We start from the raw sequence: 144,179 nt of genomic DNA, 5'->3' as shown, positions 1-144,179 counted from the left end.
CAAATTTCATCTACTTGAACAAAAAATTGGTCCTTGACTGGACCGTGGTAACATTTTGTGGCCTTGTCTGGGATTGTAACACTTGGAAATCTATTGCTGTTCCATCATTATTGCTGGGTCACAATGCTGGAACTCCTTCCTCACAGCACTATGGAAACACCTTCATCTGAATTGCAGAATGGCAATTGAGGATAAGCAATAAATGCTGTTTTTTTCCAGCAAAGTCAACACTCTGAGAATTTTCTTTTAAATGTTATTGCATACAATCCTTATTCTTCAAGCTCTGTGCGGAGTCTGCACACTCTCCCCGTGTCTGCGTGGGTTTCCTCCGGGTGCTCCAGTTTCCTCCCGCACTCCAAAGATGTGCTGGTTAGGTGCATTGGCCATGCTAAATTCTCCCTCAGTGTAACCGAACAGGCGCCGGCATGTGGCAACCAGGGGACTTTCACAGTAACTTCATTGCAGTGTTAATGTAAGCCTACTTGTGACACTAACAAAATAAACTAAACTCTGCTCAGTATCTCCCTCCAACGGGATTGGTAACTAATATTTGGGGCATAAGCCTAATGCAGGGTGTTGGTACCACAACATGTTCCGATATCACACCAGCCAACTGTATACAATTGAATTAGTAATGTGTTCAAAATTAAATAAGCATTTGCAGTTAAAGCATAATTTGTTTATTCTCAATCTCACAGGGAGTGCTGCAAAAATTTAGAAATACACAAAGTTGTACAGCAGCTAAAAAAATGAATAAAATGCTATAACCTCTGAAAGATCAATAATTTACAATAATTTAGTCTTCAGCATCAGTTCACGATACAATATTTAAAATACATTCTGAAGGTTAGTAGCATTTTAACCTTTATTCTATTGTGCGTTATTACTCTATGCATTTCTCAAAACCTATGTTTTTATACAGGGTGTGGCATATCAGGTCTGTAGTCTTGATCTTAAATTCTGTCTGGAAGACTGGAGCTCATACTGTTGTGTGTGCTCAAGTGATAACAAATGGTTTCTCTCTGGTGGCTTTGCCGGCATGACCCACAGCAAATGGAAAGCTTGATACGTTTCTGGTTTCATCTCTTGCCAGGATCCCTGTGGAAAAAAGCTGCCCCATCCTCACATCAACAGCAGATGGCTATCTCTCAGGAGAGTCAACCGAGGCCCCTTAACAGCGGATCTGAGTGCGTCTGCACAGACCGCTCACATCCTATTAGCATTTTAATCTGTTCATTATTTCCCCTAGCATACCCTGCAGTCCTTCCTTTCCAAACCAGCTCCTAAAGCAACAAAAAGATAACTGTGCATTGATCAGATGCTTTGTTTCAATTTGATGGGAAATGTAGCCTAACATGGTTGTTTACGAAACCAGATTTATATATGTTGTATTAAAAACACACACACATATACAATACAGAATAGTAACTACATTTTACCAGTCCCTTAGGAAATGTATTTGGTGAGCTTTCTTATTGAGGATAGCTGGAACAAGAGGTAATAAATATCAAAGAGGTTTGATGAACTTTGAGTCAGAAGGCCCTGCTATGGAGAGCACACTGTTTAATAGTTTAGTTATTTCATAAACCTGCAAAATGTGTCACATTATCCCCAGTCACGATCTCCAGGATCTGTGCTGAATAATGTAATTGATGAGAATTGTGTTGTTCTGGCCACCATTTCTAAAGATGTCAGAGCCAGCAGCATCTCTGTTAATGTCTATTTAAACAGTGAATCTTTGGAAACAAATTGGGTGCTGTGAAATTGTTTGTGCAGCACTGTTGTAATGAGGAGGGGAAACTATCAAATAATGTTGAACATCTCCCTGTAATCCGTGACAGTCTTCCCAAAACAGACAAATATATAATTTTCTTTTCTTATTCCCAATTATATGTATCAGTTTTAAACTGCTTGGTGAAATGACTATTTTGGAGTCTATTTTTTTCAGCTAGGTCGATGGAGATTGCGAGATCAATGTGTTGTGTGTGAAGCCATTCAACAAGATCTTTCAAGACTATTTGTAGGTTGTGAGATATATGTGTGGAGTTCTTTTTTTGTTTTAAAATGATCATTTGGTTCCCTCATGTTGTTCAGCAGGAAAGCTCCGCCCAGAACTCTTCCAATTCCAGCAATTATTGAGGCAGCTGCATAGGAGAATGCAGAAGCTAATTCAATCGGATTTTACCCTCCCTGTGGGGAGTGCTTTGCTTCCACTCAGCATTTCTCCCCGTAGAACGATGGAGACCGCAGTCTTGCCACATGGGTATCACAGAAGGTGAACTCAGACCCGAGATGATACACAATCTTTGTTTACATTTAGGAAATGCATCTGAATAGTCCAGAGTATAAAGTATAATGAGGCCTCACCATAAGCTACAATATTGGGTTTAAATGATGAAGACAGATGCAGCAATTGTTTTGCAGAGGGGTTTGCAGATTATTGTGTTGTACATTTTAATGAATTTTTAGTTTAGACCAAAATTGAAGATTATAGAAGAATGCCTCTGGACTGCATAAACCTACCCTACAAAACCAGTTCAATAGGCCTATTTGTTGGTTTTGTTTTGCCATGTTGATAGTCTAAAAAGTTCAGCACACAGCTACATAGAGGGCAGTAATCAAAGAGACTTTGTTTTTGTGAAAATGTGTTACGGAGGTGTTTTGCAAGTGACATAAAGAGCGGCAAGGTGGCACAGTGGTTAGCATTGCTGCCTCATAGCGCCAGGAACCCGGGTTCGATTCCTGGCTTGTCTGAGTGGAGTCTGCACGTTCTCCCCGTGTCTGTGTGGGTTTCCTCCGGGTGCTCCGGTTTCCTCCCTCAGTCCAAAAGACGTACTGGTTAGGTGCACTGGCCGTGCTCAATTCTCCCTCAGTGTACCCAAACAGGCGCCACAGTGTGGCAACAAGGAGATTTTTACAGTAACTTCATTGCAGTGTTAATGTAAGCCTACTTGTGACACCAATAAATAAACTTTAAAAAAAATAAAGGTGCATTTTATTATCATACTGAATAGAATAAAATCTTCAAATTAATGAATAAATCTTGTTTAGAGTCCAGCTTGTTTCTATATCAGCAGGTTTTAAGAAAATGCAACATCCATGATTATTATTTTGTGGCTTGTAACGGCGGCACAGTGGTTAGCACTGCTGCGTCGCAGCGCCAAGGACCCAGGTTCAATTCCGGCCTCGGGTGACTGTGTGGATTTATCGCATTCTCCCTGTGTCTGCGTGGGTTTCCTCCATCTGTTCCGGTTCCTCCCACACTCCAAAGATGTGTAGGTTAGGTTGATTGGTCATGCTAAATTGCCCCTTAGTGTCCCAAGATGTGTAGGTTAGATGGATTAGCCATTGCCCCTTAGAAGATTAGCAGTGTAAATACGTGGAATTATGGGGATGGGGCCTGGATGGGATTGTTGCCGGTGAAGGCCTTATGGGCCGAATGGCCTCCTTCTGCATTGTAGAGATTCTATGATTACCCAAAGGTGAGTTCCTGGCTTCAGAGTAACAATTCCGTGTTGATGCTAGGCACTTTGACAATGTAAAAAGATCCACAAGGAAATTTATTCTAACCTGTTCTCATTCTCACTTTGCAACCATTTGCAAAACAGCATTAGCAAAGCCTGTGAACAGCCCTCTTTCCTGACCTATTGTTGCAGAAACGAGTTAGACAAGGAGCAACATATAATTAACAGTGGTGGCTGGGGGGCAGAAGGCATAGCAGATTTTGATATGGTTAGCACGTCATGTTTAGATTGCAGGATTATTTTCTGCTCTTTGCTCAGATCAGTGCAAGTCTACATTTTTGCAATTTGAATAAAAGCTGACTTTGACATCATTTCCATTAAAATGTGAATATATTGCTGATTGGACAATTGTAATTCAATCAAAACATATCAGGAAATGAAAACATAACTATTTTTAAATGATGGAAAATATTGTTCAACATGTCAAGAGCCTTTCGTGGCAAAGTAAAGATATATTTAAGTTTATTTATTAGTGTCACAAGTAGGCTTGCACTGCAATAAAGTTACTGTGAAAATCCCCTAGTCACCACACTCCGGCACCTGTCCGGGTACATTGAGGGAGTATTTAGCATGGCCAATGCACCTAACCAGCACGTCTTTCAGACTGTGGGAGGAAACCGGAGCACCCGGAGGAAATCCACGCAGACACAGGGAGAATGTGCAGACTCCACACAGACAGTGACCCAGGCTGGGAATTGAACCTGGAACCTGGGTGCTGTGAGGTAGCAGTGCTCATCACTGTGCCAATAAGATGGAGGAAAGTCATTACGCAAGATCTCCAGACAAAAATAGAGTTTAATGTGCTTTATTTTGTTAAGTTTCCATTTAATCTGCTGCATGAAATTTACTTTAATGGAGACAGATCCTCCAGGCTTGGTTAAAAGAGAAAGGTTTACACTTCCTGGATGTGCCTCTTGTCAGCTACTCAGAGTATTACTAATAACTGCCAGATAGAAATCTGGTAGCCAAATATGTATCAGGTTGAATAATTCTCTGCTCCTCTTGTGACCATGTTTGGGCCAAAGCTGTAATGAGGTCTGTGACCGAGTGGCCCTGGTGGAACTGAAACTGAACAAATTATTGGCAAGCAAGTACCACTTGATAGTAATGGTGTGATAGTCTTTGACGCAAAAGCAGTAAGGAAAAAGTGTATTACTTTCAGAAATGTGTAATTGTTTTAAAGAAAATGTTTGAATTGGCTTTTACGAGTTTGTATCAGTTGTAAAGGGATCAATTATAATATTTGGAATTATAAGAAACACTGGTCCATGTGACCTGGTGACCGTTGACATGGAAGTAATCCCCACAGGAGAGAAGTGGAGGCACATGGACAAGTCTATAGAGACTAAGAGGAATCTGCCCATGGAGAATCAGCTAAGATCTTGAAGGAAAGGGACTGGAATTCTGCTTGGGAGAACTGCCTGGCTGAAACTGTAGCTGTACTGGCAGAGTGGGCTTACTAATGCCGTGAGATTACCTTTCTTGTATTTGCTATCGCATTTGTAACTTGTAGTTCATAATAACAGCGTTTGCTGGTTATTTACGTTGATTTTGATTTGCGTTAAAATAAAAGTTATAGAAAGTGGAATCTTGTTGGTAATTTCTTTGTTTGGACGGGTAGTGCGGGTTGGTTCCGTATGTTTGGTTAACTTGGTTTATGGATTCTAAGCATGTTTGATTTGATTTGTTATTGTCACATGTATTAGTATACAGTGAAAAGTATTGTTTCTTGCATGTTATACAAAGCATACCATTCATGGAGAAGGAAAGGAGAGAGTGCAGAATATGGTGTTACAGTCATAGCTAGGGCGCAGAGAAAGATCAACTTAATGCGAGGTAGGTCCATTCAAAAGTCTGATGGCAGCAGGGAAGAAACTGTTCTCGGGTCAGTTGGTATGTGACCTCAGACTTTGTATCGTTTTTCCGACAGAAGAAGGTGGAAGAGAGAACGTCCGGGGTGCGTGGGTTCCTTAATTACACTGGCTGCTTTGCCGAGGCAGCGGGAAGTGTAGACAGAGTGATGAATAGAAGTAGAAGCTGCCATCAGACTTTATGACTGTAACACTACATTCTGCACTCTCCCCTTTTCTTCTCTATGAACAATATGCTTTGTCTGTATAGCATGCAAGAAACAATACTTTTCACTGTATACTAATACATATGACAATAATAAATCGAATCAAATCAAATATCTGTCCTAGTGTTTGTACACAATGATACCCAAGTGGCTGCAGTATGGCTGGTGGAAAACTGCTGGTTTTCAGTGGGGATACTGAAGGTAGTCCACTTGCAGGAGTTTGCCCTCCAGAAACTCTGGGGCTAAGATCTGGCATGCACTACATCACCTCAGCGTGGGTGACACAGTCTGGGCTGGCTGGCAGGCAGCGGCCCTGGCAGATTGCCAAGGTGGAAGGACAGATATTACCTTCCAGACAGAGGAGAGCAGGTTTGTGCTCAGTGAAGCCACTGCCCTTCCCCGGGGACAGCGCCTTGGCAGTCCCAGTAATATGTTGATTGTTGAACGGCTATGACATCCTGCCAGCTCTTTTGCACATCCTATCCACAGCTGGAAGCTTGAGTTCTGAATTTGCAAGTCTGATTACTGAACAAAAAATGACTTTAGCCTCAGTTTGCAATGCAATTGTCTGGTGCTAGAAGCTGCTTTGCCACATTGGAACGGCGACATTGACCATCAGGGGCTAAATCGTTTGGGAAGGCAGTGGCGCAGTGGTATAATCAATGGACTAGTAATCCAGCGACCCAGGACAGGATCCGTGCACCTGGGATCAAATCCCACAGCAAGAGATGAAATCATAATTCAACAAAAATCTGGAATTAAAAGTCTATTGATGACCTTGAAATGATTGTTGTAAAAACCCACCTGGTTCACTAATGTCCTTTAGGGAAGGAAATCTGCCGTCCTTACCTGGTCTGGCCTACATGTGTATCCAGACCTGCAGCAATGTGGTTGACTGTCAAATACCCTCGGAAATGGAGGGTAGTTATGGACGGGCAATAAATGCTGATCAAGTGGCATCCACATCCCATAGAATGAATATTTGTTTTTGATATCATGGTTGGGTTCACTAGTGTGCAGATCCAGCTGACCTCCATTTCGAAGCTGGAAGTTTTTTTAAAGTTTATTTATTAGTGTCACAAGTAGGCTTACATTAACACTGCAATGAAGTTACTGTGAAAATCCCCTAGTTGCCACACTCCAGCGCCTGGTCGGGTACACTGAGGGAGAATTTAGCATGGCCAATGCACCTAACCAGCACATCTTTCGGACTGTGGGAGGAAACCGGAGCACCCGGAGGAAACACACGCAGACACAGGGAGAAGGTGCAAACTCCACACAGACGGTGACCCAAGCCAGGAATTGAACCCGGGTCCCTGGTGCTGCGAAGCAGCAGTGCTAACCACTGTGCCACTGGAAAGGATGGGCTCCAGGACCTGTGCCAAGTTTGTAACAGATTCCTCTGTGCTCCTTGACACAGAGCACAGGTTTTCTGTCAGTCCCCTCAGTACATCAATGTTTTATGCATGCACATTAGCATTCTCCTGCAGGCAGCCTGATTGGATTCCTCAGCTGAGGTCTTCTACAGCAGGATTTGTGTGATGGCGTGTTGTGTTATCCTTTCCCCTTGCTCTAGTTTCAGGTTATCTGTGTCCAGTGTCTTGTCAGGCGCAGGTCCCACCATTTTGCTTCCCTCTAAATTACACAGTGTCAGGATCTGCGCTGGTGTCTATGAGTGTGAAATCGAGCGACTGCCTTGCTGTTCCTCTAATGTCTGGCTGGGTGACACTTCTTGTGTATCTGAAAAGCACAGGGGTAAGGCCATGGTGTGGGGAGAGTGGGAAAGTAGGAAGGACAGAGTGGCATGAAGGGGTGATGGGATGTGCGAAGATGGGTCAGGTATGAGAATACCTTCACCTTCAGTGGCTTCAGACCCATCCAACGACCATAGCCTCAGGAATGAGTACCTAAAAATAGGACTATCTCCATGATTGAGTACAAGAGTCAGGATGTCAGGTTGCAGCTTTATAAAAGGTTAGGCTACACTTAGAGTATTGTGTTCAATTCTGGTCGCCACATTATAGGAAGGATGTGGAGGCCTTGGAGAGGGTGCAGAAAAAAATTATCAGGATGCTGCCTGGATTAGAGGGTACGAGCTATAAGGAGAGGCTGCACAAACTAGGTTTGCTTTCTCTGGAGTGGCGGAGGCTGAGGGGAGACCTGATAGAAGTCCAGAAAATTATGAGAGGCATAGATAGGGTTGACAGTCAGAATCATTTTCCCCCAGAGTTGAAATGTCTAATACTAGGGGGCATGCACTTAAGGTGAGAAGGGGAAAGTTCAAAGGATTGTGAGGGGCAAGTTTTTTACACAGAGAGCAGTAGGTGTCTACAACATACTGCCAGGGATGGTGGTGGAGGCAGATACGATAGAGGCATTTAAGGGGCTTTTAGATAAGCACATGAATATGCAAGGAATAGAGGGATATGGACAAAGGGCAGGCAGAAGGGATTAGTTTAACTTGGCATCATGTTTGGCATAACATCGTGGGCCGAAGGGGCTGTTCCTGTGCTGTACTGTTCTATGTTCTATAGAGGTCAGGATATACAGGCATGTCCCCGATTAGTTCCTGCTGTCTCTTGTTGTGTGCCACCTTGCCCTGAGAGGCAGAGGAAAGTGTGTTGGTGAGAGTCCTGCAATGTGTTTGGGTGATGTGTCTGTCATGGTTGAATAATGGGCAGCATGGTGGCACAGTGGTTAGCACTGCTGCCTCACAGCGCCAGGGACCCAGGTTCGATTCCTGGCTTGGGTCACTGTCTGTGCGGAGCCTGCACGTTCTCCCCGTGTCTGCGTGGGTTTCCTCCGGGTACTCAGGTTTTCTCTCATAGTCTGCTGGTTAAGTGCATTGGTCATGCTAAATTCTCCCTCAGTGTACCTGAACAGGTGCCGGAGCGTGGCGACTAGGAATTTTCACAGTAACTTCATTGCAGTGTTAATGTAAACCTACGTGTGACACTAATACTTAAACTTAGCTGGTACTGTGCAAGCTGAGAGATGTGGGTGTGCACATTGCAGCAGTGGTGGATGTTTGAGTATGTGGAGTGTATGAATGGCAGGTTTGAGCCCAGAACGATAGTAATTGTTGGTAGACGAATGATGGAGATTGTGGTGAATTGAGGTTTTGATTTGATTTTTGATTTTGATTTGATTTATTATTGTATAATATACAGTGAAAGGTATTGTTTCTTTTGCACTCTACAGACAAAGCATACTGTTCATAGAGAAGGAAGGGACAGAGTACCGAATGTAATGTTACAGTTGTTGGAGTAAACCCGAAATTAAAAGATACAAGATGGTTACCTGGCACAAAATGTACTCTGTGAAAAGACATTAAGATGTGCCGACTTAGGTATAGACATTGCACAACGAGCTAAATCCTGTTATTGTCTAATTACTACAGGAAATAAACCAGACCTTGAGGCCCAGATGATCACCTTAACTTAAGATAAGGCAGAACCGAAACAATGAGTTTTGTTAACGAGATCAGTCGTTGATAGGGGGGGGGGCATACTCGGATAACGATGTGATAACTGCTAATGTCTGTACTTGTCCACTATTTGAAAATGTATAAAAGAAGCTCAGCTGCCATTTTAAAGTTGAGAAGGTGACTGCGTGCACTGCGGAGAGCCCAGCGCTTCTCCCAAAGCTTTGTCCGATAAATTGCATGTTGAATCTTTAAATCTGACTCCGAGTGGTGATTTTCCCACAACACAGTTATAGCTAGGGTGTAGAGAAAGATCAGCTTACTGCGAGGTAGATCCATTCAAAAGTCTGATGGCAGCAGGGAAGAAACTGTTCTTGAGCTGGTTGGTAGTGACCTCAGACTTTTGTATCTGATTTCTGACGTTAGAAGGTGGAAGAGAAAATGTCCAGGGTGCGTGAGGTCCTTAATTGCGCCGGCTGCGTTTCCGAGGCAGCGGGGAGGACAGTTAGTAGGATTTTGCAAGCCCAGACCAAATGGTGTGGGTTACATGTAATGTGACATGAACCCAAGCTCCCGGTTGAGGCCGTCCTCATGCGTGCGGAACTTGGCTATCAGCTTCTGCTCGGTGATTCTGCGTTGTCGTGTGTCTTGAAGGCCGCCTTGGAGAATGCTTACCTGAAGATCAGAGGCTGAATGCCTGTGACTTTTGAAGTGTTCCCCAACAGGAAGGGAACACTCCTGCCTGGTGATTGTCACGTGGTGTCCATTCATCCGTTGTTATAGCGTCTGCATGGTCTCGCCGATGTACCACACCTTGGGATATCCTTTCCTGCAGCATATGAGGTAGACAACATTGGTATCGTGTACCTGGTGGGTGGTGTTTTCATGTGTGATGGTGGTATCCATGTCGATGATCCGGCACATCTTGCAGAGGTTGCCGTGGCAGGGTTGTGTGGTGTCGTGGTTGTTGTTCTCCTGAAGGCTGGGAAGTTTGCTGCGAACAATGGTCTGTTTGAGATTGGGTGGTTTGCCTTCAAACTACCGCCCAATCCCGAATTTAAACAAAGAACAAAAAGACACAGGTGCTGGAAATGAAATAAAATCAGAAAATGCCGGAAACTCTCAGCAGGTCGGACAGAATCTGCGGAGAGAACAGAAAAGTTGATGTTTCAAGAATGATCAGAATTCAGGTGCTCAGACTGATATTCATACGGATCTCATCGTCATCTGCTCACCTAATGTGTTATTTGGGGATAATCTTCAACTCTGTCACCCGGTTATAGTCTGGTGAAGCAAGTTACTCGTCTGTTGTGGAACCTGCCTGAAATCAATCGGGTGATCACTGGATAGGTTCTATGACAGGTGGATTATTACCAGGGGGTGAAGATGGAAGTTATCCCCATGGTCCTTGTGTTATTTTTAAATTGAGGCTATCATAGATATAAACCTCACTATGGATCATAATTCGTTAGTGCTATTGTGGATATTTAAAAACAAAATACACATTCAGCAGTGATAAATAGGTTAATTCTTCATTATTAGTTCAAGCGGGGAAATAAAGTGACATTATTATTGCCAAACGATATTGAATCATTTTACTGTGGGCTTTTAAACCACTGCATGCTAGATTGTAATTACAGTACAATTATATTGTTCAATTTATTAATATTAATGCATATATTAAATAATTGTCCCACCACCAAAATCCTCCTCCCACTAAGATCTCAGATGCTTTAGTGTAGCCACTGATGTGGACACACAGTTGGTGTATGTATCACTTTCTGAGGCAAAAAGTAACCAACACAGGTTCTTTGCCAAACATCCCTATCATTCTCACCTCTCTCAGAGAAAAGAAAGCTTCCCAATTGGTCGACATCTAGCAAGCCATCGCTATAGGTTATGTTTCGATCGTAAATGCACTGTTGATATCTATCCCCAAGTGTTTTCCACAAGAAAGCACACGTGGCTGGGGGTACATTGTCAGCACAGCGCCCATTGTTTGCATTTTAACCACACGTTGATGAGAATCCTGACCGCAGATCGCTTCATAATTCTTTTATGAATTGCAAGTTCATTTCTCTGCAGGCTTCATTAATGATTAAACAAAGTGCAAAGCCACATGCATATTTCATGGCTGCTTCTTGGTGAGATTACGTGCCAGGAATAAATATCTCCAGATCCCCCAGCCTGAGGCTGGATTTTAAACCCTTTTGAGTCAAGTCATGTTTTATCATTCGATTTTACATCTACAAACAATCAAAATCTGATTTTTTAATGCAAACCCACAGAAAGATTGGATAACCTTATCATATTGGCCAGAGGTTTCAAGGCTATTGCTGGTGCAGTGAGCTGCATAATCTGTTCTCAGAATGAGTTTGTGAAGAGCGCATTTACTTCTTCATTCTGTCATAGAATCATGATCAGTGTCTGGGCAAAAAAGATAAGGCTGATTCAATATAGACAAAGCCGTGGCGATAGTTATCTAGAATACTTGCTAATCTTGAAAACTACTAGAAATTAAACTCCAGCTGTCACTGTTAAAGTTATTGCGTTATTCCCATAGGGGGGACATTGGCATTGTGATAAGGTGATATAACCCATTACCTTAACAATACAAATGACCAGGTAAGTGGTTAAAGTTTATTTATTAGTGTCACAAGTAGACTTGCATTAACACTGCAGTGAAGTTACTGTGAAAAGCTGGGTGTTCCATAGCATTACTTATAAATGTTCAAATCCAAAAATGTGTTTAAGATCAAGTCAGCTCATTTAAGGCAGGGAGGTGGAAGCTAGGAATATTAGATTTTCAACCCATTATTTTCCTGCTGCCATAGAACCATAGAAATGGTTCCCATGAGAAGCATTGTCCAAGAGGTGCTCAGCATACCTTCCCCTCATACACAACTGTGACATAGAAACATAGAAACCCTACAGTGCAGAAGGAGGCCATTCGGCCCATCGAGTCTGCACCGACCACAATCCCACCCAGGCCCTACCCCCACATATTTTACCCGCTAATCCCTCTAACCTACGCATCCCAGGACTCTAAGGGACAATTTTTAACCTGGCCAATCAACCTAACCCGCACATCTTTGGACTGTGGGAGGAAACCGGAGCACCCGGAGGAAACCCACGCAGACACGAGGAGAATGTGCAAACTCCACACAGCCAGTGACCCGAGCCGGGAATCGAACCCGGGACCCTGGAGCTGTGAAACAGCAGTGCTAACCACTGTGCTACCGTGCCGCCCCTATTCTATGTATAGATCATAGAATCCTACAGTGCAGAAGGAGGCCATTTGGCCCATCGAGTCTGCACCGGCCACAATCCCACCCAGGCCCTATCCCCATACATTTACCCTAGCTAGTCCCCCTGACACTAAGGGGCAATTTTTTAGCATGGCCTATCAACCTAACCTGCACATCTTTGGACTGTGGGAGGAAACTGGAGCACCCGGAGGAAACCCACGCAGACACGGGGAGAATATGCAAACTCCACACAGGCAGTGACCCAAGCCAGGAATTGAACCCGGGTCCCTGGTGCTGTGAGGCAGCAGTGCTAACCATTGTTCCACTGTGCCACTGTGCCGTCATGCTCTCTAGGTTTACTGTATAAATGATTCTACTTGCTATTGCAAAGCTGTGCATTAATAAAATGTTATGTAGCACAAGATTTTGATAATCCAATATGTAATCCATGACTTCAGATTAGCAGTAATTCCAGTCCAGAACACTCTGACATCACACTTCCTCTGTTATGCTGTGGCATCATATTTTTGATTCCCTGAAAATTTAAAGAAAACACAAACCACGCATCTGTAATGATCCCAACCTACTGGCTTCATCAGGATTTACTAACTCTGAAACTGAACTTCTCAAAATGTTTGGCAAAAGTCCAGCTAATCACTTTCTTTTTTAACAATAACTGAAATTTATTTGGGCCTAGACTCCTCTGGGTGCCAAAGTGAGTATGATTCTGGGACCATGCAATGCCAGATCAGAGCAGTCTAAGAACAAAGTAAATTTATTCTCGAGCCTTTTGGGGGAAAAAATTCAGGTCCAGGGCAACCCGTTTAACAGTAGCCTGAATTCCTGTGCAGGTCAGGTGTGGGTCTCTGCTCCGTCAATAGGTTATTGTATGCCCAATTTCGGTCCATAAAATGCTGCATTGATTAGGTTAGGTTTTGACCCCATGATGTCCAAAAAGTAAGAATATAAGAAATAAGAGCAGAAGTAGACAGTTTAGCGCCTCAAGTAGGGGCGGCACGGTGGCACAGTGATTAGCACTGCTGCCTCACAGTGCCAGAGACCCAGGTTCAATTCCGACCTCCAGTTACTGTCTGTGTGGAGTTTGCGCATTTTCCCTGTATATGCATGGGTTTCCTCCGGGTGCTCCAGTTTCCTCCCACAATCCATAGCTATGCGGGTTAGGTTGATTGGCCGTGTCAAATTGATCCTAGTGTCGGGGGATTAGCACGGTAAATGTGTGGGGTTACAGGAATAGTGCCTGGGTGAGATTGTGGTCGGTACAGACTCAATGGGTCGAATGGCCTCCTTCTGTGCTGTAGGGATTCTATGATTCCATTCTATTCTATGAGTCTGCTACCCACCATAGAATCCCTACAGTGCAGAAGGAGACCATTCAGCCCATCAAGTCTGGCACAAGAGCATCTTACCCAAGCCCACCCTCCTACCCCTCCAGCCCATCCCCGTAACTCCATGCATTTGCCATTTCTAATCCACCTAATCTGCACATCTTTGCAAACTGAAGGGTAATTTAGCATAGCCTAACAAGCACATCTTTGGACATCATTCAGTAAGATCATGGCTGGTCTAACCTTGCCCTCAATTTCACTTTCCTGCCTAGCTTCCAAAAGAAAATGACCTGTGTCTCTGTTTCCTTTATTTAGTTAATCTTTTATCATGCTAATATATCACCCTGAACACCATGAGCATTGATCCACTGGAGCAAGCTGAGAGGGGTGATTGAAAAGCAGCAGTGCTGGTAAGAGATTAATTGGATTAATTGAATTGTTTATTTATTTAATTAGTCAGCTAGTGTGTGTATTTTTTTGGCCTTTACTTTAACAGCAGTTTTTCAAGTTTAAAGTGAAAACTAGAAGTGGGCAGCAAAGGAGTCTGGGAAGGGTTTTTATTTTAACTTTAAAAGTCAGTTACCTGGGTGGTTCCCCCTCAGTAGTAGTTTTTTTTTCTCTCGGGCCCCTAGCCCTATAAATTGGTGCAGAGGAGATACCCGATCCTCTACACTGGTAGAGGATCCCACCCTTCCATCCTCCTCTAACCTAATTATAAGTGTGGGGAAGTTTTTTGTTTTCTTTTTTTCTTGCTGGTAATGGCTTCAGGGATGGCAGTTCAGGCAGTATGCTGCATCTCCTGTGGGATGTATGTGGTGAGGAAATCCAGTAGTGTTTCAGGAGATTTTAGTTGTAAGAAGTGCATTAGATTGCAGCTTCTGGAGGAGCGTGTAAAGGAGCTGGAGGGGGAGGTAGAGGAACTCCGCATAATTCGGGAGGCGGAGGTGGAAGTTGATAGGAGTTATAGAGAAATAGTAACTCCTAGAAATGAGGCTTGGGTCAATGCCAGGAGGAGGGGTAAGAAGCAATCGGGAAGACAATCCCCTGGGGCGGTTCCCCTCCATAATAGGTTTTCGGTGCTGGAGGCTACAGTTGAGGAGGAATCAACTGAGCATAGAGAGCAGATCTCTGGGGGTGAGCCGAGTGAGAAAGCTCAGGTGGTTAGGGGCTGTAAAAGACTGGGCCTTGTGATTGGGGACTCCACAATTAAGGGGACAGATAGGAGGGTCGGAACTAAAGGTAGGGACTCAGGGTTGGTGTGTTGCCTACCAGGGGCTGGGGTCCGGGATGTGTCTGACAGGGTATTCAGGACTCTTAGGGGGGAGGGAGATAAACCACAAGTTATTGTACATGTGGGGACACACGACATAGGGAGGATAGGGGAAGGGGATATTAGGCAGGGATTTATGGAGTTGGGGTGGAAACTAAAGGCCAAGACTGACAGAGTGGTTATCTCTGGACTCTTGCCTGTACCACGGGATAGTTTAGAGAGGAATAGGGAGAGGGAAGGTTTGAATTCATGGCTGAGGGGATGGTGCAGGAGGGAGGGGTTCAGGTACTTAAGCAATTGGGGCTCGTACTGGGGAAGGTGTGACCTCTATGAGAAGGATGGTCTACACCTTAATCAGAAGGGGACCAATATCCTGGGGGGTAAATTTGCTAAGGCCATGCAGGGAGGTTTAAACTGATTCGGGGGGGGGGAGGGATCCTGAGTAGTGGGGCTGAAAGTGAGGGATGCATGGATGGGGACTGCAATGCACGGCATTGCAGAGGTGGGGTGGAGCAGGGTTTGAAATGTGTATACTTCAATGCCAGGAGTATTCGCAATAAAGTGGGTGAACTTGCAGCGTGGATCAGTACCTGGGACTTCGATGTTGTGGCTATTTCAGAGACATGGATAGAGCAGGGGCAGGAATGGATGCTGCAGGTCCCGGGGTTCAAATGTTTTAGTCGAAGTAGGGAAGGAGGTAGAAGAGGGGGAGGGGTAGCATTATTGGTCAGAGATTGTATCACAGTGTCAGAGAGGAGGTTTGATGAGGACTTATCTGTTGAGGTAGTATGGGCGGAGATTAGAAATAGGAGAGGAGAGGTCACCCTGTTGGGAGTCTTTTATAGACCTCCTAAAAGTTCTAGAGAGGTTGAGGAAAGGATTGCGGAGTCAATCCTGCTTAGGAGTGAAAGTAATAGGGCAATTGTTATGGGGGATTTTAACTTGACTAATATTGACTGGAATTGTTATAGCTCTAGCTCGTTAGAGGGGTCAGTTTTTGTTCAAAGCGTGCAGGAAGGTTTTTTGACTCAGTATGTAGACAGGCCAACTAGAGGTGAGGCTATATTGGATCTGGTGCTGGGAAATGAGCCAGACCAGGTGCTAGACTTGGAAGTTGGTGTGCATTTTGGTGATAGTGACCACAATTCGGTTACGTTCACCTTAGTGATGGAAAGGGATAGGCATGAACCTCGGGCCAGTGGTTTTAGCTGGGGGAAGGGTAATTATGAGGCTATTAGGAGAGAATTAGGAAACATAGGTTGGACTAGGAGATTACAGGGACTGGGAACGTCCGACATGTGGAGTTTTTTCAAGGAGCAGCTACTGCGAGTCTGTGATAGGTATGTCCCTGTCAGGCAAGGAGGAATTGGTAGGGCTAGGGAACCGTGGTGCACCAAAAAAGTTTCTTTGTTGGTTAAAAAGAAAAAGGAGGCTTATGTTCGGATGAGACGTGAGCACTCGGGTAGTGCACTAGAAAGCTTTAGATTGGCTAAGAGGGAGTTGAAGAGCGAGCTTAGAAGGGCTAAAAGGGGACATGAGAAGACTTTGGCGGATAGGGTTAAAGAGAATCCTAAGGCGTTCTATAGGTATGTCAAGAACAGAAGGTTGGTTAGGGCAAGTTTAGGGCCAGTTATAGATGGCAGAGGGAAGTTATGTGTGGAACCGGAGGAGATTGGTGAAGCATTGAACCAATATTTCTCTTCGGTGTTCACGCAAGGGGACATGAATATAGCTGAGGAGGACACTGGGTTGCAAGGGAGTAGAATAGACAGTATTACAGTTGATAAGGAGGATGTGCAGGATATTCTGGAGGGTCTGAAAATAGATAAATCCCCTGGTCCGGATGGGATTTATCCAAGGATTCTCTGGGAGGCAAGAGAAGTGATTGCAGAGCCTCTGGCTCTGATCTTCAGGTCGTCGTTGGCCTCTGGTATAGTACCAGAAGATTGGAGGTTAGCGAATGTTGTCCCATTGTTTAAGAAGGGGAACAGAGACTTCCCCGGGAATTATAGACCGGTGAGTCTCACTTCTGTTGTCGGCAAGATGTTGGAAAAAATTATAAGGGATAGGATTTATAGTTATTTGGAGAGTAATGAATTGATAGGTGATAGTCAGCATGGTTTTGTGGCAGGTAGGTCGTGCCTTACTAACCTTATTGAGTTTTTTGAGAAAGTGACCAAGGAGGTGGATGGGGGCAAGGCAGTGGACGTGGTATATATGGATTTTAGTAAGGCGTTTGATAAGGTTCACCATGGTAGGCTTCTGCAGAAAATGCAGATGTATGGGATTGGGGGTGATCTAGGAAATTGGATCAGGAATTGGCTAGCGGATAGGAAACAGAGGGTGGTGGTTGATAGTAAATATTCATCATGGAGTGCGGTTACAAGTGGTGTACCTCAGGGATCTGTTTTGGGGCCACTGCTGTTTGTAATATTTATTAATGATCTGGATGAGGGTATAGTTGGGTGGATTAGCAAATTTGCTGATGACACCAAAGTCGGTGGTGTGATAGACAGTGAGGAAGGGTGTCGTAGTTTGCAGGAAGACTTAGACAGGTTGCAAAGTTGGGCCGAGAGGTGGCGGATGGAGTTTAATGCGGAGAAGTGTGAGGTAATTCACTTTGGTAGGAATAACAGATGTGTTGAGTATAGGGCTAACGGGAGGACTTTGAATAGTGTGGAGGAGCAGAGGGATCTAGGTGTATGTGTGCATAGATCCCTGAAAGTTGGGAATCAAGTAGATAAGGTTGTTAAGAAGGCATATGGTGTCTTGGCGTTTATTGGTAGGGGGATTGAATTTAGGAGTCGTAGCGTTATGTTGCAACTGTACACAACTCTGGTGCGGCCGCACTTGGAGTACTGTGTGCAGTTCTGGTCCCCACATTACAGGAAGGATGTGGAGGCTTTGGAGAGGGTGCAGAGGAGGTTTACCAGGATGTTGCCTGGTATGGAGGGGAGATCCTATGAGGAGAGGCTGAGGGATTTGGGATTGTTTTCGCTGGAAAGGCGGCGGCTAAGAGGGGATCTTATTGAAACATATAAGATGATTAGAGGTTTAGATAGGGTGGATAGTGATAGCCTTTTTCCTCTGATGGAGAAATCCAGCACGAGGGGGCATGGCTTTAAATTGAGGGGGGGTAGTTATAGAACCGATGTCAGGGGTAGGTTCTTTACCCAGAGGGTGGTGAGGGATTGGAATGCCCTGCCAGCATCAGTAGTAAATGCGCCTAGTTTGGGGGCGTTTAAGAGATCCGTAGATAGGTTCATGGACGAAAAGAAATTGGTTTAGGTTGGAGGGTCACAGTTTTTTTTTTTAACTGGTCGGTGCAACATCGTGGGCCGAAGGGCCTGTTCTGCGCTGTAATGTTCTATGTTCTATGTTCTATGTAATAATCTTCTTATGTGGCACCTTACTCCACATCTACTGGTTCCCCTTTATCCACCTTGTAGCATTTTCAAAAAGTAACAAAATTGTCCAAAAAAAATTCCTTTCATAAAATCATGTTGACTCTGCCTGATTATACTATGATTTTCTAAATGACCTGCGAACAACTTCCTTAATAAAAGATTCCAGTATTTTCCCAATGGTGGTTGTTAAACTAACTGGCCGGCACTTCCCTGCTTTCTGTTTCCCTTCTTGAGTAGAGGTGTTACACTGGTTTTCTGGGACCTTTCCAGAATCAACGGAATTTTGGAAGATTACAACCAATGCATCCATTGGGTGGGACTTTCCGGCCGCACTCCCCCCAAAACCGGAAAATCCGGCCCGAGGTCAATGGACCTTTACGCGATTCCCTTGGTGGGTGGGATGGGAAAATTCCCCCCATTATCTTTGCAGCCTCTTACTTTAAGATCCTCGGATTCATGGGACTAGTCAGAATTATTCACATTAGTTTTCCTTGTACATTTTCTCTAGCGATGTTGATTGTTTTAAATTTCTCCATCCCTTTCTCCTTTGATTTTATACCATTACTGGGATGCTTTTAGTGTCTAAACCCATTAAGAGATATAAAATACATGTTTGAAGCTTCTGCCATTTCCTTATTTCCCATTATTAATTCCCCAGTCATACTCTCAAAGGAGCTAACATTTAACTTTAGCTACTCTTGTATATTTAATATACCTGTAGAAGCTTTTACTATTTTTAAAATTTCTTTCTGGTTTACGCTCAGAACCTAATTCCTCCCACCTATTTTTTTAAATCATCCTTTGCTGGTTTTTAAAATGTTCCCAATCTTGTGGCTTCCCTCTAATCTTCCCAACACTGGATGTATTTAACAAAGAACAGTACAGCGCAGGAACAGGCCCTTCGGTCCACCAAGCCTGCGCCGACACCTAACATCTTTCTAAACTAAAGTCCTTTTGCTTCTAGAATATAAGAGACATGGGGTTAGTAAGTTTGCAGATGACACCAAGATTGATGGCATTGTGGACAGTGAAGAACGTTATCTCCGATTGCAATGAGATCTTGATTAATTGGGCCAGTGGGCTGACGAATGGCAGATGGAGTTTAATTTAGATAAATGCGAGGTGATGCATTTTGGTAGATCGAATCGGGTCAAGACCTACTCAGTTAATGGTAGGGTGTTGGGGAGAGTTACAGAACAAAGTGATCAAGGAGTACAGGCTCATAGCTCCTTGAAAGTGGAGTAACAGGTGGACAGGATGGTGAAGAATGCATTCGGCATGCTTGGTTTCATTGGTCAGAACATTGAATACAGGAATTGGGACGTCTTGTTGAAGTTGTACAAGACATTGGTAAGGCCACACTTGGAATACTTGGACAGTTCTGGTCGCCCTATTATAGAAAGGATATTATTAAACTAGAAAGAGTGCAGAAAACATTTACTAGGATGCTACCAAGACTTGATGGTTTGAGTGATAAGGAGAGGCTGATTAGACTGGAACTTATTTTTTCTGGAGTGTAGGAGGCTTAGGGGTGATCTTATAGAGGTTTATAAAATAATGAGGGGCACAGATCAGCTAGATAGTCAATATCTTTTCCCTAAAGGTAGAAAAGTCTAAAACTGGAGGGCATAAGTTTAAGGTGAGAGGGGAGAGATACAAAAGGGTCCAGAGGGGCAGTTTTTCATGCAGAGGATGGGGAGTGTCTGGAACAAGCTGCTGGAGATAGTAGTAGAGGCGGGTACAATTTTGTCTCTTCAAAAGCATTTAGACAGTTACATGGGTAAGATGGGTATAGAGGGATATGGGCCAAATGTGGGCAATTGGGACTAGCTTAGTGGTAAAAACTGAGCGGCACAGACAAGTTGGGCCAAAGGGCCTGTTTCCATGCTGTAAACTTCTGGGACTTTATGACTCTAGGTCAATTGGATACCTTTCTTAACTTCCTTCTCTTTCTCAATGGAATATATAAACAGACTTTGATCATGAGGCAGTCATAAAATTATATGCTTCATAATAGCAATTATATTTCACCACAAAATTACCTCTTGTATCTTTTGAATGTCCTTGGTTAATGTTTTCTTTCATTGGTCTTTTTACTTGAAGGCTTTAGATTATCCCAAAAGGTACTTTACCCCAAGAGATCTCACTTTGTCAGCTCAAGAAGTCCAGAGCATGTATGAAACTGTGTACACATTGCCAGCATGCCCTGTAGCATTTTCTCAGTACAGGTGAAGGATATATCTCCTCAAGGAATAAGAGGAATTCTCAGTCCCTGACTGAGTTTTTCAGATGATTCAAAAACAGTTTGTTTTTAAATATTAAGGTCTTAATTCAGAAATATTAAGGTCTTAATTCAGAAACTGAGCATAAAAAGAAGACAGTTAGCCAGCTAGAGAATGAGGGAAAGACAAGGAGGCGTTACTGGGAACCATGCTTTACTTTGTCAAAAGAAGAAACAATTACTTTTTATAGAATCTTAGAGACGGACCCAAAAGCAAAATGCTGGAAATCTGAAAAAGAAACAGAAAATGCTGGAAATACTCAGCAGTTCTGGCAGCATCTCTGGGGAGAGAAAATAGAGTTAACTTTTCATTAGAACTGGAACAAGATAGAAACTTTTGATGGAAGTGAAATAGGGGAAAAAACAAAAAGCCAACTTTGTGATAGGACAGACCATGGTAGACAATGATTACCCAAAGAGACAGTGTGAATAGCCAAAGAGAGTAGCGAAGGGAACAAGAATGAAACAAAAGATGGGTCTCGAGGAGGTGTGAATGGTAGAATACTGAAAGGGGCCATCCAAGAACAAAAACAAGGTTAAGATCAAAACCTGCAAAAGTTGATATTGTCCTGCCTTAGCTCAGCAGCACTTCCCTCTATCCTCTCCATTGTCCCTGAGTTGTCAAAGTGCTTGTCAGGTGGTTAGCTGCTGCCTCACAGCGCCAAAGACTTGGGTTCGATTCCCGGCTTGGGTCACTGTCTGTGTAGAGTTTGCACGTTATCCCCGTGTCTGCGTGGGTTTCCTCCGGGTGCTCCAGTTTCTTCCCACACTCCAAAGATGTGCTGGTTAGGTGGATTGGACATGCTAAATTGCCCCTTGGTGTTAAGGGGACTAGTTAAGGTAAAATGCATGGGGTTAAGAGGATAGGACTTGGGTGGGATTGTGGTCAGTGCAGACTTGATGGGCCGAATGGCATCCTTCTGCACTGTAGGGATTCTATGACCTGCCCACTGTCTCAGGCTGAACAAGACTGTTTACAACCTTGCCTTTCTATGTGACCCTGAGCTGACTTCCCAACTCCGTGATGTCCCTATTATCAAGATCATTTACTTCCAGCTCGGCAATATCTTTGTCCCTATTTTTGCCTCAGCTAACCTTTTGCTGAAACTCTCATCCATGCATTTGCTACACTCAGATTTGACCAGTTCATGTCTGCCTAGTGAAACCACTTGGCTTGAGCTCATCCAGAACTCTACTGTCTATAAACTATCTCACAGCAAGTTCAGTTCACTCTGCTCACTCACCGGCTGATGTTTAATTCCTGAGAAAGGAGACTGACCTTTTCAGTTTCTATCAGGAAAATAGGATTGAAACTGAGATTGGAAATCAAAACTTCAGTAGAGACTTAAACTGGTTGACATTACATTAAAGGACAGAGAACTATCAGAGCTCAGATGATGATCTTAATACTGCAGTACAGATAGACTGAAGAAGACAGAGGCTAGATCTGGAAGCTGAGAATAGGCAGTAATACAGTGGCTGCAGCTGTTTCTCTCCTAGAGATAACACTGGTGCATCTACACCACCAGACTGTCACAAGCAGGTTGAGGAGGTTCTGCAAACATTTTCCAATTATGGTGAAGATCGGACCCCCGGAACTCGGGTTAGTTGTGTGCTGCTATCTACTGGGGATCAGGCTACATCCTAAAAGAAGAGGAACTGAAATTCTTCATTAGGAAGACAGAGTTGTGAAGGACTTTGTGACTGAGATTAATGGACTGCTGAGGCAATTTGTAAGATCTGTCTTATTGGCAGCTGCCTTACTGGTACCTACTATTTAATGTGTAATTTATCATTTATTTCACCTGCAATTTGCCTGTAAATTCAAGTTAAATTTATGTTGATTTTGGGTGTTAGAATATAGATGGTTGGGCAAGATAGCATTTAGTGTTTGCTTTGTTTGACTCTTGTGTAGTAAAAGTTCTTCTGTTTTAAACAGTGGAATCATTCTTTTATTAAATAACTGGGGTTTTGGGAGATTGTAACAAAATAATTGCAGGTATGATATTCTGAGCTGAGAGTTTCTGTTGGAAGGTAAATATTCCTCCAAGCATACCTCCTTTTAGCTACAGCTGTTTCTGCTCCATTCATCTGTGATTCCTTATTTTCCTCCTTCTGTCAGAGTGGAATTCCTAGAAGGATGTCCATCAAGATATAACTTCAATGTTCAAAAGCCGAGAAGGCGACTATATAAGCACTTTCAAACCTTTAAGGTCACAAGTGCACAAACAAGAAGAATTGTCTCTGAACAGCTTTATCTGACAATGGCAGATGGAAATGTTATTGGAATGATCATTTTAAGACTTGCACCACACTTGCTAGATGGGTAGGAACAGGATGCAGCATTAATTGGGTGGAAGACTCTGAAAATGGCATTAGGTTGTAATAACATCGCTCGAGTCAAATTTGAATGTTTCTGAGGTTGGTTTCAGACAGGAATCATGTTACGTGGAAAATCACATCAGCTGTTGAAATTGCTGCCATAGTTTTTGAGCACAAAATTGGCTATAGGGAACTAAAATCATTGCCACATGGATTTTGAAAGTAAGGATTGTCAACGGAATATTTTACTTAATAAACTGTTTCGAATTTTCACAGAATGGTTCCTCGAGATGTTGAATTTTCTTTTGAGTTTTCATTTCGGAACAGTAGACACAGTGATATTAAATTCAGAAATCCTATAAGGTAAACATTTTACAAAGACAGATTAATTAACGTCTTTTGGCCTCAGTTCTTCCCTCACTGAAGCAAGCTGCAAGCAGTAAGCTGCTTTGCCAAGGCCAACAAGCATATCAGGTTTTACCTTGGGCAGGAGAAGCCTACAGTAAAGGGATATCGGTTTTGTTAATATTGCAAATTTCCCCAAAACCAGGGTGTGATTGATTGAACTGAAGGTGCCATCAGTACACTTGCAACGAGCCAGCAACATTCATGAACAGAAAAGACTTTAACCCGCCATAATGTCTAGTTGGTGACTGATCACCATCATTGCATTATTCAGGTCACGCCATTTTCCTGGCAGTTGAAATGATGCCTACATACTGTACCCATCCTCCAGCCCTCCCCTTGTAGCCCAGGACAGCAAGACTGCGATGCTGGAAATCTGAAAAAAATACAATGCTGGAAATACTCAGCAGGTCAGGCACCATCTGTGCAGGGAGAAACAGAGTTAGTGTTTGAGGTCGATGACCTTGCATCAGAAACTGTGAAGTTGCGAGAAAAGGCTAATTGGCCGAAAACAAATTGGCCCAATTTCAACTCTGTGCCAGTGAATGGGTGTGAGAATCGGGCCCGTGTACTCTGGTTCTTTCTTCACAGATACTGCCAGACAATTTTCCCTTTAACCTTTGTTTGCTGTGTACAGTCAGCTTGCTGCACTGTGTGGTCCCTTTAAGACTGCGATCATGCATCTGTGCATCTTAAAAGGAACTTTGCTTGTGCGAGCCAGTTTGTTCCATCTGTGACAAACTCCCAAGCATTATCCTGCCGCGCACCCGTGCAGCTTTGAGGGAGCATTGCTGTCAGACAAGCAGAGTGTTCCCAGCACTGTCTGTTTTATTACACCAAGACAGAAGCTCGCTATCCTCATCATGTCTGACTCATGGCACAGCCTTGGACTCTGCATCAGCAGCTGAATGGAGATACAGCGACTATCAAGGGACCACCAGAGACTCACAGGGGAAGGCATTGGGGAATTCAAAACAATGCTTCTTCTGCTTGGAAAAGCCTGGAGGTTTTCTGCAGTACAGTTCACAAACAGTATTGGGATGTGGTCAACAGCAGCATCCTGCACAACTTTCCAATGCAACAAGAGCAGCGATTGAATTTTGGCCAGCACGAAGATCTCTGTCCTCTGATTAAGAAAACCCAGTTGGGTTGGAAGACGGGCAGGAATGAAACAATATCCATTTGCATCTAGAGTTTTTCAGCAGCAGTTAATTGACCACTGCTTCATCAGAACTACACCCATCCTCCAACACCATCAACCATACATTAAATCATCCTGGACACTATCGCTATCAGTCTTTCCAAATATCCAACCTCTGAGCACTGTTGATAGATCTGACACAAAAGGCTCAGTATTAACTGTGGAACCACTCTGCAGGTATCACTTTACATTGGTTTATAGAATGGTCATGGAACAACATTATCACCCACGTGTTAGTGTGATGATACTGTGCCGTGAAAATATATATTCCTTGTAAGGGGCAGTATTTTGATGGAAGAGGCCCATTTGTCTGAAACAACATGCAGCTTCATACAGAGACTGCAGGATAGTTATTCATTTCAGCGAATGCTGTATTAATCTAAACAGAGACTGCAGCATTGACTGCTCCTGGGTCACTGCAATATTGACTGCTGCTGGGTCACTCTGCAGTATTGACTGCTGCTGGGTCACTGCAGTATAGACTGCTCCTGGGTCACTGCAGTATAGACTGCTCCTGGGTCACTCTGCAGTATCGACTGCTGCTGGGTCACTGCAGTATAGACTGCTCCTGGGTCACTGCAGTATTGACTGCTGCTGGGTCACTGCAGTATAGACTGCTCCTGGGTCACTGCAGTATCGACTGCTGCTGGGTCACTCTGCAGCATTGACTGCTGCTGGGTCACTGCAACATTGACTGCTGCTGGGTTACTGCAGCATTGACTGTTCCTGGGTCACTGCAGTATTGACTGCTGCTGGGTCACTGCAGCATTGACTGCTGCTGGGTTACTCTGCAGCATTGACTGCTGCTGGGTCACTCTGCAGTATTGACTGCTCCTGGGTCACTGCAGTATTGACTGCTCCTGAGTCACTGCAGTATCGACTGCTGCTGGGTCACTGAAGTATCGACTGCTGCTGGGTCACTGCAGTATCGACTGCTGCTGGGTCACTGCAGTATCGACTGCTGCTGGGTCACTGCAGTATCGACTGTGGCTGGGTCACTGCAGTATCGACTGCTGCTGGGTCACTGCAGTACTGTCTGCTGCTGGGTCACTGCAGTACTGTCTGCTGCTGGGTCACTGCAGTATCGACTGCTGCTGGGTCACTGCAGCATTGACTGCTCCTGGGTCACTGCAGGAATCACTGCTGCTGGGTCACTCTGCAGTATCGACTGCTGCTGGGTCACTGCAGTACTGACTGCTGCTGGGTCACTGCAGTATTCACTGCTGCTGGGTCACTCTGCAGCAGTGACAGCTCCTGGGTCACTGCAGTATTGACTGCTCCTGGGTCACTGCAGTATCGACTGCTGCTGGTCCACTGAAGTATTGACTGCTGCTGGGTCACTGCAGTATCGACTGCTGCTGGGTCACTGCAGTATCGACTGCTGCTGGGTCACTGCAGTATCGACTGCTGCTGGGTCACTGCAGTATTGACTGCTGCTGGGTCACTGCAGTATTCACTGCTGCTGGGTCACTGCAGTATTCACTGCTGCTGGGTCACTGCAGTATTCACTGCTGCTGGGTCACTGCAGTATTCACTGCTGCTGCATCACTGCAGTATTCACTGCTGCTGGGTCACTGCAGTATTCACTGCTGCTGGGTCACTGCAGTATTCACTGCTGCTGGGTCACTGCAGTATTCACTGCTGCTGCGTCACTGCAGTATTCACTGCTGCTGGGTCACTGCAGTATCGACTGCTGCTGGGTCACTCTGCAGCAGTGACAGCTCCTGGGTCACTGCAGTATTCACTGCTGCTGGGTCACTCTGCAGCATTCACTGCTGCTGGGTCACTGCAGTATTCACTGCTGCTGGGTCACTGCAGTATTCACTGCTGCTGGGTCACTGCAGTATTCACTGCTGCTGGGTCACTGCAGTATTCACTGCTGCTGGGTCACTGCAGTATTCACTGCTGCTGGGTCACTGCAGTATTCACTGCTGCTGGGTCACTGCAGTATCGACTGCTGCTGGGTCACTGCAGTATTCACTGCTGCTGGGTCACTCTGCGGTATTGGCTGCTGCTGGGTCACTGGAGTATTCACTGCTGCTGGGTCACTGCAGTATTCACTGCTGCTGGGTCACTGCAGTATCGACTGCTGCTGGGTCACTGCAGTATTCACTGCTGCTGGGTCACTCTGCGGTATTGGCTGCTGCTGGGTCACTGGAGTATTCACTGCTGCTGGGTCACTCTGCAGCATTCACTGCTGCTGGGTCACTGCAGTACTGACTGCTCCTGGGTCACTGCGGTATTGACTGCTGCTGGGTCACTGCAGTATTGACTGCTGCTGGGTCACTCTGCGGTATTGACTGCTGCTGGGTCACTGCAGTATTGACTGCTGCTGGGTCACTGCAGTATTGACTGCTGCTGGGTCACTGCAGTATTCACTGCTGCTGGGTCACTGCAGTACTGACTGCTCCTGGGTCACTGCGGTATTGACTGCTGCTGGGTCACTGCAGTACTGACTGCTCCTGGGTCACTGCGGTATTGACTGCTGCTGGGTCACTGCAGTATTGACTGCTGCTGGGTCACTGCAGTATTGACTGCTGCTGGGTCACTGCAGTATCGACTGCTGCTGGGTCACTGCAGTATCGACTGCTGCTGGGTCACTGCAGTATTCACTGCTGCTGGGTCACTGCAGTATCGACTGCTGCTGGGTCACTGCAGCAGTGACAGCTCCTGGGTCACTGCAGTATTGACTGCTGCTGGGTCACTGCAGTATTGACTGCTGCTGGGTCACTGCAGTATTCACTGCTGCTGGGTCACTGCAGTATCGACTGCTGCTGGGTCACTGCAGTATCGACTGCTGCTGGGTCACTGCAGTATTCACTGCTGCTGGGTCACTGCAGTATTGACTGCTGCTGGGTCACTGCAGTATTGACTGCTGCTGGGTCACTGCAGCATTGACTGCTGCTGGGTCACTGCAGTATTGACTGCTCCTGGGTCATTGCAGTATTGACTGCTGCTGGGTCACTGCAGTATTGACTGCTCCTGGGTCACTGCAGTATTGACTGCTCCTGGGTCACTGCAGCATCGACTGCTTCTGGGTCACTGCAGTATTGACTGCTCCTGGGTCACTCTGCAGCTTTGACTGCTGCTGGTTCACTGCAGTATTCACTGCTGCTCCGATCTCTGCAGGAATCACTGCTGCTGGGTCACTCTGCAGTATTGACTGCTGCTGGGTCACTGCAGGAATCACTGCTGCTGGGTCACTCTGCAGTATCGACTGCTGCTGGGTCACTCTGCAGTATCGACTGCTGCTGGGTCATTCTGCAGTATCGACTGCTGCTGGGTCACTGCAGTATCGACTGCTGCTAGGTCACTGCAGTATCGACTGCTGCTGGGTCACTGCAGTATTGACTGCTGCTGGGTCACTGCAGGAATCACTGCTGCTGGGTCACTGCAGTATCGACTGCTGCTGGATCACTGCAGTATTGACTGCTGCTGGGTCACTGCAGTATCGACTGCTGCTGGGTCACTGCAGTATCGACTGCTGCTGGGTCACTGCAGTATCGACTGCTGCTGGGTCACTGCAGTATCGACTGCTGCTGGGTCACTGCAGTATCGACTGCTGCTGGGTCACTGCAGTACTGTCTGCTGCTGGGTCACTGCAGGAATCACTGCTGCTGGGTCACTCTGAGGTATTGACTGCTGCTGGGTCACTCTGCAGTATCGACTGCTGCTGGGTCACTGCAGTACTGACTGCTGCTGGGTCACTGCAGTATTCACTGCTGCTGGGTCACTCTGAGGTATTCACTGCTGCTGGGTCACTGCAGTACTGACTGCTGCTGGGTCACTGCAGTATTGACTGCTGCTGGGTCACTCTGCAGCAGTGACAGCTCCTGGGTCACTTCAGTATTGACTGCTCCTGGGTCACTGCAGTATTGACTGCTGCTGGGTCACTGCAGTATTCACTGCTCCTGGGTCACTGCAGTATTGACTGCTGCTGGGTCACTGCAGTATCGACTGCTGCTGGGTCACTGCAGTACTGTCTGCTGCTGGGTCACTGCAGTATCGACTGCTGCTGGGTCACTGCAGCATTGACTGCTCCTGGGTCACTGCAGTATTCACTGCTGCTGGGTCACTCTGAGGTATTCACTGCTGCTGGGTCACTGCAGTACTGACTGCTGCTGGGTCACTGCAGTATTGACTGCTGCTGGGTCACTCTGCAGCAGTGACAGCTCCTGGGTCACTGCAGTATTGACTGCTCCTGGGTCACTGCAGTATTGACTGCTGCTGGGTCACTCTACAGCAGTGACAGCTCCTGGGTCACTCTGCAGCAGTGACAGCTCCTGGGTCACTGCAGTATCGACTGCTGCTGGGTCACTGAAGTATTGACTGCTGCTGGGTCACTGCAGTATCGACTGCTGCTGGGTCACTGAAGTATTGACTGCTGCTGGGTCACTGCAGTATCGACTGCTACTGGGTCACTGCAGTATTGACTGCTGCTGGGTCACTCTGCAGCAGTGACAGCTCCTGGGTCACTGCAGTATTGACTGCTCCTGGGTCACTGCAGTATCGACTGCTGCTGGGTCACTCTGCAGCAGTGACAGCTCCTGGGTCACTGCAGTATTCACTGCTGCTGGGTCACTGCAGTATTCACTGCTGCTGGGTCACTGCAGTATTCACTGCTGCTGGGTCACTGCAGTATTCACTGCTGCTGGGTCACTGCAGTATCGACTGCTGCTGGGTCACTGCAGTATTCACTGCTGCTGGGTCACTCTGCGGTATTGGCTGCTGCTGGGTCACTGCAGTATTCACTGCTGCTGGGTCACTCTGCAGTATTGACTGCTGCTGGGTCACTCTGCAGTATTCACTGCTGCTGGGTCACTGCAGTGTTGACTGCTGCTGGGTCACTGCAGTATTGACTGCTGCTGGGTCACTGCAGTATCGACTGCTGCTGGGTCACACTGCAGTATCGACTGCTGCTGGGTCACTGCAGTATCGACTGCTGCTGGGTCACTGCAGTATTGACTGCTCCTGGGTCACTGCAGTATTGACTGCTGCTGGGTCACTGCAGTATTGACTGCTGCTGGGTCACTGAAGTATTGACTGCTGCTGGGTCACTGCAGTATCGACTGCTGCTGGGTCACTGCAGTATTCACTGCTGCTGGGTCACTGCAGTATCGACTGCTGCTGGGTCACTCTGCAGCACTGACTGCTCCTGCGTCATTCTGCAGTATTGGCAGCTCCTGGGTCACTCTGCAGTATTGGCAGCTCCTGGGTCACTCTGCAGTATTGACTGCTGCTGAGTCACTCTGCAGTCCTGACTGCTGCTGGGTCACTCTGCAGTCCTGACTGCTCCTGTGTCACTCTGCAGTATTGACTGCTCCTGTGTCACTCTGCATTACTGACTGCTGCTGCATCACTCTGCAGTCCTTACTCCTCCTGTGTCACTCTGCAGTCCTGACTGCTCCTGTGTCACTCTGCATTACCGACTGCTGCTTGGTCATCTGTTTTATTGACTACTGCCACCTTGCACCAGGCTGACCATTGATTAAAGGAATTGTGAGGATCGAATAGGCATACAGTCCTCCTGAGCGAAGACACAATGTGCCTCACGTATTAAAATCAGTCCCATAGTGCTCATTCTAGATTCTATCACCAATGTACAGAAATGTATAGTGTTGGATATGTGTGACATGTTTCAAAACCCTATTAATATGATGTCCCAGCTTTTGAAGTCCATGGAGACAGTGGAGCCCAGAGCCTGAATGACCCAAGTTTGAGTTGTGGTCAGTTTATCTCACGCTTGCATTAAATTGTCTGAAATTTCAGCTCCATAAAATAGCAATCAGTTCCATGTTCCAAAAGTGTTAGAAATGTTTCTTGCAAATTTTAAATAAGGTGCATCTCGAATTTGCTGGCAAATGTATATCAATCTCCTTTGTTGGACTGGGACTCAAAATGAGTACGAGTCATCCACAGCAGAGTTAGTCTCTGATCTTGCTCTCCCACATGGATGTTTTCAGGTATGATTGATATGTCAGGGTCAATGTGTTTGGAGGCAACCAGTACCTGACTGGTCAGAGCACTTGCCTTGCAATCCACTGAATGGAGGCTTAAGACCTGGGGCTGTCTGGCACTCAAATCTATCAAGCTCAATTATGATAAATATTACCAACCATCAGACAGACTACTAGATGGACTGCTTCGGGCAAAATTTCTATCATTTCTTTCACCCTACTGCATGCAGACTGCCTGGTGGGCTATCCGAGCAGTATTTGTAGTGTCAAAGGGAGGCTCAGAGCATAAATGATCCTGTGTTCTTTGTTAAAAGGATTGAAATTCCAAGTTTGAAAAGTGCCAAGAGGAGAAATGACTGCAGATGAGGAAATATAACTGTGTATGGGGGTACTGAGGTGCACAGGGGCCATTATCAGTGTGATTCGCCAAATTAACAGGTTCAAGACTAACCTATAAATGTTGATTCTGTATCCTGATCTTCTGTAATGTTGTATAATTATACACAAATCATTTTTCTTCCTTGCTGCTATGATAAATGACTGGTACAGGTCAAATTTAGTTGAGTACATAAGAATGCTTGAATGATAACGTATAATGTCCAAGATTTCAACATCGGAGTGGATGACTCGCACAAGGTGTATGGGGTGGTGGGAGGGGGAGGGGAAATCTTATCCAAAAATGGCAATGTGTTCCAGCGAGAAAATCGGCATATTTCCCTCCAGAGAAACAGGCCAGCATTCTCTCCAGATCTTACCATACTCTGTCACAAAATAACAGCTGGGCGAGATTCATGGCATCAAGTAGGTGGGGCAGGGCCTAAACACACCAACAAAGCCTAGCTGGGGCACCATGTTTAAAGGACCCCAATCAAACCAAACAATGATATCCCCTTCCCCCACCACAGAGGCCTCAGGGTCTCCTCTTTCTCCCCCACTCCCTAATTGGAGCCGGGATTTCTCCTCCATCCCCACCAACCCCCGATCAGGGCCAGCATTTCTACCCCCCACCCCTCCCACCAGTCAGTGCCAGCGCCCCCTCCCCTGAACATCGGACCCTTTCCCCCCAAATCCCCGCCCACATAGTCAGTGCTGGTACATTCCCCCGTACCTTTAACATCAGACCTATTCCTCCCAACCACAGTCAGTGCCAGAACCCCCCCCCCCCCACCACCCAAATGGCCATCACCGGCATTCTGAGCTCCCACATCTGCTCCCTCACACCACCGCAAATAAACAAATACCGTCCTCCCCCATGAGGCTCCCACTGGGATCCTCCCCTGGCATCGCCCGAAGTGTAGTGCCAGGAGCATTGCCAGGCCATTGTCTGGCCACATCCCTCTCCCCTGGGGGCTATACTCACCTTTACGGCTCCAGTGAGATCCCCATGACAGGCTCACATCTGGGTGAACCTAGTGTAAACCACACCTATGATCAGGGGTCAATATCTGGCAGGGGATCTGTTACTATATTTAAATGTATTGAAATGAATGTAAACCAGGTTCATGCGTGTGATCCTGATCACGCCACCGACGAGGGGGAGCAAAATTCAGAAGTCAGGATCGTGCTGACGAGATCCTTTTGGCGACACAGTGGGTAGTACTGCTGCCTCACAGTGCCAGATTCAATTGCGGCCTCGGGTTACTGTCTGTATGGAGTTTGCACGTTCTCCCCATGTCTATGTGTGTTTCCTCCGGGTGCTCCAGTTTCCACCGTCCAAAGATGTGCGGGTTAGGTTGATTGGCTATGCTAAACTGCCCCTTAGTGTCGGGGGATTAGCAGGGTATATAAGTGGGGTTACGGGGATAGGACCTAGGTAGGATTGTTGTCAGTGCAGGCTTGATGGGCCGAATGGTCTTCTTCTGCACTGCAGGGATTCTATGATTTTATTAAATCTGCAGGTTTTGATATCAGGAGCATGCCGTGATTAAGGGAATTGTACGCACCTTGTTTGTTTAACGCTGGTTTGTAATGTTCGGCATTAAATACCTTATGAAAATCATGCTTTTCTGAATAACATGACAATAATAGCTGTAAGGGCGTTTTTGTGTAGAATTAATACATTTTTTGAGTAGAATTATTTGTTTCCAGGTCTTTCCTGATTTAAGCACTTCCTACTTCAGTTTTTATATTGAGAAGGTGGCACATAAAAAGACAGGTACAATTGCAATTGGAAATGAACCTATGACATCTTTTGAGAAACAGACCCTCCAGATGAAGGGACAGGAATTGGATTGGGTATTGGGAGATTGAGAAACAGGAAGCACGGCCCCAGTTCCAGGTTTGTGCAACGTTTATCCTTGCTTCACTCTGCATTCTGTTCAATAACACATTCATTGCTATGAAAACCCAAACCACATGGATGGTGTTCACATGTGCCTGCTGCTCCTGTTCTGAAAATAGCTACCATTGGTCTGGGAGATGCTGTTGGCTCAGTGCACTTTGCAGATGGCACACACTATTGCCACTGTGTGCCAGTGGAGAGAGTTAGCTTTTAAGGAGGTGAATGGGGAACCGGTTAAGCCAATTACTTCGCTTTTAAAAAATTAATTCATGGAATGTGGGCTGCACTGCCTAGGCCAGCCTTTATTGCCCATTCCTCATTGCCCTTGAGGTGGTGGTGGTGAACTGCTTTCTTGAGCCACAGCTGTCCATGTGGTGTAGGTACAGCTACAGTGCTGATCGGGAGGGAATTTGAGGATTTTTGTCCCAGGGACAGCGAAGGAACAGTGATAACTTTCCAAGTTAGGATGGTGAGTGGCTTGGAGAGGAACTTGTGGTGTCGGGAGTCTTGGCAAGTTGCTGCAGGGCACCTGGTTGACGTACACACTACTGCCACTGTCCATCGGCAGTGCAGGGAGTGTATGTTTAAGGTGATGGATGGGATGCAGATCATATGGGCTGCTTTTTCCGAGATGATGTTGAGCTTTTTGAGTGGAGCCACATCAGTTTCTGGTCAATGGTAACCCTGCCAGATGTTGCTGGTGGGGAATTCAGCGATGGTAATGCCATTTAATGTCAAGGGGAGATGGTTAGATTCTCACTGGTTGGAGATTGCTATTTCCTGGCACTTGTGTGATGTGAATGTTACTTGTCACTTGTCAGCCCAAGCCTCAGTATTGTCCAGGTCTTGTTGCATGCAAGATATTGGAGGTGTTGCAAGTGGAACTGAACACTACAATCCCACTTATGACCTTATGATGGCAGATCACTGATGAAGCCACTGGAGATGGTTGGGCTGCGGACACTATACTGAGGAACTCCTACAGTGATGTACTGGCACTTAGATAATTGGCTTCCAACAACTACAACCATCTTCCTTTGTGCTAATTATGACTCCAACTAGTAGAGATGTTTTTTCATATGTTGTACCTTTATTCAATTAAACGTTTAAAGGAAAAAAGGATAGTCTTTTTAAAATAAAATAACTTCAGAAATGTCCTTATTCGGATACAAAAGTTGTACTAAATACTGAGTTCATAAAACCAAATTAAAATCGCAACTTTGATTCTGGTCAACAGATAAATGAACTGAGATAATTACACATACAGACTGGTCATAAAAAGCAAGCCATTTTTTTAATGAAAGATTATACGACTCCAGTGTTGCACAGACTGGATCTATTGGTGTCGGCCCCAGGAATTGCTCTGTAGCAGACAGCTGCTCTTGGTTCCGTTGCTCCAACAGTTTTCCACTCTATTAGCACTTCCCCCTTTAATTGCACTGTTAGTAGTGTTCCATCCTGGAAATGTGATTCGCAAGTGTGGCAAGCACAGAACAACACTGATAAGGTGTCAGCTTGATTTATTTGGCCGTAATCAAGCCTCTAAATCAGGAAATTATGGGATCAAACCTAACTCCCTGAGTTGAGCTCATTATCAATGTTGATATTTCAGTGCACATTGTCTATAGTCAACCCAGCCTGGCCTGGTGCTTCAGCTGAACATTAAAAATCCCATGATAGTACTTCAATCAAAACAGATAATTGTCCAGACCAACATTTGTCTTAACTGATGTGTACAGGATCTTGGTATGTGCAAACTGGTTGTTGACTTTACCCATGAAAGTCACTTGAGGACATTTAAGGACATACTGTGCTGTATGATGTATGCTTTAACTTTATAAGCAAAATTATCATGAATCGCAATTGAACAGCGAGAGTAAGGACAAAGATTATGCCTTTCACAAACAAAATAAACAAACACTCACCAAATATTTTGACATAAATATTATGCTCATCAACATGTGGACTATTGGCTTGTTCACAAAACAAGACTGTTCAAAACAGACTCCTATAATTTGATGGCCAGTTATTAAATGGTTCAAATTTTTGTTAACTTTTCAATTTTTCACATATGGTTATCACCATAGTTTAAAATCAAGGATGGCCAAACTTACTGAACATAAGAGCCACATATGATAATCTTCAGATGTTGAAGAGTCGCAAACATGAATTAAGTTTACACAGGCTAATTACTGCTGGTAGAGATCTTGTAGGTCTCCATCCTGGCCTTTGTCTCCATCCTTGACATTGCCAAGGCTATACAAAGGAGCTCCATCAGGTGTTGATTTGTAAGGACTGCATGATGTTTCAGCTTTACTAACCTCGTTACAGGAAATATGCCTCTCTGAAGGGTAGCATGAAATTGGAATTTGTGTTATTAATTGTTGAGATTCTTTCATGGTAACTCCCCAGATGTTTATAAAGGGGGATTCAGTGATGGTAATGCCATTGAATGTCAAGGGGATGGTTAGATTCTCCCTTGTTGGAGATGGTCAGATTCTCTATTGTTGGAGATGGTCATTGCCTGGCCAATATTCTTCTTAAATTCTCCATCAGAGTATGGACATTTTGGAATGAGCAACATTCCATGTCATTACAAAATTAGCTTTGGTCGTTGTGTCAGCTTCCTTACTAAATATTGAATGTAGTGTCTGCTGGCTATTTAGGTATGATTTTAACATGGTTAACTTATTTTTCCGTAGTTCTGATTTAGGAGGATACTTGGACGAAAAGAGTTTGTGAATTTTTCAGTGGCATTTCAAGTTACTGGCTTTGTTGAGTGAGTGAGTGAGCAGATAAGGCATATAGGTTTCCTGCTTTTAATGTAAAATGTTCCTCCCATTTTGGTTTAAGTTTCCATTTTCATCTTCATATTTTTGTTTCTTACAATGATTTGACGTCATTTTCAGTCACAAACTTTACACAGGATTAACACTTAGGGGTGAATTTTACTGTCCCGCCTGCCACGGAATCGGAGCAGGCAAGGGGCGGACCATGGAAAGGTCCTTTTACCTCGGGTGGGATTTTCCAGTTTGGGGGCGAGCGAGACCGGAAAATCCCACCCTTAAATCAAAAGCTATTTAAATGCAACTTACATTTATGAACACACCTTGTATCCTAAGTGTGTCATGAGGGTTTCCAATCTTCACCTTCGAAGATCCTGTCTTGGAACTTTCTTCAAAATTCACTCCAAGTTGGCTTCAACAATGGCCCGCGCAGGGTTTCAATCTTGCCTTCCTAGATTTCTTTTCCTGGACACCCGAGTACACTTGAGCATCTGATTACAAGCACAATTTCAGCTCCGTCTAAGCAAAACACTACTGTTACAAAGGGCTATCTTTGCCCTAAGGTCCCGCAGCACAGAATCACCAACCTTTGGCTTCCTTCTTGGATCTTTCTTCAGGGTTTCTCTTTCGTCCTCTTTGATTGCCAGGTCTTCTCCTGAGTCCACTTCACTTAACGTCTGTTCCCAGCAGGGCTTTCTTTAATTGGAGATTTCTTCTTCTTTTCCTAACTCAACTGGGACCTGTTCCTGTCCATTGTCCCTGCCTCTAGGACACTTCTTGAGATCACTCTCTGCCCCTCTCCCTTGTCCCTCTCTCCGGAAAAATTCCAACTATGGAGCTCCGCACTCGGTTACTCAGCTTTTTGCACCCTTTCCTTTTTCCCTGTGCACAGATGCGGAGGGCCTGTCCAGGGCTTGAATAATAAGTGTGCAGTCTGTGCATGCGTGGGAATTCCAAGACTGTCAGGACTTGGAGTTCCTGACCTCTTGATCCCCATGGCCAGGTAAGCTTGGGTTTCATAACACAGTTTATATTAACTTGAGATGCAAAAAAGGTGTTCGGCCAATATTTTTTCACATGCCACACTTGAAGAGTCAAACAACTGTGGTTTGGCCACACCTGGGTGAAATGATATTTAACTTGATATTTGAGCTTTGATGGGAAGGAGGAAGTTCACAGGGATTTCTGGAAAAACTCAGCAGTGGAAACTGACAAGGAAGAACTAAAAGAAAAAGATGAAATGTATTTGGGAAAAGTCCAGCAATGGTGAATGTAATATTTTTGTGCATAGGTGACAATAAAAAAGGTTTATTTCAGGGTAAATGTGGAATATGTGCCATAAATTAAATTCCACAGAAAACCATGGAAAATAATATTAGGGAGACAGTGGGTTGAATATTACATTCCAGAAGTGAGTGGCTCACTGATTCCCGCCCCCACCATTCCTGCTGCCAGATAACATGGCAGTCTTCCAATTAGCAGCCACCGGCTGGGTTTCTGGCCCACAACATTTCAGGAAGGTGACCTGGCTGCCCAATGGGGCTGAGAGGGTGGGAGAACCAATTACTGAGCTGGCAGGCTGTGACCCGGAAGGAGGTCACAGCCACTAATTTAAAGGGACAGCTGGCACAGGACCAGCTGGCACCAGCTTTCCTGGAAGAAGAAAGTTTTGGTGCAGTGTATAAATATTTGCAAACATTGACACAGGTTAGTGTGAAGTTTTAACTCTTTTTGATTATTTTCACAAAGCGGCAGAATTAAGGGCTCTTGGAAGGGAATGTGAAGGACATATATGGATGAATAGGTAGAATTCATATGCATTTAGGATATATTCTTTACAATTGAGAAAGACACATATTCAAGTGTAGCCATTTTTACCAAGATATTTCAGAGCATATACTTGTCTAGCACTTGCTGACAGCTCTGATCATCGACACGGATGCCATCATCTCACGTGAGAACACCATCTACCAGGTACACGGTACCTACTCTTGCAACATTGTCTACCTGATACGCTGCAGGAAAGGATATCCCGAGGCATGGTACATTTGGGAAACCATGCAGACGCTACGACAACGGATAAATGAACACCGCTCGACAATCACCAGGCAAGACTGTTCTCTTCCTGTGGGGGAGCACTTCAGCAGTCACGGGCATTCAGCCTTGGATCTTCAGGTAAGCGTTCTCCAAGGCGGCCTTCACGACACACGACTGCGCAGAGTCACTGAGCAGAAACTGATAGCCAAGTTCCGCACACGAGGACGGCCTAAACCGGGATGTTGGATTTATGTCACATTATCAGTAACCCCCACAGCTTGCCTCCTGGGCTTGTAGAATCTCACTAGCTGTTCTGTCTGAAGACAATACACACCTCTTTAACCTGTGTTTAATGCTCCCTCCACCCACATTGTCTGTACCTTTAAGACCTGGCTGGCTGTAGGGATTCGCATTCTAATCAGTATTCCGTAACTTGATTTTGTGTCTCTGTGCACTGTTTGAGAGCACATTTCCACTCCATCTGACAAAGGAGCAGCGCTCTGAAAGCTTATGGTATTTGCTACCAAATAAACCTGTTGGACTTTAACCTGGTGTTGTGAGACTTCTTACTGAGCTCTGATTCCAACAGGTATTAAACAGACCTCATGTGTGCTGCGCATAAGGTAACACCAGGTCCTTTCAAGTTCCCTTCACACTAAGCAAAAACAAAAAAAAAAGCTTTAAAGTCATTTTCAAAGGAACCTTAAAAACTTTCATCTTTCAGGAGTCATTCTTAAATCTTATCTCAGCAAATTAGTAATGCAGACTTTCAAAATCCATTCTTCTATAAAAAGTTTAAAATCACTTCTATAAAAATATATACAATTGGAGATAAACAAGAAAGATATTAAGGGCACATTTTAAAATATTATGATCATACATTGGCTCAAGGTGTGAATAATAAAACCAATTTAATAAGTAAATAATAGAGAATAATAAGGACACATCTCAGGGAAGAGTTAATCAAGGAGGTAACACACATTGCTGTTCAAGAATAATGTAATCTGGTTTAGAAGGGTATAACTCTTCCAGTTTCCTTTCAGAAAATCAGAAATATTGTAGAAGGATACTGGGGGCAGCCCCTCAATATTTCTCCAGTTATCCAGGGTTTGGATATCGTAAAGCAGACAGCTTTACTGTTCAACTGCCCAACAACAGATTCATTTGGGGCTCAGGTAAAGCATTACTTTGAATATTGATGGGTATTCTTAAATTGGTATTAGCTGTGACATTGTATTTTTAAAGTTTTATTAGATTCTTTATTAGAACTATGACTGTTATTTTTATCTTTTATAGTCATTAATGCTACAATGTACTTAGTGTGTTAAATAGTTCTGTAATAAACTTGTAAATAAGTTGGTAAAGTATAACATCTCTGGTAGTCTTCTGCATGCAGTATATGAACCCACCTCTCTTGTATTTTCTGGAAGTGAGAAGATACAATTTTTGAAGAGAGGTCCCCAGACCCTTTAATATCTGTTAATGTTTCAAGTCTGGATGACTCTTCAGCAGAGCTCCAATGAAGGGTCATCCAGACTTGAAACGTTGGCTCTATTCCCTCTCCACAGATGCTGTCAGACCTGCTGAGATTTTCCAGCACTTTCTGCTTTTGTTTCAGATTCCAGCATCCGCAGTATTTTGCTTTTATCTTAAAATAGCTAGGTACTTATAACTTGGCCAACAATTTTTTTTAAACAGGCTATCTGAGAAAAGGTAACATTTTTAATAGTTCCTTTCCTTGGGGAAGAGGTGGTTCAGTTTCTTAGACCGAAAAGAAGTGTGTGAAGTTGCTGCCTTGAACTCAGGTGAGGGTGATTGATTGTTGAGGGAACGCTCCCAATCTAGGGTAGTCCATATTTGGGATTTGATTTATGATCCACTTTAGGAAGACACAGCAATGGCATGCATTGTGAGCATAACCATGATGAAAATAGGGAAATATGGAGCAGCCATATATGGCCAACAGAAGAGAGCAAGGTGATGGGCAGGGAAGAATACATAAGTTGGCCTCAAGGTTCAGCGATGTCTCCCTAAGTATCCTCCTCCAGGCTGCAAGTAACAAGTGGGAGGTCCTCGGCCAGGGTTCTCCCAAAAAAATTCTAAGTGCCAAATTTGCGTAAAAACTGGAGTAACTCCTGCTGTGTTTTTTAATTGGTATTTTCAAAATGAATCTCCCACGCTCTGTGATGCACAGTGTGCCCTTGTGTGTATCATGATAAAAATCAGTGGGCGGGCCTATTCCTGCTGAAGAGGCTGACAGCATAGTGCCGAGCGGGCCACTGCGCATGCGCTGATCTGTCAGAGCCGAGATCAGCGCATGCGCAGTAGCTCCACACTGCTGGCCTCCCGATCACAGGCCAGCACAGCACAGCAACAAACGCCCCCCCCCCCCCCCCCCAACCCGCTGCCCCACCAATCCCCCACAGCCCAATCGCTGTATTTCCGTACGCTTCCGGGCCAGCCCCAACCCTGAGCAAAGCCCCCCCTCCTCCCTTCCCCACTGGCAGTCCCGTCCCGATCTCCCGATTCCACCCCCCCCCCCACCCCAATCAGCCTCTTTCCTCCCTCGCCCACCGATCCTGCTGTAGAGGGGCAGTGGGACCGCCACCCACTCGCCCCTAGAGGCCCTGCCCCCATTAGGCCACATCCCCTCTGGCCCTGCCCCCTTGGCACTGCCCAATGACCTGTGGGCAGTGAAGGGCTGATTAGCAACACTGAGGCTTATGGAATAACAGTGCCAATGTACAACTGGATAGAAACATTGTGGGGCAATGTTACCAGAATTTGGAAGAGTGTTGGTTCTGGCGAGAAAAAAAACATGTTTCGGTCGGTTTCCTCTCCAGATCTTACCCCACTGTGTCAAAAACAGCCGGGCGAGTTTCACATGGTCATGCAGGAGGACGGGGCCCAAACACACTAGAATAGCCTGGCTGCATTGAGATCGGAACGCCATATTTGAAGGATGCCCTGATCGGAACATGAATGATCTGCCCCCCATCCCACCATGGAGGTCTCAGGGGCTCCCCCAACCCTGATCGGATTCGGCAGCAACCCCTCCCCACCCAAATCGGCCATCACCACATCCCTAGCTACCACATCAGCTCCTGGCTACCATGAAATACAAATGAACTCCCTCACAACCCCATGAGGCTCCCGGGGTGAGGGGGTGGGGGTGGGGGAGGGGGGGACGGGAGAGAGAGAGTTGCATGCACATCGATCTTTGAAGGTGGCAGGTCATATTGAGAGAGTGATTAGTGAGTATATGGGCTCTTAAGCTTCATAAAGGCATTTTGTACAAAAGCAGGAAAGTTATCTTGAACATTTATAAAGCCTTGGTTTCACCTCAACTAGAGTATTGAATTATAGAATTCCTACAGAGCAGAAGGAGGCCTTTCATTCCAATAACATCTGCACAAACTCTCCGACAGAGCATCTTATCCAGGGCCAACCCCCACCCTATCCCCTTAATCCCACACATTTACACTACTAATCCACCTAACCTACAAATCTTTGGACTCTAAAGGGCAATTGAGCATGGCCAATGCACCTAACCTGCACACCTTTGGACTATGGGAGGAAACCGGAGCACACGATGGAAACCCACACAATCACAGGGAGAACGTGCAAACTCCACACAGACAGTAACCCAAGGTCGGAATCAAACCTGGGTACCTGGTGCTGTGAGGCAGCAGTGCTAACCACTGCATCTAGCTCTGGTCACCACACTTTAGGAAGGATGTGAAGGTCCTTGTGAGGGTGCAAAGGAGGTTTACCAGGATGGTCCCATGGATGGAGAGTTTTAGTTACAAGATTAGGTTGGAAAGGCCTAATGCTGTTATCCTTGCAGCAAAAGAGATTGATGTGAGATCTGATTATCACAGGCTCAGACAAGGTATTAGCTGGTTGTATCAAGATCTGGGGGACACAGATTTAAGATTTTGGACAAGAGTTCGGGGGGAATGACAGGAAGAAATTGTCTTGCAGCAAGTGGTAATGACCTGGAACTCGCTGCCTGCGAGGGTGCTGGATGCAGAAATAATCAGCAATTTCAAAAGGAAATTGGATGGGCATTTGAGGAAACAACTTGCAGGGCTATTGGGTTCGAGCAGGGGAGAAGGACTGTCTGGACTGCTTCACAAGGAACCAGAATGGGCTCCTGGTCAATGAAAAGGGAGAAGCTGAAAGGGGACGTGTAGCAACTCCTGAGCTTGCCTAGTAAGATGCTGTGGTAGGGGAGCAGGTGTTGGAGATGATGGGTGAGTGGACCACGGAGCCATGGAGGGAATGATTTCTTCAGAATGCTGAAAGGGGAGGGAATTGGAATAAGTGTTTGGTAGTCGTATTGCACTGGAAATTTGAAACACAGTTAACGAACAACAAATGTAATTTCAAGCTTTGTTACATAAATAGAATGGTGACATACAAATCAGAGCCTTCCTTTACAAGCGGCAGTGAGACTTGAAAGCTTATATATGCATACTTACATTTTATAACTCATAAATACACTGAGTCAAAGAATACATTAGAAACAATGGAGAACAAAGGTTTATAAGTTCAAATTTTAAGATGCAAGTTGACTCTACAAAAGGTAAATAAGATTCTATTTTAGTTTTATGTCATATGGTTAAGAATAAGTCTGTTTAATACAGATTACCCAGATTCCATGGTGGTTAGTCCAGAGACAAGTAACAACAAACTGACATGGAGTTTTGTGATGGACATGAACTTCATCATACTTCACATTCTAAAATGTGTGTTAATTACATTTTTCCCAGGACACTGCGATTTTAAAAAATGTAGTTTTGCCTGCTAATCAGGAGGTGATTTAATTTGCTCATGTTTTGACCATCTCTGGGTGGGGCAAATATACAAGCATTTATTTAAGCCGATGTAATTAGCTGTAATTGCTGCAGCCATTAAAGACAGAATCGGGTCTGATGAAATTCCAATAGCAGATCCAAACAATTAAACAGCTTATTAGACGGCTGCAATTTCCTATTCACTCAGATGATAAGAAATAATTAATACTGATTACTGGAATATTCAGAAAGGTTTTTTTCCCCCCCATTTGCTGGAGTTAAAAAGGCTTTGATCTGAAGTGTAAGGTGCCATTGAACCAAGTATATTTCCGGCAGTTTTCTGCTACATCTTTACAAACCAGAGTATTGTCACAGCAACAAAAGGGATTTCTATGAAGCTGAAATATCCTTGTTACATTAAAAAAGCAAAAATATTCTAAAGAAGGATGCGAGAAATCTTAAGGATTCCATAATACATTATTATGCTGGCTTCAAGTATCAGTGAGGGTTAAATACTAAATAGTTAGTTTATCTGCTGATTTATTGTATGTCTGAATAAACTAATAAGAAATTCAATTACCATTTAAATTGAAATGTGTGTTGTCTCTGTGGTGTCCACATATCGGCATGGTGCGTTTCAGTGGTAACCCATACTATTTCCAGTGTATAATCAAGGACAAGATGGATTGCTAACACAGATGTGCTATTTTCATGCATAATGTTCAGATTCAGTTCATAAGAATTGTCTTTTACAATAAAGAACCTTGGGATGGACTGCAAATTGTAATATTATAATCATGTTTTACAGCAATAAAATGTATATTTATTGATATTAGCAATGCAATAATCTCATTGGCCAAACTTTATACAATAAATTATAATGGTAATTGACACTACTTTATATTTATGAAATCATACATTATTCTAACCCAGACATTTTATATAAGTCTACTCGTTATTCTCTTAAACAATCTTAAAAATAATCAGCAATGCTCATGAACTGGGTGAAAATCCATTAAGAAGCAACATCATTGATTTAAATTTAATTTAGAAACATAGAAAACTACAGCACAAAACAGGCCCTTCGGCCCCACAAGTTGTGCCGAACATATCCCTACCTTTTAGGCCTACCTTTAACCCTCCATCCTATTAAGTCCCCTGTACTCATCCAGGAGTCTCTTAAAAGACCCTACTGAGTTTGCCTCCACCACCACTGACGGCAGCCGATTCCACTCGCCCACCACCCTCTGTGTGAAAAACTTCCCCCTAACATTTCCCCTGTACCTACACCCCAGCACCTTAAACCTGTGTCCTCTCGTAGCAGCCAATTTAAAATAATGTTCAGCTCTCAGAGAATCAAAATAATAGATAAAGTGATTAACAGGTGTTCTACAGTTGAACTGAATCAATATGAAACATAATTCTGTGAAATGAAACAAGCTAAGTAAGCACAAACACTTTTGTAATATTGGGACAGGAATCACAGTGTAGCAGGAAAAATAAGCTAGTTGTGGAAAATAGCCCAAAGTTTGCTATCAAACTAACAGAGGTTAATAGTACTCGCTGTCATTTAAGTACAACAACTTTTGGAAAGGACAGATACATGATTAAGAAATTGAAAAGTTGTCAGAGATGTACTGCTCCATTGTTAGCTTCACAAAATCACCATCTTGCTGTCTGACTCATCATTCAGATGCACTGAGTGGCGCGAAGTTCTATACTTTCATGATAGAATCCCTACAGTGCAGAAGGTGGTCATTTGGCTCATTGAGTCTACACTGGCAACAATCCCACCCAGGCCCTATCCCCGTAACCCCACGTTTTTACCCTGCTAATCCCCCTGACACTAAGGGGCAATTTAGCATGGCCAATCCACTTAACCCCACATCTTTGGAGTAGCTATGAAGTAAATGTGCCACAGAAAGATAAGTCATGGCATTTTAAATCTGTCAGTCAACCTCTCTGGCACTGAAAATGAACTAGTCCAAATATAAAGTTTCATTCCTTCAAGTTTTGAATGATGTTGGAGATTTAAAAAGTGCATTTTGTTTACTCTTTCTGTCTTTTTTCCCTCTCTTAATCCAATCTTTCCTTCCCTCTTTATTTCTGTTTCTGTATTGATTGATTGGACATTGAATTCATCCACTCCAGTCTAAATTACTCACTTCTCATAATCCTTCAATTTGATGGGTTAAGGAGATGGCTCTTTCGTGCCCTTGAGATCCCAGATTCCCTACAGAGGGCATTGTGCCATTTCTGACTCACTTCCAGTAACTTGCAGCGCAAATATCATGGAGACTAAATGGGCAAAACAAAGTCTAATTGAAAGTGCCAATCTTCAACAAGTTACTGCAAATTCTGGATTAATATGTTTTGTATTGTTTTCATGGGCATTGTAATGTTATATTAAAGAAAAAATTACAAACTGGAAAATGTGTATCAATGCAAAATAAGAAGGATGACATTCACACGCATGGGGAAACAGCGACTTTACTATGTTGAAAAATGACTTACCAGTGAAATGGAACATGAAATATTATGTTATTTTTCAGGCGTGGCACATCATGGATTTGCTCTTAAGGGGCAACCTCTTTTGTTGGAGATGACACAGTCGATATAAATGCAGGTTGGGGAGTTTTTCATTTTCCCCATCTAGTTAACAAAATATGTTTTAAAGTATCTACGTTAAAGAGATACTATCATTTTGAATGATGATTTCCTCCATTTCAATTCTTTCTTTATATTATGGATATAGAAACATAGAAAACTACAGCACAAAACAGGCCCTTCGGCCCCACAAGTTGTGCCGAACATATCTCTGCCTTTTAGGCCTACCTATAACCTTCCATCCTATCAAGTCCCATGTACTCATCCAGGAGTCTCTTAAAAGACCCTATTGAGTTTGTCTCCACCACCACTGACGGCAGCCGATTCCACTCACTCACCACCCTCTGTGTGAAAAACTTCCCCCTAACATTTCCCCTGTACCTACCCCCCAGCACCTTAAACCTGTGTCCTCTCGTAGCAGATATTTCCACCCTGGGAAAAAGCCTCCGAGAGTCCACCCGATCTATGCCTCTCAACATCTTATATACCTCTATTAGGTCTCCTCTCATCCTACGTCTCTCCAAGGAGAAAAGACCGAGCTCCCTCAGCCTATCCTCATAAGGCATGCCACTCAATCCAGGCAACATCCTTGTAAATCTCCTCTGCACCCTTTCAATCTTTTCCACATCCTTCCTGTAATGAGGCAACCAGAACTGAGCACAGTACTCCAAGTGGGGTCTGATGAGGGTCTTATATAGCTGCATCATTACCCCCGGACTCCTAAACTCAATCCCTCGATTGAAAAAGGCCAGCACACCATACGCCTTCTTAACCACCTCCTCCACCTGTGGGGCCGATTTTAGAGTCCTATGGACCCGGACCCCAAGGTCCTTCTGATCCTCTACCGTACTAAGAGTCTTTCCCTTTATATTGTACTCCTTCATCCCATTTGACCTGCCAAAATGGACCACTACGCATTTATCTGGGTTGAAGTCCATCTGCCACTTGTCCGCCCAGTCTTGCATCCTATCTATGTCCCTCTGTAACTTCTGACATCCCTCCAGACTATCCACAACCCCACCAACCTTCGTGTCGTCGGCAAACTTACCAACCCATCCTTCCACTTCCTCATCCAGGTCATTTATGAAAATGACAAACAGCAAGGGTCCCAGAACAGATCCCTGGGGCACACCACTGGTGACCGACCTCCATTTAGAAAAAGACCCATCTATACCCACTCTCTGCCTCCTTTGGGCAAGCCAATTCTGGATCCACCGGGCAGCAGCCCCTTGGATCCCATGCCCTCTCACTTTTTCTAGAAGCCTTGCATGGGGGACCTTATCGAACGCCTTGCTAAAATCCATATAAACCACATCTACCGCTTTCCCTTCGTCAATGTGTTTAGTCACATTTTCAAAGAACTCCACCAGGCTCGTAAGGCACGATCTGCCTTTGACAAAGCCATGCTGAGTATTCTTGAGCATACTAAACCTCTCTAAATGCTCATAAATCTTGTCCCTCAGGATTTTCTCCATCAGCTTACCAACCACTGAGGTTAGACTCACCGGTCGGTAATTTCCTGGGCTATCCCTATTCCCCTTCTTGAAAATAGGAACCACATCCGCAATCCTCCAATCCTCTGGCACCTCTCCCGTCTCCATCGACGACACAAAGATCATCGCCAGAGGTTATATAGGTTACACGTGTCTTCAGAAGACTAACTACTGGAGCCTGGTTTTGATGGTCTCTGAACTAAGAAAACACCGTCATAGTACTATTTGTGCTGTGTCTATCTAATAATTACCTCCACTGAGAATTGTGCTAAGTTTTCAAGACTGAGGTTACTTACAAAATATTTACGGAGAGAATAATTTAGATCTTCCAAAATTGCAGACACTCAGAAGAACTATTGAACTACGATTCTTTTCTGTACTGGTTAATGTGTTTGTCCAAAGGTATGTGGAAAATTATGTTACAAAGAACAAATGAAAACTGGTTTCTAATTTTAAAAAAAGGATACATCATAAAACCTGAAAATAAATTACCTGATGTATATAAATTTGGAGATGATGGCTTAGTGGCAATGTCACTGAACTAATAATCCAGAGGTCCAGGATATTATCAAGAGTTCAAATTGCACCAAGTCAGGTGGTGGAATTTAAATTCAGTTAATAAAATTTGAAATTAAAGGGTTAGTCTCGGTAACAGTGACATTGAAACCATTATAAAAATCCATCTGGTTCACTAATGTCCTTTAGGGAGGGAGACCTGATGTCCTTACTTGGTCAGGCCTCCATATGACATCAGACCCACAGTAATGACTAAGAAAGTTTATGACATCAGACCCACAGGGCGGCACGGTAGCACAGTGGTTAGCACTGCTGCTTCACAGCTCCAGGGTCCCGGGTTCGATTCCCGGCTCGGGTCACTGTCTGTGTGGAGTTTGCACATTCTCCTCGTGTCTGCGTGGGTTTCCTCCGGGTGCTCCGGTTTCCTCCCACAGTCCAAAGATGTGCAGGTTAGGTTGATTGGCCAGGTTGAAAATTGTCCCTTAGAGTCCTGGGATGTGTAGGTTAGAGGGATTAGTGGGTAAATATGTGGGGGTGGGATTGTGGTCGGTGCAGACTCGATGGGCCGAGTGGCCTCCTTCTGCACTGTAGGGTTTCTATGATTTTTTAATACCATCTGCAATAGCATAGCAAGTTACTCAACTGTACCAAACCACTACAAAGTCTACAAAAATGAAAGAAATTGGACGGATTACCCGGTATGACCTATGCATTGGACACAATTGTGGAAAATCCAGCCTGTGTCATTCCTGCAAAGGCCTCCTTACAACTTCTTGGGCTTGGTCTTCTAAAGTTTAAAGTTTATTTATTAGTGTCACAAGTAGGCTTACATTAACACTGCAATGAAGTTACTGTGAAAATCCCCTAGTCGCCACACTCCAGCACCTGTTCGGGTTCACTGAGAGAGAATTTAGCATGGCCAATGCACCTAACAAGCACTTTTGAACTGTGGGAGGAAACCAGAGCACCCGGAGGAAACCCACGCAGACACAGGGAGATCTTGCAAATCCTACACAGTGACCCAAGCCAGGAATCGAACCTGATTCCCTGCTGCTGTGAGGCAGCAGTGCTAACCATTGTGCCACCCTAGTTAAGCTTGGACCAGTAGTTTTTTTTGTGTAATGGAGAAACTCAATTGGAAGTGTTTACATCCAATTCAAAAAGGTTGGCTCATTAATGGTTGTAAGAAGTACATCAGTCACAGAAGCATAAAATTGATAAATACAGATCTTTGGTGACCCTGAAGAAACATCTCCATCCATTAGCATCCTTTATCAAGACTGAAGTGACAGGAGATCAACAGACAACTAATAAAGAATCAGGAATTCCTTTGTGTGTGAATGAAGCTGCAGGCAAGTGGTTATGCTATTTGATGGCTGCTGAAGTGGAGGACAATCCACAAGAGCTGATTGCAAGGACAATGGTCCTTATATCACTCCAAGGAACTATCCCCACAAGTCAACAGTACAATATTCCTGCTGAGAACTGTACTCAAGATCAAAGTTGACCATTACTTCCACTGGTCTGCTGCAACATGTGGGATGATTACATCAGCTCTTTGTTAACTCAGATAATTCTCCATAGTCATTCCAAGGCAACAAAACCAGGATATACAGAAATTGTATCGTGGTAGATGATGCCTAGCCCAACCTGGTATGACTTTTTATTCAGTGCCATAGTACACATGCTGTGATCAGGATGCTTCCAAATAAGCATTAAAGATTATAAATAGTTAGGTGTTGATATATTTACCTACTGTCCTACATTCCTATGAGAAGGGTAATGTGCACTAATTATCTGCCAAAGCAAGATATGTTCACCGCTGCCTCCAGGTACAAGTGCGTAGTTACTGATGTGTGGGCACAGAGCATCTCTTGTATATCTTGACTTACTAATATCCTCCTCATTTTCATCCAAATATGTCAGATAGGTGCTAGTGAGGGTATTGGGAAAGAAATTTAATGATTAAATTGAGAGAAAAGCATGACCAAAAATTGCAATCGTGTGTAATTGTTTGGTGTGAAGTGCAAACAAGACTTGGAATTATATGTAAATTTAATCCCCATTTTATCAAACATGTTTCAGATGCAGTGACTTTTGTCTTTTCCTTCCATATTTTTTATTTTCAATGACTTTCATTATAAAATATATTCTTTGTTCTATTTCTCACAGTAGTCTTATCCTGGAAGAGGACTTATAATGCTTTCCATTGAACTGATGGACAAAAAGTTTTTACCAATATCCAGTGGTTGATCTAATTGGGGCATTAACTCTACTTTTCTGTTTGCCCCCATCGATTCCCTTGTAGATCAAAAATTAGTCTTGAATATATTTAATGGCCAATCCTTTTCAGGATAGTGAATTCCAAAGATTAGCGACCCTTGGAAAAGAAATTCCTCCTCATTTCCATCTTAAATGGGAGACCATTATCTTGAAACTGTGCCCCAGCAAAAAACATTCTAGCTTTCCCCACAAGGGGAAACATCCTCTCAGCATCTATTTTGTTAATTGCTCTTAGAATTTCATACTTTCAATAAGATCATCTCTCACCCTTCTAAATTCCAATGAGCATAAGCTCAACCTGCGCATTCTTTCCCATAAGAAAACCCTTTCATCCCCGAAATCAATCTACTGAACCTTCTCTGAACTGCCTCCAATGCAAGAATATCCCTCTTTAAGTAAGGGACAACACCTGATCAAATAGTAGTCACCAGTGTCTGTGTTTAGCTCTGATGAAGGGTCATCCAGACTTAACACATTGGCTCTATTCTCTCTCCACAGATGCCGAGAGACCTGCTGAGATTTTCCAGCATTTTCTGTTTTTGTGTTGGATTCCAGCATCCGCAGTATCTATGCTTTTATCTGTGTGTTCAGCTTACTGGCTTTCACTGTTTAGCTTACTGGCTTTCTCTCTGTTTCTTGCCACAGTATTTGAGACCAGAATCATAGCACTTTATAAACATCCTCCTCTAGCCCTATTCAAACATTTGCCTTCAGTAACTGTGCCAGTTGGAGGAATACACTTTACCAGTGCCAGTTGGAGAAATACACTTTAACAGTGCCAGTTGGAAGAATACATTTTCAGATAAGACATTTAACTGAAATCCAATCTGGTTAGGTAGATGTAAACAAAAAACACCATAGCACTAAATGAAGAAGAGCAGATAGTTACTTGAGGAAACTACCGTGTAAAGGGAAGAACAGAAACGTATTCATTTCCATCTCAATCAATGAGATGGAAATGAATACAGGAGTCAGGAGTATGAGAGTGTCTATAAAAGACAAAGTGGACAAAGTGGGGAAAAATTACAGAATGCACAACCTAAGTCAGACACTTCTAATGGCAAAAATTCCAAGCAAATACTGGAGATATGCTATATCTCTAAAAATGCTCTGAAGGGATAGAAAGGATATATGAAAGCAAAAGGTTTTTAATAGGAGACTTCAATCAACTAATTATAAACTGAGAATTGAATTTTTCCAAACTACTTAAACTGGTCATTTATTGAGGTCTGATGAAACCGAATGTTCAAATGCTACCCAATCTGCACCAGGGCTTTGAGCAGGGCTGGCAGCTTCTCTTAGTCTGCCTCAGATTCAGGTCCTCTGGAGACTGGGTGAGTCCATGGTACATTATGTTCTAAGTTTAATCATGTCATTCTTTTCCCACCATCTCAATTAGAGGTAAGGCCATCTGATCACTTGCTTGTATCCCTCACCACTCCCAACCTCCTTCCTAACTCACTTCCTCTGTATTTGCCCCTGGAAAAAACTTACCCTATGTCACTCACAGCAGCACTTTCAAACTCCCACGTCTAGCTTTTAATCCTCTATAAACACAAGAAACCTAAAAGATATAGAATCATACAGTACAGAAGAGGTCCTTCGGCTTATCGTGTCTGCACTGACATATGAGAAACACCTGACCTCCCACCTAATCCCATTTACCAGCACTAGGTCCATAGCCTTGAATGCTATGTCGTGCCAAGTGCTCATCCAGCTACTTTTTAAAGAATGTGAGGCAACTTGCCTTTGCCACCCTCCCAGACAGCACATTCTATACTGTCACCACCCTCTGGGTAAAAACGTTTTTCCTCACATCCCCCCCAAGCCTCTTGCCCCTCATCTTGAATTTGTAGCCCCTTGTGACTGACCCTTCAACTAAGGGGAACAGCTGCTCCTCATCTCCACGTAATCCTGTACATCTCGATCAGGTTGCCCCTCAGCCTTCCTGCTCTAACAAAAACAACCTAAGCTATCCAACCTCTTCAGAACTTAAATGTTCCATCCCAGGCAGCATCCTGGTGAATCTCCTCTGTGGTTACACTCTCCAGTGCATATAGACCTGGAACACCATAGGTTCCATTCTTGGCAGCTGGTGTAAGGAAGCCTGTGAGCTTCCCATGACTGACAAGGCAAGCACTGTTTCTCTCCCTATCCCAAATCTCTTGAAGTCCAAATCACACCGTAGTGTAGAACCTGGCTGATCTTCACTGCTTTACTCATGGCTATTCAATATGTGAGTCATACTATTTGACTTTATGGGCTATTAAGGTTGGACATGACTTTTTGCTCACACAAGTCCACATACAAGCACCTTCCATTAGGGAGCCATCAAATGGTTATCAGGAGGATGACCCTCGACTGATTTTTTCCTCCTTGCTCTACTCCCGCACCCTGGGAAGCTCGTGTGAAATGTAAATTCCCCACTGCGTACCCACCTGAGATCAACTGCCCTCATGATGAAACCTGGAGATTTCTTCTTCTGCATGTCTTCAATTCTTCCTGTGCACATGAAGGCTTTGCCAATCAAGGTGACACTTTAGTTCAGTTCTTTGGGAATAGACAGTTGGAGGTGCAGTCTTTCAGGTGAGTCCTGAAATCAAAGCTGTTTCTGACCTCTCAGGTGGACTTAAAAACAAAAGCAGCTGCATTCTCCTGTTACCTTGGTCATTGTGTATCCCTTAAGCCACATCACCAGAGAAACGTAAAATTGTACACATCTGAAATTTTATTTAACAAATGCAAAGTCCCTAAGCCAAGCAGTTTCTTCCGGTCCTGACATGTTGAGTGTGGATAGGCCTCCGCTGAGTCTGTAAATTGAACACTCTTCTATGATGTGATGCAGAGTTTGCTCTCTCCCTCAGGCACATAGGGAGCTGGAACTAATGCCCCATCTGTGGAGGTTGGCCAAGTACGGGCCATGGTGGGTCCTGAACCTGCTGATGATGGACCATTCTTTCCTTGAAAGGTCGAAACCAGGCAGTTTTTGGATTGGGTTTGAGACCAGGTACTTGTTTATCATGTCCCATTCATTTGTTTAGGAGGAATTTGCGTTGATGTTCTGTGTGGGAGGGATTTTCCAGATGGGAGTTGTAATTTAGGTGGCTTAAACAGATCAGCATGAAGTGGCAGGAGGGAGGGGGGACATTGCGAACTCCTTCTATCATTTTATGGGTTGCTGCAAGTTGGCAGATATGTGGGGGAATGACGTTTGCCAAGACGGGAAGCCAAGGGAGTGGTGTTTAGCATAGTGTTCCAATAATGATATGCATGATATCATTCAACTGAGTGTCAATTCCATGTGCATGTGTGATGATCTTGACCAAACAGGGTACTTTCAGATGATGTCACTGAAGGGAGCATGTAGATGAGAAATAAGAGGGAGCCAAGGATAAATCCTTGGAGGACATGAGTGATAACAGTACAGGAATAGGAACAAAAGCCTTTGCAGATGATCATAGAATCCCTACAGTGCAGAAGGAGGCCATTCGACCCATCAAGCCTGCACCAACAACAATTCCACCCAGGCCCTATCCCTCATATTTACATATCCACATGTTTACCTTGCTAGTCCCCCTGACACTAAGGGGCAATTCTGCATGGCCAATCAATCTAACCTGCACCTCCTTGGACTGGGGGAGGAACTCAGAGCACTCAGAGGAATTCCACACAGATACGGGGAGAATGTGCAAACTCCACACAGTTACCCTAAGTCAGAGTTGAACCCGAGTCCCTGGCGCTGTGAGCCAGCAGTGCTAATCACTGAGCCACCGTACCGCCCTGGCTATGACTTGAGAGTTAGGATTGGAATCAGGTGAGAGTTAACTAGCAAGAAATAGAAAAACAGACAGTAAAAGCTTCCATGGGTATAGAAAAAGAAAAGCTCAAATGTTGTTTCCTCAGAGAATGAGACTGGGGAATTGATAATGGGAAACAAGAAAATGACAGAAGCTTTGAACAAATGTTTTGTGTCCATCATCGCAATAGGAGTCACAAAATTCATTCCAAGAATATCAAAAAAATCAAGAGGCAAAATACGGAAGGAACTGAAAATAATCATAATCATTAGAGAAAAAGAACCAGGAAAACTAGCTAAAGGCTAACAAGTCCCTGGACCTGATGGCCTGCATCCAAGGGTCTTAAAATAATTGGTTGCAGAGATGGTGCATGGATTCATTGTTTATAATCTTCCAACATTCCCTAGATTCTCCTAGCGGATTGGAAAATTGCAAATGCAACACTTTTATTCAAAAAAGGGGGAAGCAGAAAGCAGGAAACCGTAGACCAGTTGGGTTGAACTTGATTGAGTGCCCTGTCAACTACAGGTGGGGGGGAAACCTTGGTTGAGGAAAAAAAAGACATACAAGTACCATTTTCGAAGGTGACATCATCAGAACAGATGCTAGACCAGCCATTGATCATATTGGCCAACTAGGCTCGAGGAGCCAATAGTCTACTCCTGTTTCTTATGATCACCTAGCTCAACAATAGTGGAGAAGTATTCAAGAGGGAGGATATAACCAACCAAACAAAGGCTGCAGGCTGAATAAGAAGGGATAATTTACCTTTGTCCCAGTCACATGGAATGTTTCCGGCATTACAACAGGGACTGTGCTTCAAAAAGTATTTCATTCACTATGATGGATTTTTGGGAGTGAAAGAAAGGCACCATACTAAAATGTAAGCAAAGACAGCACACTACAGATGCTGGGAATCTGAGTTCTGATGGAAGATTATCAGCCTGAAACATTAATCCTGCTTCTCACTCATTCCACTGATGTTGATCTTTTAGGGTAAACCAAATAAACCAACTCAAAAGAACTTAGGGACAAAGGAAAAAGGGCAGCTCCCCAAAAGGAGGGGGAGCAGCCCGAATGGAACAGAAGTGCAAAGGAAACTTCAAACATCAAATCATGTGATTATCGGGGTTTATAATGCACCCCAGCCCCTGCGGTGCCCAACGAGCGCGGAAGGCGTCAACTGCGCCCACGGACACCGCATGCTCCCTCTCCAGGGACACCTGGCCGCGAACGTAGCTGCGGAAGAGGGGCAGGCAGTCGGGATAGACGAACCCCCCCCCCCCCCCCCAGTCGCCCACTGCCTGGACCTGCCAATGGCGCGTTTCGCCAGGCCCAGGTTTCCACTGATGTTACCATATCTGCTGAGTATCTCCAGCACATTCTGCTTTTAAATGCAAATACAGGCGTTTCCTTATTTCACATTTAGATCAGTTCTAATTAATGTGTGCACTCTTCAGTGAATGTTTTTTCCACAAATATACTTTATTCATTAATCTTTGAGAACATCACAAACATTCCAAATGGCCATCACACAATAAGCAGTAATATTCAGGTTCTTTACATACATCAAGTAACATTGAGATGTTTCACTACAGTAAAGGAATATTTCAGACATTTTACAATGGTCTTACAAATGTTGCAAAGTTATTTTAAAGGTTGTCTGCATAGAAAATGTTGCACTCCTGGGTGCTTCAGTACAACTGAGATGCATGTAACATTCACTGCCTGCATTCAGTGAGTCATTTGGCCCAAGAAGGTTCTGCTAGAATCATAGAATCCTTACAGTGCAGAAAGAAGCCATCTGGCCCATCAAATCTGCCCTGACCACAATTCCACCCAGATCCTATCACTGTAACCCCACATATTTACCCTGCTAGTCTCCCTGACACTGCGGTCTACTCTACATTGGAGAAACCAAATGCCTCTCCGAGGGTGACCGCTTTGCTGAACAACTTCAGTCCGTCCGCAAGCAGGACCGAGACCTTCCTGTTGCTTGCCACTTCAACACACCACCCTGCTCTCCTGTCCACATGTCCTTCCTTGGCCTTTTGCAATGTTCTAACAAACCCCAATGCATATTGGAGGAGCAGCACCTCGTCTTCTGATTGGACACTTTACAGCCTTCCTGACTGAACATTGAGCTCAACAACTTCAGAGCGTGAACCCTCCCCTCCACCCGATTTCCATTGATTTTATTCCATCTTATTCATCCATTTTATCATCCTTTTTTCTCACTCTCATTTTTACACTACTCTATTTCAGCTCTCCCTCTTGCCCCCTCCCCACCCTCTCTTTCAGGGCAACTGTCATAATCCCCAGGCAGTCCCTGGACCATCTGTATCGCTGCTCTGCCATTCACACATTCTGATCGCTTAATGGACACTTTTAGCAGTCTTCTGTATTCTCATTTACATTGCCTTTGTCCCATTCCACCCCCCACCCATAGTATAAATCTCTGCTGATTCTCTTTGCTCTCAGCTCTGAAGAGGGGTCATCGAGACTCAAAAGATTGGGTCTATTCTCTCCACACAGGCGCTGTGACACCTGCTGAGAGTATCCAGCATTTTCTGTTTCAGATTCCAGCATCTGCAGTATTTTGCTTTTGTATAAGGGGCAATTTTGCATGGCCAATGCCGGGCAGCACAACGTTTAGCATTGCTGCCTCACAGCGCCAGGGACTTGGGTCAATGTCTGTGTGGAGTTTGCACATTTTCCCCATGTCAGCGTGGGTTTCCTCCCACAGTCGAAAAGACATACTGGTTAGGTGCACTGGCCATGCTAAATTCACCCTCAGTACCCGAACAGGTGCCAGAGTATGATGACTAGGGGATTTTCACAGTAACTTCATTGCACTGTTAATGTAAGCCTACCTGTGACTCATAAATACATTTTTAACTTTAACTCACCCGCACATCTTTGGAGTGTGGGAGGAAACCAGGGCACCCGGAGGAAACCCACACAGACACAGAGAAAGTGGAAACTCCACACAGAGTGCCCCAAGCCAGGAATCAAACCCGGGTCCTTCGCACTGTGAGGCAGCAGTGCTAACCACTGTGCTGCCCTGCTACCCTTGGTTCACTGTGGATGAAAGGTCTTGGAGAGCGACCTTCCCCATTGCTCCTCTGCGGCGACTACCCCAAGCTTTCGTGCATCCCTCAGCATGCAGTTATTGGCTTTGGAATGTGCCAGTCTGCAACACTCTGTCAGTACTCCTTGTACTGGACTCCTTGTGCATCCTTTCAGTAAATGTCGCATCAGCTCTGGCTGAACACTGCAGGTTTTACCACTTAACTTCCAGGCAAGTCAAACACAGTAAGGTAGGGAGAGGAAATAAGCTAGTAAAACACCAACTGGTGGTCCCGAGTGCTACGCTTACTGACATGTATTGCAGTGCGGGTTGTCACTGGGCACCTTCGGCGACGCGGCTTTACGCCGCTGACTGAACCCAGGAACCCCGATAGAGAGTAAGCGCGCATGCGCCTCACTACCAGCTCCGCCCACTCACCCGCACCGACCAATCAGAGTCTGGCAGTATGTCATGCCCGGGAAGCCGCAGCCAATCACTGCTCAGCTTGCGAGGGGGTGCGGGAACGAGCTGTCGCCTGTTTGCGCTCGAGCGCTGGCGACCGTTAGACGGGCAAGTGGCGTCGAGCTGTGAACAGGAACGAAGCGCGAAGGAAATTTCATATATATATATACATATATATTTCTAATAAAACGGGACGCCTCTGGACCGGAGTTACTGCTCTTGTTTTTTTCCTCACTGCCTCGGCGGCGGTGGTGGCGATGCCTGGCGCATGCGCGGGGACGGGCTGCGGGCTGGCTGCGCAAGCGCGGTGAGGCCCGGCACCCCCCCCTCTCCCCACCTCCCCCATCCGAGGCTCCATTCGGCAGGCGGCCCCGGGGACCGTGAGATGAATCACAAAACCGGGCCTCTCACGGAGGATGATGACGGCGGCGGCTGCGGCAGCGACGACGGCGAGCCAGGGCAGCCCGGTGAAAACCTACGACTACCTGCTGAAGTTCCTGCTGGTGGGCGACAGCGACGCGGGCAAGGGAGAGATCCTGGAGAGTTTGCAGGACGGGGCCAGCGAGTCCCCCTACGCCTACAGCAATGGTGAGTGAGTGAGTGAGGGAAGCCGGCCAGCTACACTGGGCACAAACACTGCAGCCTTCACTTGCAGTATTTACAATCCCACTCCAGCACGCTGGACCCTCCACCTGGATACTTAAAGCACTCTGGCATGCTTAACTTAGATGTAGTTTTCAAAAAAAGTCCACCACGGTCAAATAAATGTAAAAGTAAATTACTGCGGGTGCTGGAATCTGCAACAAAAAACAGAAAATGCTGGGAAATCTCAGCAGTTCTGACAGCATCTGTGGAGAGCGAATAGAGCCAACGTTTCTGGGTGACCCTTTGTCAGAGCTTAGATAAATGTGCAACGCTGGTATAGCATTTTTTTTGAAGATGCACCCGAATATAAACACGAATGTCCTGAAAGGACTCCCCGTGGTCATCTTTTATTTGGTGGCTGTCTGTGTTTCCTGATGTATTGTGCGCTTGCTTACATTTGCTATTTTTTGTAAATCTTAACCCGCAATCTATTTAATACTTATAATCCCTATATGAGCTGTTTGCTCCCTTGGAGGAAAGCTGCCGGGTTTGCAAGGGTTCATGATCAAATATCTTGTGTAACATTCATAAAAGCCTCACCTGTCTGCTAAAGTGCAAGTGATGACAAATTCTTCTGCGGCTTTCAAGGGCATGTTTGAAATCTAACCTGGATTAGTATTAGCGATGCGAATATTTATTTTAAAATTTTAAATAAATCACTAATATAAAATGAAAAGTGCTAATCATGTAAGAACATGCTGAATCACATTTATTGTACTCTGCCTTTGGTGTGACAGCTAATTTCTCTTTTTTCATCGAGCATTAACTTTAAAGATCTGTCAGTCGTTTTAAAATCTCCTATGTACTTTAACCGTTTGAAAGGGATATTCTTGAAAGCCTAATTTGTATTGAATGTTGGTGGGATGTTGCTTCTGATTTGTAAGTGGTTCAGAAATTACATGCTGTTGTTTTCTTGGTGACAGACAATGACAATGCATTTCTATTATTTCCAGAATTTGCTTTTGTTGGCTGCTGTGAAAGAATGAATGGCTGTTAATAACCAAGGTGCTTTAAAATTGACAATATGTGATCATTCGTTTTGGTAAATGATGCAAACTGCAAACAGATTCCTTTTAAATATCATTTTATATATTATTAATATGTGAACTGGGAAGCAAATATTTTCCCATTGGAATTGTAGTCTGGAAAGTAAGTACATTACAGTTGGTGAGGTAGATTCAAATGTTTTGAGCTTTCCAAAGGGACTTGAAGGTCCTACCTGCTGACAGAGAAAGCTTCACTGCAGGTACATGGTGTCAAGTAGCCAAGTCACCCACACGTTTCGTTAAATACATATTTAAACTGTTGTATAAATAAACTCTGAATTATTGAATATTTTATTAATATATTAAATATTTGTTCTTGCATATGTCATTGCCCTCAAAGCAGTTTGTTGTGAAACACTTGATGTTTTGAAGTACTAAAGTGCAAGAAAAATGAAAGCAGTTTTTAAAATTAGCTAAATTTAGATTATTGGAAGAAACAAATTTTGGTTACTGATGTGGATAATTCAAGTTTGCATTGATATCTTGCTTAAAGGCTTGGCACAAATGTTATCAAATTAATTTACGTACTATAGTTTTAGTTTGTACGTTCAATCCATTGAGGCAATGTATACATCTGAATAATTATGTGAGACAAATATTTAGGAAACTGCTCTGACTTGCAAAAGAGGATTGATTGGGTTAGCCTGCTAACCGTGATTGGTATCTCTCTGCAACTGTGTGGGGAAACGGTTAACATTTCAGGTTGATGATGACCTTTTCGATGAAGGGTCACCATCGACCTGAAACTTTAACTATGTTTCTCTCCGCAGATTCTGCCTGACCTGCTGTGTATTTCCTCTCTTTTTCTGTTTTTAATTTCAGATTTCCAGCAGTTGTGGTATCTTGCTTTGGAATCGATCCTTGTGTAAAATCAATTGTGACACCCATGTGTTTTTTTTGATATAAAAACAGTTCATTGTAAGTCTTCTCCCTCTTGCTGGGATGACAAGGTGACAATATTTTGATCTTCACTCTGAACAGCTGGCAGAAACTCATTTGAGTAGGACATCTTGCTTTTGTGTGACATTGTATTTTACAACTTGGTCAGAACAAACAATTCACTAATTGAGACAAGTCAGTTCAGGCACTTGTGGCTTTGGAGTTCCTAGCTTATGGGTGCATGTATTTTTTTGGAATAGTGTTATTTTAGTTTTGAATTGGTGTTTTAAAATTTCTGTGAAATGATTGATTTAGTGTATAGCATGTCGTGTGATGATAAATGCAGATTAACCCAATTTGATTTTCAGTTGCAAGTTAGGGTGTAGTTTCCTCAGTGTATGTTTCATAATTATTAAAATGTTTGCAATTTTTCTCTACACGTAACAAACTGCAGGAGTCCACATCGTGTATTTAAATATATACACACTTCTGTAATTTGAATTTATCTAATGATAGGTTGCGCATTCTGTCAATATAGAGGTATTATCTGAACAATTTTCTGAAAGTGTTTTTTAGTCTATGAGAAAATGTATGTAGATTTGAACTGGCTGTGGTAGCCAGCATGATTGAGGAATTTCAAGATGAAAAGTAAGTGGGAATTTGGTGAACTGTACAAGGCTATCTAGGCACACGCAAGCTCACAGACTTCACTTTGCTTTTATCCCTACGATTTTTGCCTTGTGAACTTTACCATTCTAATTTGTATTTTACCGCTGTCTAGATATCAACAAAAAATGAGCTTTGTCATATGGGATTGGATTTTAAATTAATGAGTTTTAGTATAAAATGTGGTCTCAGTTGGAAAAATATGATCGGTTCCACCAAGATATTAACTATCCTATGCATATTATGCCCAAATATGTACGGGTTAGGTTGATTGGCCATGCTAAAATTGCCCCTTAGTGTCCTGAGATGTGTAGGTTAGAGGGATTAGTGGGTAAATATGTAGGGATATGGGGGGAGGGCCTGTGGTCGGTGCAGACTCGAATGGCCGCCTTCTGCACCGTAGGGTTTCTATGATTTCTATGATTATAGTTTTTTTTAAACCTTCTATCTGTGTATCTCCATCTTCCCTGGCAATTCTTCCAGATTGTAAGAAGTTTAACAACACCAGGTTAAAGTCCAACAGGTTTATTTGGTAGCAAAAGCCACACAAGCTTTCGGAGCTCTAATTCTTCCAGATTGCCAGGTAATCAAAGGAACAACATTGTTCATCGTCACTGACTCCCTCACTTCCGTTGTCACTTTTCTTTTGCTAGGTAACTGCATATCAAGTTTAACTTTTTAATAAAATGGGCATGTTTATTAATTAACATTTCAGTTTGTGACAAATATTACCAACAATAACTCATTTTAAAAAATCTGACTTGTGTCTTGGCTTCAATTAACGATTCGCTATTTTCTGGATTTGTGTTTTGTTTGAAAGTATCATTTTTTTAATATGGACAATCACGTGTGGCCATTGCAATATTGTGCTATAGTATATGCAACTTGAGTGTCAGCTGTGATTTGATGGTAACACACGCCCTTTTCTTTGCATCAGTAAATTGAGTTCGTATTCCACTCCAGAAATATGAACTGACAACACTTCAGTAAAATACTGAGAGTGCTGCAGTGCCAGGTACAGTTAGATGAAATGTTGGATCAAGGCCCTGTCTGCCCACCTCAGCTTGGTGCCAACAATCCCATGGTATTATTCAAGGAAGGGCAGAGATGTTCTCTATTGCTGCTCAATATTTATTTGTTTTAAAATTTTTTACTCTATTTTAAAGTTACAAAACCAGTGCACAGAGTGGACCGGGCAAGTCCAAATCCAGCTCCTTGCTTGTTCCAAAAACCTAACTCAAATTGAATCCAATTGATGGTCCCCACAAAAGAGACGTACACTATCCAAGCTGATAAGAAAAGGCATTACACCCCATCTGGGGCTTGATCTGACACTTGATCTTAGCCAAGGCTGAGAAGCAATGCCAATATGCAGTAATTGTCACATTGCTATTTGTGGGGTCCTGCTGTGCTCAAGTTGGCTTGCTGTGTTTCCTACATTGAAAGTATTGGTGACTAATCAAAGGGGTTTGTGGCAGAGACTGAAAACAATGGCTTCACTCTTTCCAGTATTAGAGTCCTCCAGGATTAGATGTTGGAGTAACAAATCAGACACAGGAAGGATTGAGAGTTGAACTGGATGTTGTCAACGAACATTGTATTTTCAACTGATGTCACTGAGGATCAGCATTTAGATGAGAGATATGAGGGCGCCAAGTACAATTCTGCCCCTAGTAGGCCCCTCTATTCCAAGGGGTGTAAGCTTGAGCATTTCTGACACGATACTGTTTTGCCACCTATCATCAGGTCTGGCTGGACCATCTCAATGTTACCAGGCCTCACTGTCCATATTACTAAGGGATTTGGGGATAAATGAGAGAAGGTGGAGTTGAGGTTAAAAATTTTAATGATTGGGGGGGCGGGGGCGAGGAACCAGGCTTGAAAGGCCAAATTGCCACTTGCTCCTATATCCTATTCTCTGCCTATGCCAACCACAAATTCAAATTCATCTTTCATAGCGAAGATAACTCTTGAGCTTCTTTTCTCCTTTAATGTCTTCTCTCTTCCACCTTCAGCTCCAACAATTGCGAGAAGCTCATGGACTTCTTTGTTACTAAGATTAAGCTTATCTGTTCAACTAACTTGGTGGCTTTCCCCTTCTTCTTTTCCAACCAAACCAAACCAGCCCCCCCACCCCCAAAACCAAACCTTTCCCCAGGCTTCCTGCTGGCCCAGTCCTGATCATGTGTCCACCTCTAGTCTCGCTCGCACACTCCTCCCCCATCTCCCCTTTACGCCTTGTCAATTAGCCCAATCAACTTGATTCATTAGTTCTGTGATAGAAGACTATCCAACTTTCCTTTCTGCTAACTTGCATGTAAATAGCTCCTGTCATTAAGTACTATCCAATTCCTTTCAAAACTGCTATCATCACCACCCACTTCCCATAATTACCTTTTATACCCTTTGTTCTTGCAAACTACTGTCTCATTTCCTTTTCCCTGTCAGAGTCTTTGCACGTGCTGTTGTCTCAAAACCATGTCCATCTTTCCCGACTTGAATTATTCTGATTCCCTGCCAAAGCAGCCAGTAGTGGTCGCAAATGTCTCACAACCATGGCCCTGGTCTTTTTTCCTCCTTGATCCCTCTATTGTCTTTGACAGAGTGAACCATATTGTCTGTCTCCAATGCCATCTCCATTGTTTAGTTCAATGAGACTAGACTTGCTTGGTTTTCCTCTTGTCTGTCAATGAGGACCTCGACCATCCCTCTGCCTATTGGCAGAACTCCCTCATAGGCTCAGAAGCTCAGTTCAGGGTCAATGTTCTCTCCACCACAAAAGTGAATGTATTTCCACCTCAGTAATATAATCTAATTACACTGCTGAGTCTCTAAACTGTGCTTTTGTGACTTCCAAACTTGCTGTCTTGGTTTCCTCTCATCCTCCACCTCCACAATATGTAATCTTCAATTCATTTGAACTTCAACTGCCCATGTCCTAAGGTGCAGTAAGTTCTGTTTATACCCGACTCATGTCCTCACTGATCTGCATCGGCTGCCAGTCCCCAACACCTCCAGATTTTACATTCTCATCTTTGTCATCACCCCTCCCTATATTTCACTGTCCTCCCCCCAAATCAGGCTTTTTCTTGACACAGCCATCAGCGCTCATACCTTCAAACTCCTACTCTATATGCTCTGGAGTTTACTGAACCTTTCTGCCTTCTCCTCCAGCCTTAAAATTGCCTTCTTGGTTTGGTGTGCCTTCCAAATGTGCCTCTGTAAAACATCTTGGGATGTTTTGCGACATTACAAGTGCTTTATAGATGCAAATTGTTCGTAAGACCACTTGTGCCTTGTGTGTGCTGATTGTATGTACTTGCATATAAGTGGATCACCCTCAAAATTCTACCCAAACAATCCTCAAAAGAAAATAATTCTTCTGAGATGTGTTATCTTGTGTCCCTGTATCTAACTTGCAATGTTGTCATCAATTTTCAGTCATTAGGACCTTGGATTGGGTGCTGCGTGTAATATTCTAATTAATTACCTAACTTGCCCAATAAAGAAAAGGGACTGCCTGACAACCCTGGCAGCATTGAACACACAAATATGGGAATGTCGGTAGATTGAAGATGGACTAGCAAAGAAATATATTCTTCCCCACCTCACTTCCCAAATAAATATTAGATGTTTTGAAACTAATAGCAAAATTAGAAGTAAGTTGTCAAGCAATGAATGCCCTGTCCAGGAAACAAAGATGGAAGTATGGATAAGCAGCATTGCCCCAGAACTATGAACTATCCAGTAACAATATGGAAACATATTACTTGTGTCCAGATCCTACAAGATAATGGGAGAACACCTATCTTGAGACCCTATCCCCCACATCCTCCTCTCCTACTTTTTGCTCCCCTAATTTCTCCGCCCTTTTAACTTGCCTCTGCTTCCATTTCCATCTTGCTTTCTGCTTGTTTGCTGCTCTGTCTCTCTCCACTCCCTAGTCCTTTCATAATAAAAAAATAGGAGCAGGAGCAGGCCATTCGGCTCCTCGAGCCTGCTCCACCATTCAGTAAGATCATAGCTGATCCTCTATTTCCACTCCATACCCCTTGATGTCTCTTAGTGTCTAGAGACCTATTTCCTCCTCAAATTAATTCAGTGACCTGGTCTCCACAGCTTTCTGTGGTAGACAATTCCACAGGTTCACCACCCATGAGTGAAGAAATTTCTCCTCATCTCAGTCTTAAATAGCCTACCCCATATCCTGAGAGTGTGACCCTTTGTTTTAGACAAACAGGGGAAACATCCCTGCATCCAGTTTGTTCAGCCCTGACATAATTTTATATGGTACAATTAGATCCTCTCATACTTCTAAACTCCAGTGAATACGGGCCTAATCAACCCAATCTCTCCTCGTACGACAATCCTGTCATCCCAGGAATCAGCCTCGTGAACCTTTGCTGCGTTCCCTCTTTGACAAGTATATGCTTTCTTAGGTAAGGAGACCAAAGCCGCACACACTACTTCAGGTGTATCATAATTTAAATAATACTTAGCCATTCTTTTTTTCCTACCGAAGTGGGTAACTTCGCGTTCATCCATATTATACTGCAACTGCCATGTATTTGCCCATTCACTCAACTTGTCTAAATCACCTTGAAACCTCTTTGCATCCTCTTCACCACTCACATTCCCACCTAGTTTTGTGTAATCAGATAACTTGGAAACTTTACATTTGGTTGGTTGATATCTGGTGTGAATAGACGAGGCCCAAGCACTGATCCTTGCAGTACCCCACACTGACCACTGCCTACCACACTGAAAAAGACCCATTTATTCTTCTTCTGTTTTCTGTTTGATAAGTTCTTAATCCATGCACTTTAATTTTACACACTGTCCTCTTCATGGGACTTTATCAAAAGCTGTCTGAAAATCCGAATACACCACATCTATCTGTTCTGCTACTTACATCCTCAAAAAATCTCTTTGGTTTGTCAAACATGATTTCTCTTTCATAAGTCCATTGTGACTTTGTCTAATCTTGTTGATATTTTCTAAATGTCCTGTTATCACATCCGTCATAATGGACTCTAGCATTTTCCTCACTAGCTGTGTTAGGCTAACCGATCTGTAATTGTTTTCTCCCTCCCTCCATCCCTTTTTTAAATAGCGGGTTACATTCGCTACCCTCCAATCTGCTCGGACTGTTCCAGAATCTTTGTACTTGGTATTAACACCATATGGGCAAAGCTACAAGAGATTGATGGGTTAGAAAATAAAAATAGAAATATCAGAAATACGCCAGGATAGGCAGCATCGAAAGAAGAGAAAATGAGTTAATATTTCAGATGTAATTCTGAAAAGCTTTTTAATATGCAGATGATGACTAATCTGTATTTCCAACATCTTGTGTTTTTATTTCAGATTCCTAATATCTGTAGTTTTTGCTTTTGTCTTGATTTTAAATTTAATACATTATATTTTGTTTAGAATTCAATGCTATTGCAATATTTACCAAAACATCTTTAAAAGAAATGTTCATAATATGTTTGTATACGTCATTGTGATTATAGAACAAAACTGGCATACTACTTTTCAGTTAGACCCATTCCATTTGTTAGTTGACCTTGTTTCCAGTATATGTGAAAGAACTAAGAACTGGGTATCTAAAATAAAACTAAATGTGAAGTAGCCCGTCTAGTTTTCAGAAGGAGAAACAAATGCTGGCCAGTGTTGCAGTTTTATCAGAACCTGGGGTTTCAAATGGAAATGTTGTCCTATTTCCCTTCAAACATTGATGACCTAGTATGTGCTTCCAGCTTTTTCTTGTGTTTATTCCTTTTCCGTTTAGTGTCACGATATAAATAACCACATGATGTAGAGCTTCCTAGAAAGAAATGATCACAACACTAATAACGAAAGGCACAAACTGATTTACACACAACCTGTAAAATAATGAATATAAAATATTAATTTAGTAGAATTAGATGCCTAAACTACTTGTTTGTTCTTGCTAATATCAGCTTCCATAAAATGTGTTGCAGCCTTTTTAACTGTTTGCACTGATTCTCTCTAATGCTGCATATTGTTTTTCTCAGTTTTCCGGATTACACTCATTGCAGTAATTACATTTAAAATCACCAGCAATAGGTTTAATATGCAGACCTTTTAAATATTTGGTCATGCTTCCAGCTTTAGAGTTCAAGTTGTACTTTGTGGCTTTTGTGTTTTGAAAGGAAATAACTCTTGACCCCATTAAAATAAGATCATTGTTTGAGGGTAGTAGAGGTCTGTGGAAAATTTGGTTGAAATTTTGTGGAAAAATCTGCAGGTCATTGATTGCAGTAAATCTCTAAACTAACATGTCAAAATTATTTGAGGACTAAAATAAAACATTGTTATTTTCATGGCCTTTTGTTTACTAAATAGACAGTAAGATGATTAACCACATTAATTTGTATTGTTTATTTATGACATAACCACGCTTAAAATAACATTCTTTGTTCAGTAGTGATGGATGCAGCTCCCAATTCCTAACTCATCCAGGCACTATTCTTATTAAATAGTGGGTCAGAAATCCAGCAGTTTATCTGAAAGATACTGTTTATTTTGGTGGTTCTTTGATATGGACTTTGCCAGGAAGTGTTTGATCTGACAGTGTGAGGATCTAAATATATCTGCAAAATAGTATGGGATACGGAGGAAAATCATGGATTCTTATTTTTTGTAACTCTGTTGTGCAGTTTTTGGTTCAGTAGTTTGACAATTGACTGCAAAAGTAAGTATTTGCAAGAGGCTACGGTTATGTTCAAGCTGTTATCAAATTGCATTGTTTATAGGGAGCAGTTAGATATTGTTGTTCAGTATTCAGTTTCACCACTTACGCATATACCGATGTGCAGTGATACGATAAATCATCCTGTCAAGTAGGAGAAATTTCTGTGAAACGTGCTCAAGAGTCCTGCTGTGTTTGGAATAGCAGTGTGTTTTGAGGACGTGCAGCAGATTGGCTCAGTAAACAGCTGAGGTACCTCTTGTAATGTACTGCTGTGATTTGTAAGTTTTTAATTACATGACTCCTGATCTCAATTATCTTTCCCATATTCACATTGTTAATTATGCACATTGTGGACTTCTGTCCATTGGATAAGTTCTCCCAACTTGAATAGCACAAGATCAGCACAGGATTGTGGTTTTAACATAAACCATTACACTCTATAGTCTTTGTCACATTTTGGAACACTTCCACATTGCATAATAGACTTTGTTCGTAGCTCCTAAACACAATTCCTCTATAGCTGTCTATATAGCTGAATACGTGTCAAATGAGTTAATTTGGCACTCTGGTGATTATTTTTCAACTGAGGGAGAAATGGCTGTGTTGGGGAAATTATGCTTTCAGTATTCTTCACTGTGACAGTTAGAAATTGAACTATTAACAAAATAACTTTTGTAGTCTCTGTTTCCTCTGTGGATTAAGAGCAATATCTGACTCTTGATGCTCCATGTCATTACAAATCCTGGCCATTCAGTGGTCATGTAAGTCTTGATAACTTGCATAGTTAACCTCTATGTGTCCTCTTGTCTTTATTTATTTTCAGAAACCTAATTATTTGTACGTGCCAATGCTAAATATCGCACTGAAGTAAACTAGCTGTTACTATTTGTAATATGTTCTTTGTTCTTAGTTTGAATAAGTGGTGTATTTGTTTCAAATGTATGAACTGAAAATAGCTGACTTTCGATTGAGAATCTTCAGCATTACTCTTGAGACCATAAGAGTCCAACCTTTTGCCTTGAGGGAATGCTGCTTAATAGGTTTGGCACAAAAGGAGAGTTTTCATTACAGCTTCAAAAGGTTTTTACAAAACTATGATGGTCTAGGACTAAAGGATTGAGACAAATGCCTCATCTGGCAGATTGAAGCCTTTTGGCATTCTGCTCTCCTCTTCATGAAACATGAACTCCAAATAATTGAGATTTGATATTTTAATCCTACTCAAGTAGGTATACATAATAGGAGCATCTGGCCCATGCATTAGCTTATTTTGAGAATTTTACATTTTCTGCTCTGTTGTGTTTTCCCTCGCTATCCTATTTCCATGCCTATTCATTTATTCCAGCAGATTGTTTGCAATATTTCAGCTTGCTTGGTATTTTGAGGTTTCTAAATTTTACAATTAGGTATTCTTGAAATCTAGGTTAAAGCATTTTGAGAGTAAAGAGAAGTGAATTTAGTGTGGTGCATTTGTCAGAATGGGAGTTTTGTCTTCACATCAGCAAGAATATTCATCATAATAGAAAGCAGTAGGCTACAAACATATTAAAGCTATCTGTAGTACAGGTAATCTGTATGGCAGAATGGCATGGTGGCATAGTGGTTAGCACTGCTGCATCACAGCGCCAGGGACCTGGGTTCAGTTCCAGTCCTGGGTGACTGAGCTTGCACGTTTCCCCTGGGTTTCCTCTGGGTGCTCCAGTTTCCTCCCACAGTCCAAAGATGTGTAAGTTAAGTGGTTTGGCCATGCTAAATTGCCCTTTAGTGTCCAAAGATGTGTAGGATTATTGGGGTAAATATATGGGTTTACAGGGATAGGGCCTGGGTAAGATGCTCTGTTGGAGAGTGGGTGCAGACTTGATGGGCCAAATGGCGGATTCCTGCACTGCAGGGATTCTATGATCTGAAATGAAGCATTTTGTTTGAGAGAGTGCGATTATGTCATAGTTTTAGAATAATTGTACTTCATTTTTTTTGTCTACTTTTGTATGATGCATGAAGCTCTATTATTAGATCACTCTCCTCCTCCCCATTTCTTACTCTGAGGTGCTCCTCCAAAACGTCCCTGATTTTAATTGCTGCACTTTCAGTTACGTGGGCCCAAATCTCTGGAATTCCATCCTTGAACTCTTCTGGATCTCTTTCGTCCTCTAAGACATTCCGTAAAAAAGATTTTGGTCATCTGATCTAATTTCTCTTTATGTGGCTCATTGTGTTTTTAATGAAGACCCTGCAAAGCAACTTGAGACATTTTATAATAATGGCACTATATAAACATAAGTTGGCCACATCAGTCAATCAATTTGTATCATCAGTGCACCATTGATTCCATGTCTTGTATGGTTTTCCTGATGTGGTACCCTACCAATTGAGAACTCCTGTGCTCTTTTGTAAGTACTAATTTGACACTCCACTTGCTTCAGAGCAGCATGAGTCAGTGATACTGACTTCTCTGCTGTTGTGGAGGGAGGAGAGTACAATACTGAGCAGGTGTATTTACACTCTTGTATACTGCACTGCTACTTAGCATCCAAATACATGGGTGTAATTGTATTTGCACAACTTGGTGTCGACAATTTTAAAGTTTGCTTTTACTGGGTATGATTATATTATAGATGTTATGAAGCACAGGTTCCTTGATAGCAACTGAATAAAACTGAATGAAAAATTGTTTGGCATTGTTACGAGGGGGTGACTGAAATTGCAGCAAAAGCTGTCTTATTGCATTTGTGCTATTTATAGATTACGCGGTACAGTTCCTTTCAATACAATTTGTTTGAATTAAGCATAATCTGTACAAAAGATGGGAAAATTTAAGTGCAAGTAGAGTTCCCATAATCATTTGCTAGTTTACAAGATATTTTGCTGGAAATCTAAGGTGATGACTATACCCCAATGGGTTACAAATGATTCTGTATTTTTTTTAAAAACTCAGTAACTAAAATTCAGGGTTACTCAATCGATGGATTGACACTGATTTTAAAATTGTCTTTTTTTGTGAAATACATTTCTGTTGCATTAATCAAACCACAGTTACTACACTTAAAATATACCTTCATATATTTTAAATAAACTTTCAAGCACTGCCTGATTGTGCTGGTTTGTGGAAGATTTTTGACTTCTATGATATACAAATGAGTTTGAGGGGAAGAAAAACACTTTTGAAAATGGGTGCATTGCATACAGAGTGGAAACTTTATCTCTGCATGTTCATAGTTGCAGGTTATCTATTCATGTTTGTGATCTGTTACTACTACACATTTTTAGTTTCTACATAAAAATAACTCATTAAGGAACTATTATTTCTAAGATTTTAGTTTATAACCTGGAACTACAGGAAAGTAATAAATGTGAATTGACATAGTGCTTTTCATGTCACCAGGATATAGCAACGTGCTTCCCAGTAATATATGGGCTAGAAACTGGAATGCGTTTTGCCTGGTTTTTGAGTGTAAAACAGGTGTGACAGTGATACATTTTGCAGTTTGATAGCCGCAGCTCTATCTATTCACACTATAAGTAAGCTCTTACAAACATCAAATGAGATAAACATCTAGTTAATCAGTTTTGGTTGAGAGTTAAATGTTGATCAGTACACTCGAAGGATGAGTGATTAGGTTACTGTGAGGTACACTGGCTGTTCTGTGCATCCATTTGGTAGAATGGGGTACAGCATGTGATCATGCTGCCTTCATTAGGATTATGACAATACATTGTATACGGTTTTTTATACCACTTGCCATTCTGGGCATGAAGTACTACTTGTCCAGTTATTAAAGATTCTGATCTACTGTTGAGTGTTACCTTGTTGGCAATGGCCTTGTTTTGAGGGGGTGGTAGTTGAGGACCAAGTTGAACAATTGGAACCAGTCCACAATGCATCAGGCATTTTCAATGGTACACCATAAGAAATAACAAGACTAGACCATTTTACTCTTCAGGCCTGGTTTGGTAAGATTTTGCCTGATCTGATCGTGGCCTAACTCCACTTTGCTGCGTGCTTCACAACCCTTGACTCCCTTTGTAGATTAAAAGCAGCTCAGCCTTCAATGACCCAGCCTCCACTGCTCTCTGAGATAGAGAATCCAACGATTAGCAACTCTCTGACAAAATAAATTCATCCTCGTCTCTGTCTTAAATGGAAGACTCCTTGTTCAAGATCAATGGTGGACAACCTGCGCCTGGGGGCCACATGTGGCCCATCGGTATTCTAAGTGCGGCCCATGAGACATTTATTTGATCACTGCCCATGCGCACGGTTGCCACATTCTGCTGATTTCTGCCCAGTTTATTTTTTCCTACTGGTATGACTGAAGTGATACGCACGTAAAACAAGGGCAAATGAAGTGAGGTGTGTGCTGGTTGCACATAACATTGACTATGAGAGCCATGCGCTCCCTCTGTATTCAAAGTGTAAATATTTATTTTACCATTTGAAGTTGATAATTCTATTAATAAATGATTAAGCATTTCCTATAACTCGTTATGAAATAGTCGGCATGTATTTAATGTTATTCATGAAGCCATGGTTAGTGAACAAGTCTGATTTCAATCTTGCGGCCCTCTGAGATGGAGGGCCACTCATGCGGCTCACTCACTAGCTGAGATTGCCCATTATTTTTTGGATTCTCCCATGAGAGGGAACTTGCTCTCAGCATCCACCCTGTCAAGTCTCCACAGAATCTTATATTTTAATAAGATCACCCCTCATTCTTCTAAACTCCAATGGTTTTAGACCCAATCTGCACAGCCTTTCGTCATAAGATATTCAGTTCATCTCAGAAATTAACCTGGTGAACTCTGATGTAAGTGTATGCAAGTAAGACCAGGCAGTCTGATTCATTATTGAAAGAGATCAAACAGCTATTGGTAGCCGATCTACATTGTTCCAGGCATCTTTGCATGATACCCTGTCAAGACCATGAACTGACCATTTAACTCATGGCTGTTCGAGAGAACTTAAAATCATAGAATGGCACGGAGACAGGCCCTTCAGCCCAAACTGGTCCATGCCGACCAAAAATAAGTTAACCCCATTTTGCCCATATCCCTCTTAACCTTCCCTATCCATGTTCACAGTAACTTCATTGCAGTGTTAATGTAAGCCTACTTGTGACTAATAAATAAACTTTAACTTTATCTGTCCAAATGCCTTTTAAATGTTATAGAATCATTGTTTTTTTGGCTACTGTGTTTGGCTACATCAGGATTTCCCAAACTGGGTTCGGCGGAACCCTGGAGTTCTAGGAAATACATCCAGGCTGTAGTATTTGAAAAAGAACTAGGAGCAGGAGTCGATAATTCAGCCCCTCGAGCCTGCTCTGCCAGTTAATCTGATGTTGGCTGATCTCATCTCCGTCTTAACTCCACCTTCCTGTCCGTTCACCATAGCCCTTCAAACTCTTAACTAATTAAAAATCTGTCCACCTCTTCCTTAAATTTACTCAATGTCCCGGCATCCACCACACTCTGGGGGAGTGAATTCCACAGGCTCACGAACCTTTGAGAGAAATAATTTCCCCTCATCTCTGCCTACACCTTATCCTAAAACTATAACCTCTTGCCCTACAAGAGGAAAAATCCTCTCCATGTCTACTTTGTCAATCCCCTTTATCATCTTGTACACCTCAATTAGATCTCCTCTCATTCTTCTAAACTCCAGGGAGTATAGGCCTAAACAGGTCAATCTACAAAGCTGTTTGTCCACTCAGACTCTGGCTTCTCCAGAACCCAGCCTCTGATTGGATGAACTGGAATTGGCAAGGAAGTCTTCAAGTTTCTAGGTCAGGGTGACGGGACAATGAAGCGACGTTCAGTAGACAATGGAGTGATGAGGAGAACAGACAAGTTAGGACAACAGGAAGTGGCCATCGGGCGGTTGGGGAAGAAGCCATGGAACAGGAGTGAGTGGGCGAGTAAGCCACTGCGGGAGTAATTGTGTGGCAAGAGGAAGTGTGCATGTATCTTGAGAGATGAGGGGTGTGTGTATGGCGGGGGGGGGGGCTTGGGTTGTGTGTGTTGGGGGGCTGTGTTTGTGTGTGCTGGGGGTGGGGGGGATGATGTGATGGTGTGTGCGCGTGCCTGCGTTGAGAGAAGGTCGTGCCCGCATGTGCGAGGTGTGGAAAGGTGCTCGGGGAGAGGAGAGGGGGTGCAAGGGAGGAGGAGGGGCCCACTTGCGTGTGCGAGGGGGAGCAGGGTGAGGGCTGGGGGAGGAAGGGTGGGGTGGGTAGACGTACCAGGAACCCTGTTTCGGTTTCCAGCTTGGGTCACTGTGCAGACTCTTCATGTTCTCCCCGTGTCTGCGTGGGTTTCCTCCCGGGTGCTCCGGTTTCCTCCCACAGTTTGAAAGACGTGCTGGTTAGGTACGTTGGCCATGCTAAACTCTCCCTCAGTGTATCCGAACAGGCGCTGGAGTGTGGTGACTCAGCGATTTTCAGTTACTTCATTGCAGTGTTAATGTAGACCGACTTGTGACATTAATAAATAAACGTTTTTAAAAAAACTTGATGTAAACTGCTGGCATTATGACTCAGCTTTTAGAAGTATGTGCAAGTAATACTTAATAAAAGCAAACATACTGGAAGCAGTACTGAGAAAGCAGTAAATTATCAGGTTTGAAATGTTAACTTTCTCTCTCTCTATTGGTGCCTGACCTGCTAAGTATCTCCAGCATTTTCTGCTTTTATTTCAGATTTCTGCATCTGCAGTATATAAGCCAACATGTTACTGTTGAACAACTTAATAGATTTGGACAGATGGGCCAAAATTTTTTTATTGCATTATCAAAGATTACAAGCCACTAGTTACAAAGCAAGTAAACTGGCCCCAGCTTAAATAGTTTGAGATGTTGGCAAATATTGTTTATTCTGCTGGAAATTTCATTTAGTTTCTGTGTTCAATGATCTGTCATCTGCAATGTGGATTTGCATTTGACAAATATCCATTTGCTACATTGTCATTTTGAGTAGACACAAAAGGTTTTAAGATAACCAGCAGGATGACATGTCTTGGAGGAAAATCCATGCCATTTCTAAATTCTAGTGTGAGTTTAGGATTGGAGTTTCCTGTGTCCGTCAGTAAGACACCTTATCTAAATATTTTGGCTGACAGCCCAGTACTTGGGGCTGGGATGCAAATCCAGTTTAAACTACATTACTAAAAAGGCTGAAATAAAGCTCTAATCTCCCACTGAATTCTAGTTGTTATATCCTACTTTACAGGCAACATTCTGTTCAAAATTGATAGGAAACTTCTGCTAAGACATTTTCCTTGATCATGAATTGCTGTAGGCAACTGGAATTGTGTTTTCTTTCATTAAATTAGAAGTAAAATTACAATTAATACTTATATTGGCATACCTTAGTCTGCAATTGTTTGAAATTTAAACCAGTCATACTTGAGAATATATTTATTTCATTAATTTGTACACCAGCTTAGCATTTGTAGACTAGGTTGTCACTGTAGAATACAATTTGTAGGAAATTTTAAGTGTATTGATTTTGTGATGTAACAAAGCAACCTGTGTGAGATGAAGTGCTTTGTGTCTGAGTGTTTGGGAGGGATGCATTGTTTTATGTTGTGTGCATGTGTTATGAACGAACATCAGTATCTGTTAGTGAGTATTGATGATGGGATGGAGATGTGGATTAATCTGTTTTGTCATGTGAAAAATAATTGCTCAGTGACAGCTGCATTTTCTGTTGGACATATTTTGACCTTATTAGGAAGGTGAACATTTTATGCAAATTAGATCATTAACTAAGCAATTCAGCTGTTCTCTCTCTCTCAATTGTGGTCTAAACAAAACGCCCAACAGCAGAAATTCATTGAGTCCTATTAGAATATTACTGTTTTAAAATAGCTATCTGAAAGAAAGAGCCGAGATTTTAAAATTAATTTGGAGCTGCAGCCTATGTAAAATCATTGATAAATGTCAATTATGCATTTACTCAGATGGGCAAAATAATGTTTCCTGGTTCTCATTAATTCCTTTTTGCCAATTTATCAATGGTCATGCTTATGAAGGTTTCACTACTGTACACTGTTTCTTTAGCATCTTTTCATTTATGTGCTATGTAGGTGGGAAGAATGTCAAGTGGAACGCAAACGTATGAAGAAACCACAAACTGAACTCTCAATTTAAGATGAGGGCAGATGCCTGCATTAGTTTTCTCATGAGCCTCTTGCAGCTGTGTTGCAATCCCATTCCCCTGCCACAGGTTTGTTTTTGCAAACCTACCCTGACTCCTGTTGTGATGCAAGTACTCTTTTTAAGCACTAGTTGATTGATTTTAATGTAATTTATGAACAGTCATAAATTGAGATTTTCTCAAAAGAAAATTTATGTATTGTATTCTGGTGGTTTTAGGTTTATTATAAACTGAACTTTCATATTTAAACACCAACAAGATTAATAGATTCAAACAATGGAAGAAACCTATTGGGATTGGCTAACTAATAGTTGGATAAGCTTTTAGTGTGACATAAGGTACATCCTTATGTTGTAGTACATTTGGTGTACAAATTCTGTTCCAGGTTTTATTTTAGCTTGGCCTTTGTGTGACGTATTTTACCGTGTATTTCAGTGTTATTTTAAAGAATTAAAGAAGCAATATGAAGTAAAAGAGAGAAAACAACAGTGGGCAAGCTTTGGCATCAGCCTTCCGGTTAATGTTCATTATTTAAACACAGTGGTCATATCATCAGTAGATTTGTTGCTGAAATATGCAAATCAACATAGTCTTCCAGTACACTTTTGTACCACGGCTATCAGAAATTGGGAACCGAAGGGAGCATTCAATAACATGGCCTGTAACTGGATGGAATTCATGCCATTATATTTTTCATGAATTATGTGAGTGTAGATATTTATGTTCTTGTTAAGTTTGTGTTATGTGAGGAAGTAACAAGCAATGTGGGTAAAGGTGGACCTGTAGATGTGGTGTATTTGGATTTCTATTTTTCTATTAATCTAACCTCATATCCTTTGGGGAAGTTTGGGAGAAGAGATTTCCACTACCCTTTATATGCTTATACCCAGAACTGATGTCCCTTATTCTGAATTCTTTCTCCAGAGGAAACACTAGTTTTCACACCTTGAAAGAACATATTTTTTGTAATGTTACAAGCTTGATGTGGTAAAGTGTACTTGAAAGTAAATTTAAATAAGTGATGGAAGAGTAGAGGTAGGACAGGGTTCATTGCAGCAACTTGAGTGGATATGTAAAGTGCAGATCCACCAGAGTTGTAGGTTAAGTTAAACAATGCACATTATCTTGTCACTCCATTTGCACATACTGTATTAACTGTCCTTTATTCTCTGCTTGTCCTTGGCACTCTGACCATAATTGCAACCTTGACTATAAGGCTAAGTCATAGTGAATCATTGCAGGAAATAGTATATGCACTTTGTATATTTTGCCCTTGGTTTGAAGATATGGTAATTTTTAATATAAAAGCAAAATACTGCGGATGCTGGAATCTGAAACAAAAACAGAAAATGCTGGAAAACTCAGCAGGCCTGACACAGCTGTGGAGAGAGAATAGAGCCAATGTTTCAAGTCAGGATGCCCCTTCGTCAGAGTTCTGAAGGTTCATAAATGCTGTCAGGTCTGGTATGTTCAATAAAATATGATTACACCGCATTACTAAAGTGATCACAAGAACCTTAAAGGAAAAGGGAGGTTTGAAATAAGGTGGAAAAAAGATGGTGGTTAATGTGGTTTTTTTAGCAGAAGCCGATGGTATGTTTTAAGGGGAGAGGGATAACTACTATTGTCCTGATAGACAGTCAGTGAAGGAAGAAACCAGAACAAATCTTTAATTGGTATCAATTTATTCACAGTGAATCATTCCAGGTATATATCTCTTAGCTTGACACACTTTGTATCAGTAAATGTCTCTTTATCTGTGCTCAAGTAACCAGCCAATTGGTGTTCTCCATCTGTATATGCTTCAGCTGATAGAATTCTAAGAATTAACAGGGAAAAAACTCATTCCCTACATTAGCTAGCTTGAATACTTGGTAAGGAATTTGAGTGATCAGGAATTGCATGAGATGGGGATCACTAGTGTTGGAGATGCATTTCATTGTGTGGAGATGAAACTTTAGAAAGATGGGGGATTCAGGACTTGAGTGAGTGGGAGCTTTGGGAGCAGAAGAAGAGAGATTTGATATCTTTGGTTTTGTTTCTCCCCTCCCCTCAGCAAGGATTACTGGAAGTGTGTTTTAGAGCAGTGATGAGACATTTCGGAGGGCATCAAGAAGGAGTTGGCAGAGAAGTTGATAACGAGATGATTAAAGAGGCATGTATTTTAAGTCTCGGCCATGGCTCAGTTGGTAGCATTCTTCCCTCTGTGTCACAAGGCTCTGAGTTCAAATATCACTGCCGGGTTTGATTTTTGTGATGTGAAACATCGTCCCTGCATCCAGTCTGTGTAGCCCTGTCAGAATTTATATGATTTAATGAGATCCCCCCTCATTCTTTAATCGACTTAATATCTCCTCATACGATAATACCGCCTTCCCAGGAATCAGTCTGGTGAACCTTTGCTGCATTCTCTCTATGTCAAGTATATCTTTTCTTGGATAAGGAGACCAAAACTGCACACACTACTCCAGGTGATCATGCAATAAAACTGTGCATCCGTTACTCAGCTCATCTACTCAAGTGCTCATTGTGTTCAAAATTCAAGAGTGGAAGATACAAAGAAACTGTGCTTCTATTAGTGGAAGGGTCGAGCACCAACCAACACTGATGTAAAAGGATTTGCCTAAGAACTAAAGGCGAGATAAGGAAAAATTTGTTGTTGTTGCTCAGTGGTAATGATTTGGAATTGACTGCCTGAAAAGTTGTTAAAGGCAGATTCAATCATCGTTTTCAAAAGCAAATGAGATAAACACCAGGGCTGCAGGGCCAGCAGGGCTATGAGGAAAGGGTGGGGAGTGGGACCGACCCTTGCAGAGTCAGTGTGGGCCAAATGACCACCACCTGAGCTGAAACTATTTTGTAGTAAATAAAAAATGAGGCTGTTATTTTCACTTTTTATCACAACGGTACCTATAATTAACAGGCATCTTGCAGTGTGCTATGAGCCAATACCGTAACAACCATGTAAAGGGAGTTTCTATTACTTTCTGCCAGATGGCTGAGTGAGATTATACAACAGCAGGGTTAAAATATCCCCCACTCTAATTAGTAGTTGCCTTGAATTTATTGTCAAGGCACAGCTCATGGCTTCCAGGAAACAGGATGTCCTGTCACAACCTACTTCAGCCTGCCCAGTATTATTTTGCATGAAATGCAATTAACATTTAAGGCCAGAAGTGTCTCTTCAATTCACTGTCAGTAGAATTAGTGGGCTGTAATTAGGATTTCAACTATAGTATTTTTATCCTACAGCATCACTGAAAGATTAAATTAATACATTCAGGGTTGGAGGAAATAATTTGGTCATAAAACCCAAGGAAAAACAAAAATATTATACTGAGGATCTCATATTCTGTGCAAGTTGCACTTTACCTTCCAATGTTTTATTGTAAGAAAAAAGATAATCTGCATTACATCTTTATAGAAATCATAGAATCCCTACAGTGCAGAAAGAGGTCATTTGGCTCATCAAGTCTGCACCGACCATAATCCCACCCAGGCCCTATCCCCATAACCCCACTTATTTACCCTGCTAGTCCCCTTGACATTAGGGGCTGTTTACTATGGCCAATCAACCTAACCCGCACGTCTTTGGACTGTGGGAGGGGACTGTGGGAGGAAACTGGAGCACCCAGAGGAAACCCACGCAGACTTGGGGAGAATGTGCAAACTCCACACAGCCACCCGAGGCTGCAATTGAACCCGGGTTTCTGGTGTTGTGAAGCAGCAGTGCTCACCATTGTGCCACCATGCCGCCCATGCTTATTGCAGTGTTTAACAAAACCCAATTTTAATTATTGAGCGGTGGCTGATAGCTTTGTCAGCAACACAATTAGCTTTGTTTAATTCTTCTGTGCTATGTTTGTACGTGGAAAAGTGCCTTTTTCTTCGGCCTAGCCATATGTTTTAAACATTTGATCACTCTTCTAGACTGATTCAATTCCCTGACATCACATGGTACACTAAGATGAACAATATTATTGTTGTGAATATTGCACCTAATTATTATGGGCATCTTTTAGAAGTGGTGGCATCTTTCAGATTGAGGATACGCAGCTTTGAATAATTGTTTCTCTTCCTGCTTCCCCTTTTTATTTGGGTCTCATTGGACCATTTCATTTCAAATTTAGAAGGCAGGTAAATGAACTATTTCTCATAACCTTTGGCACTCTTAAATTAGATATGTGAGAGTGGCCAGAGACACTGAAGCGCCTGATGTCTACTTACGTATTCTCCAATAAAAGTGAGCCAGTGTGAGAAATTACCTAGTCAGATTTCAGCAGCACATGGATAGACTGTGCAATCTTTGCTTCCAGTGAAGTAAGCTATGAAAAGGGTAATGCAGCTGACCACAGGTCGTGGAGGCATGTGAAATGGAGCTCAGTTTCTACTGATGCTAACAGGGGAGTGAGTCCTAAATGCAACAGCAGATGCCTAAGATATAGGGTTAGATTAAAATCACTGAAAGTGACGTTCTAAGATTTTATTCACCATTATTCTCACAGTAATGGATTGCCATGTATTGTTAACTTTGGGAGCCAGCAGTGTTCATATAGATAAAAATGTGATATGTTCACAGAATGTTACAGTACAGAAGAGGCCCTTCGGCCCATCGAGTCTGCACCGACGCATGTAAGGCCCTGACCTGCCCACCTAACCCCACTTGCCAACACTTGGCCCAAAGCCTTGAATGTTATGGTGAGCCAAGTACTCATTCAGGTACTTTTTAAAGCATGTGAGGCATCCCGCCGCCTCCATCCTCCCAGGCAGTGCTTTCCAGACCATCACCACCGTCTGAATAAAAAGGTTTTCCTCAAATCTCCCCTAAACCAGCCATCCCTCACTTTTAACTTGTGTCCCCTCGTAACTGACCCTCAACTAAGGGGAACAGCTGCTCCCTATCCACCCTGTCCATGCCTCTCATAATCTTGAACATCTCAATCAGGTTGCCCCTCAGTCTTCTCTGCTCCAACGAAAACAACCCAAGCCTATCCAACCTCTCTTCATAACTTAAATGTTCCATACCAGGCAGCATCCTGGTAAATCTCGTCTGCACCCCTTCCAGTGTGTTCATGTCCTTCCTATAATGTGGCGACCAGAACTGCACACAGTACTCCAGCTGTGGCCTCACCAAAGTTCTATACAACTCCATCATGACAAAGAACAAAGAAAATTATAACACCTCTCTGCTTTTGTAATCTATACTTTGACTGATAAAGGCGAGTGTGCCATATGCCTTTTCACCACCCTATTAACCTGCTTTTCCAGCTTCAGAGATCTATGGACAAACACGCCTTGTCCTTCAGAACTTCCCAGTGTCAGACCTTTCATAGTATACTTCCTTGTTAAATTACTCCTTCCAAAGTGCATCACCTCACTTTTCAGGGTTAAATTCCATCTGCCACTTATCCGCCCATTTGACCATCTCGTCTATATCTTCCTGTAGCCCAAGACACTCTGTTGTCAGCAGAGTCTTTAAACTGTCATTATAAAAGTGGCTTGCGGCAAATTTGAAAAGCTGTATGCTCTGCTGCTCTGCCTCGTGTAGAATATTGAAGCCATCCACCAGGTTCCCAATGTACAACATCATGTTAAGGGGAAAAGTGACCAGGGAACGCAATGTACTCCGCTCAAGGGTGAGGCATGTTAGATATGTTCCCACTTATTTATTTTCTGGCATGAGCTGGGAAACTGATTGTCACTGTCTTCTGGACTTGAGGGAATGGAAGAGATTTTTTAAAAAAGTGTTTTGTCTCTGCTGGGAGGAAATGAATGTTAATTAATGGGAATGAAGCCGTCATTCCTCTCTGATGAAACAAACTGAAAAGGAGGGAACACCCTTGGAAGTCATTCTGAGTCTATTTTGGGACAGGAATCTGCAGTTCTTGGCCAGTGCCTTTAAGGAAACAAGCTGTTAGTTTTCATGAAGTAAAATAATAAACTCTATTAGGAAAACATCTGCCCCAATTCTCCCCAGAAACAGACTGGTGACTGTTCCATAGGAATTTTTTTTAAAACTTGGCTTCAAAGTACATGTAATTTTTTGGGTGCATTAACCAAAATTGCTTGCACGTTGTTGTCATTGAAAATAAAAGCAAAATACTGTGGATCCTGGAAATTTGAAATAAAATCAAAAAATGCTGGAAAACCTCAGCCAGCCTGGCGGCATCTGTGGAGAGAAAAACAGAATTAATTGTTTTGAGTCCAATATGATTTCTTTGGTTCCGTAACTCTGTTTCCCTCTCCACAGATGCTGCCAGACCTGCTGAGGTTTTCCAGCATTTGCTTTTTTTATTGCTGTATGCTATAATGAGGGGTGGATTAAATCCATCAGGGCATGCCCTGCTCTGTTATCCTTTACTTCTGATGTGGAGATGCTGTGTTGCGGTTGGTCTTGAGAGCGTGGATGGCATTGCGTTGTGCTTGGGTGATCCTTTACTTCCCATGAGAGAGCTGGAAAGCTGTTAGAAGATGACACTGACGTACTTTCTTAGTGAAACAGTTTTCAAATATCAATAGTCAGGCAAGAGCAAGGAGGGAGAGTTAATTTGGTCAGTGAATTTGGAGGTGTTACAGAAAGATTCAACTTGGCTTCAGACCTCATTACAGTTTTGATGCAAACTGGAACTGAATTCCAGAGGTGAGGTGAGAGTGACTGCCCTCAACATCAAGGCAGCATTTAATCGAGGGTGGCGTCAGAGAGCCTAAGCAAAGTTGAGTCGATAAGAATTGATGAGGAAAGATCTCCACCAGTTGGAATCATACATAGCACGAAGGAAGGTATTTGTCAGGAGGCAAATCATCTCACTTGGGGTTCCTCAGGATAGTTAGTGACCTTTGTCCCAACCATCTTCAGCTACTTTGTCATTTACTTTCTGTCAATCATGAGGTCAGAAGTGAGGATGTTCACGGGTGGTTGCACAGTCTTCAAATACTGAAGCAGTCTGCGCTCATCAGCAACCATGTCCCCTTGACATTGTGACACTGCCATTGCTGAATTCTCCACTATCAACATCGTGGGGGTTACTATTGAACAGAAATTGAACTGGACTAGCCATATAAATGCAGTGGCTACAAGGGCAGGTCAGAGGCTTGGACTGCTGTGGTGTTTAATTCTCCACCTGATTCCCCAAAGCCTGTCCACCATCTGCAAAGTAAAAGTCATGGGTGTGATGGTATATTCTCCACTTGTCTGGATGAGTGCAGCTCCAACAACACTCGGGAAGCCTGATACCATCCAGGACAAAGCATCTGGCTGGATTGTTAACAATAAATCATATTACTACGGATCTTGAGTCATGTGTAGGCCAGATATGCTTCCCTAAAGGACTTTAACCAGATAGTAATGTTGCCCATGAAACTATCTTTTAATTCCAGATTTTATTTCCTATTTAAATTCCATCAGATGTCATGGTGCGATTTGAACTCTTATCCGCAGAGAATTAGCCTGGGCCTTTGGATTACTAGTCCAGTGACATGGTCACAATGCCACTATATCCCCTTGCAGGCAGGCCAAGGGTAGTACCATTCGGGGATATAAATCAAAACCCTTTTCTATTTAAAATATACTTTTCTATTTCTTTAGTGATATTTTATGGTCTTTTGTCAGAAAATAATTATTTAATTTTGTCCTTAAATTATTGCCTCAAAAGGTAGTGCAGTCGTTCACTTTAATCTTAGTTGCAGAAAATGTGAAACATGAACTCAAGGCCTTTTTTTGCCTTTTGCATTCAGAATAATTGATCTCATTTAATCTTAGTTACGTGTCTAACCAGCTTCCTACAGTGTGTAGGTTGAAGCTCTACAAGTTAAGTGCATTGTATGTATACCTTGGATATTATTTTGATGCTGTTTGTGGCACCTGCATTTCAGCAATGTCCTCCAAATGTGTCGGATTGATGGGAATCTGCACCTAGCACCCTTTTACCTGGTAATCTCTTTATTCCACCTTTTACTCCCTAAATTTCAATCCTGTTCTTTAGGTCATTTAAAAAAATTTTGCTTTGTGCTTTTTGGTATTGCTCCCAAGCTGTGCTTTCCCTTCCTAATTCAGCATAGAGAGGTGACAGTCCCATGGTAGACAGTCAGGAGGGAGTTGTCCTGGGAGCCCTCAACATTGACTGTGGGCACCATGAATCTCATGGCACCAGTCAAACATGGGCAAGGAAACCTCCTGTTGATTGCAATCTACCATCATCCCTCAACTGATGAATCTGTACTCCTCCATGTTAAGTATCACCTTGAAGAAGCATTGAGAGTGACAAAGACACAGAATAGGACTTGAAAATCCACCACCAAGACTGGGTCAGTAACATCACTACTGGCTGGGCCTGACAGACATATCTGCCAGACTGGACCTCTAGCAGTTGGCAAAGGAATCAACAGAAGGGAAAGATGTATTACACCATGTCCTCACAAGTCTGTCTGTCACTAATACATCTGTCTATGACAGTATTGGTAGGAATGACCACCACAATCCTTCTGGAGATAAAATCCCATCTTTGCACTGAGATTATCCTCCGTTATGTTGTGCGGTACGGTACTACCACTGTGCTAAATGGGTTTGATTTCGAACAGATCTGGCAACTCAAAACTGGGTACCCATGAAACTCTATGGCCAATTGGCAGAACAGAATTGTATTCAACCACAATTGACTTTAAGATTGCCATCATGCTGGGGGACCAACCCTAGTTCGATGCAGATGCAGGAGGGCATGCCAGGAGCAATACCAGGCATACCTAAAACAAATGCCAACCTGGTGAAGCTACAACACGGGACCACTTTTATGTCAAAAAGTGGAAGCAGAATGTTGCAGAGAGAGCTAAGTAATCCTACAACCAACAGTTTGGGTCTGAGCTCTGGTCTGCCACACCCAGTTATCAACAGTCATAGAAGTTAAACAATTGAGCAAAGGAGATGGCTCCACAAATATTCCCATTCTCGATAGTGGGGGAAGCCCAGCATATCAGTGCAAAATATGTAATTGAAACATTTGCAACCATCTTAAGGCAGAAGTGTGGAATGGATGATCCATCTCTGTCTCCTCCTAAGGCCCCCAGTATCGCACATGCCAGCCAATTTAATTACCTCCACGTAATATCAAGAAATGACAGAAGGCATTGAATATTACAAAGGCCATAGGCCCTGACAACATTCTGGCAATACCATTGAAGACTTGCGCCCCTAGCTACAACCCTGCATCTACCCAAATATGTAGAAAATTGCCCAAGTACATTCTGTCCACAAAAAGCAAGACAAATCCAGTCTGGCCGATTGTTGTCCATTCAGCCTACTTGTGATCATTAGCAAAGTGCTGGAAGAAGTTTTCAGCAATGTTATCATGTGGCACTTACTCAGTAATTCTAGCCCAACCCTTTTCAATTTCACTGTCAATGATTTGCCTCTAACTCTGTCTTCTAAGTTCATCTATGCTGACGATATCTGCTGTGCCTGTCAGGTTTAGACATTTTCTAAACTTGAGGCAACATTAAACAACAATGTTGCAAAGCTAGCCAGCTACTGTAAGACCGAGCAAAACCATCTCAACTATATTCCACCCCCACAGTGCTAGCACCTAGAGGAAACTTAACACCTCCTTGAATGGCAAGAAACTGAATCATGAACAACATCCCGTTTATCTTGGTGTTATCCTTGACCAAACACTGACAAACAAAAAACATCTGAGCAAGACAGCAGCAAAGATCAAAATGCAAAACCTGCTCAGCAAACTTGCTGGCTCTTCATGGGATGCAGATGCCCAAACTTTAAGGACCTCAGCTCTTGCCATTGTCTGCTTGACTGCGGAGTACTGTGCACCAGTATGGTACAACACCTACTTCTTGGAGATACCCAGCTCAACACAACAATGAGCATCATTTTGGGTACCCTCTGATCAACTCAATTCCCCTGGCTCCCAGTCCTGAGTAATATCCTGCCTCCTCACAAAAGGGGAAGATTGCAACAAGAAAGCTTTTGGAGACGGTTTACATCAACCCAAGACTGCTGCTACGTGAGGACTTTACTAGTCTACCTACTGCTTGCTTTCCATCACTCCAGCCTGTGGGGCTAAGACCACCATGCCAAGGATTAATAGCAGAGGCCCTGTGGAAGCAGTAACAGAGCTTTAAGCCACCACTAAAAACCATTTCCTCATCACAGATCCCACCCAGTTTCCACCTGCCACAGCAACATTGCGCACTCCTCAACTGTTTCCGCATTGGTCAAGGCCTTTGTGCAGCACAAGTGGAGTCTTGCAGGAAACCTGGACAGCAGCTGTGGTGCACCTCAATCAATGACTCACGTCACTGAAGATTTCCCCCTGATAAAACTCAGCGGAGGACTCGGAGCTCCATTCAGCCACTGCGGAAGCTATTGCCTGGCTTGATGATGTTTTTTAAAAAAACACACATGTTTTTTAAAAAAATAGACAGGAGTAGCACACTCACTGATGCTCAGATTGGATTCTGCCAGGGCCACTTGTCTCAGAACCTCATTACGGACAAAAGGGCTGAACTCTAAAGATGAAGTGAGAGTGACTGCCCTGAACATCAAGGCAGCATTTGACCAAGTGTGGCATCAAGGAGTCCTGGCAAAATTTTAAAATCAAACGGAGAATTTCTACTGGCTAAAGTCCTACCTGATGCAAAGAACAATGGTTGTGATCGTTGGAGGTCAATCATCTCAGTCCCAGGACATTACTGCTAGAGCTGCTCAGGGTAGTGTCCTCGGCCCAACTATTTGCTTCATCAATGACCTTCACTCAGTCATTGTCAGAAGTGGGATATTTGCTGATAACTGAACATTGTTCAGTACCATTTGCAACTGCTCAAATACTCAGCAGTCCATATGCAGAGTACATATGCAGAAAGACTTTCAGGCTTGGGCTGGGAAGTAGCATTCATGCTATGCAAGTGCCAGGGGAGGACCATCTCCAACAAAAATGGATCAACCACCTCCTTGTGACATTCAATGGCATTACTATCACTGAATCCCCCATTTTCAACATCCTGGGGCTTACACTGACCAGAAACTAAACTGGATCAGCCATTGGCATACTTTGGCTATACAAGTAGATCAGACACTGGGATTCTGTGGCATGTAACTCACCTCCTGATTTCCCCAAAGCCTGTCCACAAGACACAATTTAGGAGTGTCTGTAAGGCACAATTCAGGAGTTTGATGAAGTACTCTCCACTTAACTGAATGACTGCATCTTCAACAGCACTTCAGAAATTTGACACCATCCAGCAGAAGCCACTCACTTGATCAACACACATTCATCAACTTAAAAACCTCCAACACTGATGCACGGTGACAGTAGTGTGTGCGATATGCAAAATGCACTAGAGCAACTTACCAAGGCTTCCTCAACACTTTCTACACTTGTGACATTTCTCACCTAAAAGGACAAAGGTAGCATTTGCATAGGAACACCATCACTTGCAAGATTCCCCTCAAAGCCACAGACCATCCTGACTTGAAATTATATTGCTGTTCCTTCACTGTCACTGGATTAAATTCCCAATTTTTTATTCCTAGCTAAATTTCCTTTCCTAGTAGCACTATGGGTGTGTCTGCAGCACCTAAACTACAGCAATTCAAGAATGTAGCTCGCCAGCACTTTCTCGAGGGCATTTAAGATTGGGCAACAAATGCTGGCCTAGCCAGCAACATTCCTACCCCATGAAAGAATAAAGAGCATTCTAACATACTTCTATAATCCAGAAAATTCTAAAATACACAATTGACATCCTAAGTATTCTGGACTGCTGAGGTTACAGGGCACTCTGTAAAAGTATGTTATAGTTATTTGGCGTTCTGAGGAAGCGAAAGGCACTATATAAATATAAGTTTGTTCGTTGTATGTCCAGATTAATTTGGAAAATTGTCTTTAATGATGCAATTACATTCACTTTGTTATCACCCCTGATAGAACAGTTAAAGTTTCATTGGAGGAGGGTTGTAATTATATTATGGTAGTAAACTGTCTATGTAATCGATTATAAATGTGGAGACTGTATTATGGAATGGAAATATAAAAATCAGAGCGGAGTATTTCAAATGGGGCCTAAGTTACATCTTGGCACCCTGTTCTAGTTACTTCCCTGCCCTCGAACTATACACTTCCATTTTAGACCACATAAGCATCAAAAGAGACACTATTACCAAATGCTGTTCTAGAATTGGACTTCAATGTTCAAGTGGGAACATAGTCCTCATGGAGAAGAAATAATCATTTTCTATCTTAACTGAGGTTTCCTAATTCCTGTTAGTGATTCATGTGTAAGGAATATAAATATCTAGCTATAATGTTTAGTAGAAATTATGCACTCTATTTCTAATTTATGATACAAATATAATCTACCTGAAAAATACCTTCCCTTCAATCCTTAGGCTCCTTGCGTGGGCTTGTATGGCTCGTTTAATATGGGATTGTATGATGTGTATTGTGATGCATTACTGCATGATTCTGTGCTGTTGAGCCAGTTGCTATGCATTACTAATCAATGTGTGTAGCTTTTATCTCACAGATTTTGCTGGGATATCCTTACGTGGGTCCGTATGTTTTTGGTTCCTTAGTTGAATTAAAATACTGGTTTTCTTATTTCAGTCCATTGATATCTCTGACAGTCAGCCTTTTGAATGTTCTCTTCAAAATCAAACCTATTTCAGTTTGTGACATGGCATTTTCCACAAAGACGATCACTCCTGTGCGATCACCCCTTCCCCCTTGTCCATCACTTTGTATTCCCTCTATACTTTAATTCCCCTCTCTTGCAATTTGAAGAAAATATCGATGCAAATTGTTGGATGTGTGATGGATTATCTACCGCGTGTTCACTGTCAATGCACCTTTTCACTGACAGTTATCTGAAATGCTTATCTTGTTGGTTACCTGCTAAAGCTGTTGCTGAGCTTTTAAAAATGAAATTGCTGAGTGAGAACATGCAGTCTGAATTGTAAATTAGCTATTTACTGTTGGTTAGTAAATGGAAATATGTTAAACCTGCGAGGTGTTCTATAGGTGTGTGTTTATTTGCAACTGGAATGCTGAATCATAGAATTTTACAGAAGCAATTCAGCCTATTGTGTTCATATAATCATAGAATATTAGAATCCCTACTGTGCAGGAGGAAACCATTCGGCCCATCGAGTCTGCACCGATAACAATCCCACCCAGATCTTAGCCCAGTAACCCCATTTATTTACCCTGCTAATCGCCCTGACACTAAGGAGCAATCCAACCTGCACAGCGTTGGAGTGTGGGAGGACCCAGAGGAAACCCACGCAGACAAAGGGAAGAACATGCAAACTCCACTCAACCACCCAAGGCTGGAATTGATGCAGTGACGTAGTAGTGCTATAACCACTGTGCTGCCCACTTTGAAAGAGCATGTGCAGATCTCTATGCAGATCTTTCCCTGTAGCCCTGTAAACTTTTCCTTTTCATGTATTTGAACGATCCTATTGAATCTGTTCCTATCACTACTTACAGGTCCTAATTTCCTGCCTACCAATATTTTTGCTCATCTCCCTCTGGTTCTTCTTCAAATTATCTTAAATCTGTGTCCTCTGGCTGGTGGAAACAGTTTCTCCTTTACTCAATCAAAACCTTTCATCGATTTTGCCACTTCTATTATATCTCCCTTAACCTTGTATGCACCAGGGAAATCCCAGCTTCTCTAGCCTCTTCACTTAATGAATCCTCTAGATCTGCGCCTTCCCATCTTTCCAAAAGTGTGGTGCTCAGAATTGGACCTATAATGGGTGAAATTTTGCCATTTGGGACTAGGTCCCATGGTGGGGTGGGAACAGAAAGTGGTCTGTTTCTTGCTGCAAAGTGGGAAACCAAGCTATATTGTCTGGCCCCAGGCTCATTAGTTATGTACCTGGGGCAGGTGGGGGTGGGGTTAACGCTGTACTCTTGCAGGGCCGGCATGATAGCACGAGTCCTGTCATTATATCTGAGTGCCATATTGAAAAGGTGCCCAACAACACTGACTCACCATTGAAGAAAGAACATGGATCTGCAGGAACACTGAGGCTAGAACATGGACCTCCTGAGAAAGAAGCTGAATCTCCTGGAACACTCTTGAGGCTGAAAAATGGGCTACCCCAATGACACAAGCTGGAAGATTTCCTGGTAAGATGCTCTCCTCACCTGTTGCAGCGGTGGCTCAGGGTCCAGAGTTGCTGTTGGCTTCCATCCCACACTCCAGCATTTTCGGATGAGTCCTGACTTCTGCACGTCATGTTGTTCCAGGTGTGTTCTGGACCGGTGTGTTTTCCTGTTGGTGTTGTGGCGAAGGGGTGGGAAGATTCCAGTTAGGGCTTCATCTGCATCCCATTAATGGAGTGCAAATCAATTTCACACCAACCCCTAGCCGGTTTCCAGATCTGTCATGGGGGGTGTCAGTGGAAGATCGCAGGAAAATTCACGCTGGCATGAAACCAATTTTTGGCCTTCTGCTTATTTCTCCCCCCCACTGAATTCCGTCCAAGAAACCAGTTGAGGCCTAACCGTGACTTATAAAGGTTTTAGTAAACTGTCCTCAATTTTTAAAGCAATGGTTCCCAGATGCTTTAACAGCCTACTCAACTTGTCCTGCCAACCTCTTTGTCATTTTTGCTCTACAACCTACATCATCTTTTATTTTGTTAAATTATTAGGACCTAGCTTGCAATGACTTTATACCATAGTTGATTCTAATACACATCCAGTGTTACATATGTGCTGAAAATCTACTATCTATTTATGATGATTTTGATGGAGTGCATAGTTAAGAAGATTTTATTATCCGATGGTGCTTAAAAATGTCAGAGAATGACTTTGAACTTTAAACGGTATGCCTTGTGGTGAAACTGGGAAGAAGTTGGATAATTGAGGGTTGGTTTGGAAAGCTGCACCGATATGTTTGCTCTTTGAATAATATTTGGAAAAAGCAGGAACTTGAGTTGGGTAAAATATTCTTTGTAGTCAAGTTATCATAACAATGAAACTGTAAAACTTGTTGGACTTTGTCTTTTGTATAGATTGGGTACTTGTTTCTAATCCTCATAGTATTGTGGATAGAAAACTAGATTTAATTTGGGGAATTTTTTTCTAACTGCTTAAATAAACTGGTCTGACATCTTGAAAACAACATTCTATCAGTTTTCTATGCAGTTTCTAGCTTGTGTTCTTGTGAATTGTAGATATTCCAGGTACTACAAAAAATCTGTTCAGCCACACAAACATGGGCAGGATTCTTGTATTCTGTGCATTTACTGGAAGAAAATGCAAATGGTAAACAGTACTAACATTATGGTGTCACCAAGGGGGTTGGTGAAATTGACATTTGGTGATGGTGGGAAGCTGCCAATAGGAAATTCGCAATGTTTTATCCATTTAAGTCAACAGAAAAGAAAATTGGATGGTGTGAACTAATTCACTTTGCCTGTATGGGCTATCGCCCAAGGCCAATTCACCCCCAAGATGTTTAAATTGTACTTGGTGTAAAATCCAGATGCTAAATCTCCTCCTGGTGTGTATATATATTTTTTATGGTATTCTTTTTAAGCAAAACCACTTTCCCAAGGACAAAGATAAAATAGGATCTCTTAATTGCACAACAATATGTTGCTAAAGTGACCAGCTGCTCTGGCCCTTTTCTTAATGTGAATAAGACATGCTGAAGAGAACATCAAATAAATGATTAGGGTCTAATGTGTTACATATTCTCGAAAAATTTAAATCTGCTCTTTTTATTCAAGAAATTTTTAATTTTTAAAATGATTCTGTATGTCGGTGCTTGTGGGATTTCCTCAAATGTTAACTGCACAACTCTTAAGCAAGATCAGTTAACAGGAATTCAAATTTTGCAATAATCTGGATTTCACAGTTTAACACCAGCTAGCAAGGGAAGGCAAGTAAGGATGATTTATTTACACAATAGCTGGAGCATTTAAGTGACCATATGACTAAGTACTGAATTCTTCACTATTTTATGGTAATTTGTAGAGATAATTTCCTTGCTCTGCTGTTAGTTGGACTTATTTATCAGATATAACATTTTCAAAATCATGTGGTTTCTATTTTATAGTGTTAAGACATTGTCTAGCATCATACAGAAAATCAATCGTCTCCATATATGTGACACCAAAATGATATTTTTCTGTAGTTGAGAATATATTGAGTTTTGACCTATGCTGCCTTTAGTTGACAACTGATAAATGAACGTGATGGTAATGAAAGGATAGGTGACTGTTGTGAAGGCCGGAGTAATCAATATTTTGTCAGAAGACAGCTGATGCATCAGATTTGGCACACACAGTACAAGTAAATGTTGTGATTAGTGTACGAGGTACGCAAGCTCTTTTAGTTGATTTGACCTTCAGCCTAGGGAGAACAAAAATGTAGTGAGATTAATCTTGCATTCTGTATGGAATTTGATCTTCTAACAGTAAATGTAATAATCTTCCTACCATTAGGAACAGACTTGCCACAGATATTTATTCTTTATTTAGCTGTGTAGAACATGATTCCGATCTATTAACACCTGTCAAATGTAAGTTGTGCTGAATTTGTGCCAGTTTATACAATTCCAGACTTGAAATCCCCTTATATTAACATTGCAGCAGGCAAGGTTACAATTAGCAAATCAGGCAATATCTATGGACAAAGTTATTGTTTTAAGGTGCTCTTTCATCAGAACTGGAAGATGTTAGAGATTAACAGCTTTTTAAGCTAGTCCAGGGTCTGAAAAAAAGAGTCCGGAAAGAAGGGGAAGGTTTATGATCAGACAGAGGGCAGGAGTTAGTAAATGACAGAAGGAATGTTGGTGCAATGTAAAAAGGGGTAAATAATGACACAGAAGAAGTAGATGATGGTAACATAGGGGGTTGAATGGTTAGATCTGAAAGTCAGCGAGGGAAACATTGTAAATCAGGCAAAAATGGAAAAGACATCCTTGGCCAAGCATGTGGCAGGGAAAATTGGATAAATCACTCCAAGCATCAGCCCCACACCACCTTCATTTCCAGTGACTCTGATGTAGCCACCCTTCATTACGAGAACCTGCTGTCTGAGAAAATGGAAGCGATGGTCAGGTCTAAAATTGTTAAACTTGATGTTAAGGCTGTAAAGTGACTAAAAGAAAAATGAAGTGATTTTGTTCAAACTTTGAGCTTAATTAGGGCTATGTAAGATTGGTGGTGATCTTTCAGGATCACTGAAGGCAGGGAGGGTCATGATGTGGAGATGCCGGCGTTGGACTGGGGTAAACACCAGTCTCTGCTCAGCCACGTTCCGCACACATGAGGACGGCCTCAACCGGGATATTGGGTTCATGTCACACTATCTGTGACCTCCACAACTTGCCTGCATGTGCAAAATCTCACTAGCTGTCCTGTCTGGAGACAATACATATCTCTTTAACCTGTTACTTATGCTCCCTCCACTCACATTGTCTGTACCTTTAAGACTTGATTAGCTGTAAAGACTCTCATTCCAATCATTATTCATGTAAATTGAGTATGTGTCTTCGTGCCCTGTTTGTGATCAGAACTCCCACCCACCTGATGAAGGAACAGCCTGTTCCGAAAGCTAGTGGCTTTTGCTGCCAAATAAACCTGTTGGACTTTAACCTGGTGTTGTTAGACTTCTTACTGGCAGGGAGGGTACCAGAGGACTGGAAAGTAGCTAATATAACACCTCTGTTTAAGAAGGGAGAGAGGCAGGAGACGGGAAATTATAAGCCGGTTAGCCTGACTTCGGCCATTGGCAAGATTTTAGAGTCCAATATTAAAGATGAGATCGCAGAATACTTGGAAGTGCATGATAAAGTAGGACTGAATCAGCACGGCTTTGTCAAGGGGAGGTCGTGTCTGGCAAATCTGTTAGTGTTCTTTGAGGAGGTAACAAGGAAGTTAGATAAAGGAGAACCAGTGGATGTGATTCATTTAGATTTCCAGAAGGCCTTTGACAAGGTGCTGCAAAGGAGACTGTTAAATAAGTTAAGCGCCCATGGTGTTAGGGTAAGATAAAGGATTGGCTGACTGGCAGAAAGCAGAGAGTGGGGATAAAGGGGTCTTTTTCGGGATGGCAGCTGGTGACTAGTGGTGTGCCTCGGGTCAGTGCTGGGACCACAACTTTTCACAATATACATTAACGGTTTGAAGGAAGGAATTGAAGGCATTGTTAATTTTGCAGATGGTATAAAGATATGTGGAGGGACAGGTAATATTGAGGAAGCAGGGGCTGCAGAAGGACTTGGACAGGTTAAGAGAATGGGCAAAGAAGTGGCAGGTGGAATGCAATGTGGAAAAGTGTGAGGTTATGCAGGAGGAATGGAGGCACAGACTATTTTCTTAATGGGAAATTGCTTAGGAAATCAGAAACACAAAGGGACTTGGGAGTCATTGTTCAAGATTCTCTTAAGGTTAACGTGCAGGTTCAGTCGGCAGGTAGGAAGGCAAGTGCAATGTTAGCATTCGTGTCGAGAGGGTTAGAATACAAGAGCAGGGATGTACTTCTGAGGCTGTTTAAGGCTCTGGTCAGACCCCATTTGGAGTATTGTGAGCAGTTTTGGGCCCCAAATCTAAGGAAGGATGTGCTGGCTTTAAAAAAGATCCAGAGGAGGTTCACAAGAAAGATCCCTGGAATGAAGAGCTTATCGTATGAGGAATGGTTGAGGACTCTGGGTCTGTACTCGTTGAAGTTTAGAAGGATGAGGGAGGATCTTATTGAAACTTACAGGATACTGCGAGGCCTGGATAGAGTGGACGTGGAGAGGATGTTTCCACTAGTAGGAAAAACTAGAACCAGAGGGCACAACCTTAGGCTAAAGGGACGATCCTTTAAAACAGAGATGAGGAGGAATTTCTTCAGCCAGAGAGTGGTGAATCTGTGGAACTCTTTGCTGCAGAAGGCTGTGAAGGCCAGGTCATTGAGTGTCTTTAAGACAGAGATAGATGGGTTCTTGATTAATAAGGGGGTCAAGGGTTATGGGAAAAGACAGGAGAATGGGGATGAGAAAAATATCAGCTATGATTGAATGGCGGAGCAGACTCGATGGGCCGAGTGGCCTAATCCTATGTTTTATGGTCTTATGGATTTGATTGGTTAAGACAAAACCAAAGTAGAGGGAGAACAAAGACATGATTAAGGGGAAAGAATTTTAATTGTGTGGAAAAGAGGGTGCTCATATGTTAAAACTACAACCTGTCATAATTTTGGTATTTTAATGGCACTGTAACATAATACATATTTCTTTTGAAACTTTCCTTTGGTTTATTCCCTCTTAGTGATTTGACTAACATGCTGTGGGAATTGAAGTTGGCCCATTCCTCTTCTAACAATGTTAAATCCCATCACTAGGATTATTCCCTGCTGGTGTTTATGCAGGATTGTGAAAATTGCTATCTAATTTCCCCCCTCTTTCCTGATTGCTACTTACCATATCCTGTATTATTGACCAATGAGGAAAATATTAAATTTGTGCATGTGGATGAAGCTTGGTCTCTGGATCCATATTCAAACTTTATATTATATAAAGAGGGAATATGTAGCTTAATGCAGTATTTTAGTTTGGTTTTACGTAGTTTATATGGCATTAAACAGGCCTTTTTATTCTTGCATGGGATGTGGGTGTCGCTGGCTGAGCCTGCATTTATTGTCTATCCCTAATTGCCCTGACTTGAGTGGCTTGCGAGGCATTTTTTTAGGGGGCATTTAAGAGTCAACATCATTGCTGTAGATCTGGAATCTTATAGGCCAAACCAGGTAAGGAAGACAGATTTCCTTACCTAAAGAAAACCAGATGGGTTTTACGGCAATTGACAATGGTTTCATAATCATCAGACTTTTAATTCCAGATTGTTATTGATTTCAACATCTGGCATGGTGGTCCCCAGAGCATTACCCTGGGTCTCTGGGTTACTAGTCCAGTGACAATACCACAACGCCATTCCCTCTTCATATTTGGCCCAACCAGTCCATGCCACATATGTTTATGCTCCACTCAAACCTTCCTCCTCTTGATGTGTACTAAGTGGTAGTTTTACAGTGAAGATTCTTTCAGATGAAAAATTTCACAGACTTTCAATATCATAACATACATCATAAGAAATGTTTTGGAGAACAAACGGCCGAAAATCATATTCTGAAATCTACTAGAAGGTCTTGTATATCGCATCTGTTGCTGCTTGCCTGAAATATAGTAGTTCTCTGATTGTTTTATCGCACATCAACTGCTATAGGTCACCATAACATCGAATTCCAAGTTGCTAATATTAATATATTTGAGGAACATATCAAGGTAAGGTTCAGCTTTATTTTTGGTGTGGTGGGTATAGTGCACTGCGTTTACACCATATCACATGTTGAAAGTGCAATGTTTGAGTTTCTTGACTGACCATAGATTTTATTGCAAATGGGAAACAGCACTTTTTGGCTGAAGTGCCTGGCTTAATAGAAATAAGGAGAGTTGGTCAATATCTTGTATGGAAGTTATAATTCAACTGTCCCTGTAAGGTAAACAAAGGATAGCATTGATGATCCGAAGTTTTGATCATCTATTCTGTTCAAATGCTGGACTTTCCACACAGGAGACTCCAGGGGACAAAGTTGCATTAAAAACTGGATTCAATTATCAAGAAACTCTTTTCCCGTATACCTATTTGTTAAATTTAAAATTGTGCTGCATTGACCTGGAGGAATTTGTGTATAAATCAGCATTTAAATTGCTTACCGTAGATGGAATTACAAGTCTTTGATGCATTGCTTTTGTTCTAAATTGCAGTCTCCCTGTGGTATTGAATAATTTAGAGGATTAATAATTCAAGATTGCTCCCTGCATCTTTCTGGAATGTAGCAGTGGAGAAAGTGTAGACAGTTTTTAATGATGCACTTTGAAATAGAAAAAGGATGAGGCTAAATGCTAGTAATCAAATCACCAAATCCCTGAAGTTCTAAATTGTTTTCCTTGATCTCCATGCAATTACCTAATCCCATTGGTTTAAAAAAAAACTGGAGCATTTCTTGTTTCAATTCTACCAATGGTACAGTCAGTAACAGCAAAAAAAGTCTCCTTTTCGGCAGTCTATTTCCTTTTAGTTTCCAGTCTTATTTCCCAATTTCTATAAACTACAAACTGTTTAAACAAATATTGCAATATGAAGGATGTTGTTTAAATAGATGATTTGTTCTGAGAACCAGGCCAAAGATAAAATTCCTCCTCTGGTTTTGACATGAAATGGTGAATGGTCAAACAATGCTTCTATTTAGCTTTGGTAATATTTTAAATATGCAACAAAATACAGAATCCTTGTGTAACGTTTAACAGGAGAATTTTAATTGCCAAAGATCTCAATGCAGTCCACTTAGTCTTGGTACATGACACCAGATGAGGTACAATAGTATGACGATATTAAAATCATGATTCTTTATATTGTGAATCAATCTTACTCATACAATTAGCTACAGCTGTTAGATCAATCATTCCAACATGGGGAGAATGTTTGTCTGCAATTCTATACTTGTGAATTAACTATGGACATACTGTGAGCTATAGAGGCCTTTTAATAAGTAAGATAAAACTCTACAAAGTACAATGCGCTCCAGGGAATTGGGCTCAGAATTTCTTTTTTATTCTATAGACCTTGCTTTTTCTCGGAGGGTATGGTGCCATTAGTAGCTCTACTAAAACAGATTGTCATGTGTTCGTGGAGAAAGGAACTTCCCCAGAGAAAGCTTTTTAGCTGATGCATGCGGTGCCTTTATTGACCCTGGCATGCATAAAGGAATGGATTCAAAGGATAGCTGCAGGCACATCTCAAAAACTTGTAAATTAATACATTTTTTAATCATCATCCTGAAGTTGTGCAAAATTCATAAATGTATTTTTCTAAATTTCAGTTCAATTTTTGGAATTTGTTCTCAACACTCGCGTGGAAACTGAACCTGTGGTGCAGAGTGGTTTTGGCTTTAATATTTGATTTGCGCAATATATAAACTGCTTTCAAATAAGCTAAAACCTATTTAGTTATCTTGAGTAGCCCATGCCAACATAGGAGATGACCACAAGTAACTCTATGTAACCGTCTCATGGTACAGGCAATGAAACACAGAAAAAATTGGCAAATGAATGGTAAATTATACTGGATGGTCTTCCTTTGATGTAAAGTCAAGCCCCTCCTTCTAAGTCTTGGTTGCTGCTATTACCTGCTGACCTTTTACATTTACAATCTGAATCCATTTCAGAACAAAGCTCCCTTGATGGTTCAGCTCTTTAAGTGTATATTAAATGCATCTGAATTTCTGGCAATTCCCTTTCCAATGTCGTGACACAAGGGGGAATCAACAAAATGTCCACTGTCTATCCTTTTTCTTTTCGAGTCCAAAGGCGTGACACAATATAGCAGTCTCCAACACTAATAGTCCAAAGAGGCAGATCCCAAATCCACCCAGCTAGAACAGGAATCAACTCTGCTGTTGGCACTAAACTGATCAACACTGGCCATCCAGCCAACTGAGCTAACTGCTCCACAAAAGTGTCAAGGACACAAGACAAAGGAAGTGTTAATGGTAATGTTAAAGACTAAAGAAGGTGCTGATAGTGGCATAATGGAAGATAGCAGAACAAGCATCAGTGCTTTGTGAATGCAAAACTTAAGAACAAGTGACATGGCCCTGACGGAACAGGGAGGGCATTGGGACAAACAATTGGATTTAAAAAAGGGGCCAGGAAGGAGGAGAGAGTTCATGGTCTGAAGTTGTTGAACGCAACAAGTCCAGAAGGCTGTAATGTGCCATAATGGAAAGATGAAGTCCTGTTCCTCCAGTTTGTATTAGGCTCACTGGAATATGGCAGCAGGTCAAGGTGGGCATTTGGGCATGAAAGCAAAATGGTGAGTTGAAATAGCAAGCGACAGGAAGGTTGTCGTTATGCTTGTGGATTTTGAAAAGGTGTTTTGCAGAGCCACCACCCAGTCTGTGTTTAGCCCCCACAACGGAGAGGAGACTGCATTGAAAGACCAAGTTGAAGGAGGTGCAAGTGAAACTCTACCTCCTGTAGTTCTGTGGCTTGTTGTAATAATACCATACACCGTAGAATCCCCACCGAGCAGAAGGAGACCATTCAGCCCCTCAGGTCTACATCGACTCTCCAAAGTGCACCCTACGCAGCCCCTCACCCCGCCCAATACCACACAACCCCACACATTACCATGACCAATTCACACATCTTTGAACACTAAAGGGCAATTGAGCATGGCCAATCCACCTAACCTGCACATCTTTGGACTGAGAGGAAACTGAAGCACCTGGAGGAAACCCATGCAGACATGGGGAGAACATGCAAACTCTGCACAGTCACTCAAGGCTGGAATCAAACCCAGGTCCCTGGCACTGAGGCAGCAGTTGTACTGTAAAATATTGCGGTAACTTATTTTCTTTATATGTATGATTGTATGATTGAATCCTATTGAAACAGCTGGAGAAACGTATCAGAGTGCAGTAAAGCATTCTGAATAGTTTTGGTATATTTAGCATGCATTTGAAAATTGCATTATGCCTATGTGATGGCCATCTTTATCCGATTTCACATCAAAATTTTCAACATAAATTTTTCTTCAAATCATCAAACATTGCTCAAGGTTAATTTGATCTTTTACCATGTGGAATGCATGAATCCTGGGGTGGATCTTTAAGACCACAAAGTGTTAGTAATCAAACCATTCAAAGTTTAATTGTTTGGTTGAGGAACTTTAACATTAGAATGAGCATGTGCATTTTGACCTTGAGCTCAAGCACCATGTACTGTACTTTATTTAACTTTAACCCTAGTGCGGTAATTAAAAACCAAAGATATTTATACTTTTCCATATTTGGAAGTGAGTTGATTGCGGTGGGGTTAACAGGACATAGAAACAGACATCGGGGACCTTGGTGAATGATGTTACTAACAGTCAGTCTTATCTCCTTCAAATGATTTCAATAGTTAATGGTTAGGAAAGTGTCAACTAAGACAGTTTAGCACCGAATCATGTGCAGGAAAGCAAACTACTTTTGCCTATGGAACATAACACACAACCAGCCTCCTGCCAGGGTTCAGATTGGCAGTTAATTACAGATTTCTCCCATTTAGAACATGTTCTAATAATGTATTTTAGTTTTAGAGTGGTTTTAAAAAGTAGGGAACTTAGCTGAAAAGCACTGCCAACCGTGACTTGTATTTTTATTTTTGATTTAGCACGGTTGATAAATTGTTACTGCATATACCAAACTTTAGTTCCAGTTTCAAAGCTTTCATAACTACTAGAAATTTTGTAAAATACTGGGCCACACAACCCTTACCCTCGGTTAGCCCCCTCTCCAACTCAACTCTGATCTCTTGCTGACCTCCTGCTCACTCAGCCAGCTCCACCTCCAGGTTATTCTCTCTTCTTTTCTTCTTCTTCCCCCCAACACCCCCCCTGCCCCCCACCCCCCAAATTGCTAACTGGTTTCAATTGGGGAACCATTAGAAACATAAGTCACTCTATTAGCAGGGTCCTTGTATCATTAAGTAATGGCCCTAATCTTCTGCAGTGAGTTTAATTCGTTTTTACAGTGTAAATGCTGTAATTTCTTGATACCCTTAGGGAAGTTGACACTGAGTTCCAGTTTTAATGAAGCTAACTGCAGTGGGACGTAGATCATCCAGTAATTTGGGGCACCTTGCAACATACACTGCATCGCTTCCATGCTACAAATTGCTGATTTTTTTTTACACTAGTAACAGTGTGCACATTTAACTCTGTTATTTGTCAGAAAATTCTGGGTCTTTTGTTGAAAGTGGATTTGGATTTATGAAAAGCTGTCTGGGCCAGCTATATCTGCAACATCCCTGGTTTAACCAGATCATGCTGATTTCTGGATGTGATTGCCAAAGTTGTTATGGGACTCGGTGTGAATAAAGCAGTGATTTGGTTTCAGAAAGCAGTTAAATAAGTACAACATTACTCATTTATCTGTCATCTTACCTTTTGAGCATACTTCTAATAGTTGATGTAATTTAACCTGAAATATCAGGAGTATATGGCTGCCATTCTGTACAATGTCTCCAATGTAATCTACTGGTAAAGGGATAGATTATTAGCCCTGAGGCATGCTAAATTTAGTTCACTCCGTATTTGCTCATAGGCACAAGTCTGCATGTGAAAGCTGCCTTTGTCAGTGAGCAAACATCATGTTTCTGCCAATGGGCTGCATTGAAACATCGATTCCCTATTTGGTTTTTTGTTAATTTTCAAAACCAAGAGTTGTCCTGGAATTCTTTTACCATTGTGTATTTCCCATTCTCCTGGGGAGAAAGCCTGACTGTAGGAAAATTGTACTGATGACGGGCATTTAAATTTTGTTGTCGTTTTGAGGTCTCCATCCAAAATGACATTTTCATTAAACTGGTCTGTGAAAAATGTCTGGCGATTGATGTGCAGACAGGAGGCACAGGATTGGACTAATGGACTTGGAACATTTTTGCATTAGTTCAATGGGGATGCAATTTCTATGAACTTGGGAAAATTGATCTTTTTGCTTTCTACATTTATGGTAAGTAGTTACAAATCAGGATTAGTATTTGGTTAAAGTCAGCATTATTAGGGGGATGGTGGGAGAGCATCGCACTGCAGAGTCTTGATATAGCATGAAATGAAGGAAAAAGAAAAAGCCACATAATCCCTTTATCTCACATGGGCATTCGTTTCCTGTTAGAACCCTGATCTATCATATTTGATTTGCAGGATTGGAAATCATACTCATTTACTGCATACAGAAATTGGGAATTAACACCACTCTCATTCATAATCTACCGCAAGAGTCAAGCAATTGATCACTGAGTGGAGCTAATAGAACTTCTTCAGCTCTTAATCCTTTGTTTTTACCTTTCTACTTTGTACAGAATCCATCCCTCCACCATCAATTGTATTTGTTATTATAAAAGGTTTTCAGTGTGCTCTTCTGTGAATTTAATTTGAATTGTTTTGCATTTGAGTTTTCTAAAATTTCCTTTGAAATCTTCATGTTTTGTAGTACAATGACTACAGATGGACACAGTATAGTGTCTCACTAATGCATGGCAGAATGTCCCCATCCCTTGAATAGGAGATACTTTATAGATGTACTTGGATGCCCTAATGAATAATCAAGTACTGCACCATTATTTCCCCTCTGGCATGCAGGGTGAAGGCTATATTAACCCACAGAGCACTGCAGAATTGTCTCAGGACATATGTGAGCTGCTGATCACCAACATAGCATGCTGTAGTGTATTATTTTGTGGTTTAATACTTCTAAATGCATGTCAAATTCTGTCTGTAAGGAGGTGAATCTCTTTCATGGGGCCCAAAGTCGATGTTGAGGACTCCCTGGGCAACTCCCTCCCGACTGTGTACCACTGTGCCACCACCCTTGTTGGGTCTGTCCTGTCAGTGGGACAGGGCGTATTCAAGGATGGTGATGTCTGGGACATGGTCATACCCATGGAATTATAACCCACAACAATGTCAAACTGTTGCTCGACTGGTTTTTAAGGCAGCTCTCCCAATTTTGGCACAAGCCCCCCAGATGTTAATGAGGAGGACTTTGCAGGTTCAACTGGGCTGCATTTGCTATTGTCATTCCCAGTGCATAGGTCCATGCTGAGAAGACTGTCCAGTTTCATTCTTTTGAGATTTTTTAGCGGTTTGATGCAACTGAGTGAAATGCCGTAGCAAGCCAGAGGGGAATTAAAAATCAACCGCATTGCCATGGGTATGGAGTCATATGTAGGCCAAACCGGATAAGGACGCCAGATTTCCATCCCTAAAGGATATTAGTGAACCAGATGGGTTTTTATGACAATTGACAATGGTTTCATGGTCATCATTAGACTTTAATTCCATAATTTTGAATGAATTCAAATTCTACCACCTGCTGTGGTGGGATTTGAACCTGGTTTCCCAGCGCTTACCCTGGGCTCTGGATTACTGGTGATTCTCAGTATGTGACTAAATAATGATAGGAGCATTGTGGGTATCCTGGTTGAAATACTGTTAAATATTTGAGTTCTAGGACTCCCAATTGCAGCAAAGATGTGATGAGTCAGTTGCCAGACCCCGGGGGTGGGATTTTCTGGCCGCGCTTGCTCCAAAACCGTTAAATCCTGCCCGAGGTCAACAGATCTTTCCATAGTCCGCCCCTCGCGTACTACAATTCCCATAGCGGGCAGAACAGGAAAATTAACTCCCTGTTCTCTAAAGTTTACAAATCTGAGATTTCCCATTAATAGTTATTTGAAGTTCAGCTGTTTAGTCAGTAACTTTCTGATTTGTTCATATATATTCCAAATATATGTTCCAAATATTGTGCTTTGAGTAATTTAGAATTAGAAAGTTTCCAGCTATTATAAAGACTTTTGTACTTTCAGAAATGTGTTCAACAGTGGTGTCCTCAAAGGGGCGAGCAAGCTTATGGTCATCTGGGACTGTGGTGCCTTTATCTTTACCTTTTACAGATCATTGTTCACAGCTGTTCAGTGAGAGCTATGCTGTAGTATTGATCACTGCTCTGAAGAGGAGTCATTCAGATTCAAAACATTGACTCTTTTACCACAGATGCTGCCAGACCTGCTTAGTATTTTCAGCATTTTCTGTTTTTGATTTCCAGCACCAATGCTCTTGGGTTTATTATTTAGCCAATAATTATCCAATTTACTCCTCTTAACCCCCATCATCTCCTTCTGATCGGTTCCTGCCACTTTCACTTTTGCCACAAATTTCTTCTGAGGCACCTAATGTTGTGGTGCCATAAGGTATTTAGTCCATTTGTAAGTTAATTGCTGAACTTGAACCAAAACAGAGAATGTTACCAGAATTTGCAGAAAATTGATATGTTTAATGACATGAAAAAATTGAGGGGTTCACAAAGTTGTCCTGTTGTACTAAAAAAAATTCTTCTATTTTTGCAGGAATTGATTATAAGACCACTACAATCCTGCTGGATGGCAGGCGTGTAAAGTTAGAGCTCTGGTAAGATTATATGGTTTTTTTTGGTTGGTGGTACTAATTACTGTGGCAGTACTTAATGCAATTTTTTTCAGAATATTGATGCAGGAGCATTCAGTAACATCTACAGTTTTATTTTTATATATTGCCCAGGTCCATTTCTTAAACTATTATACAATGAACAAGGACAACCACAGCACCCATTTCCTTCAAACCTGCATCTAATCCTTGTGACCACATATGGTCAGAAGTTTGCAATGTACTTTCACTTAAAAACTAGTCCTGGGAACTTCACACTGCTGCCATTTTAATATTGGCTGAATTTGATAAGTGTTTCGCATTAAGTGGTCAAGAGACAGTTGCAAGCTAACTTTAATTCATATACCATATGGTTATGTGTACACGGATCCCAAATGTGTAATTCCGCCAAATATGCTTCACTTTGAAAATCTTTAAGCACATGCTAATAGAAAGACAGAACTTTTTGTTTAAAATATTCATAATTGTGAAATAAAAGCTTATCTGTTTTAACCAATTTAATGAGGTTCATTTGCTATGAGAAGCATGCAGTAAAGATGCAGCTGAGTGACTTACTATGCCATTTTAAAGTACAGTTCAGAGTCAGCCACATAAATGTGATTGTAGAGTCACACGCAAGCCAGACCAAGGAAGGACAGCAAGCTTCGTTCCCCTAAAATTAATGAAACAAATAGGTTTTTAGGACAATGCATCAACTTCAGGGTCATTATTGCTAACTTACAGCCTCCTCTTCCTAAATTTTGTAAATTGATATAAAATCCAGAATTCCAAGAAACAATGAAAATTTTCAAATAGTTATGATGCAATTTGAACTCTAGTTCTCTGGATTGTCAGTTGCGCTTCAGTGGTAGCACTCTTGTCTGAGTCCAAAAATTGCAGGTCCACTCCAGAGACTTGAGCACATACTTTAGACGAACAACAATTCAGTGCATTGTTGGAGGTGCTGTCTTCTGGATGATTAACATGACCCTGAGATCCTGCAAACCCCCTCAGGTGGATGCAAAATCCCCCAAGGTGCTGTTTGAAGAAGAATATGGGTATTTGCCTGGCGCTCTGGCCAATTTGTTGAAAGTTTATTTATTAGTGTCACAAGTAGGCTGACATTAACACTGCAGTGAAGTTACTGTGAAAATCCCCAAGTCAACACACACCGGCGCCTGTTCGGGTACACTGAGGGAGAATTTAGTACGGCCAATGCACCTAACCAGCACTTCTTTCAGACTCTGGGAGGAAATTGGAGCACCCGGAGGAAACCCCGCAGACACTGGGAGAATGTGCAGACTCCGCACAGAGTGACCCAAGCCGGGAATCAAACCTGGGTCCCCGGCACAGAGGCAGCAGTGCTAACCACTGTGCTGTCCATTATTTTGTCAAAATAAAAACAGATTATCTGGTCACATTGCTGCTTTGTTGGACTTTGCTGTGCTCAAATTGGTTGCCCCATTTCCCTACTTTACAGCAATGACTACACTTCAAAAGTACTTCATTTGGCTGTAAAGCACTTTGGGTCATTTTAAGATTGCAAAAGGTACAATATAAATGCAAGTTATTTTACCTTATTTTTTCTATTTTCCCTCTTTACCACTCCCTAGACAAACCTTTAGTCCCTCAAATTGTTCCACCATTCAAGTAGATCATGGTTGCTAATGTCAGCATTAAACTACATGCCTCGTGGCAAAACAAAGCCTATTAGAAGTTTCTCGATAGAATGCAATGTAGTGACCCTCCATAAATGAATGCAATCTATTGCTGCAACAAAAGGTTATCCACTGCTTGTCTGCCAAAAGTCATTTACTCAGCATTGTTTGTATGATTAGCCACTGAGTGTATATAAAACTGTTTGTGGCCCCAACTAACTAAAACAAAGTACAAGTTGCTTTAAAAGAATAACGTCAATACTCCTTTTACACCAGGAAAATGATGTCAGACACTTGCTAAAACCTCCCCAAGGAGGTGTGGTCATTCAGGGTTTCCTGTTGCGCACTGAATCAATGTAATGTTACATATGTTAGTCGTGCAAAACCATCAGAAACTGAATAGAACATTTCCAATTGGCACTGTTTCAAAGATGTCCTACAATACTTTTTTTTTCTTCTAGGAAATTATACCTAATGATCAACCTAAGAAAACTGTTACTAGGTTGAATTCCAGATACTGAACATGACTCTGCTCTGGAGGAAGAGGGAACATTCTTTGCAAATTGATGAATAGCAAAATAACAATCCTTTTAATAACCTTAATGTAAAATCTTTACTCACAACAATTCAATAAAATATCTTGATTGTATTCACTGATGTAAAAGAAACATTGAAAGGAAGTAAAAATAAAAGCAAAATACTTGGCTAGAATCTGAAACAAAAACAGAAAATGCTGGAAAATCTCAGCAGGTCTGACAGCATCTGCGGAGAGAGAATAGAGCCAGCGTTTTGAATCTGGATGGCTCTGCTCAGAATCTATTTGAATCTGGATGACTCCGAGCTCTGTTCTGATGAAGGGTCAACCAGGCTTGAAACGTTGACTCTATTCTCTCTCCACAGATGCTGTCAGACCTGCTAAGATTTTCCAGCATCTTCTGTTTTTATTGTGACGAAAGGAAGTAAATTGGAAAGAAAGGCTTTTGCACCAGTGAAATTCAATTTGATCTTTTTTTAAAAAGAGATAGCTTTAGTATATAGGATCAGTGACTAATTTTCACATTGAACCTTAGAATCCTGGATCCTAGATAAATTAAATTGTACCCACCCATAATTTGGCATACTATACTGAGAATTAAGTTACTAGATGGTGATTTTGATGAGAAGTGATATAAAATCCAGAATTTCAAGAAACGGTGAAAATGCCAATTGTCTGTCTTCCCATTTGAGGAACATAAGTCATAAGAACATATTTTATTGAGCAGTTTATGTCTGACATGGAAATCAGTGTTACTTTTCATAATGTATCATACACAAATTCAGGCTTGGAAATCTGGGGCACTTTCAGTAGATTCCTGATGTGATGTCATAGAACATAGAATTCCTACAGTGCAGAAGGAGGCCATTCAGCCCATCGAGTCTGTACCGACCACAATCTCACCCAGGCCCTATCCCCATAACCCCATGTACTTATCCATATAATCCCCCTGACTCTCAGGGGCAATTTAGCATGGCCAGTCCACCCAACCAGCACATCTTTGGAATGTGGGAGGAAACCAGAGCACCCGGAAGAAACCCACGCAGACATGGGGAGAATGTGCAAACTCCACACAGGCAGTGACCCGAGGCCGGAATTGAACCTGGGTCCCTGGCGCTGTGAGGCAGCAGTGCTAACCACTGTGCCACCCCTAGGATGTCAATCCTAATACTAATCGTAATTGGGCTTGTGGCATATGAACATACAAATTAGGAGCAGCAGTAGGCCATTTGGCCCCTTGAACCTCCTCTGCTTTTCAATAAGATCATAGCTGATCTGATTTTACCCTCTCCGCCACATTTCTGCTTACCCCCAGTAATCTTTGACGCCCTTGTTAGTCAAAAATCTACCTCTACCATAAAAATATCCAATGAATTGGCCTCTTCTGCAGCCTGGAGAAAAGAGTTCGATGAACCTATGACCTTTTGAGAGAAAATATTTCTTCTAGTTTCCGTCTTAAATGGGAGACCCCTTATTTTTAAACTGTCTCTTAGTTCTAGTCACTCCCACAAGACATCTGTCTTGTCAAAGTCCGCTCAGGATATGTGTTTCAACAAAATCACCCCTCAATCTTCTAAACTCCAATAGATGCTGGCCCAATCAGTCCAACTTTCCAAGTCTCATAACCTCCTTATCCCAGGAATCAGTTGAACGAGCCTTCTCTGAACTGATTCTAACGCAGTTCTATCCTTTCTTAAATGAGGAGTACTGTACACAGTACTGGAGACTGGTCTCACCGGTGCCTTGTACAACTGACGCGAAAGATCCCTACTTTTATATTCCATTCCCCTTACAATAAATTACAATGTTCCATTTGTCACCCTAATCATTTGCTGCACCTTAATTGTGGGAAAGTATTTCTTGTGATTCATGTACCAGGGCACTCGGATCCCTCTGAAGCATAGAGTTCTGCAATCTTTCTCCATTTCGTTAATTTGCTGCTGATCTATTCTTCAAAAGTGATCATATTTCAGCCCCACCCAGATGAAAATGGAACAAATATATAAATTAAACCAGGGGCTGGTAGGTAACCAACACCTATTTATGGGGTGGGGAGGTGGAAAAATAAGTAGATAGCTATAAATTAATCCTTAGTTGTGGGAAAGCAGCAATTGGATAGTTTTATACAGATTGTTAGATGATCAGTAAGATGTCTCAGGAGACTTGCCTAGATAACTTATTCCTAGCCAATTATCTTATGACGACGAAGTGAAACTGAGGAGGACATTGTAGAACTTCAAGTTGGTAGAATGGGCAAATAGGTGACAGTTGGCGTTCAGTGCGGAGTGTGAGGTGAATTCACTTTCATAATAAGAGCATGGGCAGACAATTCTGAAGAGGGTGCAGGAACAGAGGGATTTGTGTATATGTGCATAGATCATTGAAGGTGGCAGGACAGGTGGAGAGAGCAGTTACTAAAGCATCCAGTATCAAAAGGCACCAGTTAGACCTCATCTGTAGTTTTGTGTACAGTTCTGGGTGCCACACTACAGGAAGGATGTGAACGCATTGGAGAGTGCAGAAGAGGTTTACAAGAATGGTTTAATTGAGAAATTTGTTATGAGGATAGATTAGAGAAGTTGGGACTGCTCTCGCCAAGGAGATTTGAGGTGTTCAAAATCATGAGGGGGCTGGACAGAGTCGATGGGGAGAAACTGTTCCCACTCAAAAGGATCAGGCGCAAGAGGGTACTGGTTTAAAGTGATTTGCAAAAGAAGCAAATGTGATGTGACAAAAAAACTTCACACAACGAGTGGTTTGGGTTTGGAATGCACTGACTGGAAGTGTGGTGGGGGCAGATTCAAGAGAGCCCTAGTTGATTGCTTGAATAGAAACAGTGTGCAGGATATGGGGAAAAGACAAAGACTGACAGTAAGTCAAAACGCTCATTTGGAGAGCTGGTGCAGACACTATAAGAAGTTTAACAACACCAGGTTAAAGCACTTTAACCTGGTGTTGTTAAACTTCTTACTGTGTTTACCCCAGTCCAACGCCGGCATCTCCACAGCAGACACTATGAGCCAAATGACCACCTTCGGTGCCATAACAATTCTGTGACTCTGAAGATCAAATGTTGTCTTTAGCTGAAAGTAATGGAAGGGCAGGAGACAATTGGTCTGTGATTTGCAAATGTAAATCCACGTCCATTTTAAAGTAATACATTCTGACCATTTTTATTACCGCCGCATGAATTTGTGAAGCAGAGAACTAAATTGTTTGCAGCATACCTTCTCTGCAATGTAGGCAGAGTGGCTGTAAGATGCAAAACAGAGGGGCTGCTATTAAAGCTTGAGAGATTTGTAATCCCAGCATACCAAGTTTACATAACCACTTTCCATTATAAATGCTTGCATCGGAAGTTATAATGAAAAACATTGACACAAATGCACTTATGTTGTTCGTTATCTTCTTGCATTAGCTCAATTTTGTAAACAATAAGTCATTACTAGTTTCTCAGTTAATCTAAATGTATTTGACATCTATTGTGTTGGCAAATCTTTTTGATTTGTCTGTAAACAGCTAGAGGTCAGCCACCATTTCGGAATCAGGAAGCCCCGAGTAGTCAAATTTTTAAAGTAGAGATTCCACTAAATCTAAACTTAGCAATTATTGAAGGAGAGCTAAAAGTCAGTTTTAAATTGAGTAAGGTGACTCACTATGGAAAAACATAGTGTGTTATTACTATGCAGTTAGATTAAATCAAGTGAGAGTAGATTGATGATTGTTAGCTGCTATGCTGTATGTTCACTATACTATGAAATTAAGTAATTTAATTCATGTGTGTCTTTGTCCCTCTGTTCACTTGGTCCACCCCTAAAATCTCAAATACACCCATAAATGGAAAATGCTCAGTTTAGATCACAAGGAAGGAATTATTGCACTCTTGTGTTATGCTATAATACAGGTGGATATACAATATAGCATGAGTCACCTTGCATAAAAGTAAGATGCTCCAACTACATACAGAAGTGATTATCACTGAACCCAGCAAGGCATCAATGGCAGATCCAAGTTTAATTTTAGTCTGTGTTGCTTTTGCTCTCACTGTCTTGTTCTTCTTTTCACTGTACGTTTGTCCCTTTGTAGTTGTTTTATAGTTGTAGTCAGCTAAAATTAATTTTCAAGTGAAGTATGTTCGAAGATCAATTCAGTTTGAGCATGAAAGGATATTTTGCATGTTTCATGTGCACGCATTTGTGACTCTGGACTTACATTTCCCATTGGCTGGTGCACCTCGATTATGTTGATGGGAGACAATACCATTGTTGATGACAACGCCATATATAGAGCAATCCTGTGCAAGGTCTCATGTAATGTTGGAACACTTATGAGACCTTCAGGGTATCACTTGAAGCACCATTTCTGGCCTCCATTTGAGTGCTTTCCTTGAATTCACTTGCTATGCAAAAGCTATTTTTGGCTTATTCTGGAAACATGTCCTGCCCATGTTATCTGAACTCCTTTCAGATTGTGAATGATAGGAAGGTTGGCCAGGAGCGAATCTCAGTATTCAAAACCTTGGGCTAGATTTTACAGGGCGCCATAGTCCGTGTCCAGGTAAGGGTCAGCTACCAGACAGCCATTTAACGCCTCATTGGCTGTCTGAGCCCGGCAAGAGGTGGTAGGGGCAGAGGTTTAAGAGGCTGGCTGGGGAGGGGAGGAAGAATGGGGGCCAGCACTTTCGGAATGACCCTCTGAGGGGCTGCCCTGCCTGCCATCAACTGGTTTAGGGAAGGGGGGGGAGCAGTTGGCATGGGCCTCTTCTGCCACCAGTTAAATCACAGTGGCAGCAGGATGAAACCCATAAACTACTCTTGCTCCTGGTAATATTGCACTGGAGTGGGCGGGAAGGCAACAGGCAGCCTGCAGCTGGATTTTACGTGTTCACTCGCTTTTAAACCGAGCAGCAGGGGAATGTAAAATCCAGTCTTTCAGCTTGCCATCTGACCTTGATTAATCTCTGCTAGCAGGCCATGTGAAAGTAGTGTAACTTGTTCATGTGCCCAGAGTAAATTATCCACTCAAGCATACAAGGGAGTGGACAATCACTCTATAACTTCACGTTGTTGAGTGACTTCTCTCAATTTTTCATAGCTTTCCAAAGGCAACGTGGCTTTAGCTATTCTGGCATTGACTTTGTTGTCAGTGTGAGCTTTTTGTGCTGATGGTGAGACCAAGGTTATGACATATGACAGATGAGAAATGGTGCATTCTTTGTTGCATTTCTTGTTCTGAACAGGCATTTAGGCACAAACATCCATGCGAAGCACGTTATGAACCACAGTTCCATGCACTTTGGTTTGACTTGTCTCATTAAATTGAAAACTTTACCCTTTGTGTGATATCTAATCTGGGTCCGTTTTTGCTAATAGATGGTAGGGAGCATCAAGCTGAGCAGTATAGGAGCCAACACACATTCCAACTTGACACCATTTGTGACTGGGAAGATGTCAGAATATTCTCTACCATCTAGGGCAGAACAAGCAAAAATGCCATACAATAATGATGAATTCTCTGGACAGCCAAATTTTGCTATCATTTTCCATAGGCCTTCTCGACTAACTGTGTTGACGGGTTTAGTCAGACCAACAAAGTTAAAGTACAGATTTCAGTTCTGTTCTTGAATTTCTCCTGGAGCTGACGTCTGGGTCAGCATTTATTGCCCATCCCTAACTGGCACCTCTTTCAGAGGCCATTTGAGAGTCAAACACATTGCTGTGGATCTGGAGTCACATGTAGGCCAGACTGGATAAGGATAGCACTTTGCCTTCTCTAAAGGACATTAGTGAACCAGATGGGGTTTTACGACAATTGACAATAGTTTCATGATCATCATTAGACCTTTAATTCCAGATTTTTATTGAATTCAAATTCCACCATCTGCTGTGGTGGGATTTGAACTCTGGTCCTCAGACTTTACCCTGGGTCTCTGGTTTGCTAATCCAATGATAATTCCGCAATGCCACTGCCTCCCCCGTGCAGCAATTGCTCTCTCAGCTGTAATGTGATCTTTTCTGAAGCCACATTGACTCTGCTGGAAGATCTTGTTCGAGTACAAGTTGATTTAGCAGGACTTTTGCAAGTATTTTCCCAGCAATGTACAATAGGAAGCATGACCACAAGAAATAGGATCAGGAATGGACCATATGGCCTGTCAAGCCTGCTGTCCCATTCAATCTGAATCTGGCTAACCTTGGCCTTCAACCCCATTTCCCTGCGCATTCCCCATATGCTTTGATTCCTCGAGACACCAAAAATCCATTTATCCCAGCCTTAAATAATGCAGCATCCACAACCCTCTGGGGGAGAAAATTCCAAACATTTTTGAACAGGAAAGGAATTAAGGGTCATAGTGAATGGGCAGATAAATGGAGCTGACTCCATGAAAAGATCAGCTGTGATCTTATTGAATGGCGGAGCAGGCTTGAGGGGCCAGATGGCCTACTCCTGCTCCTAGTTCTTGGGTTCTTATGTAATTGTTTGCTGTATTTGTATAAGTTAACTTTTTTGTTTGTATGAGCACACAAGTATTGTGATGCCTCGACAGTCATCACAAACTCTACATTTTCCCATTTGTAAAGATGGACAAATTATGTGTCTTTAATTCTCTGAGAGATGGCACCCTGGTTTCACATTGTGAAATTGTTTGAATTTTCCAGTGTGTTTTGTGCCTCCTGTCTTGTATATTTCACCAGGGCTGGAACCTGGCTACTGGAAGTGGGAAACGAAGCGTGCGGGTGCACGTACAGGGGCCAAAATGTCAGCTTCCTGATGGCAGGAGGAAAGTAGGGAATTTAAAGTTATGGGAGATGGTCCCATATCACTCTGCTTAGTCACCCTTATGGTCATTGAATTCCTATTGAACTGTTCTGCCACCTAAGACTTTGCATGCAAGGATAAGCACCGATGAGAAGTGACAGTGGCTGCCCTCACCTGTTTTGTTCTTCTGTCAAGATGTTTTGCTTGGTTGTGGCCACTGTCAAATGCAAATAGAGCTCGATGCCAGTATCGTCCAAACAAAGGTGACAGATATGATTCTTTGATTCTAGATCCCGCTTTTTCAGAGAAGCTAGCCCTCCCAGACACAACCAATAAACCCCATCCCCTTTTTCACTAATAGATATATAGAAAACATCAGTGTAGAGTATAAGTTCACCATAATTGAGGAACTTGAAAGGCTTATGGAGTATTTCCATTGAAACAGAGGATGTTAAGAAAAGATTCATTCGGATTTTCTAAAATTATGAAGGATAAATCACCATCACAGATGCCGGAGCAGCCTTCTCGAAAGTCAACCCACGGAAAGCGACTGGCCTGGATGGGGTACCCGGACGAGTACTCCAATCCTTCACGGACCAGCTGGCAGGATTATTTAACCTCCCTAACCCCTCTTTACACCAATCTGAGGTCCCTATCTGCTTCAAGAAGACAACCATCATCCTTGTACCAAAGAAAAGCCAGGCAGTGTGCCTTAATGACTATCGTCTGGTGCCTCTGACATCCATCATTACGAAGTGCTTCGAAAGGTTAGTCATGGCACGAATCAATTCCGGCCTCCCAGATTGCCTGGATCCACTACAGTTTGCCTATCGCCGCAACAGGTCCACAGCAGACACCATCTCCCCCGGCCCTACATTCAACTTAGGTTACAAAGACACCTATGTCAGACTCCTATTTATTGACTACAGCTCAGTCTTCAACACTAATTTTCCTACAAAACTCATCTCCAAACTCCGTGGCCTGGGGCCCTGCTCCTCCCTCTGTGACTGGATCCTAGACTTCCTAACCCACAGACTGCAATCAGTAAGGATAGGCAGCAACACCACTTCCACGATCATCCTCAACACCGGTGCCCCACAAGGCTGTGTCCTCAACCCCTTACTATATTCCTTATACACCAGGACTGTGTGGTCAAATTCCCTCCAACTCGATTTTCAAGTTTGCTGATGACATCACTGTTGGGGGCTGGATCTCAAACAATGATGAGACACAGTACAGGAAAGAGAGAGAATCTGGTGAACTGGTGTGACGACAGTAATCTCTCCCTCAATCTCAACAAAACGAAGGAGATAGTCATTGACTTCAGGAAGCATAGTGGAGGACATGCCCCTACGTCAACGAGGACAAAGTGGAAATGGTCGAGAGCTTCAAGTTTCTAGGTGTCCAGGTCACCAACAACCCGTCAGAATGGTCCCTCCATTCTGAGGGAGTTATAGTTAAGAAAGCCCACCAACGCCTCTACTTTCTCAGGAGGTTAAGGAAATTTGGCATGTCCCCTACGAGACTCTCCAACTTTTAGAGATACACCATCGAAAGCATTCTTCCTGGTTGTATCACAGCTTGATAAGGCTCCTGCTCTGTCCAAGACCGAAAGAAGCTACAAAGGGTTGTGAACGAAGCCCAGTCCATCACGCAAACCAGTATCCCATCCATTGATTCTGTCTACACTTCCCTGCTGTTTCAGAGAGCAGCCAGCATAATAAAGAATCTCACGCACCCCAGACATACTCCCTTCCACCTTCTTCTGTCAGGAAAAAGATACAAAAGTTTGAGGACATGTACCAACTGATTCAAGAACAGCTTCTTCCCTGCTGTCATCAGATTTTTGAATGGACATACCTTGTATTAAGTTGATCTTTCTATACACCCTAGCTATGACTATAACACTACATTCTGCGTTCTCTCCTTATCTTCTCTATGTACGGTATGCTTTGTCTGTACAGTGTGCAAGGAAAATACAGTATACTAATACATGTGACCATAAATCAAATCAAGATATTTTGCAGTTGGCCCTATCTGCGTGGGTTTCCTTCGGGTGCTCCAGTTTCCTCCCACAGCCTGAAAGACGTGCTGGTTAGGTGCATTGATCCGAACAGGCGCCGGAGTGTGGCGACTAGAGGAATTTCACTTCGTTGTAACTTCATTGCAGTGTTAATGTGAGCCTTATTTGTGACTAATAAATAAACTTTAACTATCTTTGTTTTGGGAGTTAAAACTATCACTAAGAGTGAGGATAAGGGTTAGAAAAAAATTCTGTACGCAGAGAATTAAGTACATTACATGGGAGTTGATGAAGCAGCAATCAGCGTGATGTTTAGTAGAGGACTAGTAAACATTTAAAGTGGATGAAAAATACAAGGCTGTAGGGAGGGCAGAGCAGTAGGATTATTTTGCACTGCATTAGCAAAACACAGGAAGAAGTTTCACAACACCAGGTTAAAGTCCAGCAGGTTTATTTGGTAGCACAAGCTTTCAGAGCACTGCCCCTTCATCAGGTGAGTGGGAGTTGTGTTCACAAACAGGGCAAGAATAGAGGCAAACTCAATTTACAAGATAATGGTTGGAATGCGAGTCTTTACAGGTAATCAAGTCTTAAAGGTACAGATAATGTGAGTGGAGATAGGGTTAAGCACAGGTTAAAGAGATGTGTATTGTCTCCAGCCAGGATAGTTAGTGAGATTTTTGCAAGCCCAGGCAAGTCGTGGGGGTTACAGATAGTGACTGGTCAGGAGAAACCAGATTGAAAGAAAAGTCGTTTTAAACAGGGCACAGCATCCAAACAACTGTCACCTTTGCTGGGATTGCACTGTGCATATTGAGGAATTTTGTATTTTTTGGGGGGGTACAGGATGGCCTCAACCGGGATATTGGGTTCGTGTCACATTATTTGTAATTCCCACAGCTTGCCTGGACCTGCAGAGTCTCACTGGCTGTCCTGTCTGGAGACAATACACATCTCTTTAGCCTGTCTTGATGCTCTCTAAGAAGTCTCACAACACCAGGTTAAAGTCCAACAGGTTTATTTGTATAGAAATAAATTTGTATCCAAATAAACCTGTTGGACTTTAACCTGGTGTTGTGAGACTTCTTACTGTGCTTACCCCAGTCCAACGCCGGCATCTCCACATCATTGATGCTCTCTGCACATTGTTTGTATTTTAAAGACTTGATTAGCTGTAAGTATTCGCATTCCAACCATTATTCATGTAAATTCAGTTTGTGTCTTTATATGCCCTGTTTGTGAACAGAATTCCCACTCGCCTGAAGAAGGGGCTTAAGGCTCCGAAAGCTTGTGTGGCTTTTGCTACCAAATAAACCTGTTGGACTTTAACCTGGTGTTGTTAAACTTCTTACTGTGTTTACCCCAGTCCAACGCCGGCATCTCCACATCATGCCATGAGATCCACACAATTTGAGTCAAAGTTAGAATCAGTTCCTACACCCTTCAGGCAGGAATATTTCAACTAACCTATTTAAACAGAGCAGGACTGGCACATCATAGAATATTGTATATGATGGAGATCACCACCATATTTTTCAAACAATAAGCTGTTCAGTCTGCTTAAAGAAATTAAATACAATACTGTTTTATGTGCTATTAATTTCTACAGTTGATAGGATAATGCATTTATCCTTTGCCATGACAAACAAGTTTGCTTACCCTCCTCCCACAATTGAATTATTGAGAAGGTATACAAATGTTTACACACTTTTTTTATTGATGTATATGTGGAGTTAGCAGAAAGCCCACAGGATTGGCTAAATACATCAAAAACCGCAAATGCTCTTCTATGTTCAGCTTTTGTCCTACTAAGTAACGAGGTTCAGATTATTCTGTAGTTTTCCTCACCTCTCCTAAAGGCTGGTTTGTTTTTTATTATCTCACTCAAGTGGCCATTCGTCAGCAAGCTATTGTATTACACTGGTGTTACAGCTGAGCCAGTCCATTCCTCATCTTGAGCATTCATGCGCATGCAACAGCGGTCACTAGGCTACACCAACATTTACAAGAAATTCAATCTGAGACACCGCTGTTTCTGAGGTGGAAGTTCCTTACTCTATTAAGCTCACCGCATCATGAGGGAGTCCTATAAATATCATGTTCAATTGAACTTGTCTCTAAGTAATTATTTCTTCATGAAGAGAGAAGCTCGTATTTGTTTTTCAGCTGCTGTGGTGGGTTTTGTTTTCAGTAGCTTCAGATCAGGTTTAAATTGTAATTTTTAGTACCTAAATATAAAAAAAGTGATACTAAAAAGAAAACCCAGAGCTTTTTTCTATCATTGGAGTACATCAGGTGAAAATGCCAGCAAAGATGTAAAGAAATTAGTAATAAGGCATAGCAGGCAGTCTAGCAGAGTTAAGATGTAAAATATTAAAGTTTTCAAAAATGCTCTTTGAAAAAGTGGTTATGACATCTCAAGACAAGTGACACATTCTTCAGGGATATCACTAAAATAGGGCATTAAGGAAATGGCTGATGGATCAAGAATATATGAAATTCCTTTAATAAAAAGTAGGTGACATGTAATAATATGGTAAAGGATTATATAATTTTGTTTAGTTTCTCCGACGAGTACGAAGAATTCAAATGCTGATGACAGAAAATTGTCCAATCTTATTAGTAAAATAAAATCTGGAGGCTAAATTGAATCCAATTTGCTCTCTTTTTGATGGGTCAGAAATACCATGTCAAATGGAGCTGGGCAGTCTTCATTAGCTGCTGATCTATTAAAGTCAAAGGCACATTTCCTACTCCATGTATTAAATTTAGCACCAGACTGTTTTTCTTGGCAAAGATAGAACATCGGTGTTTGGGCTGAGGGTTGGTGTAGTGTATATAATCGCTGTGGGGTGGGGAAATGATTGTAAACAGGTAAGCTGGATTTGTCAGTTAAGTAGAAAATTGTTTTACCATTGTGTCCAGCAGGCCTCACCTCCCCTTAGCTGCTGGTTTTTCTGGGGCTCAGGAGACTGGCTGGCCAGGATTAATTTTAAAATGGAAATTAAATCTGAGACACACAGCCTCTTTAGAATATCTAAATGACCAACCTGTCGCCATTGAAACAGAAATTGGCAGGTTCTGTGTCCATGTAATTGCCCAACTCTGTTACCTGGACAAATTGAATTGGGCAGTTTGAGAAGCTTTAGTGACAAAACTGCCATAAATCTACATACAAATGTAAAAATATTAATAATTTCACTGATAAGGATTGTGTCCCCATACTAGTTTATGGAATTGAATTAATTTCTACAATTCTCTTCATTGGAAACTCATTTATTAATCTTGAAAGAGAAGTTTTAATAATTGTTAAATTATTGCCATCTGTAAGTTTACCCCAACAGCAGATAGTAAGCAATTCTAACATCAGTATTGAGGTAATTGCTTTGAAAGAATGTTATTGCTGATTAATTTGTTCTTTGTTTCAGGGACACTTCAGGTCAAGGGAGGTTCTGCACAATCTTTAGATCCTATTCCAGGGGCGCACAGGTATGCAAAACTTTGTATTCAATAGTAAGAATAAGTCACATCTAATAAAAGTATAGAAATATCTAGACTACTTTTATTTCAAAAAATCAGCCACCACTTGAAAGAAATTGCAAAGCTTACTTAGTGCGTAGACTAATGAGTTACAAAGCAGCCTGTTGTTGCATTAACAATGGGATTGTCTTCCATGTGACTCTGTATTTTTTTTAAAAACCCACAATAATTTGCCACTTGGGGTCTGCTGGGTAGGCATATCCGACTACTGAAGTAAAACAGACTGGATTAAGTGTCTGTTTTCCATAAACTGCAGGCTTAATTTTAGAGACCTGATGAGTAAGAAATGTGTGCTTTCTCAGTATTGGGGAGGAAATTAATAGGTGAGCCTTCTGGTGTGTTGTAGAACACATCCTTATTATTTGTGCAAAATCAGAAGTGGAAGCGAGGAAAAGAAGTTGATGTATTTTGAATTTTAAATTTTGCCAAATTAAGCACTAAATTATAAATTCTATATATGAAAGCAAATTCATTTAACAAATATATCTCTGGTGTAGTAGGGATATGGATGTGCCTTACTCAGGTTGCAGCTGGTCCATTATCTAGGAAGCTATACTGTGCGTCTAATATGTTATCTGTGAGTGCTGGATGCAAATATTGTGTGCCTAAAATAGAAAAATGTTCCTTTCCCCAATTCTACCATCGCTCTGCGTAATGAAGACAGAAATTCACTTTAATTGTTGAAACTGAGGTAGTGGCAGAGATTTTGCAGTAGTTATGACAGGGTAACTGTCAACTCCTGCCATCATTACTCCACTGAAATGGATAGTAACTTTTAGATTTCTGCATTTCTCTGTGCATGTGCCAACTTCCCAAGTGATTTTGTGCTTCTCCAGGGAGTATGCTGTTGAGGCACAAGGTAAGCCAAGATCAAGTAAGAATCAATTGAATTGATGCAACTTCCACTTTTACTCTGTTAGCCTTTATTAGAAATCCTGGAGAAAGTTGCATTTTGTTGAATGAGGTTTAATTAGGTTTTAATGGCATAGTAACTTCATAATTACTGTTAAAAAACTCATTGACCCTGAAAATCTAATTTTATATTTGGTATGTAAAATTCTTTCTATAATAAGAACCTGCGTCTTTTTTCTATCTTAATGCAATAATTTATTTTGCTATCTGCAGACCTAAATTAAAAATTAAGGATATTAAGTGCTTTTGGCTTATTAGTTTTTTGTGTGTGGGGTGGGGTGGGGGTGGGGGGGGGGTACTTCAATGTGATTGGACACTTAGCTACCTGCTGACACCACTGCTGTACGCCAAGTGATTCCCTTGCCTTCGCAACAGATTTAAACTACTGTCAGAAAAGAGAAAGCAATGCCACACGTCAGTAGATTGTCAGGGCAGCTTTCTTCCAGGTTGATGGTAGGCCTATAATATTGAAAGAACTGTTTAAAATCTTTGCTTTCGCTAATGCGGGGCACATTGAGTAATTTGATATATTGGTAAGAGGTAATTATGTAATGTGGTTGTGCTACCAAGTGTTTAATAGGTTAAGAATTTATTTTCGGTTTTACTAGAATACAATTCCTCCTCTTTTCTCTGTAAGGAAAGAGACGGACTCCGAATTTATTGTGAATTTATAAACTTGTTATTGATGAAAAAGGAAGTATGTTGCCAAAGCTTTTCATCTTGCACTGATCAGGACAAACGCAAGAATGCCAAATTTCAAATGCTCACAACAATTTATGCTGCAGGATAAAAGCGGTATCGATTGGTTGAGGTGTTGCCATGGAGAAAGCAACAGGGAAGTATAGATTCCCCACGCTTGTAGGTAATTCAAAAATCTGTAAGGCTTGAACATATTCCTTTTTTTGGAAAAAATGGTTCTCTGCTTGCAAAGTGAGCTTGCACAGTGAGCAAATGGCTACGGCCTATTTTCGATTGCTGATCAATCTTATAATTTGTGGAGCTTCCACACTCCAGCATGTGTATTGACTGGTAGGCTTGCAATAGACAGTTTTGGTGCCTCAGCAACCTGTTCAGCAATATTCAAGTCCTGAACTACCAATCAAAAGTTAAGTTAGTAAACTTTAAAATCAACAAGTATTATGTTAAACACTTTGCTTCTGCAATGAAAATGTCCTGACTGAAAATTTGATTTGTATTATCAAAAATTAATTAATTGTAGTTGACCCTTGTGTCTGTGTATTTGTTACTGGGGAGACATTTCTTGTCATTGCCAATAGACATTTGCCCTTGCCCTCTAGCTCCAGTATTTTGCCATGTAAGTTGCTGGAAGTGTGAACTGATATTAAGGCACCTAGGATCTGGTAACCAACAGCCTAGATCCTTAACCTATGAGAGTTAAGGATGCAGTTACAGCAAGGGAAATGACGAGTGGGGAAGAAAGATTGGATTAAAAGTGAAAAAGTGAAGAAATATTTTATAAAAATTAAATTTTAGAATCTGTAGAAACAGTTGTTTCCTTTGCTTGAGAGGTTTATAGGCATTGTAGGAAAATCTTCCCATTTAATGAAGTACATTGCACTGTTAAATACCAGCTTTGACTATCTGAGGCATGTTTAATGGGAACATAATGTGCACATGCAGTAACTTCACAAAACTTATAGGGAAGTTGGGTGAGTTGCCACTGTGTATGAAGATAACTTTCATAAGAGCATAGTGTAAGAAATAGGAGCAGAAGTAGGCATTCAAGTTCAGTTATTGTTTCTAAACTGTGGTTAAGATTCTTATCACTGACTCATTTAAAATGCACGCAAAAAAGTTTAATTTCAGGTCTGTTTTAAGACTTGGGAACGTAATCTTGTAAAGAAACTAAGTTATTTTTACTAACCAGAAATAATCTGGATTTGAAACCACAGAGGACTCCATGGTGAGTTAATAAATCTGCTTCCATAACTCAGCTACAAAAACTGATTTTTAAAAGAGAATTTTTAATTTAAATGCAATTCAAGGTATACTGATGCTATCATTTCTGTTCCACTCAATTGTCTTGCTTTAATCTTCTTTGTAATTGAATTGTATATAGAGTCATACTGTGCAGAAAAGGCCCTTTGGCCCATTCCATTGAGTCTGAAATGAGTTTATTTCCCTGTTTGTGAGCTAATCTTCCTTCAGGGAAGTTGCTTCCTCTATAAAACAAAGTACGAGGACATATTTTTGCTCCACAGTTGCTATGCTTACTTGCACAGTTGCTATGCTATCATGATTGCATGATATAGAAAATGTGTGTCTTGCTAGTGAACCTATCTGGCCTTCAAAAATCCTAGTACTGCTATAAAGTTCATGCAATTATTCACAAACATTTTAGTACTGTTGGCTTCAACCTTTCAAGCCAGAAAAATTGAAAAGGCTGCTTCATTCATTGAAAGAAAAGGGCTGCTCTTTTACTGATGCAAAGCAATCGAAGAGTAAGCTTCACCAAGCCTTGATGCAAGAAGCTTGTGTCTGGAGAGAAGACTGTGGAACAAAGATGATATGGTTGTACTGAGAGGAAACTGGCAATGATGTTCAGTAGGCAGCAATTACAGTGCAGTAGATGACAATGGAATAAATGTGAAATCTTCCATAAATTAGATATCTTTTATTAGAAAAGAAATTTGGCCATTAGACCAGATTCAACATGTGCACTACTGACTTCCACCACTTCACTAAACCTGTCCACTGCTACTGTGGTGTCAGACTGCTTACCCAAAATCCAATTCCGAGGTATTTGTAATTTCCTCCAGTTAATACAGTTACACAGCACTTTTCTCTTTACCACAGGACTTTGAAGCCAATAAAATACTTTTTAAATGTAGTAACTGTTGTTGTGGACGCTAATAAAGAATTGCTTTGTGCACAGCAAGGTCCCACAAATCACAATGAGATAAATGACCAGATAATCTGTTTTAATTATGTTTGTTGGGAAAGGGCTAGGACACCAGAACTCCTATGCCTTTCTTTCATTCTGGTTTGTTATTAATGCATGTGTGTTGAGATAGCTGTATAGAATGAAGGAGCTTGAGCTCCCTCTGATGCATGCAGTTGTCTTCAATTTGCACATCATTCTAATGGCAGAGCTAATATCAGCTACTTGATGCAAGGGTTATTGAATAGGAAACTCCATGATTTTATCACTGACATAGATAAAAGAGCTGGCTGTGCCATCAGAGGCTAGTTTTCAGTTAGTAGAATCATAGAAACTCTACAGTGCAAAAGGAGGCCATTTGGCTCATTGAGCCTGCACTGACAACAATCCCACCCCAGTCCCTATCCCCACAACCCCACACATTTACCCTGCTAATCCCACTAACCTATACATCCCGGGACACTAAGGGGCAATTTGGCATGACCAATCCGCAACCTAACCCGCACATCTTTGGACTGTGGGAGGAAGCCGGAGCACCCAGAGGAAACCCAGGCAGACACAGGGCGAATGAGACAGTGACCCAAACTGGGAATAGAACCCAGGTCCCTGGAGCTGTGAGGCAGCAGTGCTAACCACTGTGCCGCCTTAGTACTCCCCTACCTTATGGAATTTTATTCAAAAATAACATGCAGTCTTGTGCCTTTAATCTCATTAGTCTGGATTGATACATATGAGTGTATAAATGTTCCAGCTTGCTGCTGCACCAGCAAGTGACTCTTTTATAAACTTTTTGAAGTTCCTTGAGAGTGTTTTGCTAAAGGCACTATATGAATGCACATTATTAGTTCTGCTATTCTTTATTGATTTCATTTGCTACTAATCACAGGATCATTGAAAGGCCTTTTGACCCATTGAGTCTGCACTGACGATATCTACCACTAAAGGTGCACTAATCCCATTTTCCTGCACTTGTCCTATATCCTTGAATGTCATGATGTTTCAAGTGCTCATCCAAATATTTTTTTAAAGTTGTAAGGTTTTCATCCTCCACTACCTTCCTGGGCAGTGCATTTCAGATTCCCACCACCCTCTGATTTATTTTTCCTCAAAGCCCCTCTGATTGACCCCTCAACCAATGGCAACAACTGCTCCCTACTCACCCTGTCCATACACCTCATAATCCCCTACACCTCAATCATGTCCCCCCCTCAGCCTTCTCTGCTCTAAAGAAAACAAGATGTGGAGATGCCGGCGTTGGACTGGGGTAAACACACTAAGAAGTTTAACAACACCAGGTTAAAGTCCAACAGGTTTATTTGGTAGCAAAAGCCTCAAGCTTTCGAAGCCTTAAGCTCCTTCTTCAGGTGAGTCACCTGAAGAAGGAGCTTAAGGTTCCAAAAGCTTGTGGCTTTTGCTACCAAATAAACCTGTTGGACTTTAACCTGGTGTTGTTAAACTTCTTACTAAAGAAAACAATCCAAGCCTATCTAGTCTCTCCTTATAGTTCAAATGCTCCAACCCAGGCAACATCCTGGTGAACCTCCTCTGTTCCCCTCTAGTGCGATCACATCCTTCCTATAGTGAGGTGACCAGAACTGCACAGTACTATAGCTGTGGCCTAACCAATACTCTGTACAACTCCAACATTACCTCCTTGCTCGTATACTCTGTGCTATGACTGATAAAAGCCAAAGTGCATCACCTTGTACGTATCAGGGTTAAATACCATCTGCCACTGCACTGCCCATTTGACCAACCCATCTATATCTTCCCATCGTCTTCACTATTAACTATCCTATCAATCTTGGTGTCGTTTGCAAACGTGCTTAACATTCCCCTCACATTTTCATCTATATCATTTATGTATATAACAAAAAATAAGGGTTCTAGTACAGACTCTTGCGGTACACCGGCCTCCAGTCACTCAAACAGCTTCTACCATTATCCTTCGTGTATTACTAAGCCAGTTTCTGATCCATCTTGCTGATTTTCCTGAATTCCATATGCTTTGACCTCCTCCTTCAGTCTCCCATGTGGGACCTTGTCAAAAGTTTTGTCTTTCTGCTTATCTAGACTTTCAAAATTGTGCTATTTGTAGGATACTGTCTTTCCATTGTAGTCATCCCAAAGTGCATCACTTCACATTTCTTCACACTTAAATCCATGTGCCATTTTTTTTAACATCCTTAATTGCCACGTTACTTGAGTGCCACTTACTGACTCACTTCCAAAATAATAGCAGAATTCTAAACTAAAAGGTGATGGTAGAAATTCAAGCTTGTAATTTAATCATGTGGTTCTATTATTCATGTACACGCCATGCTCTTGCAGCTCTGTCATTGGAGCCCTTTAATTTAAATTGTCACAGTTTTTGAAAAACTAATTGTGCGGAAAGAACACTGAGTGTGTGACAGATAAATGCAAGTATTTAGTCTAAGTTGCAGTTTGTATAGAAATGCGTAGCAGCATAATTTTGATTTTGCTGTTTTGTAATCTCCTATAGTAGCTGCCTTCTGTTTTCCTTAAATCCCATTGCTGATGTAAATTCAGGAGGTTAGATCTCAAACTTTGACTTAATGTTGTGACTAAACCTTTTATCAATGCATTTGGCTCCTGCTCTTAGAGAAAATGATGCAAGTTAATGGAACTGTTGAATTTCTTTTGTTTCTCAGGGTATACTCTTAGTTTATGACATCACTAATAGATGGTCCTTTGATGGGATTGATCGCTGGATCAAGGAAATTGATGAGGTGAGGTGCTTTTCTTTTGTCTATATGTAACACTTCGACCTCTGCTGGAACTACCACTTAAGCTAATTTATATCTGCTTTCATGTGCCTTGTTTAATTGGACTTGATTTTTTTTCGAAAGCAAAATGTTGAAGGTGCTGGAAATCTGAAGGGTGGGATTTTCCGCTGGCCGAGGTGGTTCATCTTTGGCCACTGGCAGGATCTTCAGGCCTGCCGATGTCTGCGGCGTTTTGCATGACTCACCCATCCTGCTGCTGGGGACTGCACCTGAAAGCAACAGGAAAAAGGTGGTAATGCAGAAAATATCCCGTCCACCTCCTATATGGGGCTATGAAGGCACATGTATGCCGTAGGCCCGGCCCACCTGGTGACAGGCCTGTAACCTCTCTTTCTGAGCTCGTGAGCTCAGGGACATGTGCGTTTCCTTGGAGCAAGGGTAAGCAGGAAAATGACAGATGGCAGGTGCAAAATACAGACATGACAGGAAATGGAAGAATACACTGAAAACAGAGTCATTTTAAAAAGGCTGCATAAGGATAATGTGTTTTCTCTGAATTATGAAAGGAAAGGGCACATGATCATTTCATCCCTTTTGGGTAAACAAATTTTGCTCGTTCAGTTTCTGTATTTTAATCTAGCACTTGGGTTAATAGTTGACTGTTATGGCACCAAAACCAGGAAAGATTTCTGCCTATTCAACAATTGTAATAAAATTATAAGAGTTTATACTTTTGCTTCCAGGAATATCATCTATCGTAAACGCATGTATACAAGTGATATATGTGAAGTGTTGTGATCTGCTTATGGATATCAGTCTCTCTATGTTCTCACTCTTACTTCTGCAGAATCTTGGTTTACCTGTTCTTGGCCCTCTGCTCCTCCTCAACTAGCCTCTGGTCATCATTCCTGCCCTCCCTAATGTTCTGCTTAACCACGACGTCGGAACAGAAGTAGGCCATTTGGCCCATCGAGTCCGTTCCGCCATTCAATGAGATCATGACTGATCTGATCTTCAATTCCACTTTCCTGCCTTATCCCCATTACCCTTGATAACCTTGTCGATTTAAAAACTGTCCATCTCAGCCTTGAACATAATGATCCAGCCTCTACATCTTTCTATGGTAAAGAATTCCACAGATTCACTACCTTCTGATAAGAGATTCCTCCTTATCTCTGTCATAAATGGGCGATGCCTTACTCTGAGATTGTGCCTTCTGGTTCTAGAGTCTCTCACATGGGGGAAAGAAACCTCTCAGCATCTACCCAATCAGGCCCCCTGAGAATCCTATATGTCTCAATAAGGTCACCTCATTCTTCTAAACTCCAATGAGTACAAAGCCCAACTTACTCAACCTCTCCTCAAAAGAAAATCCCTCCATACATGTGATCAACCTAGTGAACCTTCTCTGAATTGCCTCCAATGCCAGTATATCACCCCTTATATACGAGGATCAACTAGTGTCTTATATAGTTTTAGCAAGACTTCCCAACTAGGGAATCCTTGGCAGTTAATCCAAATGAATGAAAGAGTTTTAAATAGTTTAATGCTGGCATGCAGGTGCAGCTTCCGGCTTCTCTGTTTCCTCCTTCCCTCCTATCCTGACTCTGAGACCTCCTTGCTCTCTTCCACACACATGCATCACTATCCCCATTCCTCAGGGCAAAATGACTTGGGGTTAGAGCTTTGCATAAGGCTGAGACCACTTATGGCGTAGATTTCAGTCATGTGACAGGGAGGAAGGAAACATAGGCTGAAGCCAAAGGGCCATAGTTCTGAGGTCACTTGTGCAGCTGGAACAGTTGGTGGGGGTGGGGGGGGGGGAGATGCTATGGAGCATTGGGGAACTGGAACCTAATGTAGGCTGGCTAAGACCAGGTAATGGGCATGCTGGACTGAATTTGATATGGCCAGCAAAGTTTTGGATGACCTAAAAGTTGGGGAGGGTATAGGATAGATGGTGCCAGATTGAAAGACTAATAGATAACACAGGTATGGACAATGCTTTCAGAGGCAAGCTTTAGTGGAGGTGCAAGAGGCAATCATTAATGGAGAGAGTATTGAGAATCCCTACAGTGCAGAAGGAGGCAATTTGGTCCATTAAGCCTGCACCGACATCAATCCCACCCAGGCTCTTATCCCTGTAACCCCATTTACTCTGCTAATCCCCCTGACACTAAGGGGCAATTTAGTATGGCCAATCAACCTAACCTGCACATCTTTGGAGTGTGGGAGGAAACCCACGCAGACACTGGGAGAGTGTAGAAACTTCGCACAGACAGTGACCCGAGGCCGGAATTGAATTCAGGTCCCTGGTGCTGTGAGGCAGCAGTGCATTGTGCCGCCATACCACCGTGGTTTGGTAGTTCAGCTTTGGGGTTGTATCTAATATGGAAGCTGCAAATTGCATAGTTCAACCTAATCGTGTCAGTGAGGGTGCTGCATGGAGTTTGTGGTGAGAATCGGCAGGTTGTGAAAGGGGTCACAATGAAAATCTTTTCAGTTCAGCTAGAGGAAATTGCAGTTCATCCAGGTCTGGATGTTGAACAAACAATCTAATCACACAGAAGTGATAGAAGGGAGAGAGAGGTGTTGGAGAGTTAGAATTGGTTGTAATCAGCTTAGCTTGTAGAAGCTTGTGATTTGACATTTGTCTGATGTTTCTTTGACTGACTGTTAATGGGCATAGCTTGTTTACGTTATAGCTTAAAAGGACAGCAAACAACGTTTCATGCAAACACTAGCAGCCAGCTCACACAATACATCACACAGTTTTGCTTCATGAGTGAGCTGAAACAAAAAGCTGACCTGACCACAGTGCAAAGTAGTTCAATTGCATGAAATTGCTGAGTTAAAATTTGAATGCATAAATATTTTTATTTAAAATGGAAATTTTCAAGCAGGGTGAAATATACAAGTTTGTTTAGGTTTTATGGTGTGGAACATTGGATTTGGGTAATTTCAAAGGAAATTGCCCAGTTTATTTGTGTGTGTGATAGTTCACCAAAAACCTTAATTTCCTGCAGTACTAGTGGAATTATTGTGAATTGCCAGCATGCATGTATAGTCATATGTAGTCTATTTCACTTCCAAGTTCCACTGAAGAATAAGCTAGAAGTCTATTAGAAGTACTCTTTTTAAATGCATCCTCTAGAATGGTGACATTTCGGTTCTGTATTCATTATTGCCTCATTCCTAAACATGCACTCTGCCTTTAGTGAATGTCCTTAATATTTCTGGTAGATTCTTGCTGTTTTATCAGTGTTCAAGGTATTTAATATTGGTGTTCTCAATATTCTTATTTTTCTACTGTTCTTCTATCATTTTTCACCGAGTAGAATTGCAATGAAGGTGAAAATTATTTACTGTGAAGTCCACTGGAGACCTTTTGTTAAATTAAATATAAGTTACAGAAAATGGTTAGATTAAACATTAGATGAGAATTTGTCATGCTGCTCCTTTTGGGGTGTTTTCTTTCCACAACACCAGGATGGATGACTGATTTCCTGCTTTTCTTATGACAGAAAGGAAACATTATCAAAGATAATGACATTGACACATTCAGTTGCCCAAAAACACACAAATGGCAAACTATGCAAGACTAGAATTCTACAAAAAATGGCTGAGCTTGGAATTTAAGGGCTAACATTGCAGTATATTATGATTCTAAACGTGACATGCCAGCTTATCTGTAGAAATGTTATGCCTGTTTTATACAATATCAATCCCCATGAAGTCTCAACTAGTCTCCATTCTGATGTGTGCTTATTTGTGTTTGTGTATTGAAGATGAGTATCACAGTTCACTAAAATGTAGTGGCCAGGTGCAAAAAATAAATAAAGATTAGTGGAATGTTAGTCTTTGTAAAGGGCTAGGATATAAAGGGGAGGAGGTTTTGCTACATACCAATATGTGAAAGCCCTGATTAGACATACATCTGAGTACTTCTGAGCACCACACCGTTTAAAGAATGTATTTGCCATAGAAGAAATGTATTGCAGATTCACCAGAATGTAAATAGGGTTCTATGGATTAAATTATAAAGAGAGATTACAACAATTAGGATTGTATTCCCTAGAGTGTAGAATGTGAAGGAGTGCTTTGAGATTTTTAGGATTTTGAAAGGATTTGTTAAGATGGATAGAGAGAGGCTTTAATCATCGACTTCAGGAAGCGTGATGGAGGACATGCCCCTGTCTACATCAATGGGGGCGAAGTAGAAATGATTGAGAGCTTCAAGTTTTTAGGTGCCCAGATCACCGACAACCTGTCCTGGTCCTCCCATGCCGACACTATTGTTAAGAAAGCCCACCAACGCCTCTACTTTCTCAGAAGACTAAGGAAATTTGACATGTCAGCTACGACTCTCTCCAACCTTTACAGATGCACCATAGAAATCATTCTTTCTGGATGTATCACAGCTTGGTATGGCTCCTGCTCTGCCCAAGACTGCAAGAAACTACCAAAGGTCATGAATGTAGCCCAATCTATCACGCAAACCAGCCTCCCATCCATTGACACTCCCTACACTTGCCGCTGCCTCGAAAAGCAGCCAGCATAATCAAGGACCCCACACACCCCGAACATACTCTCTTCCACCACCACCTATAGGGAAAAAGCAAACGTCTGAGATCACATACCAGCCGACTCGGAACAGCTTCTTCCCTGCTGCCCTCAGACTTTTGAATGGACCTACATCACACTCAGTTGATTTTTCTCTACACCCTAGCCTAAGACATTCTACGCACTCTCCTTTCCTTTTCTATGAACGGTATGCTTTGTCTGTATAGCATGCAACAAACAATACTTTACACTGTATATTAATGCATGTGACAAAATTAAATGATGGAGGAGTCTAGGACAAGGGAGCATGACCTTAAAATCAGAGTCAGGATATTCTGGAGAAAAGTTAGGAAATCAATGGGTGGCACAGTAGCACAATGGGCGGCACAGTAGCAAAGTGGTTAGCACTGCTGCTTCACAGCTCCAGGGACCTGGGTTCGATTCCCGGCTTGGGTCACTGTCTGTGTGGAGTTTGCACATTCTCCTCGTGTCTGCGTGGGTTTCCTCCGGGTGCTCCGGTTTCCTCCCACAGTCCAAAGATGTGCGGGTTAGGTTGATTGGCCATGCTAAAAATTGCCCCTTAGTGTCCTGGGATGTGTAGATTAGAGGGATTAGCGGGTAAAATATGTAGGGATATGGGGGTAGGGTCTGGGTGGGATTGTGGTCGGTGCAGACTCGATGGGCCGAATGGCCTCTTTCTGTACTGTAGGGTTTCTATGATTCTATGATCTTTAAAATTCCTATTAAATCTGGCTGGTCAAAGGATATTAAGGGATATGGACCAAGGAAGGTGGATGAAGTTAGGTTACAGATAAGTCATGATCTTATTGAATGACAGAATAGACTCAAAGGGCTGAATGGCCTATCTTGTTTCTGTATAAAAATGCATTCTGATTTGATTTGTTTTGATTTATTATTGTCACATGTATACAGTGGAAAGTATTGTTTCTTGCGCGCTACACAGACAAAGCAAAGCATACATAGAGAAGGAAAGGAGAGAGTGCAGAATGTAGTGTTACAGTCATAGCTATGGTGTAGAGGAAGTTCAACTTAATGCGAGGTAGGTCCATTCAAAAGACTGATGGCAGCAGGGAAGAAGCTATTTTGGAGTCAGTTAGTACATGATCTCAGACTTTTGTATCCTTTTCCCAATGGAAGAAGGTGGAAGGGAGTATGTCCGAGGTGCGTGGGGTCCTTGATCATGCTGGCTGCTTTTCCGAGGCAGCGGGAAGTTTAGACAGTGCCAATGGATGGGAGGCTGGTTTGAGTGATGGACTGGGCTTCATTCACGACCCTTTGTAGTTTCTTGCGGTTTTGGACAAAGCAGGAGCCATACCAAGCTGTGACATAACGGGAAAGAATGCTTTCTATGATACATCTGTATAAGTTGGTGAGAGTTGTAGCGGACATGCCAAATTTCCTTAGTCTCTTGAGAAAGTAGAAGCATTGGTGGGCTTTCTTAACTATAGTGTCGGCGTGGAGGGACCAGGACAGGTTGTTGGTGATCTGGATACCTAAACACTTGAAGCTCTCGACCATTTCTACTTTGTTCCCATTGATAGACAGGAGCATGGTCTCCTTTACGCTTCCTGAAGTCAATGACTATCTCCTTCGTTTTATCTCCTCCTCTTCCTCCTTCCCAAACCTAGGGACATGAAGATCAAGGTTTTGAGCACATTCAGCACCATAATAGGCTCATTTGGGCATTATTGTGCCCTGATCACCAACCCCAGATCACCTTGGAAGATACAGAACATCCCAAACCATTTCCTTTATGACACGCAATCTTATCCATCCCTTTTCCTATACTTCACTCTTTCTGCTCTATAGGATCTTGGTTTTTCCTTATTTCTCTCTCTGCCACACCTCCCCCACCACATCCTTACCAATCACTGACAGACCACTTACTGTGCCAACAATCCTTTCTGAACCTAACTCCTCATCCAATAATCTTCTCAAAAGACAATAACAAAGTCCCTATTTCTTTGGACCCTGTTTAAGATTGCAATCTCGTCAAACTCTCTAACTACAGCTCTTTCACCAACCTTACTTTGCCTTTGTAGGATTATTGATAGTGTTGTCACCATGTACCCTCGTTCCTACTTCTCCCATTGATCATTGTTTAAAACCCTCCAGTCCATTTTCTGCTCAACAGCAAACCTTGTCAAATTTATTGACAGCACTCTTTGCACATGGGGTTTGTGGTTATGATCTTTCACTTTCTGTTCTCTTTAATCATCTACATGGTTAACCCATGTTGATTGTCTTTCCTCAGTGGTTTACTTCCCATTTAATATCTTTGCTTAGTTACATTCCTGCCTATTCAAATATGGCAAATGTATCTTGTGCAGCCGCCTTGGGTCTGCATAAGGTGTCATACTCAGTCCTGCTTTTTCTCACATTGGCATTATTTGTAAGCATGGGACTGGTTTCAAATGATTGTTGATAACACTCAATTTTATCTCTGTCAACAACCTCCAATTCATTTCTTAAACTAAACTTTAGCAAGACTGAAGCCATCACGTCCTGTTCCTGCCAAAAGTTCCACACCCTATTACATTTCCCTCTGGATGTTTGTTCAGGCTGAAACCTGTGTGCGCAGTATCATGCTTGACCCTGAGCTGACATTTAAATCTTACATTCTGGACATTTTACCTACAATTACCTGCTGCCACTCAATCCACATCATCACAATCTCACAGCTTGATTATTCCCAATGCTTTCTTCACTGACCTCCGTATTTTAGTTCTTCACAAGTTGCAACTTATCTAATACTCTGTTGTCGAAATCCTATCTGCAACCTCCATTGACTGCCTCCCTTCTATACATTCAATCCAAAATCCTTGATATGTTCTGATCCCTTCTCAGCAACCTTTTCTAGCCCTACTATGCACACGCTGTCCTTTTGCAAATGCCATTTGTATTCCTACTATCCCTGCTCCACCTTGATTGGTGGAGCCTTCAGTCACCTCAGTCCCTCACACATGTGCACACTCTCTCTGCCCTACTGTCTTGCTATCTCTTTCTTTTAAAAGTCTCACCACAACCTACTTCCCTCTGATTGCCTAACTGATTTTTCACCCCATCCAAACTGTCATCAGTTGTTGGCTCTGTGATGTGCTTTGGAATGTCATATTACTTTAAAGGCACTGTAACAACGAAGTTACATCTGGCTAATGCCATGTGGCTGACATCAGCTAGCTCTCTCAGATCAGAGAACAAAACTAGAAACTTCCGTGTGTCTGCCTCATCTACTTCCTGGTATTGGGAAACAATGTTGTACATCTTTAGGGATTAGATTTTTAATTATTGTAAAGGATAGTTTAGGGGTGTGGTGAGTAAATGCTGAAGCTAGAGTCTTGTAATTCCCCAGGTTATTATGCAGAATACAAGATCTAATAAGACTATTATTGCTTTTGTGTCACAATATTAAGTGGTATAACTAGAAAAACCTGTTCTTTCAGTCCAAGTTTGTCTAACATTTTGGTAAAAACTAATTGCAACACTGCCATTTTCACTTCATCGTAAAGTAATTGGGATCCATTTTGGAATGGCATAGTATGGAAAGGAGATGTGTTATTATTGCTATGTTTTGTATTCATGTGATACACTAAACATTGTTTTTAGTTGGATCAGTGAGAAGACAGCAGGATCATCATTTTATTTTTGCCAATTTTAGTAATACATAGAAATGTGTATTGTATTGAAATGTCTTGATATGAAATGAGCTGAAAAATGTACCTGTCATTTACAGAATAATATAGTACAAACATTTTAAACATTTGTCCACTACTGTCACCAATACTTACTTTTGGAGTTTAATATTTAAAAGAAGAAAGCAGTGTTGGATCGTGTGTGGAGAATGATGTTTGGCAGACTTTGGATGCTGGCATGAAACATTTTTTTTGTTAAGATATTCCCAGTTTGCGGATGGCATGTAGTTGCATGAACTATTCCATTATTCACTATCTTGTGAGAGAACCTGTAAGTAAAAGTAAACAAAACGGGAAAAATCCTGCAAGTTCAGGAGGAATTCTATAGATAAATATCTACAAATGACAAGGTTTACCCGTAGAGTTACATTGTTGGTGGTGAGACCATTTTTCTTCACCTTTGCAAGAACTGCCTGATTCTCTGCATCAATGGAACAATTTGCAAAATTTTTGCTAATTTGCAAAAACTTCTTTTAATCTGTTTACATTCTTTGACTGGAAGTAATTGCCACAAACCCTGGAAAGAAATATGGTACTTGATGCAAAATCTAAACCAACAAACTTAATCTTAGAATATTTAAAAAATAATGTTGTGACCAGTTGTGGCTAGTTGTACAAAGCAGATAGGTAGCAAAAGGTTTTAAGCAAAGTCACTGGGATTTCACTTGATTTCATGGCCAACTTGAAATTGTTGCAATGTAAATTTGTTTGTAAGGGAGATTATTGAATTTTAGATACAAGACAGAGGTAGCTGCTAAAGTGGCTCACAGGCTTAAAACAAAATATATTTTGAGAGAATAGTATCAATCGCATTTACTTCCAAATTGTCGTTACTCAAAGCACAAAATTAACCATTCTACACTCAAATGTCATCTTTGTGAATGGGTTGAAATAGCTGAGTGAATTGGAGAGGCTTGGAGTGTTTCTGTAGATATTATGGCTTATTTATTCTAAAAGAATGACAGGTAATTATGATGTCTGTATCATTTAACAATGTTCAGACTGCCAGTTCAGGCTTAAAACGTCAGAAGAAGCTTTTATTCCAAACTACAGATAATCCCCTATTTTAAACACATTCTGATCAGCACAGTTGTAAATGAGGGAATTTGCATGAATAATACTGCCTCCATTTCAACACTGTTACTGGCACATGACATGAACCGCATTGTAACTACACATGCTCAGTCTTAAATGGGCCCCTCTCCTGACCACCTCGTTGCTTTCTGCTGACCCGCAGGTCTCGCCGCCTCACCTGCAACCCCTGCCCTGAGCCCCTGCTGTGAATGAGAACTCAGGAGAGAGGGTGTTGCAAGAGGGAAGCAATGAGAGGGTTGGGACAGCGATGGCGAGAAGGGCAGTGATGAGCAGGTGGGAGTGGAGATGGGGAAGTAACAAGCAGGAGGAAGTGAGAAGGATGGTGAGTGAGTGATGTGAATCAGTGAGCAGGAGGTAAATAGTAAGAGTCGTTGTAAATAGAAAGAGGATTTTTGGCCCAGATAAGTTCAAGGTGGCCAATAGGAATTACAGATCAGGAATGTAACTGACCCCTATTCTGTGCTTGCTTATAGGAAAGTGATTTCCGATTAGCACATTGTTTTTTTTAGGAATACATTGGGACTTTTAAATGAGGGATACCTGTATTTCTCTTGCACTTAAAAACTGATGACAGATTATGCTGGTAGTGTATATTACTTTAAATTTGGAGCCATTCACCAACTTGACCTCTAGTTAGAAGGACAAAAAAAACTATAGACCAGCAACAAAAGTGCTCATTATTTAACGAGGCAATGTAATTGTTAGCTAAAAGTCCTGCAACACCATTTGTTATAACAAGGCAAAAAATGTCAAATTCCATATTAGTGTCGTTAGCTGACACTGCACTATAGATATATAGTAAAGTAGGCAGACCAGATTCTTGAACAGTTGTATATTTTAAGAAATGGGTACTCGTAATATTCCACAGTGGGGGATTCAAGGTTTGATTTACGATTCTTCTGGTATAGTGTTTATCAGTACTTGTACTGCTACACGCAGGAATTGATCAGAATGTAAATGCTCAGATCATTCACCTTGTAATGTAATCATGTTTGTAATTTTTTATGCACAGATTAAACTTCACATTTGATCAATATAGGTATTCTTTCCGGTATGATAGTTAAAATTGTTCTTGAATGATGCGTTCTGCACAATGAGCAAATATTTGCCCTTATTTGGAGTTTTGTTCCAAGCATTTGTCCTCTTCCACACCCAATTATGTCAAGTAATTCTTGCCAATTGGGATTTCCAAGCTCTGCTCAACTGAGCCAATAAAAAGAATCGTCAAACTCTCCACTGGGACCAGTGCAGTTTCATTTTTTATATTTCTTGAAAGAGAATTTTTGCATGTGCATGTATACATTGACACTGTTGTAAGGAAACATGGCAGTCAATCCATACACAGCCATGATCAGTAATGCAATGTGTTACTAGCTGATCTGTCTCTGGTGGTGTTTCACATTCTGGTGAGGACACCTGGAGTATTTCCTTACCCCTCTTCAAATAACACTTTGAGATTCAGACAATTAACCAAAAAATTAGCCAAAGAGAGAATTTAAGGAACATTTTAAAGGAGGAGAAAGATGCACAGAGGTAATCCTAGGCTGGAGGTGGCAAAGGCATGGCCACTAATGGTGGAGTGATTAAAATCCAGCCTGAATTAGCGGAGTGTGGGAATCTGAATGTTGTAGGTCTGGAGAGGTTACACAGATAGGGAGAGTTAGGCCATGGAGGAATTTAAAAACAAAGATGAGAATTTTAAAATTTAGGCATTATCAGCCAGGCAGTGAGCACAACAGTGCTGAGTGAACAGGACTTAGTATGAGCTACAATGCAGGCAGCAGAGGTTTTTGATGAGCTCAAATATATGGATAGTTGGAGATAGGAAGCTGGGGAAGTTTTGAAATGGTCAAGGATAGTGGTATGATTTTTTAAAAAATGCCTAGCTAACTGACCAGTAAGGACCTCAGTTTAAGCATCTCATCCACACGTCAGTTTAGGGAGGCTGACATTGTCAGATGACCAAGTCTCTGGAGTGGGTTTGAACCAACAACCTGCTGACTTAGTGACAAAAGTACTATTGCTAACGAAGTTTGATACTGTCTGGATGCAAGTTAGGAATAACTTGAATCAGTGAAAATTTCATTTAAAGGATCAGTACTGTCTGCCTGAAAAATACAATAACAGGTTTAACACTAGCAAATATGCGCAGTGTACAAAATATCAACTGTTTTTGTATTTTCTTTTCAGCATGCTCCAGGTGTGCCAAGAATCTTGGTTGGTAACAGGTTGCATCTTGCCTTCAAGCGGCAGGTTCCCACTGAACAGGCACGTGCTTATGCTGAGAAAAATGGGATGACGTTCTTTGAAGTCAGCCCACTCTGCAACTTCAATGTGACTGAGTCCTTCACAGAACTGTCTCGAATTGTGCTGATGAGACATGGCATGGAAAGGTTCTGGAAACCAAACCGAGGTAGGAAACGTTATTTGATTCTTAATGTTTGTTCTTCGGAATGTTATAGCTAAAGCATATCAATAGGCGTTAGAAACATGCAGAAAGAACTGTGTATTTGGTCATGGCTGATCTTATCTTATAGCAAATAACCTGAGCAGTCCTGAACTATTCTTTGATTCCTGCTTGAAAGTGCGTATGTGTGTGGATGTCTGCTGAGATCCAGATTTGACTCTGCTCCAGTTCCTCCATGTCTGCCTAGCATTCACCAATGTCCATTTTGAATGCGATATCAGAGGGCTACTAGACCTGGCAGAATTGCATTAATAGTTACTTTGTGAAGGAACAGAAGCAAAGAGGAGATTAAAGTCTTCTTGAAGAGTAGGAATAAATGGGGAAGAAAACACACTGTTCTGTGGGTGGATATTGAGGCAGGAACTTGAGGCAGTAAAGTGATGTCACAAACTGATAGCGTTTTTGTTTTGGCCTTTTTAAACCTCTGCTGTTGCTGCCTTGCTGCTATTGGATGGCCATGATGTGGAGATGCCGGCGTTGGACTGGGGTAAACACAGTAAGAAGTTTAACAACACCAGGTTAAAGTCCAACAGGTTTATTTGGGACTTTAACCTGGTGTTGTTAAACTTCTTACTGCTATTGGATGGTCACAGGACCTTTTGCAAGACATCAAATTTCTGATTACATGGCACATTCTGACCCAAGAATTTTTTCAAGCAATGGACCATTATATTCTCTGAATATTTTTATGTTTAACATGCCTTTTTAAAAAAAATGACAATCCTTAGTGCAATATTTGAAGTACCAAGTCCAGAGATGTGCAGGTTAGGTGGATTAGTCATGATGAATTGTCCCTTTGTGTCCCAAGATATGTAGGTTATATGGATGAGCCATGGGAAATGTGTGGGGTTACAGGGATGGAGCAAGGGAGAGGCCTGGGTAAAATACTCTGCCACAGAATCAGTGCAGACTTAATGGGCCGAATAGCCTCTTCTGCACTGACCCTTTGTAATAACATACACGAGCTTTGTGACATTAAAAAAAAAATTTAGAGAATAGTTGCTTCATTTGGACTTGATACACTTGTGTGCAAAAGTATATCGTAACTTTCAGCCAGGTCTCCTGACACACTGTCAACCTTTTGCTTTAGCTTAAAATTACGCCAAATTTGATCTTTAAATTTTGGCATTATTTTTCCAAAGGGAATCATAGAATCCCTACAGTGCAGAAGAGGCTATTCTGCCCATTGAGTCTGCACTGATTCTGTGGCAGAGTATTTTACCCAGGCTTCTCCCTTGTCATTTTTTTAAAAAGATTTTTATTGCACACAGAAGAAGCAGTTGATGCAATTATATTTTGTTTTGATGTCGGTGCAATTCATGTAATTTTACAACCATCTCTGCCCCCAAGTGAGCAAACCTGGTAGTGCAAGTGAAAATTGTCAAGGCTTCTAGCTTCGTTATTCATGTATGGGGTCAGCAGGCCACATGATTTTAGGCAAACTTTTGATTTATTGATGCCTTTTATAAGATTAAATTGTTCTGCAAATTGCACAGGAAAAATGGGTTTGTGAGCAGAATTCATCCATAAAATAAAAGGCCAAGAGCCAAGGGCTTTTGAGATTGTTCTTTGGGAAGGCCGAAGCTGAGGTTTGATTTTTTTTTTTCCCCCCCTCCCATTGTCTATGAAGGGATGAAAAACCAATCCCCACAGGCATTCAAAAAATATTTGTACAGCAATCAGCAGGCAGAACTGTCTACTGGCCCAGAAACCACTTGAAATACAATAGTGATTATTTTCTAATTAAAATGATAAATACTAACCCTGTTTCGTTACAAAAGGGAATCCTTTGGCATTTAGTTTGCCATTACATCTGTTGTCATTGCTTAGATTGGGCCTGTGTCAAAAACCCTCACTAGTTTGAATTGCTCCAAGATAAAGCATGCACAGTTGTTGATTCATTGTAACTCTATTTATTTGGCATCTAATGTTTTCTTTAAATGGTGCTTACTGTTTTATGAGTCGAATTCCCCAAATGAAATCTTGAAAATTTGCTTGTTGTCTTGTTTGAAACCACATTACAGTATCACTAAGCTATAACTTAAATGGCTTCTGTGTGGGTGCAGACATCCAGAAAATTATGGTCATTTGTGACTGCCCTTAGTCTTATGAGGTTATTCATGAAGGCCCCGCCTTCTGAATGTTGCCCCTTGCTTGAGGTGTGGTGATCCTCAGGTTAAATCACCACCAGTCAGCTCTCCTCCTCAAAAGGGAGAGCACCCTCTGGTCATCTGGGACTATGATGACTTTACCTTTTTAAGAGTAATAAGACCATAAGAAATAGGAACAGGGGTAGGCCATTCAGCCCTTCAAGCCTGCTTTGCCATTTAATATGATCGTGGCTGATCTAACACTCACTAAGTCCACTTTCCTACCTTCTCTCCGTAATCCGTAATTCCTGACTGATTAAAAACCTATCGATCTCAGCCTTGAAAATATTCAAGGATTCGGCCTCCACAGCTTCCTGGGGTAAAGAATTCCAAAGATTCACCAGTCTGAGAGAAGAAGTTCTTCCTCAAATCTGTCTAAAGTGAGCAGTCCCTTATTTTGTGACTGTCCTCTGGTCCTACACACTCCCATGAGTGGAAATATCCTCCTAACATTTATCCTGTCTTACCCTCTAGGAATCTTAATAGTTAACCATTTAAAGAAAGTGGGGGATTTTCTGCTTCCATTTTTTTGGGGGGGGGAGGGAGCAAGAATGGCAGAGGATCAAGTGGGAGTCTAGAACCGGCTTTTATGCCGGTGGGATTTCCCCAATCGATTGCCCCTGCCCCAGCCTATGACTTAATCTGGGAGGGGTTCATGCCCAGGCACTGCCCCCTGGCACTGTTGCTCATTCAAATCCTGCATGATGTCATGGGACCAACACCATCACTTCTTGTTGATGAGGCTGTTAAAATATGACAGGAAAAGCCAGCTGTGAAGCCGGTGTGCTACCCTCTGCTTTTCCTGCCCAAGATTGACACTTTACCAAAAAAAAGGCAAAATTCTGCCCAGTGAAGCGTTCACCCTTGTCCACCATCTTCTGTATTTTATCCAGCTGGTCAAAATGAGACTTTTTAATATCTCCATGCTCAAAAGTAATTGATAATGTTGCAGTTTTCTGGCTGATTCAGGTTAAATTTAAGCTTCATCTTTTTCTTTCTTTCAACAGTTTTCACACTGCAAGACCTTTGTTGTCGAGCCATTGTTTCTTGCACACCTGTTCATCTTATTGACAAACTACCACTACCTGTTGCCATAAAAAGTCACCTCAAGTCTTTCTCCATGGCCAATGGAATGAATGCTGTCATGATGCATGGGCGTTCGTACTCGCTGGCCTCCAGCAGCGGCGGAAGCAAGGGGAACAGCTTGAAGAGATCAACTAAACCCCCCAGGCCGCCACAGAGTCCACCTCAGAGCTGCACACGCACTAACTGCAAAATCTCTTAGCGAAAAGGTTTTGTTTCAAGCTCTCCTGTTTGGCGATAACTTTGTCCAGCTGGTCAAGCTTGGAACCTGAACTCCCATGAAACAGTTCTTGCAGCTTCCTACTGGACCAAATGAAGATGTACTCTTGCATTTTTCAAAGGAACTTCTCTCTTTTTGATCAATGAGTAAACACGCTAGTTGAAACAGACACTCGTTACATTTTGTTTTGACAATTTGCACTGAAATTTCAAACTAGAGTGTTTTAGAGGCTTGCAGGTGCCACTGTTAATAAAGGGACAAGCAATTTTAAGGAAGGTGGTACTGGCATGTTTACATGGCTTTGATCAGAACATAATTCTTTACCTTTGTCCTCATGACTAATATATTATTGCTATGTGGTGGAAAGAAGAATCTCTGGGAATTGAACCAGTACAAATGCAAAGAATGCTCTTGCTACTATAATTCTTACTCGCATCACTAAAATCCGTGCCTTTTTAATATTATAGACTATATCTAGCCTGCAATGGCCTGCATGTGGCCTTTCATACCTTAACCATGCCTTGCATCTTTATCTTCTATAGACCAGGACAACTCTTAAGATCAAAGGTTGACTGACAAGGTCAAAATGTTTTCCACAATTCTTAATACAAAGATTAATAATATGTATTACTATTTAATTTATATGCTATAGACTACTTGGTAATATTTTTCTCTGTTGTAATGTATGATGCCATCATTGATTTAGTGCTAGTTTAACTGTCTTCCACATTAGCAAAAGTTGTCATCTTGTTTTAAGTGACGAGGATTTATTCTTCATCTCCAACTTCTGGACAAATCGAGTAACTTGAAGTCAACAATGAAAAATTCTCCCGGTGAAATTGAAGCCTAAATGAAAATTCTCGAAATCAACTGAACAGAAACCTTTCAGTTGGTCTTTTCGTGTCCTTTCAGGTCGTTGGAACAAAAGCATTTTGAGCAACAATTTTAGCATTTGTAGTACACCAGAAGCACCTTGTCACTTCTCTCACCCCCTTTCACCCCTTCTAACAACGGAAAAGAAATAGAATTGTCTCTCTCTTTTGTAAGTGTTTCTCTTCTTTCTATAAAAATCTTTGCATTTTGCCCACTAATTGTAACAGCTTTCTATTGTGACGACACTTTGTCAAAGGTAAACGGACTAAATGGAGAGAATGCATAGGAGAGACCAACTGTAACACTGAAGATAGGCCACCTTCTGCACCTGAACTGGATAATAGTTGCAGTATCACCTAGTCTTTTTGAGAAAAAAGGGAACAATTGAAGTAAAATGGTTAATTATGTAAAACACTATTTCACATTTATTATAGCTGCTGTGTGACACTTGAGAATGATTTTTAAGTGTTTTATTGGCATTTTTCTTTGTACAGTTTCAATGTTCAACTGTGAAATACATTTTTTTTTTGCAAAATAAGGTGCCTGGTTTGTCGTCTTCCAATTATTGAATTATCTAATGCACTACAGCAACAAATAGTCCAAGAAATTGTACAATATGGGTGAAACTTCAGAAATGGTTGTTGTAAACAGCCATTTATGTCTCCGCGCCCAGCATAGCAGTACAGTACCACAGCTTTGTGAAGTCCACATTGAAGAGCAATTGGCTGCCAGATAGCACTTAGAAGGTGCACAAAATGAAGTAGATATCACAGGCCATACAACTTCATGAAGTGCAAGCACCAGGGAAGTAAATACCAAGGGCACATGATCCAAATTATTAATCCAGAAGCTAATGTTCTGGGAACCCGGGTTCGAATCCCGCCATGGCAGCTGGTGGAATTTGAATTCAATAAAGAAAATCTGAAATTAAGAATCTACTGATGACCATGAAACCATTGTCGATTGTTGGAAAAACCCATCTGGTTCACTAATGTCCTTCAGGGAAGGAAATCTGCCGTCCTGACCTGGTCTGGCCTACATGTGACTCCAGAGACACAGCAATGTGGTTGACTCTCAATTGCCCTCCAAGGGCAACTAGGGATGGGCAATAAATGCTGGCCAGCCAGTGTCACACGGATGAATAAAACATTTTTTAAAATGACGATGGGAGCGGATTCCAGAACCCGCCTGCTCGCTTGCTGGATGAAACTCAAGAGCATCGTGGGTTCATTCGCAATCTGCCCCGGATAAGCTTTTTTTAAATTTCAGGAAGGCAGCGGGCTTTAGCAGCTGTTGGGTTTGACACCAGCTCCATGGAGGCACGAAGCATGGATTGGAGGCAGGAAGAGTTGAAATGGGAAGTGAAACAGCTTTGCCTCCTATATAGTTCAGTATGAAATACGGCCCTGTGAGTTGTATCTGTGGTCAGTAAGATGAGATCTGTCAGTGCTGAGATTGAAAGATATAACTACCCCTTGTACAGTAAGCTCGCCAGATTGTTAATTCTGTCAATGGGCAAGCTGTCAAATAAAAGTCCAACATTGTAAACAAAATATCTGGCATTAAGAATCTACTCAAGACCATGAAACCATTGTCGATTGTCGGAAAAACCCATCTGATTCCTTAATGTCCTTTCGGGAAGGAAATCGGCCGTCCTTACCTGGTCTGGCCTACATGTGACTCCAGAGCCACAGCAATGTGGTTGACTCTCAACTGTCCTCCAATGGCAACTGCAGATGGACAATAAATGCTGGCTAGTCAGTGACACCCATGTCCCATGAATTAATAAAAAAGGGGAGTGGTTGATGAGTTTTATTTAGAATGTGGAAATTAGTTTCAGAAATTAGATTGATGTAGTTAGTAGGCCATAAGTTCCTCTTGATGTTCAGTAACATCACCTTTGCTGAATCCCCTACCATCAACATCATAGGGCTTAGCATTAACTAGAAAGTTACAGGATCAGCCACATAAATATTGTGGCTACATGAGCAGGTGAGAGGTTGGGAATTCTGCAGTGAACAATTTGTCTCCTGACTCCCCAAAGCCTGTCCACCATCTATAAGGCACATATCAAGTGTGTGATGGAATACTTTGAATTGTCTGAGGGAGTGCAGCTCAACATCTATTGGGTCCGTTTGACGCTAAACTGAGCTTCTGACCCCATATGGTCTGCATCACTGGACTGCCTATGTCCACCTCTGACATTGCCTGTCTCCACTTCTGCCTTAATTCATTAGCTACGGAAACCCTCATCTATCCTTTTGTTACCTTTAGGCTGCACTACTGCGATGTTCTGTTAGCCAGCCCCCCCCACCTTGCAATATCTATAAGCTTGGGTTTATCAGAACTCTGCTGGCCATATCTTAACTTGTACCGAGCCCTGTTCATCTCTGTTCTCATGAACTTATATTGACTCCTGGTCCAGCAACTCCCTGATTTAAAAATTCACACTTGTTTTTAAATACCTCCATGGCATCATCCCTCCCTATTTCTCTGTAACCTCCACCAACCATCCACCCGCCCTTCCCTCCATCCTCAACCAAGATCTTCGCACTCCAATTTTGGCCTATTGAAAGTCTTGATTTTCACAGCTGCATTGGCGGCAATGCCCGTTTCCCCCCTCCCAACCGCCCCCCCCCCCCCCCCCCCCCCCATTTTTCTTGGGCAGTCCCACAAAGTGGAGGCTGACTTCCACTTAAAGGAGTCCTCCAGTGACTGAGGAGAGCAATGGGTAACCGACAGTCTCCCAGCTGGAGCAGACAGTGGTTGGAGGAGTAGCTAGGTGGGGCACCCAGGTTGCCTTTTATCATTGCTGCTGGGCTTCATTTGATTTGATTTATTATTGTCACATGTACTAACATAGTGAAAAGTATTGTTTCTTGTGCTATACAGACAAAGCATACCGTTCATAGAGAAGGAAAGAAGAGAGTGCAGAATGTAGTGTTACGTCATAGCTAGGGTGCAGAGAAAGATCAACTTAATGCAAGGTAAGTCCATTCAGAAGTCTGACAGCAGCAAGGAAGAAGCTCTTTTTGAGTCGGTTGGTACGTGATCTCAGACTTTTGTACCTTTTTCCCGATGGAAGAAGGTGGAAGAAAGAATGTCCGGGGTGCGTGAGGTCCTTAATTATGCTGGCTGTTTTGCTGAGGCAGCGGGAAGTGTAGACGGAGTCAGTGGATGGGAGGTTGGTTTGCATGATGGATTGGGCTACATTCATGACCTTTTGTAGTTCCTTGCGGTCTTGGGCAGAGCAGGAGCCATACCAAGCTGTGATACAACCAAAAAGAATGCTTTCTATTGTGCATCTGTAAAGATTGGTGAGAGTCGTAGCTTACATGCCAAATTTCCTTAGTCTTCTGAGAAAGTAGACTGAGACTAAGACTGGTGGGCTTTCTTAACTATAGTGTCGGCATGGGGGGACCAGGACAGGTTGTTGGTGATCTGGACACCTAAAAGCTTGAAGCTCTTGACCCTTTCTACTTCATCCCCGTTGATGTAGACAGGGACATGTTCTCCTTTATGTTTCCTGAAGTCGATGACGATCTCCTTCGTTTTGTTGACATTGAGGGAGAGACTATTGTTGCTGCACCAGTTCACCATCTCATTCCTGTACACTCTCCACTGTTCTCAGTGTGCTCTCAGCAATGTGTTCAGCTCCTTCCCAGGTGTTTTTCCTCCACCTTGACAATGGGCAAGGATTCTCAGGTTTGGTGGGGATGCTGCATTTTTCCAAGAAAGTTTTGAGAGTGCCCTTTGAAGCATTTCCTCTGCTCTCCCTTGTAAAAACTTGGCGCTTGTTTCAGGAATCTTGTGTCAGGCATGCGGATGCTGTGGTCCGCCCAAAAGCTGATCGAGTGTGGTCAACACTTCGATGCTGGGGATGTTGGCCTGAGCAAGAATACTGCCATTTGTGGTCCTATCCTGCCAATGGATTTGTAGGATCTTGCGGAGGCAGCACTGGTGAGATTGCCCCAGGGTTTTGAGGTCCTTGCTGTACAGAGACCACATCTCTAAGCCATGTAAGAGGGCGGGTGTCACTACTGTTCTGTGGATTATGAACTTGGTGTTGGGTCCGAGGTCCTGGTCTTCAAACACTTCCTCAAGAATATTGAAGGTGGTATTGAACATCTTTGTCGATATCTGCTTGTTGGCAGTAGGCTCTCAAGGAATGGAAAGTGGTCAAAGCCCTCGTTGTGGACTTTGATAGCGGGGGGGCGG

The 144,179-nt window shown here is 42.2% G+C and overlaps 1 protein-coding gene across 1 annotated transcript; it reads left to right on the top strand.

Moving 5' to 3' along the window:
* The first annotated feature begins 56,633 nt into the window (after positions 1-56,633).
* Positions 56,634-140,492, top strand: LOC144510538 (ras-related protein Rab-40C). The gene is made up of 6 exons (XM_078240050.1): positions 56,634-57,181; positions 102,667-102,727; positions 117,125-117,185; positions 123,723-123,800; positions 135,359-135,581; positions 138,793-140,492. The coding sequence occupies exons 1-6, from the start codon at positions 57,010-57,012 to the stop codon at positions 139,068-139,070; spliced, it is 873 nt and encodes a 290-aa protein (XP_078096176.1). The 5' UTR covers positions 56,634-57,009; the 3' UTR covers positions 139,071-140,492.
* The last annotated feature ends 3,687 nt before the right edge of the window (positions 140,493-144,179 follow it).

Source organism: Mustelus asterias, chromosome 23 (assembly GCF_964213995.1).
Source record: "Mustelus asterias chromosome 23, sMusAst1.hap1.1, whole genome shotgun sequence".
NCBI lineage: Eukaryota > Metazoa > Chordata > Chondrichthyes > Carcharhiniformes > Triakidae > Mustelus > Mustelus asterias.
Note: the sequence above shows the minus strand (reverse complement) of the source record. Positions and strands in the feature narration are given on the sequence as shown.

What these genes read in the sequence shown, in the direction of transcription:
- LOC144510538 (XM_078240050.1), top strand. Translation starts at nt 57,010, where the DNA reads ATGATGACGGCGGCGGCTGCGGCAGCGACGACGGCGAGCCAGGGCAGC. An exon ending in CCCCTACGCCTACAGCAATG is followed by an intron (nt 57,182 to 102,666) that starts GTGAGTGAGTGA and finishes CTATTTTTGCAG; the next exon opens with GAATTGATTATAAGACCACT. An exon ending in GGATCAAGGAAATTGATGAG is followed by an intron (nt 123,801 to 135,358) that starts GTGAGGTGCTTT and finishes TTTTCTTTTCAG; the next exon opens with CATGCTCCAGGTGTGCCAAG.